Source organism: Phalacrocorax carbo, chromosome 1 (assembly GCF_963921805.1).
Source record: "Phalacrocorax carbo chromosome 1, bPhaCar2.1, whole genome shotgun sequence".
Classification (NCBI taxonomy): Eukaryota; Metazoa; Chordata; class Aves; order Suliformes; family Phalacrocoracidae; genus Phalacrocorax; species Phalacrocorax carbo.
The window spans coordinates 196,543,491-196,665,386 of NC_087513.1; the positions used below are offsets into that span (position 1 = coordinate 196,543,491).

The 121,896-nt window shown below is 42.1% G+C and overlaps 1 protein-coding gene across 7 annotated transcripts; it reads left to right on the top strand.

The window, feature by feature from the left end:
- The first annotated feature begins 35,761 nt into the window (after positions 1 to 35,761).
- SPATA13 (spermatogenesis associated 13) lies at positions 35,762 to 118,553 on the top strand. 7 transcript variants are annotated; one of them, XM_064441134.1, is made up of 14 exons: positions 35,762 to 35,950; positions 69,916 to 71,712; positions 85,188 to 85,550; positions 88,676 to 88,820; positions 100,232 to 100,368; positions 100,791 to 100,970; positions 101,998 to 102,183; positions 104,954 to 105,133; positions 105,772 to 106,004; positions 108,372 to 108,501; positions 108,965 to 109,337; positions 110,028 to 110,090; positions 113,217 to 113,291; positions 114,543 to 118,553. In XM_064441134.1, the coding sequence occupies exons 2-14, from the start codon at positions 70,075 to 70,077 to the stop codon at positions 114,722 to 114,724; spliced, it is 3,885 nt and encodes a 1,294-aa protein (XP_064297204.1). In that variant the 5' UTR covers positions 35,762 to 35,950; positions 69,916 to 70,074; the 3' UTR covers positions 114,725 to 118,553. The 7 variants fall into 7 exon arrangements, with proteins under 7 accessions (XP_064297204.1, XP_064297202.1, XP_064297206.1 ...); XM_064441132.1 differs by lacking the exon at positions 35,762 to 35,950 and adding an exon at positions 56,036 to 56,293; XM_064441133.1 differs by lacking the exon at positions 35,762 to 35,950 and adding an exon at positions 56,364 to 56,732.
- The last annotated feature ends 3,343 nt before the right edge of the window (positions 118,554 to 121,896 follow it).

Here is a 121,896-nt window from a genome sequence, read left to right on the forward strand (position 1 = left end):
CCTGGTTGAGTTTTCTTACTGAGTGAATACACTAGGGTAAGGATATTCTCTATTCAAGAACCCTGTCTTTAAGTATTAGTAATTTTGATAAAGCAACTTTGTAACTGGCCCTTTGTATTTTGAAAGTACCTAGAAAAGGACCCAGTGCTTAAAACAGGGTTTGAAATCCCACCACATGCAAAATTACCCACTGTGTTCTGATTCAAAGAGAGGAAAACCACATGACCCTGATGGAACAAAACACTTTGGCATGAATCTGACCCTAAATATGTGCATAATTCCATTGCATGCAATAGATTTATTCTTGCAAGGATATGCTTATATGCCTGTTGAGACGGGATAGAATAATAGGCCATGCCATCATACACTGAAGAGGATACCAGTACTGCAGTAAACACGTGTAACCCACCCATCAGGGTGACTCACAGAAGACCCAATTATGAGGCAGCTCCTCAGCCTCTACCAAACTAAACCTAGAGAGTCAAGGATAATTTATAATAGAAATATGGAATTTATTTTGTTTTCTATGACAGGTTTTTGGTTTTGTTGGAAAACATCGAACTTCCATGCAATTGCTTCAGGCTTTGGTGTGTTATACATTTATGCTGCATGAGTTGGAAGAGCAGGACAGGATCTACATATGAATTTCTCACAGGGATACCTGGATTATAAAGAAATGCTAAGCAATGCTGCAGACAAAATAACAGGCTTAGTGTAGACTAAAGAGATGAAAAAGTACATCCTCTATGACTACAAAAGGAACTTGAAATTTGGTAAGCTATTACTCTCTCTACCTTAGACTGTTTCCTTATTCAATATTCCAGATATTACAAGTGGTCCAGTAGCAGTTTAATTACTGATGTTGTATAAGGCAGGTTAGAAAACACGATATTCACAAAGACAATTCCTAAAGAGTGCATGGTCCACTTGATCTTTTCACCATTGCTAGCGTTGGTGAGGATATACTGGAAAACTGGTATCTTAGCAGTACATAAAAAGGTCAATTGACCCTTGTTTTGTTTCCCAGGCTGTGAAAAGTGGCTAAAAGTTCTATTGCCCAAGTAAAAGTGGATAAACTCTGTTCACCGTCAACTGCACAATTGCTTTTGGCAGGAACTCTGGAAAGTTTTAATGGAAAAAGGCTAGCATAGCTGCAGGATCAAGAGGTGAATATCTGTTCTTTCTGCAGATAACTGAAAGCATGTCCCCAAGATGACAGACTTGTCTTGAACATTGTCATTATAGCTTGCTTAAGTGGAAAAGTAAAATAATGGCCATTAACATACATTGGCTACATATTGTAGAGAAACAGACCCCACATTTTGGGTTCCTGCCTCTTCAAAATTAGCAGTCCACAAATTTGCGACAGTGACTTCCACCAGGGAATGAACTCAGTTACAATCTTAAGATACAGTTAAACTTTTAAAAAAATAATTTTCTGTGGAAAAACATAGATTTTGACAACGTTGAAAATCAAGAGAAAACAAGATTTTGGGGAGCAAACTACATGGAAGAAGATTTGCTTTAATGAAGTTAGTTAATTTAATTAGTTTTAGTGACTCATAATGTCAGAAGTTTGTTTTCAATTTAGAAACGGGGAGGAAAGGCTATTCAAGGGCTCACAGGTGATGATACTTTTCTCACTTGCTATTAAACCTGTAAGCAACTTTTTCATCATTCCAGCTGGGGCACTAAAATATTATTATAATACAGATGAGAGTTTCTTTTGTCACATTATAGCAGCAGTGCTCAAAAAGTGCCATAATATCGGGGCTCTAGGAGTATTGTTTTGAGCTGTGTTTTTCACTTGGTTTTGCAGTGAAGGATTCAGCCAGCAGGGAGCAGGTGCATTTTAATCATCCTAATTTATTTGAATTTGCATATGGATAGTAATCAACAACAAAAAAAACATCAGGAGTGTAAATGGATTTTTTAAATGTATTTTGGAAGAATATTCAGAGATTAAGCTATGGTACTCCTTATGCAGTCATATTTTGAAGAGGCCTTGCAAACCTTCTGAGCCCTGCCTGCTGCTAATAGATGCCCTGATGGAGTATTTTGCTCTCAAGGCCCAGAACTTCTGCTTTTTTTCTCAGTGCTTTTATGCCATTAAAGTTCTTGCCCTTGACAGTCCTTGAGTGAACATAATCCAAGCCACACCACACATTCTGACAGCCTCTTTTAACAGGCATTCCAATGCATTTTTCATACTTCATCCTTCACGTAGCCTTAATCATCTTCCCTTGAAAGAAAAATGATACTGCTCACCTACAGTATTTCTAAGTATACCCTTCTTTAAGTTCTCACTTTTTTAAATTGACAGTAAATTTCTAAGGAGGTAATTGAATTCTGGTTATGTAAGTTTTCTGTATTTTTTAGGAGGTTTGGTTTGGGTTTTTTTAGGAGTTTTGCAGTTACATAACTTTTTTATATTTTTAGGAGTTTTGTTTTTACTTTGTGGGAATTTTGCAGGCTATCTACCCTTTCTGCTTTGCAGTTATAATGATAGAGTGTTACAAAAAGTACCCTAATAATGAGTTTGAGAGCTACGCAGGGTCAGTCAATTCTGTTTATAAAATGAGTCAACACAATATTTCAGAAATGATGTTATAAAGATTTGCCTGGTATCACCTAAGCTTTAGTTTTACTGTTGTATTGGATGGGGCAGCGCTCAGATGTGTTGCATTCACGTGCCATGTTGTTCTTACAACACTAGTACCATGAAGTTAAATGTTTGGTTTCTCTACAGTGCTGACTCTTTGGGTTTTGCACTGTTGTTCCCAGAGCACTTTGAACTATCAAAACCTGCCACTGTTAGATGAAAGAAGTGATCCCTTCCTGCCTCCCCAGCTGCTCGGTTCTGCTCCAGGGTTGTCTGACCACTGAGCTAGCACAGGTCTCTCAGGCCTTACAGTGAACTGTCCAAAAAGCTGTTTGGGAGCAGCTCTGGTGAATTGGGTGAATTAAGTGAATAATCTCATCTGTCTCACCCTATTAACCACAGTAGATACGGTCATTTCTAGAGGAGCTCTTGTAGCTCTGATAATTGAATCTGACATTACGGAAGGACTAATGCAGAACCACAACTGTTGGCCCCAGTTACAGCTGTGTGCACTAGGGCCATAACAGGAGGGAAGGGGACTAAGGGAGCTATCTCCTGAGCAAGTGCCCCTGGAAACACTGCTGATCGACCCAGAGGCTCTCACGACACTGACGCCTACACGATGCTACCAGTGTGCTCAATGAATGGCACTTGCTGCACTCGTTCTACAAGGGCCACTTCCTCACTTTTATTCAAGTGCTGTTAAGCTGCGCAGGAGGGAGGAGCGACGCTTTGGCTTTTCTCTGTTCCAGCATAATCACTTGGAGTCCTGCAGCAATCCTCTGAGGTGTGGCGAGCCCGCTGCCTTCCATGCCGCTGGCGCACTAATGGCAACGTGCCACTGGGGCTGGTTCTGCCAGGGCAGGGAAGAGGCTTGGTTCACACATGCTTCCTCAGACATATTTGCCATGATGGCCCTAGCACATTCCTCCAGGGGTTCTGCCAACACTAGTTCCTTCCTAGTTACAGGTAGACCTGTGTTTCGGGGAATAGGCAATACAGACAGCCAAAATGGCTTCTACTTATTTCCTGAGAACTGAGCTTCTCTCTCTTCCAGCAGCATTCCCTTCTAGAAGAGGTGCCAGCTGAAATTGCAAATGTCTTCCGTGCGGCTGAAAAGGTAAAAGAAATCATTGTGTCTTGGTATTGTCTTTCTGCTCCTTAGGAACATGAGAACTTTTCAGGGCTGGCAAAGTGTTATCCCAGCACATGAATCTGCATAAACTGGATCCCTCAGTCAGAGTTTTGTTGGGGGGTGTGTGTGTGTTTGTCCTGTAAATGTGCCTGCCCTCTCACCTGTACTATTTTGAGGAAAGCATGTCTTTTTACCTAAGTGCACTGGTTTTGGATGAAGAGGCCCTCCCGCTTGGTCATGGCGGGGACTGGCAGAGACTGGAGTCCCAAACAACTCTTGCAGGGCATCCTGTGGGCAGCCATGGCTTTGTGGGGTGGAAAGGGACCGTAGTCCTTCCCATCACAGCCACACGGGGAGGCATTAGCACCCAGCTCTGAGTCTAGGAGTCTTCATAGCAGTGTATCCTGGAAATGCAGGACTTACACAGACTTATGATATCCACTGAGTTCAGAGGTAGTTATTAACTTCTTGCTTCATATCTAATGTGATTTCTCTCCACCACATTTGTAACTTGCTGCTGCTGTGAATTTCAGAAACCTTACTATACTCCCTTGGAATAAATAATAAAAACAATAAGTCCCCATTAACATACAGCAATTCAACATCCTGATATTTATGAGCTCACAGTAGGAGTTTAATTAATTAAGGATGATTCTGCATTCTTCACAAGGAAGATTGGCTTTTTTGTTTACATTGTCATAAATAGTCTCATATGTTGGAACACTCTGGAAAATACCAAGGAAATATGCTTCCCTCCCACTTTGAAAATATTCTCCCTCAGCATTTTTATGTGTTGTTTTTATTATCTTTGCCTCCAGTAAAAAACCTAAGATAGGCATGATTTTCGAGGAGAAGGCTTCTGTACAAACAGCCTTCAGTGCATGTTAACAGATTTAACAAAAGATTAAAGGGAAGAAGATTAATAGGAAATATGAAAATTAAAAGTAAGGCTAAATCAATCCTGCCAATATCCTTAGGTCCAAGGTTTTGTTTCCCTTACAATAAAAGTATATCATAGAATAATAGAACATCCTGAGTTGGAAGGTACCCGCAAGGATCATTGAGTCCAGCTTCTGTCCCTGCACAGGACAACCCCAGAATTTACATTATGTGTCTGAGGGTGTTGTCCAAGTGCTTCTTGAATATTGTCAGGCTTGGCACTGTAACTACCTCTTTGGGGAGCCTGTTCCAGTGCTCCACCACCCTCTGGGTGAAGAACCCTTTCCTAATATCCAACCTAAACCTCCCCTGGCACATCCTCCTGCCATTCCCTCAGGCCCTATCATTGGTCACCAGGGAGAAGAGATCAGCGCCTGCCCCTCCTCCTCCCCTTGTGAGGAAGCTGTACCCCATAACGAGGTCTCCCCTCAGTCTCTTCTTCTCCAGGCTGAACAAACCAAGTGACTTTAGCCACTCCTCGTATGGCTTCCCCTCTAAACCCTTCACCAACTTTGTGGCCCTCCTCTGGCCACCCTCTAGTAGCTTTATATCCTTAATGTACTGTGGCACCCAAAACTGCACACAGCACTCGAGGTGAGGCCGCACCAGCGCAGACCGGGACAACCGCCTCCCTCAACCAGCTGCAATGCAGGGCTTGATGCACCCCAGGACATGGTTGGCCCTCTTGGCTGCCAGGGCACACTGTTGGCTCATGTTCAACTTGCCATCAGTCAGAACCCCCAGGTCCCCCTCTGCGGAGCTGCTCTCCAGCCTCTCGTTCCCCAGTCTGTATGTACATCCAGGGTTGCCGTGCCCCAGGTGTAAAATCCAGCCCTTGTCCTTTTTAAAATCCATACAGTTGGTGATTGCCCAGCTCTCCAGTCTGTCCAGATCCATCTGCAGGGCCTGTCTGCCCTCAAGAGTGTCAACAGCTCCTCCCAGTTTTCTGTTACCAGCGATCTTAATTAGTATTTCTTCCAGTCCTGCATCCAAGTCTGCCAATGTATCCAATGTATCTAATATCTCCCAATGCATTGCACCCTGGCAGATAACTTCGGTTTTAAAAAGTATTCCAGTGTAAAAAAATATTCCGTTCAATTGAAAACATTGAAAACATTGAAAACATTGAGGTTCTGTTTTAAAAAGGGGGAATGACAATGAAAAGTATATATTGCAGTTGAGATCAGCTCTGTAGGAGTGTGAGCAGGACAATAATCTCTGGTGGCAGGAGAGAAAGAACAGGATAATGCAGCAATAATTCAGATTCCAAGATTGTGGATTTGGGCCAAGGAGCCCTCTGATCCTGTTAGCATCATAGCACTGGAGCAGAGCAGGAGCAAGGACTGTAGGATTCTTCCCAAAGCCTGGACAGCCTTTCCACATCCAGCTGGATGAACAAAGCCTCTTCTCTTCCCACTCAGTGTAGCAGAGAGAAACCCTCCAGCCAAAAGCAGTGAAGCTGCAGAGCACTGTTGGGTTTCATCAACCTGCCTTTATTTGTAATGCATGTAACTCTTGCATGCAGCGCCTGATTAATCTAACACTTGAGGGAAAGTGCTAGAGGGTGAAATGCAGAATGCTAGATTTTCAAGAAACCTAGAAAAAAGAAAGAACTTTGAAAACTGGAAGTGCAACTTCCATTTTTTCAGCAGTCTCAAGTTCATCCCTATTTGTGTATGTATAGAAATCAGAGAAAGAAGCACCATCTTCAAGCGTAACAAGTCCACCTCCTGCCCACTGAGTCTCTGTATATTCTCCCCATAGAGATTAAGAGCTTGATACTTGGAAAGATGCAAGGCTGGCACGGAGAGGTCTTGGAGGAATGCATGGAACATCTACTGTGTGCAAGGAGCACGTCCCAGGAGCACAGCAGAGAGTGTGTCTCTGCAAGATAAATGAGTATGCCCTGAGCACTGTGCTGGCAGGAGGGCTGCTGCCGGTACCTGCGTGAGCAGATTTTAAGCTCGCTTAGACATGTCTGAGCAGCTTTATAGTCAATGCAACTGCACTGTTACACTGAGGCAAGCAGCCCCTTAGTTTTACAGGCCTGAAATTTCTTTCTGATAAGAAACCTTGATTCTGCAGCCTCTGTGTGCACCTGAGACCTGGGGCCAGAAGGAAAGTGGGAGAGAAGGAGCATGATGTGGCAGCCCAGGAGCTACAACACTTATGTTGGGAAGGGGTTTTGGGTTGCTTTCTCTACCCTCAGGATTATTTGTGATTTTATACCTTGAACATCCAAAGTAAGCCATAGCCCAACCCAAGCAGAGGACCCAAGTTTCTGGCATCTCGCAATAAGACACCCTCTTCTCCAGGTCCCATGGCTCCTGAGGTCCTGACACATCAGCCCAGCTGAATGAGGAGACTCCTACCTCCCTCTTCTGTAGCCTCATGGTTATGAGGCTTGTACAGGAGATGTAAGATGTGCATGTAAATTCTACTTGGCCAGGGCATGCAATTAGCTGTCTTGGACAATTAAGGTGAAAACAGTTTCAGGGAGATATGTTACCTAATCTAACAGATGAACACCACCAAGAAGCAGATCACCTGCTTCCACCACTGACTTTATGCCAAACCCAGCAGTCATTGGGCATCCTGTGAAACTGTAAACTTACTAATCCGTGAGATGAGACAAGGCACCCCAGATGACTCCCTGCTGGATAAATTAATTAAATTGTCTGGCAGACAGGTCTGAGAAATGGAAATGGTAGAAAGGACTGCCATGCATCTGGGAAGGGGGTAAAGACCTTCCCTTTCAGCAACACTGTCATTGGATTAGCCCCACAGCTAAATCTCACATTTCCGAGGCATCAGGCAGCCACAGATCAGCCACCATTGGCATCTGGAAAACTTTCAGGCTGAGCCGGAATCTTAGTGTGGAAGTGTTAAAGAAGATACAGAATCTTCACTTTTTTGGCCTTATACAATTAAATTTTGCCTACATCACATCTTAGACATTAAAACAGGTCTTATTTCTGCATTTGCCTGATCTCAGTTTTGAGACATTGATTCTTATCTTTCTGCTGCTAAAGACTCCCCTAGTTCCTGTATAACTACTTTTTGATAAACTAAATAATTTGATCCCTTTAAGTCTCTTACCGTAATGCATTTTCTCCAATTCTTTTGAGGCTCTTTTTTGTGGCTTTTCCAATTCAACTTAATTTTCATCCTAAATCTGCTCAGGACAGTTGCAAATTATTTTGTTGTTCATTAAAAATTCAGCAAAAACCCAGTGCATCCCTGGAGCAACTTTTTATTCTGTGACTGACAAGGCACTAGTCTGAATCAACAATGTTTTCCTTTTAAACATATGCAAAGCCTTCCTGTCCCCATAGCCCAGTACATATGAGTAATCCAGAAGTAAAATAGCAGTCTGGAAAAATCTTTTCTTCACCGAGAGGATGTGTCAGAAATTTATATGCATAGTGGTTTTCCAGGTGTTGCCTGGAAGCTGCTTTTAAATATGTTTTTGGAGAGGCATTACTTTTGACTATGGCAAATTTGTGTAGTTAGACAAAATTATACCTATGCCTACAGGATTAATAGCTGTGTGAAAATTAGAATTTTACCTTTTATTGTTTATTCTTGATAAGACCAAGTTATTTTTCACAAAGTCTTTTTTATTTAATAATTAAATACTGCTATTAAAGAAAGTGAAAAATGACACCATCATGAGAGCGTATGGGTATCTGTTCAAGCTAGTGACTCATATATTTATGTATGAATGTCTGTATTCAGATAAAAACTGAATAGCACAAAGCCTTACAGCACAGGCAGGAACCCCTTTCTAGAAGATGCTGACAGTGTCTTGGCATTCCAGGAGCAAAACCTGTAAAGTAAAATTGTTCTCATCCTTACGCATTGAGGAGATGGACAGGTTGCTTTTACTCTCTTTTTTGCTGCTCCTTGGTATTTTCTTCCATTAAAAGCATTATGCAATATGGTCAAGTAATTTCTGTCTTTCACACTGTCTAAACAATGTTGAGCTTTCTACTGTGCCCTTTTGGTAATCTGTGTTTCAGGATGATATGCTGGGGCTTACAAAAGTCTCCAGACACATTGCATTGCCATTAGTAGAGCTGGAGGTGGCCACCCAGCTGCAACAGAATTTCCCAACTCCCCTGGGGTGGAGAGAGCAACAGAAATTAGGTATAATTCAGCTTTGGGAGGGCTTAGCTTCTGCAGATAAACTCCAGGAGATCTGCACTGAAGGCTAACTTATTGACTGTGGCTGCATGTCTGTAATGAAATGAAACTTCACTGGGTCTGCTTATACTTCCCTGCCTGCCAGCAGTGCCTCTGTTACTGTTCCGCTTAGCTTTGACTTACTGTCAGGTGTGACTTACACTGTGTACCTGTAATCTATATAACCTCCAAGCCAATAAAAACCAGAGATAACTGCCCCCTCTGCAGCGTGCACATAACAGGCTGCAGCACTGCCTGCTACGTTACTTCCCTAATGCCATTACAACATGGTTTTGACTGTGAATGTAGGCAGATAATTTTCGGTGTGTTATCCTCAACTCAGCTAAAATCCACACCAAGACCTGTTTAATTGTCTCCACACTAAATCTTATCTATCTTTCTGTCAGGTGAGAGGGACATGTACAGTCTCTTTAACTTGGTTGTTTTGGGTATGGTATGAGACCTGATTTAGATTTGTACCTCTTGGAGTGGCCCACTAAATCAAGGCAATTAAAACTGGGAGTGTTTACGTGCTGAAAAGCCAAATCAGACACTTTTAGATTCAAGACTTACTAACTGGCATAAATTAAGCTAGGCTGATCCCATCACCTGGTCCTGTGTTCATTATAGGTCTTTCCTTGACCTAGCCACGTTCATTTCGCCACATAACTAGCTAAACAGAGTGAGACCCTTATTTACATTATTTACTGCTAGCCCCACAAATGAGAATTTCTGGCTCTATCTCAGATGTTCATCTGACCAGCAAGCCTCTAAAACCAGCTCTGCAAGCCAGCTAGCCATGTGGAACAAGTTCATTTCCAAAGTGTACTGACAGAGCAGGCTCTGCTCATTCTCTCGGGAATGTTGGCTCACAGCCAACAATACCTTTTCTATGTAATGTATTGTGAAATATTTGCAGTTCTGTACTGAAAATTCTTTTTGTTCTTTTTCTCTAAAGTCCTAGTCAGCTACCTCCTTGGTTGGTAAGGATTTAGCCCACCTCTGTAGAAGATTAGTTGCATGCAATAAAATGCTTATCTTGGTTGCTTATCTGGTACCGCATGTCTTTTTACAAGATGAGACCTCTAGGGTTCTATATCAACTGATTTACTGTCTGAAACAAATGTACAGAATCAAGTAATTAAAATATTGAATGATTCTACTGTTCAGCACTATCAGAATGGGTAAAATTGCAGCCAGGATTAAATTTGTTCAGTATTTCTCTTAGTACATTTGCTTTTTTTTTCTGCAGAGACTTGAAACATTAGCACCAAATTGTCTGGAGCATATATCTCTTGCCAATAACACTATCTGTTCAGACCCAGTAAAACAGGTTCAAGCCTTCCCAACATAAGCCCTATGTACTTTATGAAGTCTAAATTAGGTTCCTTATGAAATCAGCATTGGTTATATAACCACTGTGCAGTTTCATTAAAGATGGATTATTATCAAGAACACTCTTTTTGAAGAATTTTGCAGGTTCCTTTCCAAGGATAGCAGAGAAAATCTTTCCATCTGACACACTGGAAGGAAGGAAATAATTGTTGCTTTTACATATTTAAATGCAGTGTATTTCTGCTTGGGCCACGTTTAATTTGAACCTGCCTGTCTTCAGAGGATGTTTAAGAGGACACTTTGGGATGAGTTCACCTGAATATCCCATAAATGGATATGGGATATGGAATGGATATGGGCAGCTTTTTAAAAACTGGCACTCTCCAATATGCCTTATTATTTTATAGCTTTTTCTGTGCTTAAGTTTCTGGGTAACGTTTGTATAGTCTGGTCTCAGGCTTGTTCTTGCAGTCCCAAAGGCTGCTGTGCTCCAAGGTAACACATAAGCTTTGTGTACAAAAGCAATAACTTTTTCTAGTAAATAATGTAGTAAGCTTTTTTACTCCAAATCACTCCCCAAACTTTTATAGGCTGACAATTCACACCTGTAATACACAATGGCTTGTCTTCCCATACTTGTCAAGCTTGTGTTTGGTGGGTTTGGATTTATTATTTATTTATTTATTTATTTATTTATTTATTTATTTATTTATTTATTTATTTATTTTATTTCCTATGGCTAGATCACTTATGCCATTTTCCTGAGATAGCTGCTGCTGGTTTTATGATGCATTGGATCAGCAAAGTATCTCTCCCATCCTACTCTCCACTGTCTTTCTTCCTTTTTCTCCCTGTGGAGCAGGGAAGTGCTCATCTGGCTCCAGTGCTTGGGGGCTGGATGGATTCACCCACTAGAAGACTGTGTAGACTAATGTAGAAAAGTTTGTTAGATAACGTAGGTAATGCAAAACTGGAATCCACTGAAAAAACTGGGCTATTTTCTCCTCCCCCAGCTCAGACTGATGCAGATGCAGTATTTTTTGTGGAGATTAAATTTTAAAAAGCTTTTTATTTTAAATATATAAGATAAAAAAGGATCAGCAGATAATTACTGGAAGTAAACAATATGATACTTCAGTACCAAACTTCCTGTCACTGCCTTTAAAGGTATTTGTGAAACAAGAGTCCTTGAATATTTATGGCCTATAGGGACTAATGGCCTCTATAAAAAGGTGTTTACAGAGAGTACAGGGAGAAGGGATATTGCGCTGCTTGGTGTATAAGCTGTGCATCACTGAGGTGTTTTGCTTTTGCTACTGAGAGAATTCCCATCTGATGGAGAATGTCATTTTTTGTCAGGACTTTTACTTCTGCCGGGGTTGAGCTTCACAGCAATAACAAGTTTTTAATATTGACTTTCCTGCCCCTAAAAGCCATCGTCTGCACAGCAAAGCAAGGACAGGAGTGTGCCAGATGCTGTTTGAAGGATTCCCAGCAGACTTGGTTTTGTTGGTCAAGACGTGGCTATCATAAATCCAAGTATGTCACAACAAGGATAGGAGAGAACAAGGGTAGCAATGGTTTATATCGTTATGACATCATAATATCACTGAAGAGCTTACTGAGCTCAGCTCAACATACAGAAGGGGAAAGGGAGAAGAGAGAGGGAATATGTCCAAGGAAAGAGGAGCTACAACTTCAATTATAACAGCTCACAGGTTGTCCACAGGCACAAAATAATGTTATATTTGCAGAATCAGAAGTACTGGATTTAATTTTTTCTCTATATAAAGCTTCTTTTCGTGAATAACTGACTTTTTATGGATACAGTAGTGATTAAGTAGAAGCACTTAGTCTGAACACACTTCAGGTGCCATTTCCTAGCAAAAAGCTAAAATTATTTTTATTGTCTTGTATTAATCCTATGACCCTCAAGGAATGGCATCAGCAAGGTATCAGTTCCAGAAATATGTAAGGACTACCCACACAAGTCATATAAAATTTTTAGCATATACCAGCATGTCTTGTGTTTTCCAGAATGTAAGCTTTTATATGGGAGAAAAAGAGGGCAGAGTAAATCTCTAATGATTATTTTAAAAGTATCTCAAATTAATTGGTACAATCCAGTGTAGGACAACCACTCTGCCTCTCAGAAATACGTTAATTCTACAGATATCTAGTGATTAATCTAAAGGGTCAGATTTTTAAAAATGCAAGATGGCAAGGATGAACAAAAAAGTACTTACCTACATGCATGAGTTTGTTATAACAAGTTATAAGAAATGGAAAATGTAAGTGAAATGCAACTACTGGATCATCAGTGTGACACAAATGGCTCTAAACCAAGGAAAAAATCCTAGACATGATCTATATATACTCTCTACTATGTGATGTTGTAGTCACTCTTAGTTATATTAACCTGAAAACAGGCTACCATGCACCAGCCTGTACCCTGTGATGCAGAGGGAGAGCTGCTGTGGACTGAGCCTAATGTATGACCATAATTTTATACTCCTTATGCTCAATAAGAATATAGCCCAGTCTTCTCCAGGAAATGAGTTTGCAAGCGATGTCATTTACAAACTGATAGAGAGACAGCAAAGAAACAGAGGAGCTCATAATTGCTTCTCGGAAGCACTTTTTACATTACTTCAGCAATATAAAGGGTCTTTAAGTGGTTCTAATGGCAATAAAAGGCAGACTGGAAGCTGGAATAAGTTAAGGTGCAAAAAACTCGTGTAAATTACAATTAAAGTCCCAGTGGAATTAACACTTCCAGGACTTCCATGGGATACCACACTGCCATATTGTATAAGAACATAATGGTTTGAAGTGAAAGAACAAATAAAAACTTCAGAGATGAGGGGGTACCCCTAATAGGAACTTGTTAAAGAGCAAAAAGTGGAGGGGTCAGCCAGTGTTCGGAGAACAAAGTGAGATATTTGTTGTGTGTGGGAGGAAAAGAGAGTCCCACCGGCCTTCTCATCAATGCCTTTGCACTGTAACCCTGACTTTCCCATGTTTGATCCTTTCTCCCTCTGCATATTTAAATCTGTGGCAAGGTTGGTAACAAACACATCTCTCATTCAGCCACGCAGAACATTTCTGTCATATAGCATTACAGTGACCCAAATTCAGCATAAAACAGAGAAATCAAAGCAAAGGATGATCAACTCCATTCCAAACCTCTTTGTCTATATGAAAAACAGGATGCAGATCAACCCGCCTCAACCTCATCCTAGCCAGGAGGTCACTTGACTAGCAAACAAGGTTTTAATTTTCACCCAAATCACTGTTGTTTTCTATGGGTAGAAGACACCCAAGATCTTGAAATTTTCCATACGTGAAAAGCTATTGCTGACCGACAAACGACACCCTATCCAAAGGGGACCTATATCCCCCCAAAATCCTCTGTGTATGTGGGTGAGCATTTCTACCCAGCTTGCTGATGCATGTGCACAAACGCCCAAGACTTAAGAGTACAGAAGTAGAAGTTTGTTTCCTAAACAAATGTGTATTTTCAGACTCCCATTTCAAGTAGTCACAATTTGCAGTGTGTTAGGGCAAGCAATCTTACATAAATCTCATGAGATAATAATTTTTACTTTTCTATATCCAGTATGCTGCCAGATGGAGACTTCTAATACTTAAATCAAGACCTTGCAAAGTCTTAGAACTGGTTTATTTGCCTTTTGGTCTATATTCCCTCTTTGAATGCTTCTGATAAATTTTATGAAGGGTGGGGAGGTTACATACGGGCCCATGACATCATCACGTGTTCTTTGCTCAGTACACAATGCGATAGGTGCTGTTTGCTGATGTGGGATAAGACTTACCTGGCAGAATGATTGCTCTTTCATGATGCCAAGTGCTTTCAGTTTCTGCAGTACTAGATGACTTTGGAGGTTATTGCTGACAAAAATTGAGCATCTGATTTTGCAAAGACACACCATCAGGAGATGCTGAGACTTAATGACTTTTGTGGCAGTCGAAGTCATATTTTGCATTTTTGCAGCTTTGGAGTAAAATCACTATAGTAGCAACACATTAATTATGTTAATTCTCTTAATTTTATTTCGTTTCTTTTTTTTTTTTAAACTACAGACTTTCTGAGACAAAAGGTGGCTCAGTATAAATGTTTTGAAGTTTTTAGTCTTGAGGAACTTCAGTGTTTTCCACTGACAGTATGGAGCCTTCTGTAGGGAACATATATGCCTGTGGACAGTAGCATGGGTGCAGTTTCACATTAATTACATCTAACCTTCGGTAACTGCAGACTTTCTTAGAACAGTCTAACCTCTCCCCACCTTTCTCTCTTGCTCCATTCCCTGTTGGTTTTTTTGAGTCAGATCTAGGAGTCATTTCCATCAGAAAGTGAATTTGCTTTCCAGTTGGGAAGGTGAGTGGAACTGACCTGCTGTATAGCTCCCCAGTTGCTTGCCTGCTTCTGGCACCAAAAGGCAGCAGAGGTCCTGGCAGGAACAGTCAGGCAGCCTGTTGCAGTGATTGCCTTGGGATTGTATTGGTCTGGTGTAATATGAGATGCTCCCACAGCTGTCCTTTCCAAATTCTTTAGAAGTAGTCCCTTGATCCTCAGGGATCTGTAAACCACAGAGGAAAACCACTGCTTAACTAATCGGATTATCAGCTACCTCACTTGCATGTAATACATATCTAAACACTGCTTAATTTGGGATATTAATTACAGCCAGCACTGAAAGAATATGCATAAGTCTTTGATGACATGGAAAGATGTTAGATCTTCAAATGTGTGGCTGGAACTCTTGTTCCAAGGGTTTAAGAAGCTGGTAATTGCTTGTGATAACCATTTTACTCTGTAAATTGGTTTTGGCCATGCATTGGCAAAGTACTAGTTGCTCTAAGTTATGTTGCCAGATGCCACCCAGATCAAACCAAAGCAGACTAGAATTTTGCAGATTTTACATTTTCTCATAAAGCTTCAACATTGCCCCGATTGTTTGTTGTCTGACATATCTGATTGACTGTGAGTAAACTCAGGCTTAAGGGGTTATTTTTTGCTCTAATTATCTTTATTATAACTTCTTGTTATGCAACCTACAACGTGAATCCCTTTATGTTCTGGGTTTAGTCAACTAGGGACTGTGCACAGAACATACCAGTGTGCTTACTGCGTAGAAAATAAATATTGTATGGCCCATGACTGGCTTCTTATCAAAACAGCACCAGCGTATTTACAGCACTGATGTATTTACTAATCCCATTTGTAACCCCATTATCTGTGAATGGATGCTAATACTATTCTGACACATGGAAGTGCATTATTTTCAGAACAAATAGCGGCAGTTTTGGGAGAATCTCTGAAATGGTTCCTCTGCTAGTTCCTGTGACTAATTTGTCACATGGAGAGCTTGCACATTTAGCAAAGCTAAAGAGAAGGGTAAGGATGGAAAGATCTTTTTATAATTCAGTTTTCTGTGCAGGATTGATCCCACTTTAAAGATCCTTAGATAAATCCTTAGAAGTTATTAAAAGAATATTATTTGGAGGGTGAGAAACAGTGAAAATTTCCGTTGGCATAAAATAATTCAAACAGGATTAAATCTTGCCTCTCAGCCTGTCTGAAGCCTTTTTTTCTTTTTTTGGCAGTTTGTTATATTAATTGTAAGAAAAAAATTTAAATACCCTTAAAACTACTTAGAACTTCCATGAAGTAAAATTCTGATACAGATCCAATAGGAAACACACAAATACACAGAGCGGAGAGACAATCGCAAGCCTGGCTAAGGTTGTGCCAGGAGTCCAAAACCCTTAGCAGGATGCATATTCTAAAACCAATTTGGTGAACCTCATGGTAAAGGGAGAGTGCCTACATAATTGCATTTTTTACATAGCTTTTCACAAAAGCTTTGCAGAAGGGACTTTTGTAGCAGGTTTCTTCACAAAAGAAGGTCATTCTGAACTGTATGTGGTGCATTGGTGATAGCTTCCCTACAGAGATCATTCAATTCTGTAAGTTTGTTTGTGGAATTAGTAGAGAGTATCCGTAACAAATACAATGCAATTTAGTCCTCAGTTGCTTTCTTGTTAAAAAACCAAGAGTATTTTGCTTCCAAATTTGTGAATCTTTTAATTTCAGTAGTATGTTGGATGAATCCAGTACTAATTCATGAGACTAATAAAAGATTGAATTAAGAATCTGATAATTGGTAATAAATTTCATTCAAACCTCAAGTCACACAGTCTACAAGTGTAAGAAAAATTGTAACACTCACACAATACCAATGTAGTTTTTATGGCTGCCTGCAGTTGTCCAACCTTCATCAGTTTAATACAATCAACAACTTAGTCCATCTAGAATATGATAACCATTTCACTGTTTACTGCTGTACTTCACTGTACTGCTCCAACGTGCAACAAACTTCTCTCAGCTGGCAAAAGTGGCACACAAATGGCATGAAGATTTCTGGCTGATATATAATACCTAGACGAGTTGTAAGTCCTAGTGAAAAGAAAGAATGTCCAATTTAAGTTACACACATAAACATCTGACATAAAAAACTGCCTAAATACAGAATTATTATACAGTAAATGTAATTAATTAATACAAACACATTTCCTGAGACATCTGCCCCGCAACTATACATAAAAGCTCTTCTCTCAGTCCTCCTCTGGCCCAGCCTTGCCCTGTTCCTGGTTTGCTTTACTGATAGACACCTCTGCCTTTTCTGCCCATCAGAAACATGGCCATAGGTGCTGTTACTCTGCCACATTATCTGTTCCACATCCTGCTCTCAGTACAATACATCACCTGTGCTGATCCTGCACCACCATAAATATGCTTTTCCCCCTTTTTTGAATTTAGTAATCAGCGAACAAATATGCTGTGTCTATCTTTGCTACAGGTGGGATTTTCAAAGATGTTTAGTCTTACCTTCTGTTGAAGTTAATAGCAGCATTACTCTTCTAATCAATTTAAATAAACCAGACCAGCATGGATTGCCCTCAGAAATCTGACTGTGCTTGTTATTTGAAGGAAACACACTTAATTAGTAACAAGAGCTAGAAAGAACCCTACGCAGGCTAACTCTTCACTGCTGTCCTCTCCAATTTTTACCTTAATATTTCGTGGTAAAGAAACACAAGTACCATTAGGATTGTGAAGTGGTCATAACTGCCTGCTTAGCACCTGACAGCGATACACTTATAAAGAAATCTCTCTGATGGCATCCTAGAAGCAGTGAGCTCCTGTGATTCTCCATGAGGCCGGGGTGGCAAGCTCAGCAGAGGAGGCAGAACAAAATGTGTTTCTAGCAATGATATTAGAAATTTTTCAGCCAATTCAAAATCTACAGAGAACTGATGTTTTCTCTGAGGCAAAAAAACCAATTCATTTCAGCCTTTGTCTTACATACAGCACATTTTAAGAAAGCAGGAGAGCTTAGACTGACACGCCTACAGGACCTACATTTACCACTAGGCCTTTTATCAGTAATGTGTGGTCATTTTAAAGTGGTTGACTTCACACTGCAAGCCACCCTGTATTGGTATAGTTTGTACTTGCTGCCAGAAGGGAAACAAAGAAGCCCCAGCTGAACCATAGGTTTTAAAAAGAAGCAATGCAAATTAGCCTGTGTTACAGTACCACAATGAAATGGTTTCCAGTATCTGGTGAGGCTTCTGAGCACTTAATGTGAATGCATCTGTCCTACACTGTGTGCATAACACAGATACTCCCACAGCCCCTGGAACTTCTCTTTGAGAGTCTTCTGGGAAGCTTTCCTCCTGTAGGAATTATCTGAACTGGAGTATTTCTAGAGAATCAGGAAGGCTGGATGTGATTTCTGGGATGTCTGGAGGTCTCTAGTCCAACCTCCTGCTCAAGCACCTCCCATGACAGCAGGTTTCTCAGGGCCTTGTCCTTTCAACTTTTCACCGTCTCTGAAGATGGAGGTTCTGCCACCTCTCTGTGCAACCCACATCCTCATGGTAAAAAACATTTTCTTTCTAGTGAGTCAGAATTTCTCATGTTACACCTTGTATCCATTGCTTCTTGTCCTTCCACTGTGCCCCTTTGAGGAGAATTTGTCTCTGCCTTCTATGCAGTCTCCCTTTAGGTATTTGAAGACAGCACTAAGTACTCTTCTTAGTTGTACCACACAAAATAGAAACAACACTTTCTGTTTTGGACCTCAAGAACCTTAAACCTCCAACCTGGGGTTGGAACAGTCATCAGGGAAGGGAGGCCTAGGTCTGCCTGAAGGTATTCAAGCCCACAGCTCAGCATCCTAGGACATGACCTGAGATCAGACGGGAATGGGAATTACTTTTCCGAACTTTTGCCTGCTGTTGAAGCCATTGTACAGAAAAGACTGAAGTCTTCAGAAACCCAGAGAAAGGGAAGAACCAGTGGGGAGTCTTGCTCTGTGAGTCTTTTCCATTCTGTTTTTTGCAGCAGGAACAGATTATGCATTTTGCATGGAAAAATCATTGTGTAAATGTATTAGTAGTACTGGGAGCAGAGACTTGTAAGGTGTAGGGTCGTTAAGATGGACAGTCAGGCTCCTTCTTTTTGCTCTCTCTCTGTGGCCCCATGAATCTTTTCATCACTTCATCTCTGTGCAATGGCCCTGCTAGGGAGAAAGGCAGCTACCCACCATAAGGATTAGTTGGTTAAAGTGTTTGCAAAAATGCTTTGAAACAAAAGAAGGTTGAGTTAATATTCTACACACTGCTGTGTAACAGAAATGTATTATTAGTCATGCTTATTGTGAGACTGATGAAACAGTAAACTTGAACAATCATTGTTGCGCTAGGCACTGTACAAACTGAGAATGGCAGACATCCCTGCTCAGCCTCATGGGTTTAGGAAAGGAATAGACATTAAAGATAGGAGTAATCTGGCCAAAGGCAGATAGATGTCTGCTAGACATCATAAAATTTAATTTCCTCCTAGAAACGTCTTTTTCTCACTAGTGAGAGGGGACCTCAGATACTGACATCTGAAATAAAGCTCATGCCATGAGAAAGAGAGGCAGTACTAAAAGGCAGAGCTCACAACAAGTTCGCAGCAAAAAACATCCATGTTGCCTTACTTAGGGGGGCATGAAACAGCTAGAAAGGTAAGCGAAAGAAGGAATAACATGGAGGGGGCCAGAACAGAGGAGAGAGAAGCTGTAGGTGTAAAGAGAGGGAGGCTGTGATGGTGGGATGAGAGAGGAGAGGCAGAAAGGGACTAGCTGGTCAATGAAAGATGTACAGAGCTCCCTGGATTTCCGAACATTTCTACTTTGGGATCTTTGCAGGCTGGTCCTCCTGCCTTGAGGTCTGAAGGCAAAGCTTCCCAGCAGCGTGTAAGCTTGGCTGGAGGGCATTGCCCCAGCTTCTGGTGACCCCAGTGGACCTCTCTCCCTGCATAGTTCTTGGCCATGTAGTGTTGTCTTTGGCTTGGTCCATTCATCTTCCCTGTTGCCCTGGCTGGTCCTATAGCTGCCTCTGCCAGCTGCTACATTATGCTCCTGTTTAGCACCTGTGACTCCATCAGATACCTGGTATCAGATTTTTCCCTCCCACTGTGTTTTAAGATAGCCTGCCTTCTGTGTGAAAAGGACAGGGAGATGTCGCTTTAGGTTTAGATGTTGCTCTCCACATTTAGGTGCTCTAGTGCTGGCAGCATGTGAGATTTCTCCCCTTACATCTTTTGTGTCTCCAGCCAGGTAGACTTCAGACAGGGAGATCTAGTTCACCCAGTGCTGAGGTATCATTAAATGACTCCTTGTTGAGTGCATATATGACTTAAGGTGATAGGATGTGTTGCTTCAAGACAAAATAGCAATTACTTTGAGCTGCCTGGAGGTACGCACCACTTCCAGACTAACATTTAAATCCTACCCAAGGAGGGAATTTAAATATACTTGTCAGTGCACTGTATTTTAAATGAATCCATGTGAAAGAAACACTTGAAATACAGAGCTCAGTACTTAACCCCTGATAGTCAGACTCACAATGCCTCGATAAACCAGAAAACTGTTCTAAAGACAGAAGGAACAAGCTGATGGTTGATCTTTAATAAACGCAATTGGTAGACAAGGAGTAGGGGAGTAAATGGCTGTGCCACAGATGTAATGGGGCATCTCCACCCAGTCTTCCATCATTGAAGACAATGGAGAACTGAGGTTCACCAGGACTGAAATAGCCCCTGGTTAGCCCTGGATCAGGTTGCTTTAGAGCTCCTTGGCCCTCTGAGCTCTTCAGATATCCCAGGGATAAACCTAGCACAGCTGTGTATCATACAGGGTTCACATAATTTAGATTCCTAGAGGCCCAAAGGGAGCTCTGGGCTGCCTGTTCTGCACAGTCTAATCCCTAGGGGATCTCTCCAGTGTCTCAGAAAAGATCACAAGTACATAAAGTTAGCCTGGAGAATTCAAGCTGAATACAATGAATGTACATATTGTATTAAAAGAACAAATTCAACTTTTCCTATGACCAAATGTGTACTTAGTGTGGGTTTTTTAGAACAGTGAATTTAACAATGCTGGATTTCATATTTTTTCTCCAAGCTTTTGACAGTTCACAGTAAGGTTTGAAGTCTGATTTTACATAACCACAAGATGACTCAATAAATGTCAGCTAATTTCAGAATTAAAGATTCACTGGAGTGCATGCAGAGAAGGCCAACAAAGCTGATGAAGGGTCTGGAGAACAAGCCTTCTGAGGACCGGCTGAGGGAACTGGGGTTGTTTAGCCTGGAGGAAAGGAGGCCAAGGGGAGACCTTATCGCTCTCTACACCTACCTGAAAGAAGGTTGTAGCGAGGTGGGTGTTGGTCTCTTCTCCCAAGTAACTAGCAATAGGACAAGAAAAAATGGCCTTAAGTTGCACCAGGGGAGGTTTAGATTGGATATTAGGAAATATTTCTTCACTGAAAGAGTGGTCAGGCATTGGAACAGGCTGCCCAGAGAGGTGGCAGAGTCACCATCCCTGGAGGTGTTAAAATATGTGTAGATGTGGCACTTTGGGACATGGTTTAGGAGGCATGGTGGTGTTGGGTTGGCGGTTGAACTCCAACCTTAATGATTCTATGATTCTATGACTCAAGGACAAGAATTTGGCACCAAAATCAGCAGTCCATCAGAGACCTTCACAGCAGGACATTTAACACTTTCTCCTTGACTTTTGTGCCATGCTTTGTGGTTTTCACAGATGGCCAGAGTGTATTTGCTTTTTGCATTGGTGTACAGGGAGGTGGGTTTCCCTTCCACATCTGTATTACCACGCTCCTCCTTATGTGTGCACCTTTCAGAGCTGTAGTCCTGGTCTCTTGGCATGTTCTTCATCAGTCAGTTTGCATGACACATTTTTTCTATTGTGCCTTTTATTGTGGAATTACAGGGCTATAAACCACCTCAGAGGATTTGCTGAATATAATGTGCTAAGGGTGAGGTTTCCTTCTCTGCTGCATCTAAGCATTTGTAGCTCCACTGCAGCCTCTCCTGTCCTGTGGTCCCGCATGCCAGATGCAGGTGATCTGTGGTCCAGCAACCTGCTCCCTCTTGCCTAAGAGGCTCTGAGTGGCAGAGAGGAGCCGAGCTCTGCCACACTTCAGGATCTGCTCCTGAGTAAGGTGACATGGTTAATGGACTGCAGCTCAGAGGCACAATCTGCAGGCTCTGTGGTGCTGTGTGACCAGCTTTCCATGCTCCCACCTTCACAGCTTTAGCAGGGACCTAGTGTTCTGGCTTTCTTAGGCCATCAATTTTTTTTGCCGCTCACTTGAGAAACAGAAAAAAACCCAAATAACATTTATGAGGCTGAGCAACAGTAAGATACAAGTTTTAGAAGATTTATTTGCCATTTTGTTTTCTTTTGTAATTATAATAATTATATTGTCCATGTCACACTGCCATCTCAGAGGCAGTTCAGAAGACCTGAGCTGCAGAGCTGTCTGCATTTGGAATACTGTTTTATGTGGAACAGACCATCTCCTGGAATGAACTTCCAACCATATTGTTATTTATGCATGGTTCGTAAAAAGAAGATGTTTGCAAGATGCTAATCTCTTCTTCCCAGCCTGTTCTGAGCAGGGCTAGAGCACACAGATACAAAGCACTTGTTACTGTCAATTACCTGATGCCAAGCATGCAAATGGGGAATCTGTTCCTCTGTGATCAAGACCGGATGAAAAGCTCCCTGACCTGCAGATGTCTGAAAAAACTGTTCTCATTCCATTCTGTACCTTGCAGGTGGTTGTAATGTTTTGTCCAGAAGTCTACTGCTGCTCTGTGTGTAATCAGGTAACTTCACTGAACTTGAAATTAGACATTTAGAATATCATCCACCCTGAGCAGAGGGAAGATCTTTATTACTTTTGATAGATGGTTTGCTATGTCTAACCAAAATTTCTTTAATAGATTACTTAATTTATCTTCAATTCAGAGTAAGAAAGACAGCTGTCCATATGCTATCTTTCTACAATCCCTGTAGGACTTTGATGCTGTGCTTCTTTGTAGCCACATTCCCGCTGGAAATGTAGGTTGTAACATAGAGTGTTTTAAGAGGAAGAAGGTATATTTGTATTTTCTCGTATAGCATCCCATCTCCCAGATGCAGCAGTTCTGGTAACCGAAGCAGTTATTGAGAGCCAAAGAGGTTATGGAGAGTCACATCTGTGCAGTACATTATTAGGTATCAATATTATGTCAGATAATGGTTTGCCAGTAGATGTGAGGAATGCAAATATTTTTGGCTCTTGGCTACTGAGAAGAGATGCTTGGCTTGTATCTATCCAGGCCCCAGAAGGGCTGGTCCTCATGGGATTGCTTTCTGTCTGGTTTGATGTGATGCTGATCTGCTCAGCTGAGTCACCTCCAGCAGTTCCCAGCTCACTTCTAGGGCTAGAGTGCAGCTTGCTCTGCCTGAGACTTTGCAGGTGTTACCCAAAATTTGCAGCTCCAGGGGCTGAGAATCAGACAGACTGTATTACACAGAGTCAGTGTACCATTTCCTCAGGATTTCCTACATTAGTGGGAGTAATAAGACCATAATACCTAAAACAATCCACAAAGAGCTGGATAATTAAAATAATGCAGTGTTACAGGACTGACTGTCTCAAGCCACTGCTTCAGATAAAGCCAGCACTCTGAGTGACAACCTTATTCATACCTTTGCCTGGCTCCAGGGCAAAGAAAAAGGACAAGACGATACCTTTATGTCCTTCCCTTTATTGTTTTTTTCCAGTTGCTGCTGGATTGTGCATGGGTTTCTTGGGACATTTGCTTGAGATGACACATGATGAGTGTCACATCCCTGGGATGTAGGCCTGCAGTATGCAATGCACTCCAGCAGATGAGGTGGAAGTGTCATTGGTCACTGCAGAAAGACGTCCACTTCTCAGAACGACAGGCCAGTGACTGTATCAGCATGTCATCTCAGTGTCACTGAGCTTAAAAGTGGCCTTTCCAAGCCTGCCTGCCACTCCTGGGCAGCAGAGGTATACTCAAGCTGCCACTACTGGTATTATGTTTGCTTGCTAGATAAGATAAGTAGAGAATTTGACTCTGGCACAGTTAAGTCTGATACCTCTCACAAGTGCTAAATTCATTCATTATTTATTGTTGTTCCTTATTATTTGTGAACAACTGGCTCTGTGCTTAGCAGTTTAATGAATTCTGGCTCCTGTCTCCATTGAATCTTTCAGAAATATGACAAAATGGAAAGCAAGTTTTGTTGTTAGTGAGGATTAAAAGATGCTGTGAAGCAAAGGTGAAAGGACTGTTGTCACCCACCATTTCCATTTAAAACATGCAGTGTTTGGATTTAAAATATGATGCCAAAGAAGCATTTCATTAGTCTGAATACTCATTTGGGGGCAGTACTGACTATGCTACCTGGTGAGAAGGACCCAGTTAGGCAGTCGTAGGTGCTTTGGAAATTTCTGATTGCCTGACTATGTCAGGGCAGACAGATTAATGTTGAGGGGAAAATAGCATTTCTCAAGATGTCAGTAGGGGTCTGTTTCCCATTTATCCTACTCCTCATTTCCATTTCTTCATTCTTAGAGATGGCCATTCTGGAGATACAGGTCAATGAGGAGTGCAGACTCTAGGGGCATGAGGCCAACCTGATGGCTGCCTGTGATGCTGCTTGTGCCTTTCCAATTAATCCATGTTAGTGACAAAAGGCTTTCCTGTGAATGTAGCATCAGCATCACTTACCTTCCTCAGCAGCCATGTTGCATCTTCTGCCTTTCTTGGCTTATTATATATCTCTCTTTGCCATTTTTGAAAGCATGACAGTTTTGCCCAACAAAGTAACATAACTATATGAAGAAAGATGATGATGTAGTGATACATTTGCTTCAGCTCTATTCATGTCTTGTGGAATAGAAAAAAATACAGAAATTGCCAATGAGGCACTAATTAACTATCTACACTTATTTTACTAACACTGAGAGTAGTTTCTGCCTAGCTCCAGACTGTGGAGAAGGTAAGAAGGTGACTGTGGATTTTCATTCTGATCTCCCAGGTGGTTTCCAGCTCAAAGGCCTGCTTTTAGTCATCTATGGCCTTTCAGCACATCACCGTCTAGATGCAGGTTTTGCATCTTTAATCCCTGTAAGTATAATTAGGATTTACCAGAAATGCCAAAGAGATGTTAATCCCCACACACTTGCCCCTGAGCCTTCTGACTCCCCACCCAGAGCCCCACACTGGGGGCATGAGTGACAACCAGGTGGGAACACATGGGATCTGACGGTTCATGAGGAAGCCCAAAGCCTCCCCTCATGGCTAAGGCAGTCTTGAGGAGCTCTTCTATTTCCAGAACTGTAACACAGACTAGAAACCACGGACCCAAAGACAGTGAGGTGTTTGTCCTGGCCCTGTGCTGGGTGTGGTTCAGTGCCCTGTGGTTTGGGATTTTGCTGGATTGAAAAGGCAAACTGGGATTCAGCTAACAGAGTCCCTGTTACATCTGGGTCCTGAACGTGCCTTGTCCCCATCATAGTAGCTAGCAGATTCAGGGCTGCATCTGACACTCCTCATTGACCTGACTGCTTTTTCTTTGTCTTCAGTAGATTTTTAGGTTCTGCCTCATTACACATTAAAGGACTTATATCCTTTCACTGACCCAGGCTTGCCCTCATTTGTCCAGGGGCCCTTTCCAAGAGTTTGGGGAAGGAAACCTGGGTTTGGGAGCTGATGTCTCCCTGTGGCTGAGGGCAGCATTGGTGTATGTGTCTGTCCATGGCAAGCCTTATTTGCTTTCATATTGTTTTCTCTGTCTTCAGCTTAGTTCAGTGTGTGTTCATGAAGACTTTGAGGATACTTTTTACCTAAAGGAGACTTTATGCATGCACATGTAAGGAAGGGAAAGAAAGCTAACACAGCTGTCCTCTGGAGCCAACCACTCCCTTGCTCAGTGTGCAAATGCTGCCTGCAGCATTGATGGGATGGGGAAGAAGCTGTGAGTTCTGGTCCTTGCTAGCGCTGCTTGCAGCATTACAGAGGAAGTACACTAAGGAAAGCACAGAGAAGGTTAGGGTGGGTAGGAAAAGCAAGGATTCAGTGTACTTTTCCTGTTATTTCCTAGGGAACTGCTGCTGAAGCCCTGTTTCCAAAGAGGTAGCTGTCCTTGCAAAAGTGTATTCCAATGTATATCACTGTGTTTCTGTCATTTGGATGACTGTTGGCATACATAACCAGAACTGAAGCATATATCTATGCACTGATGTAAAAATGTGGGGAAGAGTCTTATACTAAATTATTTGCGAAAGGAAATAGCTCCATGCCTGTCCTTCCTTTGAGTTGCTGTACATCACCTGTTTTGACCAAGTACCTTGCCCTGTGAGTAAGGGCAGGTGGGGAATGGGTTACTCTGTGCCAGAGAAATGTTTTGCATGGGTTTGCAGGGGAGGCACTGTCAGGAATCCTTCAGAAGTCTGAGTTTTGTACAAACAGGAAAGACGTTAACTGGCAAACCCCACACCCTTTCCTTTTCTAGGTAGAACCAAGTGTCATGTTTTCTGAAATTGGCAAATATCAGCAAGAAATTCAGGCTATTATGTCCAAATTAATAAAATTTATTTTGAAATGTGCCATTTGGCCTAGTGCAAAAGAAGCAGGGGTATTTCTATTTAAAAAATGAACACATTACCTTTATTCTTGTTGTTTAGAACCTATGAAGCCTCAGAGGGTAATAATTCAGTCCTTTAAACTGGCCCTTTTAAAGTCTCAGAGGCATCCTAAGCATATATAATATTCACTATATATAACAGATCTGTGTACTTTTACCTGAGTCATCAGCCTCCTACTTGTATTGCTATTTGTTTACTTAAAACCAAAACATAAGTCCCTGGGGAAACCATTGCTGTAAGCAAACTATGGGTGGTTTGATCTACATGGTGGTCACTTCTCCGAGGGGCCTGAGCAGTGCAAATTCTCAACCCTGCTGGTAAGCGCCCCGGGGCGTGCAGAGGAAACCAAAGTAAATGTTACTAAGTTTATGATTAAAAAAAAAAATTATTTAGAAACAAAGTTGCTTTTTCTCAGGCAATATCGTGCTTCCCTACAAAAACATTGTTTTCTGTGTAGTTTCCTGTGACTTTATAAAAAGCATGTGGCTGAGCTTTTTATTCAGAAAACTGCCCTTTGACAAATGGAGAAAATTATGCTTTTAGGACACTGAAGTCTTGTGTCAACTGACATTTGGCTGCTCATTGTAGCACCAGCTTGATTATAATCCAACAGCCACTGTACTTGACTCACCAACAACTAAACCTATGGCCTGATGTGACCGACTCTAGGAGCTGCGACTGCTACTTAGCAAAACAGGGTGCAGATGTCACAAGGGCCCCTGCATCTCAGAGAATGATTCAGGCAAAAAACTGGAGTGAGCTTTTCAAAGGCTGAGCCAAGCCATGGTTTATGTGAGCAGGGATAAGTAGAGTGGCAGGCAGTGTTGGCTGCTTGCAGAGGGGCAGAAGATAAAACCCTGATGGGATACGCTCCACAGATCACAAGTGGGAGGATGCGCTGGCTTTGCTGACCTTATGGAGATACAGAGGGCAAGTTTCCAGAGGACCAGTGGGACAGCAGTGCTGTCTTCATGCTGGTAATGTTATCAAACTCTGCAGGGGCCATCCCCTATAATAAACTTTTATGGTCTGTAAGTGGTTCTGCTTCACCTTCCTTAATAGACTAACATTTCTACTGCTCTTATCAACAAAGTACTCAACTACCTCCATGTAGGAGTAAATGTCTTCTAAATAACACAGTCGATTTAATTTTATTTTGGACTTGCTGAGTATACTCACACAGCAGGATGTCAGTACAGATACGAATGGTAAATACAACACCCATGGTGTGTCACCAGTGTCAGAGTAAACAGGTTCCTCTTCTGAACAAGAGACCACTTTGTTCCCCACACCCGCTCCTGCCCTCAAGTGCCAGCAGAGGAGTCGTGGCCCTGCTCCAGGCTATCTGGCCCTGCTCCTGGCTATCTTGCCTTGCCTTGCCAGGCTCCAGGGGCAGACAGCTTGGGAGGCCAGGTCCTCACCCCCAACTGACAGCCAAGGGTGGAAGAGAAAATGTGACAGAGCCTGTGCAGTAAAATCCAAAATAGCCATCAGTGAGCAAGATATGTTCAGAATAATATCTTCCTGGCAATCCAGAAAAAAAAATCACTCCTGATTTTCTTGTCATCTTGGAAGTGTTGTGGATGGAGTGGATGGCTGCTGTTGTACATCGCTGTTGCACTGAAGTTTTCCAGTAGCCCTGAGGTTCGAAGACTTCTCAGGACAGGTCTAAAACGCTCTTCTTTGGTCAAAATAGGCCTCCAACCATCCAGGATGCAGATCAGCGTATAAAGTACCATGCAAAAAGCTCTGTGTTTCTTGCCCTGGCAAACAGTTAAGAGCAAAGGCTGACAAACTCAGATTCAGCTGAGGCAAGGAAGAGCAAATTCCAGTGCCGAGGGCTCTCTGCTCCGTGCCCTGGCTCCAGGTGCCAGGCATATTTAAACCCACAGGCTGTGAGCAAGAGATGGCATGTAAAATATGAGAAGTGGCCAAGTTTATTTAATATGCTGGCTTTTCCACTGCTCTTAGTCCTGTTATCAGAATACTTAATTTAGTTACATGGAGCAATGCGGAAAAACACTCTTGAGCATAAAATGAAAAAGCTACTTCCAAGTAGCTTCCAAATTAGCTATTAGTCCCTTTGCATTGCTGGAAATCTAATAAGGCACTGATTACATATAGGACTGACAAGTTTTAAAATATGCTTAGCTTCAGCTTTTATATACATATTGCTCAAAAGGCCTTGGGGCAGGAAAATATGAAGTAATTTTGTCAGGACCTCAGCACTGATACCACTAAGTCTTTTGACCTGGTTGCTCAAAGGCTTTCTCTCCATTTCCACATGGCAGCTGAGAAATGGCCAACTCTGTGTGCTCAGGGGTAATTTTTCTCAGTCATTCTTTTGGGGTAGGACCACTGTTACTGGAAGATCAGCTGGTCAGCCCTCCAGTATGGGATAGCTCAGCTAATGGGAAATCCCAAATAAGGTACATCATGTGGAGAGCCCTGGGGAGCAGGACAGTAACCACCAGCTGAGGTCTGTAGAGCTCACTAGAGCTGCAGGCTCTGCATGGGTTTGCTCTCCTGACTGGCATTCCCGGGGGCCTGGGGAGCCAGGCTTGTCCATGTGCTTTGCCAAAGAGCAAGGCTTGCCACGCAGAAGGGCTTATTTAATGGGGACATAAACAGACAAATCACGTATGCTTCCCACAGCCAGACACCACCCTTTCCTCCTGTGGTTGCTTGAATGGTCAGTGCAGCATGACTGAAGAGCACTGGGGACCTGTGGGCTCATGCCAAAACTGCCTAGAACATAAGAGTGAGCAATGGTTGACTCTGCTCCCATGTTGCCTTGAACATGTATATAACCAGGATAGGAAAACAGCTACTCACAGGTAGTTTCTCAGACTATAGCATCCTGTTCAGAGACAGACAGCATGCTTTGCTACCTTCATTGTATCTGTAGCTTTTAGACCTTTTGTACCCTGCCCTGGATTCTAGCTTTCTGTTGGGCTGCATTTTGTATCACCGAAAGAACGAAATCCAACTTCTTCACCACGTATCTCTGCTGCTCCTCCTGTTGCCAGTTCTGGCACAGCTCTGATTACAGGATAAATTAATTCAACTCACTAAAATGGTGGAGACTTAAATCAGGAAAGCAAAGAGGGAAAGGGAGGAATGGGCAGCTGGAAATTGGGGTGGAAGGGAAAGGGAATTGGAGAGGAGGATAGCAAAGACCTTTCTGTGGCAGCCAGATTTTAACTTGGTTCAGCAGTCATGTGAAATCACAACTTCCCCCTGAGCAGCAGCGGTAATGTTAGTCTTTTTTAGGGCACTCTCCAGCATGAGTAAACCTAGCTGATTCTAGCACAATTCTTTCCAGAGGCTACTGGTGGAATTGGTATCACAGCTTGGACTACATGCAGATATATCACATTTAAAGAACAATGTTCCAATTCTGATTGATTGATTGATGTTGTGTCACAAGAAGGCTGAGCTTGGGAAACCATCCAGCTTGCATGTCCTGCCTCTCTGAATACATTTTGTCCAGAAGATTCATGACTAGAGGAAGAAATTCAAAACTCTCAGGCAAGGCACCATGCAAACTGGTCTTTCAACTTGCTAGGCCAGCTGAGCAAGGGACTTGAACACTAGTATTTGAAGGCCTTTGAAAGGATTTTTCTTTTTAGAAGGTGAACTACCTACCTCAAAAGATTATTCCTTCATGTAACCAGGACATTTAAAAAGTAATCTGAAATCACTCCCACAGGTGTTCAGCCATCTTTGAAGCATAACCAGGTACGGCAACCTGCACAGTGCAAAAGCAAGGGAGGAGGCAGAACGTCAGCCTACAAGTATTTGCTACAAAAATATAAAGGAAAAAGAACTGGCATTCCCAAAATACTTCTGAAGCAAAGCCAGGGGTGACTGCACCAGCCTGCTATGGTATGCTGGCACTTTAGACTGATATTTGACACTCCCTGAGTTTTCTTCCTCCTCTGCACAGGTGTATTTCATCAGCGGGTGAGTGCCACTGGGGAGGGGGAGGGTGATGTCAGTGTACCAGGGCTGGGATGGGAGCTGGTGCAGGCTTGCAAGCAAAGCAGTCAAGAATCACAAGGTGACTTGGTAAATCAGGAGGCAGGAATTCTAATGAATGTACAAAGGTCTGATGGTAAGAGATAATTTCCTCTTCTGCTGTTTTTTTCTAGTTTTCCTCCTACCAGAGTCCTCTGACAGTGTTTCCAGGTACAAGCATTGCATTGTCTAAATGGACTCATTGGTGGCTCAAAGCTCTTGGAGCTCTGAAGGGCAAAGGAGCTGCACAGTAGCTTTAAACAAATTAACACTTTTATGGGAGCTTTTCCTTGAGAGGAGATGAAAGGTCTTCCACATTGTGCAAACCATCCATCTATACTCACCATGGCTTGTAAAGTGTGTGCTGGGGCAGATCTCAGGCTCAACTAGGAAATAGCCATAACGGCTATTGTTAAGATGAGGCTACAGCTGATCCATGTTAAGGTGTTATTGTTCACTGAGCACTTCTTCCCCTTCTTTCCCATTGGGAAGCACCCCTACCCAAGCATGGTCCTGGTTCATGATTGCATGTTGTGAATGCTCTGTCACTCCTGTGGTTCATCTCACAGGCTGCAGAAAATTAAATAGGGAAAAAATGAACCATTTTTTGTTAGTTGAGGTGGCTGAATCAGCTCACCAAACTGTCAGAGGAGCAGCAGAGCTGGCGTGAGGTGGAGGTGAAGACCACTGTGCAAAAGGAAAGGCAGGAGATTTGCTGCCCAGTTTCAATGGTAAAAACCCATTAACTAATGCATGCACCTTATGAAACCTCACTCTGATGCAGTAATACAATTCCTCATTTTGTCACTCCCTGGCACAGTTCTGTGAAAATGATCTGGATTAGCCTCAGTGATTTTCATAGGAGAGTTTTTTCCAGATAATTTTGAAACTGAGAAGAGGGGGGACAAAACATGCTGCCCTGCTAGCAGATCTGAGGAGACAGTAATCTTCAGGAAAGTGTGGGAGGGATAAAGAAATAACCTCTTAACCCTGTTCATCTGTGGCCTAAGGACACAGCCAGGCAGTATTTTTAAGCTGGGCTAAAAGATAACTACTGCCAAAAAGTGCCAGGCAGCCCCTCTCCCCTTCCCACTTGGGAGCACTCCTGCTGTTTCCCTTGAAGCAGCACTGGGGCTTGTCTTTACTCTGTGGTGAGCAGGTCAGGGAGTTAATACAATCCAAGAGCAAGAAAACAAAGATTTTTCTGCTCAATGAGTAAGGTAAAACAGCTGATGGTGGAGTCAGACAGGTGCCAGTTCCAGCATAAAGAGGTAGGAAGAGGACAGCCCTTTTCTATGGCAGCTGCTGTTGAGTGGCACAGCTTCATCGTCAAGAGCAAGGACATTGTACTTGTGCTCCAGTTTGAACATACAGCACCTGCCTTTTCAGGCATAGTGTATCTAGTTGCTATAGCTGATATATCCACCACTGTAATGTTCAGGGCCCAGATTCAATGAAGCTCAATAAGGTGATGCCATGGTACTTTCTAGAACACCACACTGAACAGGGGTACTTGTACAAATTTTAGAAAGCTTGAGCAAGTGAAACAGCCACAAAATAAGCCAAAATAAGCTTGGTTCATCGATCTGGTTTGTGTGAGGGGCAACCCCTCAAAGTGAACAGGAATTTTATCTTTAGGTTTTGTGAGAGCGGACCGCAAACCTCCTTGTTTTGTTTGCTATGTGCTGTTACTCTGGGTTTTGCCTTTTAAGTTTGCCTCAGTATTTTGTGGCCTTTCATGGAGAAGGCCTTTTGGACTGCATCCTGCTGGACTGAGTAGGATCTGAAGGAAATGATTCTGTAAAACCCAATTTACAGTCGGAGTGCCGAGGAGGTCAGACCTGAAATGGAAAGGAGTTCTCAGCCCCAGCTCTAACAATCTGCTAATCCTTTCAGACACTTTTGAAATTATATTTGAGAATCCCATTGTTGGATTTAACTCGATATTACATTCCATAGGATAGTTCAAGGACGCCTATAGAAAGTTCATTATTTGCATCAAGGGCTCTGTAGTTTCCTGTGTTCTCCCTGATTTGTTTTGTTCCATATGGCTAAAACAGTACCCAGACTTCTCCACCCCACCGTGTCAGCCCCCACCAAATAGGTCCTTGGCACACATAGCAATGTAAATAGATGCTGAATACGTGTCCTGAATAATTAAACTTTAAAAATCTAGCTGAAAATCCATTGTCACACAAAATAGACCATACAGATAAGAAGAAGGTAATCCAGAACAGTCTTTCCTTTACTGTCTGTACTTAGCCATAAATGCTGACCAGAATTCAGGAAGGATTAGGTGTTTCTACAGGAACTAGAGCATTTGCAAACATAGCACTAAGCAGCTGCTAATGCTCTGTGCTTGCAGCTCTGGACCAGAGCCCATTTCTTGTCTTCCTTCACTCCTTTGCTCTCTAAAACACCATTACAAAAGGACACAGCCCTTTTCTGCCATCTCATCAGTATAGTGGTTCATCTTCAACAGCAGTCCTAGTCAGTGTGCTTGTGCAGCTTTCTGTTACCTCACAACGTCCTGTGGATGATATTGCCCAGTTGCTACAACTCTAAGTTATCTATGTATGATAAAACAGCCTAATTGTGATATGATATAATTTCTGATGAAACAGTTCAAGCAGGATATCAACACTATTTGGTCAAAAAGAGATTCAGAAAAACAAGCTAACCAATATTAGCACAAACTATATTGTGCTTATTTATGAGGAGAGGTATTTCTAGAGTCCTGCTAAAACTAACTTATAGGATGTATACCTCTGTTGTTGGTTTGTTTTTTTTTGTTGTGCCCCCCCCCCCCCCCCCCATACCTTATTTAATGGAAAATGGACTCAGTTTTATTTCCAAAGAGCAGAGAGACTGTAGTACTCATTCATGCTAACAGCACAGTATTTGCTTGGTAGGTACAGTGTACAGCAATAAATCTGGTTTACTACTTCTGTATTTTATCATTTTTTACTGGATGACAATATGTTATTCGAAGTTGAGTTTTTGAGTTTGTGCTGACTGGTTTTATATACCATGTGCGGAGGACCACAGGTACTTCAGTCACCTTCTGAAACAGACTTTCTGTGCTCAGCCAACTGATATTCCTCAGGTACCTGCGTGGCTGCAATGCAGTTTCAGTGGCTTACAATGTGTAGGATAATGGAAAAGTATTGTCCCATCTGACTGAGAGAGCACAGGCACAAAAAGGCTTAGAAGGAAATTTAATATTATCTATAATCTAGTGTAACTGGGGGCTGAAGTCCCACTGCACTGCCCACCCATCCGCCTGCACTCCCTGACTCTGCATCCAGCAATTGCACAACGGTATCTAGGTGAGCTTAATGAGCTGATGAAATGGAAAATTATGGCTTTTGGGTGGGTTGGTATTCGAGTGGATCAGCTTGCTGAAACAGCTGTCCCTGTGGCCCCAGCAGAGGCACAGTGCAAGACAAAGACAGATTGTGGCAAAAGATGCAAGGAAGAAATGAGGGTGACACTCATCTCGAGCCTGTAGCTCACAGCTACCAGCTGATTAGGTGCAGTGTCAAACTGAGCTCAACAGCAAGTCCAAAGAGCTGGCCAGAAGTGGAGCTCCCACGCACCACCTCAGGGCCACCAGAGCTACAAACATGTTTCAGTTTTTCTATAGGCTGAATTGTTCAGGGAGCCAGGGCAGGAGGCTATCAGTCCACCCTTTTCGAGATGATTTAAAATATTTTAAAAACTTAACCAAACTTTTCATGCTGAAAATATTTTGTCTTCATATAGACAGTAAGTGTAAATTGCAGCATGGCTTTGTGCCATAGCTTTATAAGCTTCGTAATACCTACCAGATCCTTAAAATATTTACAATATTTAAAATAACATTTTATATTTGGTATTGGGTCAGGATATTAGCTGATAAATGTTTGAGAAATGTGTAATGATGCTGGAATTATATTTCAGAATCGATCCTTTAATAAGTTTAATGAAAACTCCCAAAGGGGTAAAACGTCCAAAACCACAAGTTGTGAATGCACATTTAGACCTTCTCTTTTTTTTTTCCTCTCTTCTCTTCCCAATAATTTTCCCATTTAAATGATGGTTGATTCTCAGCTACACTCCAGCAAAAATATGTAGATTAAGAACTTATATGATTTTTGTGTGTGTGTGTGTGTGTGTGTGTTGTATGTTGTGAGGAAGATAAGGACGCCTGCGTGTTTGGGGGAAGGTCACAATCACTTGTAATGAATTTCAAGGTTGGAGAAAAGAGGTTATAGCTCCCAAAATGCTAGATCTCTTTTTATGCTGCTCTGCTCATTCCAGGCTTAAATACATATTTAACCCTGCTCAAAGGCAAGTTTTCCTTAGTAAATGATCCATAATTATGCCCTTAAAGAGATCTGTAAATAAGGCAGTTTTTATAAGGCAACATTGAGTTAAAACGCTGAAATGTTACTTGTAAAGCTCTTTTCAACTCCAAGTATCAAGGTTTGGGTTTTGTTACTTTACCCCCCCACCCCCATCCGTTTGCAACTGAGGTCAAAAAAGCCCTGCAGGGCAGTGTGGTTTTGCACATGCTGCCAGTCTGCTCCCATAGTCTGAATGACCAGTAAAAGGGCTAGAAATCTGAATGCAGAGCTGTGTACGGTGGCTGCAGTTTGGATGAGGGGAATGCATTAAAACCCATTAAAACCCATGTGATCCCTGCGGCACAATTCTCTTTTATCTCTCTCCACTGCCAGAGGCACTGCCAGAGCTCATCTCCATAGGACTGGGGAAGCTGAGTCTTCCACAGGCTTTACTTGTTTCTGACCCTCTGCTTTTTCTCCCTGTATGTTGTGGCTTTATAAACTTTACTGGGAACCTTTAAGACGTTTCAAGCATCTTCGGAGGAATCTGATAAGTATATGAGAATAACTCAAAGAAAAATGCAAAACATTTTGGGTCCTCCTTAAAAGTTCCTAAAGCTTTACTTCACTTACGCATTAAAAATGGGCTGTTTTATCTGAATAATGGATATTTTCCTTTTACTTGGAAATACACTTCCTTCAAAGAGTTCTGGAAGTTCTTAATATTAACTGCTGTAATGAAACTACCCCTCGGACTGCGTGTGGAGTCTCTAGTGTATAAACATTCATTCCCTTTATTTCTTCCTTAGACAAATAAAACCACATAAACCAGCCCGCTGCAGGCTGGATAAATCTTTCTCGTAACGAGTTGTTTTATGCAGATGGCTTCTGAGGGGGGCAAAAACTTAAATGTGGTTACTATGTCAACAACTGACGGGATTTAGGCATTTTTCTCAAGGACCTACGTCTGCAGAAGGCTGAGGGAAAATTTATGGAGCGTGTTGTGCTGACACTCTTCCAGCTGTTCCTCCCCCTGAGTGCAGGGGAGGCACGGGAAAGGCTCTGGGGTGCAGCAGCTCCTTTAGAGACCCCCAAACCTACGGAGGAGCCGTGGAGGGCCCGGGGTCCTCACAGAGGGTAACCCGGGCTGCTCAGAGGGGGCTTGGGGGCGTTTCAGGGGGAAACCAGAGCACCCCTGCTTTTCTTTGTGCTGAGCTCAGATCCTTATCTGATTTTTGGGAAGGATCTGTACATGCAAGCATCTGCTGCGCTTTCAGAGGAGCCCGCAGAGAGGTAAGGCAGATATTTTCTCTAACAAGTTCCCTTTCCTGCTCTTTTCCCCTTCCCTCCCTAAGCTACGAGCCCTCGCCGGCATCCTGGTCCTGTTACACCCACAGGCCGCCGGGCGGGTCTGGGTGACCACTGCTGCTGTGGCCCAGGGCTGGCCGCGCTCCTGCGGCCTGTGAGGCACCCCGGCCAGAGGGGCGGCTCTGCGGGAGGGCAGACCCACCTCCAAACCTGAAGCTCAGCCGCGGTGGCAGGGGTGCTCAGCTCTGGAGTCCCTTGTGACTATGGCCCTCAGAAAACTGTGAAACATAATCCACGGTTGAGTGATGCTATCCTCAGTTTGGGGTTATTTGGGGGTCATGAGCGCTTGTGTTTTTTGTTATTGCATGCGTTAGGTCTTGTATCTACATGAGGTCGTTCCTGTTCATGTCTGATCTGGTAAATTAGTTAAGATGGGTGAGGAACGGTGGATGTTGCTGAGGGGAATTCAGTGCCGTCTGGGACATGAGGAGATATGCTGAGAGCTGCCTGTGTGCAGCTGGAGTTGTTCTGTGCAGATGCTCCACCGCCCTTCTCCTGTGCAGCTGCCCATGTCTCACCCTGCCTCTTCCAGCACAGGTCTCTCGCAATTCCCCCGCTCCATCCTCGCGTATCACAGCTAGCCTCGTTTGGGCTAGTTTGCTGACGGGATTTTGGAATTCATCACACAAGCACATTTTTTTACAGTGAAACTGAAGCCAGTGTGTAGCATTTTCTGCTTCCTTTACACCCACAAGCTCTGAGTCTTAAAAAGCTGCTGCCTCCTCAACTTCTGTTACTGGCATCAGCAAACTCACTTTAACAGAGATACATGGGACCTCACGTATCGGGCCACAGAAAAGCTATCTCACTGCTCCTCTAGGAAAATAACAGCTGTGTGGAAAGATCAATAAACATGACCAGTTGCTCCAAGAGTCATAAAGTGGAAAGACTCCACAAAATAAAACGTGTGGCAGGGACCCTGGCTCCAGACACTGCAGGAGAAGTCCTGGGAAATGCAGTAATTAATGGGAAGCTTCAGGCTTGTTTTCTTTTGGTGGTTCCACACATGAAAATATTTGTTTTAGGAAAGGAAATCACAGGGGTAGGAAGAAATACTTACCTATGCAAAATGAAAGCTTGTTTACGCTTAATGCATTGGAAAAATTGTTCATTAATTGTTTGTCTATGTGAAAATAAAACACTCTCAGTCGTGCCAAGGCCAGAGGGACCTCAGGTGAGCTGCATAATTGCTGGCTTACCCTCTGAGCTTAAAGTGTCTGGCTCTGCTTTGGTTTTATTCACTCTCTTTATACACAGAAAAGAAAAAAAAAGAAACCCACCACAAGTAAAAAACTGTATGAAAACTGTTTCAGTGAAATTTTCTTCTTTCTACTTGCTTTTTTCATGCTACTGTAGCTCTTTGCTCCTTTGTTTAATCTGCGTATTTCCCTAAGTTTTTGTTGAGGAGAGAGAAGTCCCTTGGGAACGCAGAGGTCCCCCTTGCTGGCTCGCTCTCACCTCTCCAAGAGCACCCAGAGGGCCCTCTACCCTCTTTGCAGCTCTCGCCTCCCACCCCCTTGCTCTCCCCAACCTCTTCTGATGTGGTAGTCCTTCCCCATTGCTCTCACATCTCCCCCAGCCTGGTCCACTCCTGTTCTCCTACCTGTATCCTACTGCTGCTCTCACGTGTACTTATGCTCACCAGCCTGCAGCACCCCTCCTCCTTGCTCTGCCATCACTTTGGGGACTGTTTCCCCCGAGCCTTCCCTGGAAGTGCCCTGTCATGACAAGGTTCCCAAGGAATGCCTCAGGCTCCATAGCAATGTCATGTAGGAGGGAAAAATGCTGCCTGGGTTTATATCTTTGCTCCAGGGCAGGATATGGAGGATTTGTGCAGAGCTCTGAGCGCATTTCCTCCACACAAGTAGCTGTAGAAGTGGCCAGTGGTTCACCTGCCTGTACAAAGCCTAAACATAAGGAGGGTTGCCTTTTTCCCCTTCCCTTTGACATTCCTTATTGGAGCTTTTTGACAACTGCATTCACATGAACTCATATCTTGAGGTGTGATTGATGAACTAATTAAGCTTTCTAAATGGTTATGAAGCTAAACCCTGAAATTAGAATAATTTATGTTGTGTACAGGTTTGCATACGTGTGAAAACTTACCGGTAAAACTAAGGCAGTAATTTATACCTCTTCAACTGAAGCAGGGATTTGTAAGGGGATCGGAGGGAGTGGGTGAGGGCCCATAGCCCCTCAGCGCAGCTCATGCTCCATGCCGTGTGCCAGGGCCATCAGCCCCTCCTGCCATTTCCTCCCCCAGCCGAGTGTCTGCGTTCAGGCCCCTAATTCATCACATGGAAACCTGCAGTCCAGCAAAGCTGTCCATGTAGGGTTGTAGTACACTACTAGTACTAGAATGATCCTGGCTAACTTTTCTATACAGGCAAAGGCCAGTAGTCGGCTTTGAGTCTCACTTCTGTAGCCTTTTGCCCGTATGGGATCTCATCCAAAGCTCACTGAATTCCCATTCAACTAGGTGGGCTTCTGCTCTGCCTCATTGCAGCTAATCTCACTGCAAAGAGCTCCAGAATCAAGTTCTTCGAGCCTGCCTCAAACGAGTACTAAATTCTCCTAAAAGAAACCTTACTGCTAGGCAGTATCTTCACTGTTGGATTAACTTTGGGGCTGAGCCATTCTTGGACATGTGCCGTCACAATTAGATTCTTCCCCTTCTGCAACAAGAACGTCCCACCTCACAGTAGGGGTTGTTGCTGTGACATGCTGTGGGGCACTGTATGGCTTGACTGTATCAGAAGCTCTTCTAAACCCGTGTGCTGCGAACTGCCCATCTTCCTACAAGGTGATTGAATGGGCAATGTTATCTGAGCCTCATATGGTTTGACCCCCAAATGTCTCTTTTCAGCCACACTGCACTGTACTCAAACCTGTGTTTTCCTAAGAGACTGGTCCAGCCCTGCTTGGCTTAGAGAACAGAATTTCTGTTCCCTGTTTGTACCAGATTTACCCTGCCATAGCCTAGAAGCAGAGGAATCACATGAAGTTGTTTATTAAGAATTGCTGCCGCTGATGCAATTAATGGATTAAGACTCTGGTTCTGTGTTTAATGAAATGTGGTTAGAAACATTGTAGGAATGGTCACTTTCAGTTGCAAACAGTTTTACATTTTCTGAAGAGATTAGAGAGACCATGTCACTATTCAACAGGTATTTGCAGCCACTGCACAAGGCCTCCTACTCTGAGCATTGGATGTGACACACTGTGAATCTGGGGTGAAGCAGAAGTGAATTAAGTGCACAAATTAGTTTCTTAAGTCCTCAGACTCCAAGAACCCTGCTGCATTTGGGAATGATTCTAAAACTACTCAGGATCAGTTCTGTAAAACCCCATGGGTAGATGCCAAAGTAGACTCAAGAGAAGAAATTCCCTCTCTGATTCAAAGAAACAAAATGTTATTGGTAAAAGCCTGTAATATCACCTACAGGGACTGAATCTACCTTTTATTTACTTTTTTTTTTTTAAATGGGACTGTCCTGATCTTCACTTGTCAGAAAGCCACACAGAGCCCTTGCCTTCCATCCATAGAGAATGAAGTTACATCCTTCTCTTCTGATATGTAGACAAGCCTTTTCTGATGTCATACCTAAGGGAGGCAGACAAACCTGAGGCTAGGATATCTGATGTTAAATTGAGATAACTCATAATCATCAGTGAGAATACTTTATGTGTAGCCATGACCAGAATTTTACAATCGTCTTCTCAGAGCCAGCCTTAAAAAAGATGAAGAGGTGAAGGTACTGCTTTTCAGATACAATAATATAAGATAAATAATAAATCAATAGATATATTATATAAGATATAAATATAATAAATATTAATGAATATATTAATATAGTAATCGGTAAATAAAATAAGATAAAAATAAAACTTCATTTTAATTAATTGACTGATGTAATTACAAAGCACCATGCTCCCATCTTGCAGGAACAGCAACACGTCTATGCAGCTCATGTAACTAAAGGTGTCATTTTTGGATACTAACCTGTAGACCAGTTTTAGAACCCAGACCAATGATGGAGGCATCCAGACCCAACTGGAAAGACAATAGTCATAAAACCATGGATGCACTGCGTGGTGTGGACACTTGGCACACTTTGACCTAATTTCCTGGTTGGAGATACAGGAATCCTGGGAAGGTGTAAGACAGCCATGTGATTCTGCCCATGGACAGGGACTTGTGTGTCTTACACACACAATGGGCTATGCTCCCTAAAACTGGGACTTGCTGTGTGTCCATAACACACCACATCCTCTGTGCAGGATGTGCTTGTGCATGGCAGCAGCATGACTGTGGGCCTCGTTGGCTCGTTGCAGCCCCTGGTGGGGTCAGTCACTTGTCATCTAGGAATTCTTGGCAAATGGTCAAAATCCTCCTTTTCCAATCAGACTACATTTCTGGATGGAAAAATGTACTATTTGAGCAGGTAAGCCTAAAACGTGAACTCAAAACCACGTTAGTGTTTCCTTGCCCTCCTCTTTAATGTCCTTAGGTGAAGCAAATCAGTGGGCATAATTTCTGAAGACAGTGTGTAAGGTAGATGCCCAGCTTCTCAGGGAGAGCTGGATACCAAGATTTCCTTGTAGCCTTTGTAACTCTCTTCCAAAGCCTTTTAACTTTCAGTGGATTAGTACAATCAACACACAAATCGCGAATGAATGAAAAGTAATCAAACATGCCAGTCATGAGTGACTAATTGGTGCTTGACCCAATTTGCAGTATCATTCCTGATAGTGGCACCTGTTCTCAGAGGAGCCACAGATCTTGTTGGAGAATCTCGTATTTAATTACATGATTTTGTTTGTCCTCTCATAAGAATACTAACATGTTGTACTATGAGGTTTGAACAGAACATCACCAGTTTACTGTATCTGTTAGCAGTCCCTGTTTCTCGTGCAGTTTTTGTCATCTAAATATAACTGTCCTTTAGATTTTAACACACAAGGAACAGGGTGATTTGCCAGTCCTTGATACCACTCTCCCTCTGCAGAGTTTATGAAGCAGCTCTGATAAACTAAAACTGTTATTCAAAAAAATTTGGTGCCTCTGAATGAGTTGAATGAGTATTTTCAGACAGAATACTTAAAGGAAAGGCAACGTAGGGATATTATTTATGCTTATTAGAAACATTTAATGTGACTATATCAGAAATATTTATATTTTGTGAGTCTTTTAAAATTGTCATTGTAAGAAAATGAGGATACATAATTTTTATCTGTTCCCTGTTCAATTAATGATTCCAAATCTTGGTATTTCTACTTTTTTTTTGAAGAAAATAATAGTGATGCAATTGCTGATCAGCAGGCGGGCGATCCAGAAGTTTTATATTTAATGAAATAGTGTAATTTTAGTCTATTCAAAGCAAAAGTAAGAGTCAAAGATATAAGTATTTGTGGGAAGACGAAGTATCTAGGAGACAGACACCGTAAAGCTTTTCCTGTCTGCTGCGATACAAAAGACTGTCACACCTCTATGTGTCCCAGATGAGGGGAAAAGGTCAAGGTCTGTAAGATGGGCTTGAATAAGGCCACAGAGGTTTTTAATTAGAGGATTTTAACAAGCTTCCAAACTAGATGAGAATTACAGCTGTCAGTGAGCTCCTGTGGCAGTATAGGGCAGCAGTGGTTATCTTCATATGCTCCGTGGAGCGTGGACAGCTTTTGAATGGCAGTTGTATAATGAATTGATTTAGCAGGGGCAGGCTGAAGACCCTTTTCTGCAACTTGCAAAAGCAACCCCATCTTCAAGGAAATTAGTCTGTACTTTGCACTGTTGAGGCAGTGGGCAGATAGTCTGCTCACAGAGTGCCCTCCAGTTTTATAAGGCAATATATTCAAAGCTTAGCCAAGACAATCTCCACCATCTAAAGTTAGTAGCCCAAACTGGACAACCTGAACCATTGAAATGTTATTTTATATCTTCTAGGTCTCATTTAGATTTAAACAAAATACCTGGCACAACTGACCAATTAGTAAAGTGAAGCAAAACCAAAAATTATGTGAGCTCTAATCTGCTGATTCAGATATTTTATTTCTGGATGTGAGAGGTTTATCACTCTGTGTAGAGCCTTAGTAGCTGGCACCACTTATTAAAACAATGTATTTTTTTTCCCCTGCAGAAAATTGAAAGTCAGTTCTTCCCTAGAATACTGTTGAATTGAAAAAATATTGAGACAAGCGCGGAGTAAAGGAGTGAACCTGGATCATGTCATGCATGTTTAGGTCTTACACTGTAATAGTCTAAGAATGCTGTGATGGATAATTATATACACCCAGTGTAAACGCACATATGTGATTTTAATGATGAACACCAGGTAGATGTACTAGGTAGGTGATAGGTTATAAGAATGTGAAGGGTATTATGGTATATTGGTTGTAAGCATTCCTGATATTAATTTCCCAAAGGCAGAGTTTTAGTAGCTCCTAACTGTTAAGCCTTATATGTATAAGGAGAGGTGAGACTATAGAACTCAGTGCACTGAGTGCCCACTTGAGTTGCTCTGTGCTGGGCAAGGTGGAGGTGGGAACAGCGGAAGCTTTTTTGGCTTTTGGAGTGTATTTGCAACCTTTGCCCATGAATTTTGGGAAAAAGTCAAGATAAATTGATTCTTTGGGCCATCAGCTGAGCCATAATGACCATGAGGAAAAAAAATCCCCACAATTTTTTCTCCCCGCCCCAAGAAAAAACCTCAAAAAAAACCAAACCAGAGGGAAATCTCTTAGCTTTGGGGATCTCACCTCAAAGGAAAATGCCAACCTGAGAAGCTGCAGTGCAGAGGACAATTAAAAGCCTTTCTCTGGAGAAGAGCTACCTAGTGATAATGAATGACTGGGTGTTACCTAGGGAAAAAAGTCCACAGAGGAAAAAAAATGGTGAAGGATGCTGAGCTTCCTCAGTAGGGAATGGGCTGTATCAGGAACAAGCAGGCAGACAAACTGTGACTCAGAGCATGTGATCTCTACATTGCTTTTTTCTATAAATAAAAAAGCCACTCTATAAAAAAATAAAGTTGCTCTACAGTAACTCTGTCTTCTGTGACTGACTCCTGTTCTATAGGTCCTTACAGAATGGAGCCCTTAAAGTACAAGGCAAGGAGAAGGGGTCACCATCACTCAGGGGATGGCAGCCCAACACCCCTGCAGAGGCAAAGGGCTGCCTAATTACATGTATAAGTGAGTGATCTCCTCAAGCTTCAGTGGTGTTTGCTCTTCCTGTTCATAAAGACCGTCACATCAGTTTTTCCTCCTCCTAGATGCCTGTTTGATCCCTGAAATTGCATAACCTTCCTTTTTTCACTGTGCACAGCTACTGCTCCTGACTCCTGTCATCTAATTCTTTACGATACACGATTCCTCTTCACCAGGGCAAAGCTCTCCAGCTTCCTCTCAGCTAATCTTGCCTTCGGATTTGACTGTAAAATCTTATCAAGTTCAGAGTCAGACTAAAGAGTCAGTTCATTGCCCAGGAACCCCCCCCGAACCCCCCTTTTTTAAAATATAGGCATCCCATTTTCTGTTCTTCAGTCACGTGGTATCAGTCTGTATTTGAAAACCCCATTAATCATCCTTGCTAATGCACTTGAAATGTCTAATTTTGGTTAACTGTTTCTGGGAGAGAGCCAGTCCTTTGTATTATTTGGTCTTTTGAGAATCAGGTTTTGTTGTTGTTCTTAAAGTATTAACACTGTATATTGGTATGTGGTCCTAGAGGAGTTGTTCCACTCGTACTTATTGGATTATTTTAAAGAGAAGGAAAAAGGTTTACAGGACTGAACCCCCAATTCATATCAGTCAAATACAACAGTAGCTCAATAGGAACCCAAAACATGGTTTACTTTTGCTTCCCAAACTGTCATTACATGAAGCCATATTAACAGATAATAATATGCATTATTGTGATAAGAAGAGTTACTTATCACACAATTTTAAGCTAGCTCCAAGCGTTATTGGAATGCAAATTTCAACAGCCAGCCTGTTGAACAAAGTCTCCTAAATCTGTATGTACTTATACAGCTGGCACACAGTGCCAAATTAACAAGGAAAACACCTACATCATTAAAAAGAATTATATGTCTGAGATGTTACATTACTTAAAATTCCCCTGTCTCTTTCCCATCTTTGTCTCCCTGGTGGGAAACTGGAAAAGAAGAATGTTATACCGCTTGCTAATGAAAAACACCAATTTCTGGAAAATTCAGCTTTGTCTAAGATCTCAATTCAGGACACTTAATCTCTGAACCAGTAACATTTCTCAGTATTGCTCTCACCACAGGTTCCATAGCAACCTTCGATTTTGAACTGGAATAAGTTTTGAATATGTGTTACAAGAATATTTTGAATCTAAGTAGGGTGACCATAAATGGCGACACAACTGTACTGAAGAGCTTGGTTTGATTAGTCATTGGTCTAACAGTCTTACATTTGAGAGCAATGAAAAGTATTTCCATTGATCTACTACAAGGGGCAATCCAGAATATGTTTTGTTTTCTATGCAGACCATGCTGCGCTGTTCTGAGGAGAGCAGCAAGCGGTAACTTTCTAGTGAAGTGGGAAAGCCAAGTTTGGCAAGATAAATGTAAAGTTGTAGAAGGCAATGAAATCCTGGGAAGGGAAAAGACGTGACTACTGAGAGCTAAATGGATAGGCTGCAAATGGAAACTGTCCAAAAACCACAAGTGATATGACAGCGAATAGCTGAGCTTTTATGCTCTCCTGGAAGGTATTGACACATTTCCAAGTTCTCAAACCTGCTTTATCAAGGCATTGTCACATAGTCTGTTTAATGCTCTCTATGATATACAGAGAAATAGTTGTTACTTACAGAGAAGTAGTTATTAGGTCATTAGTTAAATTAGACCCAGAATGCAAAGAGTTACTAAGAAAAAAAAGATTAAACAAAGTATTTTTTTCCTTCCCTGAGATGCACATTCATGTCAAAGTATCATCAAACAGAGAACCATTTTTTGCATGGCATTAAAGAAGTCACCAGAGAACTGGAGAGTATACCACTCTCATAAATATGCACAGAAATTTGCATTTGGGAAGTAGAAAGTGAATTGAACAGTGAGAATGCACAAATTCACTCACATGTTTGACAGATATTTGGTATATTTCAGCCCTGATCTTGCAAGGAGTTGGGCCTTACACAGTCTCTTGCAAATCTATGTTCCCATGTTTTTTATAGAAACTGATAAATCAATGAAATTTCATCACAAATACATTTACTTCATATATTTTGACACATGTATTTAGTATTACATGTTTACTTTATGCTTTCTAAGAGATCTGCATAGCTTTTCTAGTATAATTTGCTGAAGTAATTGAGTCTGAGGTTCAGGTGAAGAGATGAGAGGTACTCAGCACACAAGAACTGCAGGGAAAGGCTGGTATTTACTGTGGCAGCAGCTCATTTATCCTGGATCCAGCCAGGAGCAAATTCAGTCCCTGCTAATACCTATGACTTCCTCCAAGCTGCCTGTTGGCTCTGAGCAGGAGTAAGTGAGAGAGATTAACTCTTGGACAGTATCCCTTGTGTCCAATATCTCTGTGTTACATCTTTCCTCTGTATCTGAGAGTGTTTGAAAGTGTCTGACCTGCAGTTGTGAGGGAGTCTGTAGGACCACTGCTGCTACCTCATCCTGGATTTTTCATAGACAGTCAGAATGTCATATTTGACATTTCTATATTTTTTCCATAATTCTTCGTGTTATGCAAATGTTTTATGCTCCCTGAAAACATACTGAATTTGATTAATTGTGTTAAACACATTCAAGAGCGTTTTAACTACTCTGTAGCCTGGCTTTGTGTCTGCACAGGGCCCACCTTACATATGCTTCTGGCAAGCAGCATTGCTTTTTTGAGGCCATCTTTCCATCTGCTGTGTGCACAGGTAGCATCAAGTAAGAATTAATTCAGTGTGCAAAAACCAGCTGATTCTCATAAAGCCAGCTCATTTCTTTTGTTCACCCAAGCCATCCTATTGGACTAGGCCATTGAACTCTAGCTAAAAGTGACCTTGATTTGCCTACTAGGTATCAGCTGCATCCTGTTAGATTTAGTAAGTAATTCATTCTTTATCTTGGTCAGCTTTCTTCATTTGTTTTCATGACTAAGGAGTAGAGATTTTCATAAATTAATCATCCCAGTGGTTTCTATTTTACTTGTATTGTATGGCTCTAGATTAAACTTCCCAGCACTGCTTGCATACTCTGGAGTTCTTCTCTTTCATATGTCCTCCATTTCCTATGATAAGACAATAAAGAAGGCTTTTATGCACCCGGGGCAGTAGAAAATAAGAGTCTGTTGTAATGTTCAAAATTCAGATGTTTAACAGCTCACCCAGCTACCACTTGAAGCAGAAGAGGTACACAGCAAGAGCTGCTGGCCTTAACCCACATATTTTGTCAGATGTTCCCTTCTTTCTAATGAAGGAAACTTCTCTGCAAAAGATCCTGGATTCATTTTTATCATGCTTAGCATTTCCACGATAAGGAGTGTACTTCCTTATACTCTTGTATTTTCTACTAGCTTTTAATTATGGTAATTTCATGTTCTACCTGCATATAGAAGAACTGAAGCTAAGAGGTTCAAATGAAGCCAGGATCTGTCCCTGCATTAATACTGTGGCAGAGACTGAATTACAACCAGAATGCTTTTCTAAGAACTAGATAATGCTGTCTCTGGGCAAAACACGTGAGTAAAATTGCTCAGCCAGTTAACAGATTAAATAAACCAGATTCAAATCTTATAATAATGATGATGATGATGATGATAATAATGATGATTCATCAACTAGAAAATAAAATAAATGCAAAAGTTTTAAAGACAAATCTTGTATAGAAACCTTGTTTAAAAATAAGTTCCTGTCTGATACCATCAGTTTGGGAATTGGATGAGTCATGGAAAGAGTTTGGCTGTTTATGAGACTAAGAAATTAATGTTTGAAAGCTGACTTTTATAGATTACTGGGTTTCTGCAAAGTCCTGTAATAATAATAAATTCACTCAGAACTGAAACAATTTTCTTTTTGTCTTTGTCACTTGTTGTCCTTGTTTATGACAAGGGCTGGCATTTTTAAGTACAATGATTTGGAACTGTTTGAATTAAGCTATTGCCTTGTTCCAGCGTGTTAATCAGGACCTTGTAATTAAAAGTAACCTCCCAACAATGAGCCAAGGGCTCCGTGGCTCGTTGGCATGCTGGGTGGTTTGTTGCTGTGTTGTTAAAACATTTTAATGTTAGTAATGGAACAGCTTAGCTATCCAGGAAGAAAATAGCCAAGCTGGCTAAATACCTTGCTGTTACACACTTGTCTAATACACTAGAGAAAAGGTTAATGTGGAACATGATGCTTCCTGGTGCGCTGGCTGCTGAGGGAGGAACAATGGGTTTTGGGGAATGGGCAGCATTCATCAGTAAGGCTCTGACTTTCCAGCTTGTATAAAAAGTTGAGTTAAATATGTTATTTAAAACATGATCAACAATACAAAATATGAGTAGCACGTGAAGAAGCTAGGAAAAAAACGACCAAGAACAGTGTGCTTTTAAGGAATGAATTATTTATGTTTTATGTATTACAGTCATTGAGATTGTTAAAAACCAGGAATCCCTTCTTAATGGTGTAAGAAGCAAGTATGACCATCATTTAAATATTCAGCCAGTAGTCCAGAAACCTAACTTGCATATCTGCCTATATGACCTCTTGCCAAACACACCTCCCTTTCTCATCTTCTCCTGGAAACCCATCCTTTCTCTTTGTTACTTCACCCCTCTTTCAATGCCTGTATCTGTGGGGCTGGAGGCACCCAGCTCTCAGCACCCTCTGGCAGGACTAGGTTTTCAAATAGACACAGCATCACCTGGGCAGGACATTAAAATCAGACCAGTTCACCCAGGGTACAACTTAATTATGGGAATTCAGTGAAATATGGGATGTGGAAGTAAAAAAAATAGTGAAAAACTAAAGGAAGCAGGGAAATTCATGGAAGATTGCCCCAACAGAACTAGAAAATATTGTGTTTTGCATGCAGCCTCTGATATAGGAAGACTCTAAACTTCAGATTGTCAGAAGGTGGGAATGTAAAATAGAGGGAAAATCATTCTGTATTTGTCTTGTTTCTTTTTCCTCCTTAAGTCACTTGGAGACAAGAGTGTTGGTTAGATGTCTTTTTGGTCCAATCTAGTGCAGCAGGTCCTACCTAACAACTTTCTTTTGAGAATGAGATTCAGAAATCTGGCTCAAAATCTTGTCCTGGATCTTTTGCTGTTAATTTCCAATGTATCTGGGTTAATTTTAAATATTGACATCTCATCTGGTGTCTTTTAACATAGATATATTTCTTGTATTTTACTAGCTGCATTTTAACCTCAGTGTTAGAAACACCCTTACCACTGATAGTACTGAACAGATAATGTCCTTGATGAAGGTTTTACATAGTCTTCCTTATGAAACAGGTGTTTATTACCGAAGAATACACATAAATAGGTTTTCTTTTATGGATGTAAGCTGTTATGTGTTTTCTGTGTGACAGCATAAGAAAGAGAGAAAAAATTGTAGGAACCTTTTCATCTTGTTGCAAAGAAATCAGACTTTCAGGGCAAAGACAGTGGTGTTTTTTGTGCACTGACAATAGCGGTATCAAAGTAGTATCATTTTCAAGCCCTACAGAGAGTATTCCTGTGCTGAGGACTCCACTAGTACATCAGTTTACCTTAGCAGCAGCGAGGTACTCAGCTCTTGGGCTGAGGAATTAATCTGCTCAAAGGCTTTAAAATATTGTTAAAAATAAACCAGGATTGCTAACAAACATCTTTTCAGGTGATGGTTGTTAATCTGCTCTCTAAATCTAGTGTCCAGGACTAATTGCCCTGTATGACCTGGTGATGAATTGGTCTTATGAACGCTGCTGTGCTTGGATTACTTTGCAGCTGCTAACCTAAATATTTGCAGGATGGATTGGCTTTCTTACAGGGCATGCTTTGTGTTGTGTGGAGTTGTTAAGATTGAGATGCCTTAATGTAATAGATACAGCAACGTGCAGATGTGCCTACTTTTTTCTTCTTTTTTCAATTTCTTTCTTTGCTGTTTTTCTGTGTTCTGACTATAGTAAAAGATTTGGTGTGAACCATTATGCCATTTTTCTATATTCTCAATTTAATTTTAAGCTAACGAAAAGTAGTGGATGAACATCCCTGAAAGCCAACTCTTTTGTTTAGATAATATCTACAGCATGGGAAACATCAACGTGTATTCCTTGCGTTGTTTTATTAACATGCCTAAACTCAGATCAACAGTATGACCATACTACTCCTAGCAGTGTGTTTAGTGTCCAAGTCTTCTGAAGCTTTCTTTACTTTGGTTGTGAGTGCTTGCAGTGGTTGTAAAAAGTAACAGTAGTTTCCAGAGAGGGAATGGTCCTCTGAAAACGTGACAGTTTTCCAACCAGTAGCAATCAAGGGCAGAATTTCTGCACCCACCATGAATTTTACCAGATGCTAAACCATTACAAGATTGGAATTGTGGTCATCATGGGGAACTTAAACCATTCCCATATCTGCCAGAGGGACAATGCAGCAAGGCACAGGCTGTCCAGTAGGTTTCTGGAGTGCCCTGAGGACAACTTCCTAACACTGGTGTCTGAGAAGCCAATGAGGAAAGGCACGCTGCTGGACCTCCTTACAAACAGGAAAGATCTGGTTGAGGATGTGAAGGCTGGGAGCAGTTTTGGCTGCAGTGACCAATAGTGATGGAGTACAAGATCCTGAGAGGAGGAAACAGGACAAATAACAGAATCACAGACCTGGGCTTCAGGAGAGCAGATTTTGGCGTCTTCAGGAATCTACTTGGAAGAATCCCATGGGAGAACATCCTGGGTATAAGAGAGCTGGTTGACTTCCAAGAATCACTTCTTCCTCCAAGCTCAAAAATGGTCCAGTCCAACAAGCAGGAAATCAAGCAAAGATGGCAGGAGACCTGCATGGATGAACAAGGAGCTCCTGACAGAACTCAAATATCAGATGGAAGCATACAAGAGTGTATTTGGTTTACATGGCAAGGTGTTGGCAGGGGATGCTGCAGGATGGCCTCAGTGAAGAGAGGCTGGGGCTGCCCCATGCTAGGCACAGATGGTTCCAGATGACTCCACAATGGACCCACTGCAGGACACAGCTAGGCCCATGAGGGAAGCTGGTGGTGCCCCTGGGAAAACATGTTTAAGAAAGGGGCAAAACACTGCACAGACAGTGAAGAGTGAGGAAAAAAATGTGAGAGACAGCTCCCACCTGTGAGCACCAAGGTCAGAGAAGGAGGAAGGTGAGGTGGTGGTCCAGGTGCCAGAGCAGATGTTCCCCTGCAGCCATGGAGAGACTATGGTAGAGCAGGTATCCACACTGCAGGCCATGGAGAGGACCACCCTGGAACAAGCGGATATTTCCTGAAGGAACTGCAGCCCTTGGAGAGCCCACACAGGAGCAGGTTCTCCTAACAGGAACTGCAGCCCGTGGAGAAACCATGCTGGAGCAGGTTCGTCCTGAAGAACTGAAGCCCATGGAGAGGACCCATGCTGGAACAGTTCTTGAAGGACTTCAGCACATGAAAAGGACCTATGCTGGGGCAGGGGAAAAGTGTGAGGAGGAAGGAGCAGCAGAGATGGACTGCAATGGACTGACCAGAATCAACCACAATCCCCAATTCACCTGTGTCACTTGGGCAGGGTGGGGTAGAAGAGTGAGGAATGAATGAAGCTGAGCCTGGAAAAGAGGGAAGGATGGAGGGAAGGTGTTGTTTTAATTTGTCTTTGTTTCTCACAAAGACAAATTGTGAGAAACACAATAGTTGCGGAGAATGGGGTTGTCCCAGAGGACTGGAGGAAGGCAAATGTTACCTTTATCTACAAGAAAGGCTCGAGGTAGGATCCAGGTAACTATAGGCCAATCAGTCTTACTTCAATCCCTGGGAAAGTTATAGAATGAATCCTGAGGGTCATCACAAGGCAAATGAAGCACGTGATTGGGAAAAGCCAACATGGCTTCACTAAGGGCAGATCATGCTTGACAAACCTGGTGGCCTTCTATGACAAAGTGACTGCCTGGTTGACATGGGATGGGTGGTGGACATTGTCTACTTGGACTTCTCCAAGGCCTTTGATACGGTCCCCCACAGTCTCCTCCTGGAGAAATTGATGTCTTATGGCCTAGACAAGTGGTCTGTGCATTGGGTGGGGAACTGGCTGACAGGCCACACCCAAAGGGTGGTGGTAAATAGCTCTTTCTCAAGCTGGCAACCTGTCACAAGTGGGGTCCCCCAGGGATCGATATTGGGCCCAATGTTATTCAACATCTTTATAAGTGATCTGGATACCGGCATCAAGTGTAGCCTGATGAAGTCTGCAGATGACACCAAGTTGAGTGGGGAAGTAGACACTCCAGAAGGGAGAGCTGTTTTGCAGGAAGATCTGGATGGGCTGGAATAGTGGGCCAGCAAGAACCTTATGAAGTTCAACAGGAGAAGTGTAAGGTCATGCACCTGGGAAAACATAATTCAGGAGTGCAGCACAGACTGGGATCCACCTGGCTGGAGAGCAGCTCTGTGGAAAGGGACCTGGGGGTCCTGGTGGACAGAAAGCTCAACATGAGCGAACAGTGTGCTGCTGCGGCCAAGAAGGCCAATAGGATGCTGGGTTGCATCAAAAAGGCATCACCAGTAGAGATAAAGAAGTCATCATCCCACTCTACTCAGTGCTTGTCAGGCCACACCTGGAGTACTGTGTACAGTTCTGGTCCCCGCTATACAAAAAAGGCTGGAAGGAGTCCAGAGAAGGGCCACCAAGATGATCCAAGGACTGGGAAACCTGCCATACAAGGATAGGTTAGGAGGACTAGGTTTGTTTAGCCTTGAGAAAAGGAGGCTTAGAGGGTATCTTATCACCATGTACCAGTACTTAAGGGGTAGCTGCAAAGAAGATGGAGACTCCCTTTTTACACAGAATCACATGGAGAGGACAAGAGGGAATGGACACAAGTTGCTCTTGGGGAGATTCTGACCGGACATGAGAGGAAAATTTTTCACAGTGAGAACAGTCAACCATTGGAATAATCTCCCCAGGGATGTGGTTGATTTTCAAGAGTCGTCTGGACAGGGTACTAGGCCATCTTGTCTAGACTGTGCTCTTCCTAGAAAGGTTGAACTAGATGATCCCTAAGGTCCCGTCCAACCTGTGATTCTGTGATTCTCGCCATCCAAACCTATTTTAATTGGAATATATGGAATTAATTTTTCCCAAGTAGAGTCTGTTTTGCCCATGAGAGTAATAGATAAGTGATCTACCCATCTGTATCTTGACCTATGAACTTTTCCATCTTGTTTTCTCCCCCTGTCCTGTTAAGGAGAGGTAGTGAGGGAGTGGCTGGGTGGGCATCTGGCAGACAGCCAAGGTCAACCCACCCCCCAGGAGGTAGAAGCAGGGGCAGGTGACCTGGGAGGAATGCAGAGACACTGTCCAAGAATGCAGGGATGGAGTTAGGAAAGGCGAAGCACACAGGAAATTGAATCTGGTGAGGGACATAAAGGACAATAAAGAAGGCTTCAGGAAGTGTATCAACAGCAAAAGGAAGACTAGAGCAAATGTGGGCCTACTGCTGAATGTGGCAGGGGACCTGGAGACAAAGGACATGGACAAGGCTGAGATACTCAGTGCTTTCTTCGCCTTGGTCCTACTGGTAATACCAGCCTTCAGCAATCCCAGGCCCTGTGTGGGAACACATGGAGGAACGCAGACCTATCCTCAGTAAGGATCAGTTCAGGGAACGTTTAAATAAAGCTGAATGCACAAGTCTCTGGGACTTGATGGGATGCACCTATGAGGGTTGAGGGAGCTGCCTGATGTCATTACAAGGCCAGTCATGATGATCTTTAAAAGGTTGTGGTGACTGGGGGCAGTTTCTGAGGACTGGAAGAAAGTAACTGTCACACTGTCTTCAAGGAGGGAGGATCTAGGGAAGTACAGGCTAATCAGGCTGCCCAGAGAGGCTGTGGAGTCTTCATCCTTGGAGACTCAAAAAAACTCTGTATAAAACCTAACAGGACACAGCTCTGAGCAACCTGCTCTAGCTGACCCTGCTTTAAGCAGGGGGGTTAGACTAGATGATTTCCAGAGGTGCCTTCCCACCTCAACCCTTCTGTGAGGGGAGTTGGACTGGATGATCTCCAGGGGTGCCTTCCAATCTCAACTCAGCCTGCTATTCTGTGAATAGCAGGTACTCACACCTAACTCTGCTAGAATCCACCCAGTTGGATATTTGTTCAGTTTCTGTGCTTAGATCTCAGTAAGCCAGGTATTGATATTTCTCCTGGTAGTGATCTGAAACCTCTTTGTCACAATTTCAGACAGTAAAAATTGTTTTGGGACAAGGAAGTTATCTTCCACTGAGATGTATTTGCCCTATTTCTGCCTTGACTTATGTAAGTAACGTAAACCCCTAAATCCCACTGATTTTGGAAAAACATGCTTTTGTAGTTTATAGTACAAAGCTGGATACAACAGCATAGAATGGAAGTAGTACAGTGCAGTATTGCACTTCTGAATATGAGGTCATTAGGCCTGGACAGTTCTGATTTCCTGGTTGTTTTGAAACAGGTATTCTGACTGGTTGATTACTGGTCTTCTGTAGGCTCCTCTTGCTGTTTTGGTTGCTTCTGTCCTAATCAACTCTTGAGATTTGCATTAAATAATTTTTAAACAAGTTTGCTCTGCTGATTGTTCTTTGTTGTGGAGATAATTCTCCATAATATTCTTCACCAAAAAACTGAACACTGCTTTTGTATTTTGTCTACTTCACATTTTGGATGTCAGCATCTTAAATCATCACACCAAATCTGAAATGAAGAAAATGTTATAACAAGCTTCATACAGTGGAAAGGTTTATCTTACTCAGGTTTGTAAAGTACTTGGAGATACTGAGATTGCAGGTACAATTCAGGTACAAATGCAATGATTTATCATCCTCTAAGCAGGAACCTCATCAAGATATTTCAGTTACTGAGTTGCCAAAACTGGACTGGACTTTGCTGCTAGTCTTGCCAAAAGATTAAGCGTCATATAGCTCTCTAAACTTTGGTCTGTCTTCTACAACAGCATTTCATATCCTTAGGCAAGGTTTCATGGGCAGAAATACCAGAAATTGCAAGAAAAGGCATTAATCACATTTGTTTCTCTGTTGTCGTTATTTTTATTTTTTCTGTGTCATCTGAATCCCGATCCTTCCTTTTGCACTTGCGAAGCACCTGGAGGTTGACTTGTGCCATGTAGTATTATTTGCATTTCAGTTTCTCCTAAAATTTCAAACCATAAAGCAAGATGTGGTATTTTCTTCACTTCCTCCCCACCCTCCCAGGACCACAATCAAAATCAGCATTCATATGGTAACTTCCTAGAGGAGCACTCTGGTGAGTGATTTGAGTCTAAGAAAATTGTTTGGACTTAGCCTTTAGGATAATCTTTACCTAAAGTTTTCTAGAATCAGAGAAAATTCCCCTTAACTTTAGTGGACCTTTTATCTAACTCAGAAGGCTTAAAATGGTAAAAGCTCAGCCTTGCATGAGAAGAGTACAGCCGTGAGAATCTTGCTTCCTCCTTTTCATTGAAGGCTTTGAGCATAAGTCAAACATTGTGGAGTTGTAGTTCTGTCTTTATACTCTCATATAGTTAATTTTCTTGGTACTGAGATTCCGGCAGAGCTTTCAGATAAAATTATTGTAACTAATAATTGGGAATTCAATATCTGAATCTCTAATTATTGCATGAGACATATGAAGCCTCATTCTTCATTATAAATTATTAATTGGGTTTTGAAAATTATCTTGGATATGTAAATCTATTATTAAGGAAATCTGTTGGCATTTCTACTTTTAAGAAATGAATGTAATATTGCCATTAAAAATTCTTCTTGTGATTATTCACAGAATAACTCCAAGAAAGGTAAGACATATTAATTGCTCTTTGGTGTTTCTTGCATTCTTGATTGCAGTTATTCTCTACATCTTGCTACTCTAATTCAGAAAAAAAATGCAGTTGGAAGTTGCTATTTATTCTGGGGAGGAAAAGAAAAGATCAAATCACATTCTAGCAGATCTTTTGTTATATATGACTTTGTCTTCTGTATAGGGATGTATAGGAGGGAGCTGTACAGGTCCTTCTGACTAGAGAGCACAAAGCCAGGGGCATTCTACATTTTGGTATGTGATGCCAGGCTCTTGGGATAAATGTGGGTCTCTAGGAGAGCATAGTTGCTCCCCCTGTACACCAGGCAGCAAAAGCACCGGCCCCGTCTTTCTGGCAGGTGTGTATCTGGTTTTCCACACTGTGTTGTTCTGCCACTGGGATAACTCAGGTCCCCACCTGCAGTGCCTTCTGCACACCCGGTTACTTTCCTGTGGCACTTTGCAGCTCTCAAAGGCATAATTATACCTTTGATTTCTGACTCTTTCATTTGTTACAGTAAATGACCAGGTATGATTTTGGCATTTGTTCTGCTGCTGACACCTGCAAATACTAGAGCTGGGTGGTAAAGTTTTGAGGTTCATTGTTATTTTCATTTTTGCAGATGTGTATTTAGCACGAGCCATTCTGGGTCATCCATTTTGTCCACGCTGTCAGGTGCAGCTCGCTCAGGGTAGATTCCAGCTGATAACAACCAACTCACAGTTTGCACAATATTTAACTAGGAGGCTTTGGTTGCAGCTTTACGTTATTTCTGCCTTGACTGCTTAACTTTATTTTCACCAGAACACTCCCCAGACTTTTGCTTTCATATGGTAAATATGTAGGAATGCTGCATACGAGACTATTCAGCACAAAGACTTTAATGAAACCGCCTGTAAATATGCTTGCTTCTCTGTTGTTACAGTTATTTTAAATGTATGTTTAACCTGATATCACACACTGCTGTGCAGCCATTTGTTATATATTAACTTAAGACTCAGTCCCACAAAGTACTCACTGCTTCTGGATCATGCTGAGTCCCTTTCCCTCCCAGCAGTGTTTAAGGGCTTATAGGGTGCTCAGCACCTTGCAGGACTGAGCCTTGAATCTGGGCAACAACAGGCTCCTCAAAAACCAAACAGGTTTTCTGGAACAAGGTTCATATTGTAACCGGGCAATATTTTGTGCAATGGATTTTCATACATTTAGATTAAATCTTAACCAGAACATCAGATCTCATAGTTAACGGCTGCTGGAAGACATAAACATTTAGGTATGTATGGTGGTAATTAATTACATTTTACAATTATGGCTTTATTAGTTGTTCCAGTTAAGTGCAAAACCATGACTGAGTCTAATATTTAATCTTTTGTGTGTTGGCTGCAGTGTGCTTTGCCCTTCTGTTAAAGTGTATGTGGTTTCTTAGAGCTGCAGATAACCTGTGCTGTTCATCTAGCAAAGCCATTTGGGCATTATCCATCGCTGAGCTTTACGCACTGTACAAAGGGATGCTTTGTGCACTGTGACTGCAAGGGGATCCCACTGGCAGCGGTATCGAGGGGTGGATTCCCTGGCATTACCCGAGCTGTCTGGAGCCCCTTTGGGCAGAAGCCCACGCACCCATACAGCCGAGCCACTGGTGCTGCCTGCGTTGGTGCACCGTCACCTGGGCTGGAGAGCTGTCCTCCGCTCTGAGTCAGACATTTTTAAAGGTAAGCTTTACCAAAGGGTAGTAAGCCGATCTGTTGCTTACATTTTGGGAAGCCAGGCAAGGTGTAGACTGTGCAAACTACAGTAGTAATCATTACTCTTTCTCTGAAACTTGTTTTGGGAGAAGAGCATGGCATTGGTCTGAGTGGTAAATTCAGATATATTTGGCACAGAAAAAGTGCTGTAACATACTATTTCTAAAAACTTACTCTTGCAGTTTTATATGCAGATAAGACCATAATCTTCTACTGTTTGCAAGGAAAAAGACAGGACCTGGAACCTTTAAATAACAGGGTTTAATCCCATCTACAAGCAAGGAAAATTACTTCCAAAAAGGCAGGCCCTGCCTTCCCTGTTCCACATACTGCCATGCTAGACAAGCAAGGAGATGCTCTTTGATTTTGGTCCTGGTATCACCTGCAAATAGTGGTGACTAGGAACTAAAAATTAAACCTGAAGCTTGCTTTCAGACTTATACTTAAGGTTGGCCAGAGAGCAAGGCACAGTTCTGTTCTAGGGACTGTTGGAATAATCTCACCTTAATTCAAATACACCTGTGTGCTAATAACCATATCTTTTCAAAATTACCAATCACACTGTTGGCCTTTGCCCTTGCTTCCACCAGTTAACTACCAGTTGCGCTCACATTTGCATTAATGCACATGTGCATTATCTCTTGAGATCAGTGTGATTTTAAGCATGCAATAGCATAGACATACGTAAAATGTTCGCAAGATCACAGCTCTGGCCATGTACTCTAACTGAAATTGGGGTATGAAATCAGTACATAAGGAGACTGAGGATTAAGCAACTTGCTGACTGCCTGTTTTCTTGGAGCAATGGCCATCAAGTTGGCTGCTATGCTTTTCTGGGGAATAAGCGAAAAACCCAAACAAAACTGAGCTTTTAGGAGTCTTTAATAAATTAGAGAGGTTTCTGTGTAACTTTAAGCACAATTACCTAAGCTAGCAACGCTAAGAAGTTAAGAGTTGTTTACCCATTAAAAGAAAGAGGGGAAATAGGTAGAAGTTTATGGGAACAAAAGTGGACTGCTGATGCCAGTGAAGTGTTTTCCAAAACTTTCAGCATAGGATGAAGGCACCACATGATCCCATGTAAGAATATTGCAGTAGAAAGTAGTCACAAGTACTCAATATCCTCCCTGGGAAAACAGCTCCTGGTTTAGGGGAAATGAGGCTGGGGTTGGTTGTATGCTAATTCCCTTTCATTACTGGGTGTTAGCAGAGCTGTTTAATACTTGCCATAAAGCCTGGATTTCACTTTCCTTCATTTAATACCAGTTTAAATCTGGAATAATAAGCTCTCAAAAGCTTAGAGGTTCCAGTAAAATGAGATTTGGCTAAAAATTACATGTTGGTTTCTACTACTAACAGTGTTGTATCTTTGGTGCCCTAAGCATTAAAAGAAGCAAGACTAGTGAGAAAAAGTGATGCTTCATTAGGATATTGAATGATTTAGTAGAAGTTGCTATGTCTTATTGCAAACCTTAGGAAGGATTTATTTCTCCAGAGAGCCTGAACTCCCTCAAGCCCCCTTTTCTTAGACTTCAGAACAATGAAAATTGTAATAGTAAATTTAGAATAATTTCCAAGTGTTTGTATGATGTATTTTGCTTAAGTGTTGGAAACTCAACACGTAGAATATTGTGCAAGGAGCAGAATGGCTGCTATTTCAGTGTTTCTCAGGCAGCAATATCTGTCATTCTGAGGGCTGAACACCTAATGGGGGCTATTTATCAGCTGAATGATGGGAGGATTTCTGATATATTAAGCAGCTTCTCTTGGCCTGGTACAGTGAAGTCTGAAGCTGAACCTACAGTCAGCCGAAATTGGCTTGTTATGAAGGTGCACCTCTGACTCTTTGGTTAAAACAATTATTCTGGAATCTATTTGTCTGTGGCTCTTCAGGACTTTCAGAGTTAAACCTTTCATGTAAATCTTGTCCTTGCTAGGAAAATTACCAGATGCTGACAGGGGGTGTCACCAGTGGCTCAGCTGAACATATGCTGCATATGGCTTGGCTGCAAGCGCTGGACAGGGAGGCCCTGTTCCCTGCTGCTGCAGAGACTGGTGAAAACAGGTTTTAAACCAACTGATTTCAGCATAATACTAAAGGTTAGCCTCTACACAGTGTTTGTCCTACCAATGAGACTGAGTAACTAATCAAGCATGGATTGGCCTACCAAAATTTTTGCTGCATCAAAGAGCTAGATGGCATCTTTACTGAGTTATTTTACAGGTGGCATTTTTTGAGGTATTGCACAATCCCAATGTCCTTACACTGGGACTATACTGCACTATTTTTGTGGTGAAGCTGGAATTGAAACTGAATCAGAGTTTGAATGTAAAGCAGACTAAAATCTCCATTTACATTTATGACTGATTTTAATCTCTGAATTTGACAAAATAGTGCTTAATAAGAAATTCAATTAACTGTTTTCTGGATAAAGTATTTTCCTGCTTTTCCAGAGAACATACTTAAAAATATTTCCTGTTTGGGATGTTGCCACAGAATTTGGGTTTCTTTGTGTCTCTTTTGCAAACCCACTACAGACACCCACCTCACACCCACACATCCCGGCACCCTATGGCTTTGAAGCACAACACATGGTGAATAAGCTGAGGACACTTCCACATTCCCCAAGCCCTTTCCAATTCACAGCGCTCCCGGGCAGCTCCTGAGACAAATTTCAAGTCTGGAGCCATTTCAGGAGTCCTGTTGCTTGTGGAAGGAGGAGATTTCACTTGCCTTCCTGTGCTTTCCTCCCTGTCTGTAGATGCTTACTTCCACCTCCTGCCCTGCAACAGCTCGGGTGCAGCCAGGGGGGCTGGTTCAACTCACAGCCTGGCAGGAAAAAAGCAGCAGGGAGGTCCAGCATCTCTCCCTTTAGATGGTGGCATGCTCTTAGGTTGGCTTGAACCATCACATCTACCTTCATCCATAGAGAACGGGTAGATGAAGGAGATGTGAACAGCTGTCGGTGGTCCATGGGGAGTGACAGCATCTCTGGGTCAGCATGTCGTAACAGGAGAGAGCAAAGGAGCTGTTCGAGCCTTGGCACAAAAAGAGAAAGTTTGTTGAATTATGTCATGAAAAGTGAGAGGTGGGAAGAGATCTGACTCAGGTATTTAGTAATGCTTAGTCAAAAGACAACCCTAGGTCAGAATTCGTGCAAACTGCCTCCCTTTCATACTGGAGCTGGAAAAATGGCTCGCATCTCCAGCTTAGTATTTCAATTATGTACCCCAGCCTGTTGAGGGAATGGCTGCTAAGATTTTTCTTGTTAGACTTTCCTGAAGCTCAGCAAGGTCTTTTTAAAAAGGACAGTGTGACTGACAGAAACTGAAGTGTCCATTTTGCTGTTTGCAATGTTTAGGCAAAGACAGCTCACCAATGTAAATTAACTTCTAGTAAGGAAATGTGTAATCTTTCAGGTTCAGAGCTACTCTCTGCTCTTCCAAGACATAAATTATTAATCAGGTCTGCAAACTCCAGTTCAGAAGAATAATGGACCATCAAAATAGGCAATTCAGTCTTGAAACAGGCACTTTAGTCTGAACTCCTTTCAAAAAACTGGACTTTATGGTTCATCCTCTGCATGGGTAGGTAATAGATTATTTTCTCGTGTGTACACTTTTTATAGCTCTCATCACCATAAGCATCAAAGTGCCAGAGAAGCACTGATGGATTTGTCCTTGCGGGCCCATGGGTTATAAGGTACAACCCCTATCATCACTTATTTTACACATAGGGCACTTAAGCTGAGAAAAGTATGCTGAACTGCCAAGGTCAGAGAGAAACAAAATCCAGAATCCCTCTTCCCCAGCCTCAGTAATAAAGACATCTTTCCTGCCTCAGATGGGTGTTTCATTTTTTTCAGATGATTTACCATGACTTTTAGGGCTGGTAAAATCCAGAGTTGTTAAACCTCTATGCATAGGAATATGGGTGTACACGCCATAAAGGTCTCTTGAGGCACTCTTTCCATTCCCCCTTAATTTCAGACAATTTTGCCATTTGGTACCTTACACATGCATAATTAACTCCATCTCAGGTTAATTGGCAGGTTTTCTTCCACACTGTTCTAATAAGAAGACAGTTGCACGATTCCAATGTTCTGATCTTAAACAATCTCCTTCTGATTTCCTCCCAAAATCTAACTTGTGCAGCTGCAATATCTCATAGAGGCAATCAATATGTATTATTTGTATTGCTTCCTAGAAAAAATTATAATATTACAAATAACATCAGGCTGCAAGAGATTACCTTGACTACCCTGCTGATAAAAGATCTAATGTAATATGTATAGCTGTTTTTAACAGGACCAGTAAGCTAGCTCAACATTTATAAATTTGTCTGTGTCTGATTCCATGTCCAGACAAATAAGTTCTCGAGGGAGCAGCACTGTGTGTTTGCTGCATGTTTAAAATCAGGTTACTTGTTTTCCCACCAAAATAGACTGCCTGTTTGCTTAAATTTGATCATCCATGTTTTTTCAAAGCACTCTTGATTTTAGTGGTATATAAAGAAGAAGGTAGTTAGTTACAACACCACCAGTGAAAGAGAGAGATGACTATGAGTTAAAGGCTTATCATTGCTTGGAAGTTTTCAGGCAGGCTAAATTCAGAGCACGTATTTTATTGAAAAGGCGCAGCACGTAAATGTTGTTGTAGCACTTAATTGGTATCCACTTTGTTCAAATTGGTTTTTTCTAGGTTTTCCATTCCACAGGATTTTTGATAGAGTAAATTCAAATAAAAAGTAGAAGTTATTGACAAACTAGAGGTAGAATTAGCAAGAAGTTTTCTTTCTTTTTTTTTTTTTTTCTGAAAAAGAAAGAGAAACATGGTGGAGATGGTAATTCAATCTTCTGGCACAAGAAATGTGCCCATGAATGTTAATTTAGTTCAGACTGTAACAAAGACAGCAAGTTAGCCTTTGTAAAAAGAAACTAAACAAAGAAAAGTATTGATACGAATTGAAAAAAAAAACCAACAGTGTGAGTCTTGAAGCACATGAATCAAGACTGCCTAGAAGCCTCCACTGATTAACAACAACAAACTCTGATGCTTCCCCTCAAATGCTACCTTTTTTTTAATTTTAGTGAGATACTCGCTGCGCTGACCTCATGAACGGATCAAAAGCTGCAATTGTTCAGGGCTTTTTGCCCTAGCCAGCACGGAGTTAACTAAGGTGTGCAGCTGCACCATCACCAGTTGGGTATTTCTCTTGCATCACACTGGGCCAATTATTCTACAGGGACTTGTTATTTTATTATAACAAGCATCAGAAGCAAGATAATCTTATATAACTTTGCATAATTTCTACTGATGTGGCGTAATTCCTAATGAAGTCCACTACCCGCTTCACTTTTAAAGCATTTCCATCTTTTCAGATACCTGATGGACACTGTCCATCTATGGTATTGATGTACCCCTGCGCCCTTCAGCACAGCTGAACGATTTAAGTGAGGGTTGGGTGCTGCTTGTGCTTCCTCCTTGAGCCCAGGGAAAAGCTCCTTAGCTCAAAATTCATACAAATCCACGCACAGCCCCTTGCTATGGCTCACACGCAAAAATGAATAAGGTGCACCAGCTCCTCAGCCCCTGGCCCTGAGTGGTGCAAACACGTGCTGCGGGTGGTCCTCAGCCTTCAAACCCTTCAAGGCCCTTTCTCTATGCGTTGATTCTGCCACTGACTTATTTTGGCCTCCTGGTTGCATAACAAGACACCCTGATATCATCAGGTAATTTTGGAAGGCCACAGTTTTGAATAGAGAGGACAGGATAGCAGGGTAATTAGGTGGGTGGGGAAGAAGGGGAAGAAGGTTGATAAAGAGTTCTTAATAGTAACTTTTACATGTTATTATTTCAAGCAAGGAAAATAAATACAGAGTGACTGTAGGGCCAGCAGATCCTGCAGCGAGGGCTGTGACATAGGAAGGGCAGGTAGAGCAGAGAAGGAAGAGAAAGCAAATGGCTGCGGAGTGGGACAATCCTAACTCTTTTTCTGAGATTGCACCCTTTCCTCCCAACTAGTCCATATCACTTTGATGTACATCCATCTAACAGAATATCTCATATAACTTTTTTCAAGAAAAAAAGAAAAAGAAAAATATATATGGTATAGAAAAAATATTTTTTGACTAATCTCTTTTTCTTATTATTTCCATCTACTTTACATCTCCATGGTCCTTTTCCTTCCTGCATCTTACACTTTGCGAGACACAAAATAAAGGTGGAATTCAGCCTTCCTAGTTGGTAATGGGAAGTCTTCTTTATGTTTAAACACAATGATCTGTTTATTGGAAACTGCTCTTCTGTAGTACCAGCCATCTCTTCATGTCATGCTGTCTGAATAATGCCTCTTGAGGATGGGGAGAAAGAATAGCATCGCAGTCAGACCCCGTGGGTTATAAATAGCATTCTAGCAGCCTGAAAGGCTGAGGCCGTCATTAAGTTGCATGCAGCTGTAGTGGTGTAGGTGGGTGAGTAAGAGCAACTCGGAGATGGGATAATGGTAACCTGGTACACAAGGGTCATTTTTCATTGATGGCGTCACTCCATCAGGCTATTGTGTTCTCCCTAAATTAGGTCTCTGTGTTTAACAGAGCTGAGCAAGCTCAGCAAAGCAGCCTCAGCAAAGCACATTTAAAAGAAGATTAGAGGGAAAAACAGTTTGTTGCATGTTATGATTTAGACCAAACTGTGATAAACTTTTCTCGCTTTGGTCAGTAATTGCCTTTATCAGCAGCAAGGTAAGAGCAATGGGAACTGGTCTTTTGGAAATAGCGTACCAGTTTCCCACATAAGGGCAATAACGACTTTCACTGGGCAAATTAAGAAGTTATTTCAGCAATTTAACCAAAGTTGTCCTCTGAGTGTTTTCCTTAGCAACATGATTCATCTTCTGGATGGATTTTTTCAGTGCCAAGACAACAAAGGTCTTGAATTTCAAAAATCCCTTTCAATTTATTATTACTAATTTGGTTGCATATATACACAAATAGAAAAATCCTACATTAATTTCACACGGTTTATATATAAAACAGATTAAAATAATTAGCAGCCTGTGTTAGTTTGAGCTTGCACACACAAACATCTATTCTTCCCTCATTTCTAAACTGAACAACTTGAGTTCTTGATCCTGCTCCCACTGAAGTCGGTGGGGGAGTTGCCTTTAACTTCAATAGATATATGACTCAGCTTAATTCCCCCTGTGGGACCTGTCAATGTATAAAGATTCCTTGGAGGTTAATTGCTTGCAGTAGAGTCTTTGCATGGGATGTAAAAGGAAGGTGCAAATTGCAGAACTGGAGCATTATCTATGTACTCTAGCCTGGAAACGACACTGACATTGAAAGCAAAGGAATCTCTTATTTCATTAATCCTGCATCTTAATGATTAAATCTGGTCACTCATTAATTTAGACGATGTCTTAGAGAGTCACTTCCTTTGCCATCTTGCCCAAAAGCTGTTGAAGTAGGACAAATACTTTTATATTTTCCTGCAATTATTCCTTTTGGCTCTTTTTTTGTACTCTCTTTTAAGAGTACCTTTTTAAAAAAATCACTACTTCAAAATAGACTTTTAGAAAGTATTTATAAAAGAACAATGAAAGAAATAATAGAGTTGTGGGAGTGGAAGAGAGGATTTCTAAACTAAGAAGAATCAGTCTCATTCAGACTTTTCAGATTTGAGTGACTTTCTTATTACACAAATGTGTCTTTTGCTATTCTGAGAAAGCTGAGAGATGTATCACTACCTATTAAAAGTTGGGGGGTGGGGTGGTGTTCCTTCATCATTAATACTCTATATTCCTTCTCCCATGTCACATTCTTTGTAATCCTTTCCCACCTGTATTACATTTGGAATAATCCTTCTCATTCCTTGTCACATGCACATTAAACCTCTTTTAAATTACAGACTTAAAGCTTCTAAAACAAGCATTCCATTTTTGTTGTGGTAAGTGTGATGACCATTGTTAAATCACTATTAAAAATCCCATGCATATACCAATCTGGAGTTTATTATTGGAGTTCTTGTATTCATAAATTACTGTGCCTGGTCAACCATACATGTAATGCTGGTGTTGCCTCTCAGTTCACTGTAGGCTCTGTTACACATCTGGAGTCAAAGTATTAGCCTGTAAATAACACAGTATGTAGCTCAGTTTTTCAGAAATACTTATGAAAGTGCTATGAACTTTTTCTTATCTATACCTTTTCAAGCATTCTCAGTGGCAAATGGTATTAATCCTCTCAAGAAACAAAAAACCTGGAAAACCAGCCAGGAATGCCAATTCAAAAGTACCTTTATAAATCAGAAATTTGGATGACATTTTGCCTTCTTTTAGGATTGTAGAAAAAACTTTATGAAGGACAAATTTACTGAAACTTTGGTGTGTAACTTTGACAAAACACTATGGCTTTTTTTTTTCTTCAAATATTGTAAGAAACTGGAAAGCATTCAAGTTTATAGTCTGAAGAGTGATTTGTCTTCTTTCTCATGGCAGTCCAGTTCATAAATTTTGATTTGCATCATTTTACTAAACCTTGGTGTGAAGGCACCTGAATGCTATATACACTTGCCAGCCTTTAAAAAAATAGTAATTCAGAAAATATTTGGGTAATTTTTTGTCACCAGTACAGGAAGTTAATCCTGTTCTCAGGCACACTCTTCAGAGTGCTGCAACCGTGCTTTGCTTAATAGTACGTGGATGTGGAAGGACAGACCCTGACTCAGTGAAGCTGCAAAAGTTTGAAGAGGGTTTTAGCATACTACCAATAGAAAATCTATGACAGACAAGTCTGGAAGACTAAAACTATAGTACTTACTTTTAGAAACTTGACAAATGTCTAACTGACTGAATACTGTTACCTCTCTAATTGCAATTTCCTAGGTATTTCCTTTATTAAATGCAATGACACTTAGAAAATTTGACATGCAATGATATTCTTACCTAATTATCCAAAATGAGTTTTTAGCGTGGCTTTCTAAGAAAATTAAGTTCTTGCAAGCACGTTGTTAGTCTGTCAATACGTTCTTGTGTCATTTCTGTCTCCTCGATCAGCTTGAAACCTGCTGATGAGCTTCAAATATATTTAAAAGAAGGGTTCAGACCTCAAAGTCAGCTGGGCAAAAAGGCAAAGCAGAAATAACTATTGAGCTGAACTGCGCCACTAATTTGTGTCTCTCCTTTATCCAGCCAACAGCGTTTCTGAAACGTAAGAAATTCTGATGACCAGTGATGGTCCATATGGAACCTCTCTATACTATGCCGCTGTTTCCAGTCCTAATCTCCGTTTCCCCCTTGCTCCCCATGCCCAACACTGTAAAGCAAGCACTTTACCCTCTCATTTGAGTCACTCTTCAAAACTCGCTTCTTCCGTGGGACGTACCATAATGCTGAGGCCAGCAAGACCTGGGCTGGTGGCAGGCTGTGCCTGCTGCTGCTGACTGCCAGAGAATCCTGTGGTCACTCCCAGAGTTATTTGCTACCTCATTTGACCTACATCCTTTAAGACCATTTGTTTGTCTCGTCCCCTAACTACACCTTGACAGTATGTCTACACTGCTCACCAGAGAAGTAATTACAGTGTGTACGGTCACACCAGTCTCAGAGGAGAGGCACTGGCGCTGATGGCCTTCATCCCTTCTTTAGGGTGTCTGTTCTGCCATGCACTCTTTGTTGTCCCATTTTCACTTTGCCTTTTACCTGAATTAAAATTACCTACATTAAAATAGTTTTAGTTATGTCTACAGCTCCAGTGCAAGTGTAGAAATATTTTTAGACAATAAACTATCTGAGCAAGGACTACCACTTGTTATGGGTCTTTGTCAGGAGCCATGACATGGAGTTGTAAGACATTGTCTCACCAAATTTTTCTTGTAGTATATGAAAACTGTTCAAATTGTATGTAAAATGTTGTTCTTGCTGTTAACTCTGCGGAACAGTGGCAAACCAGAAAGTTCTCCAGATTTGGGACTGAAGGACAGCCTGGAAACCGAGCATGAGTGCTTGCTGATGGCAAGGACTACTATTCCAGCATTTATGTCTTTAAGCTTAATAAAACCAAACAATGCATAGGAAAGATATGCCGATTTGTTCTCCAGTGAGGAGTTTGTGTTTGGCACCACTAACACAATGGGGCCCCAGTCCAATTTAAATACTGAATTAAAATATGTTTCTACGTTGCAGATTGTTTTGTTATAAAATATACAAAATATATTTTCCTGGGGAGAAAAAGAGTGACAGATGATCTGAGGCTTTTTTTCAATTACTTTGGGTTTCCTCAGAGGATCATTCATAATGTGTAAGGAAGTGGACTATTTAACCTGCAGATTACAGCTGCAAAAATAGAATCATAGAATAGTTTGGGTTGGAAGGGACCTTTAGAGGTTATCTAGTCCAACCCCCCTGCAGTGAGCAGGGACATCTTCAACTACATCAGGTTGCTCAGAGCCCCGTCCAACCTGACCTTGAATGTTTCCAGGGGTGGGGCATCTACCACCTCTCTGGGCAACCTGTGCCAGTGTTTCACCACCCTCATTGTAAAAAATGTCATCATTCTATCCAGTCTAAATCTACCCTTCTCTACCGTAAAACCATCACCCCTTGTCCTGTCACAACAGCCTTGCTAAAGAGGTTGCCCCCATCCTTCCTATAGCCCCCCTTTAAGTACTGAAAGGCCGCAATACGGTCTCCCCGCAGCCTTCTCTTCTCCAGGCTGAACAACCCCAACTCTCTCAGCCTGTCCTCGTAGGAGGTGCTCGTAGGAGTTTCCTATGTGTAATAAACTCATGTTTGAGAAAGGGTGAGAACTGGGACACATGTTGGCCAGTCGGACGTGCTGTGTAGCAGAAGCTGGTGCAAGGCCTGTGCTCGTGATAAAAAAACTAGTGTGAGGTGAGCACCCGTACCCAGACAGGCGAAGTGAGTGCTGAGGCAGGAACGGCACCCGTGGCGTTTCGAAGGTACTAAACGGGATCATCCTCGTGCTGCCGGCGGAGCGGCCCAGACCCCTCCCGGGGCGGGGGGCAGGACCGGGGCCGGGAGCGGCCGGAGGAACCGGGGGGGTGCCCCGCCCCGCCCCGCCCCGCCCCGCCCCGCCCCGCCCCGCCCCGCCCCGCCCCGCCCCGCCCCGCCCCGCCCCGCCCCGCCCCGCCCCGCCCCGCCCCGCCCCGCTGCCATAGCGATGCAGGAGCGAGTGGCCGGGACGGGTTGCGGTGGCAGCGGCGGCGGTGCCGGGGTCCCCCGGATTCCCCCAGGTAAGGGCGCTGTTCGGGGGTCCCCTCCCGGCAGCGGCACCACCGCGGGGCAGCTGTTGTCGGCCCCGCGCCGCCAGCCGGTTTTTTAAATTCCATTTCATTGTATTCGTTCTCCTGCCTCTCTCCTGCTCCCTTCCTGCGGGCTCAGGTGCGGTTTCTCCCAAAGCAGCTTTCTCTGGGAACTTCTCCGCCGAGAGCAGCGTCTTGTTCTCATTATTGTTTTATATATATGTGTGTATATATATTTTTTTTTTTTCCCCCGCGTGGAAATGTGTGAGCGGAACGAGAGCACAAGGGCGGGCCGAGGTTTCGGTGCCCGGCGGGCTTTTGGCCGGCCCCGGGTGCCGTGGCGTTGGGGGCAGGCTCGGCTCGGCTGGGCTCGGCTCGGCTGGGCTGGGCTCTGCCTTGCAGCCCGGCCGGCTCCCGCCGCGACCCTGTGAATGAAGGGGATTAAAAACAGCGGCGAGGGAGATTTCAGGCGTCTCGCTGAAACACAAGAAAATCCTTTTATCCTCAGAGGGAGAGAGGCTCGCAGAACTTCTTTTAGAGTGCATTCACGAGGGAGCAGCCTTAAAACCAGGGATAGGAGCACCAAAACTCCCGCGTTTCACGAGATGGTTGGGGTTTGCCTGCGCGGGATCTGCTGCTGCTCCCCGGGCCCGCTCGCCGCAGTGTTATTGGGATGCAAAGAGTTTTGCGTGTCCCTCCTGCAGGCTGCGGGGGCTCTGCCGCCAGTCCCCCGCCTCGCACGGCCCCCCCGCTTGCCAGGGGCCACCTGCCCCCATCCCCGCTGGCCCTCGGAGCCCCCGCGGCCACTTGGGTGGGAAGGAGACAAAGAAGGGGCCGGGGGGCTACCTCTGTCCCTCAGGTATAGCTGTGTGTTTTCTCTCCTCGTTTCGGGAGGAGGGAAACCCCACCACCACCCGGCAGTGGCAGATTTGTGAAGATCCCGCTGGCCCTTGAGAGAGAACTGTGCTATGGCCTTTGTTTTTAAGATGGTGCCAACTTTGGACTGGGCATCCCAGTGGTTTCTGGGCATTGTGTAGCATGGCGGTCCAAGCACCTGCCTGCCCAGCAAAGACCCCCGGCTGAGGCAGGGGACGCGTGGCTGGTGGTCCCCACACAGCTTTCCCAAGCTCAGAGCGTGGTTTGGGCTGCTGGGTCTCCCACAGCCAGCTCAGGGGGAGATCCCTGATACAGCACATCCCAGTCACAGAGACCCCGGTCACTTCCATATTCAGGTTTTCATCATGCTGTCGAGACAGCATAGGCTGCCATCAGGCTTTACGTACTTCTGAAGCTTGCTTGCTCTGGCTAGGGAAAAATGCATTTGATGTAACTCTTAGGTTTACCTGCTTGGGGACAGACGAGGCAGTCGACTGTCATGCAGCCTCTGACAGCAGCAAGTGTAGGAAAAAGTACATGTGTTTTCCTCTTCTTTGCCTGCTATTTGAGGATTAGGTGGCACTTGATGGATGTGCTTGTTTGTTTGGATGAAAACTTTTCATGTGTCCTGAGGCTCAGTGCTGAGCGCTGTGAGGAGGAAGGCTGGATTGCTGCTGTTGGGGGTTTCTCTAAGTGTGCATATGTGGATTATATTTACTGTTGTAAGGTAGGTGTGGCAGTCACACTGAATTTATTAGCTTATTAAGCATTGGAGGAACAAGTACATATTGAAATTATTCTGGTTTCTTAAATTGCTAATGAATGCAATTATAATTCGAGAGAGTTATGAATGTCTTCTCATCACCACTGCAACACACCTTTGTATGGTGAAAAAGAGCTCCTTCATTTCATGCATGCCTTTATTTCCTACACTGGAGATCATACTTCTTTTAGTTGGCGACTTCGTAAGGAAATTTTTCTAACGATTGCTTTTGTTTTCCTGATGCAGGCAGTGCAGCCTGAGGAGGTCAGCTCACCCGGTCGATGTGAAAGCAAGACAAACCAAGGTGCAGCAGATGAAGGAGGGGCAGCAAGGTCAGCTGGTGGAGACAGCAGCGTTGCTTTGAGCTACCCCAGCATCCATCTCCATGCGTACAGCATCGAGAGCATGACAACGTTTCCGAATGGCTGTGGAAATGGCACCACTGTTACTTGTATAGTTATGGATAATAAAGAGCCCCAAAACCAGACTACCTGTGTCAGTCATAATGGGGGATACAGCACCAGCAACAGTCATGAGGAGGAAATTCAAGAGGATAAGCTCAGCCCTTCCAAAATCATGCGCTTTTTCACCACCCCTCGGAAACGGGCTAATTCCAGCTCTGACAGGCCTCGTTCTCTGGTTTTGACAGGCAACTCATCCACGTGGAATGCTTTATCTTCCATCAGAAAAATGGGATCTTTCAAGAAGTTGAAATCTTCCGTTCTCCAAGGAATTCAAACAAGGGAATGCTCAGACATCTTAAATGAGAACAGTGTAGGCAAACATGGTTCAAATGGGGCAGTGGTGAGAGTTCAGACTAACAGGTATTCCTATTCGGGGCCTCTCCATGATTTCCAGAACACAGTGGATGGTTTAGCTTCTGACTGCTCTGATGCAGAGGAGAGTGATGAGTCTTTCCTGAGGAATACTCATCGCTCACGCAGCATCAGGCGGGCTTATGGTGCTGGCCGCATAAACCTGCTAGACACAGATAAAGCTCAGAGTCATCAGAACTGTACTAGGCCAACATCACCTGTCATCACAGAGCCAAAGATCTGTGAAATTTTGGTGAAAGACTCTGAAAACAACAGGATCATTTATCGGAGAAGCAAAAGTTCGGATAATTTGAACTTTCTGAAAAAAAGCTCATTCAAACGGAAGTCGACCTCAAACCTCACTGACCTCAAGGCTGCAAATGAAAAACAGATGCCAACAAGGACTGTGAGTGTTACTTCTGCTGACTTGGACAAAACCAGTGGGAACCCTGAGAGGAGGTCCAAGCGATGGAAGAGCCCTATCAGGGCAAAGGATTTTGACCGAGTTTTGAAACTTGTCAGTAACGTCACAGATGTTGCATGGAAGAAGGATGGCCCGAAGAGCACCGCTCCTTCTCTTAACGAGGAGTCCCAGAGAACAAGGTCAAACAGCAGACTGCACGATGACTACTCCCGCAGGGTTTCCAGCAGCACAGATCATGACAGAAAGCGGTGCACCTCCCCGGTATCTAGTCCAGACTCTTCCTTGCTGGGAACACCTTGTCTGCAAAGTCCCACAGCTGCTCAGGATAAAGAGGCTGAAATGAATGTACCTGTGGCTGAAGACAAAAGCCTCAGGACATCATCAGGTATCCCAGACTCTGATAGCTTATCACCCACATTGAATGACCTTAGTCCATTTCCCAATGAAGTGTTTTATTCAGATTCGGATGAACCAAAAGCTACCCAGCAGTTTACATATGAAGCTGAAATCCCTCATGTTCCAGTCAGGCCAACTACTCCAAAGCCTCGAAGTCCCACTGCAGAGAAGGTCAAGTGCAATATGAATTTCCAGTGCCCAAACTATCACAGCACATTGTCACTGAGCTCATCGGAGAGCGAGGAGAGAGTCGAGGTACCAGGGCTGAAGCTGGGCAGGAATCCTGTTTGCTTCCAGGACTCCGTGCAAACTGTGTATTATGATGATGGAAATGAAGACAGTGGCATAAGCAGCCACTCTCAGCTAAGCCTCAATTTAGCCTCTGGTGCTGAAGAGAAAAAGGAAGAGGTAAGAAAGCAAGCTAAATCCTTTAGAAGCTGTATATATATCTATGAGGTTTTGTCTTTATTAATGCAAAACAATGCAAACAATGCAAAATAACCTGAATACTAATGCATACTGCAGCTTGTTATTGCTAAAGTATGCTGACAGCAATTATTTCCTTTAATGTATTCTCTCTGGATGCTAACATCAAATTATTTTTTCTTTATGCATTAATATCAAAGAAAGTTTTGGCAGCAAAGCTATTCATGTGTGTTTGCAAGGGCAGGTTACTGCACCCTGCAGATCTACCACCTTGTCATGTGGTCTTGTCAGATTTTACCAGCCTAAGCAGGGTCTGGCTGTGTTTCCTTCTAAGCTGAAAGATCTCTAAAGATAGTCTGTATATTTTAAAGTAGCGTTGATTCAGTGTAAAATGCTTTGCCTGTGGAAGCCTGGCAGAACACGGCAGTACTTGTAGGGCAGTGTGGTGTAAAAGATACAGTATAGAGGTTTAAGCATTCAGTTGTATCTGATGTTTTCACTGTGCAATGATGGTCATGGTGAGGGTAAACTATATGGGTATTCAGTTGCCTGAAAATTTCAAACACAGTACTTTACACACTGGGCTGAGTCTGTTGCTGCTAGTGTTTTGGTGAAGACACCAGCATTTCACTGCACCTAGTGCATGACCTCATACTCCCAGGCAATGGGTGGATGTGCTGCAGCACCTCTGAGGTAAGTTCATGTAATAATGGTGTGCCCTTACCTAAAGCATGGTGTGAGTTGGCACTGGGGCAGTTGACATGATTTGGCAGTGTTGGTGAATAGCTGTCATATCTATCCTGCACCCATTTGAGATGGTGTGGCTCACCTCAGCCCCGGCAGTGTACAGTAATGTGGTTTTGAGCTGCTCAGGGAGAGGCAGCAGAGAAAGGTTTGCTACTCATCAGGGAAAAATACACCAGGGCAAAAATCCCTCTGGTTCTGTATGAATATGGAAACCATTTACAAAACAAAGCTGATATATCTCTTAAGCCACCTCAGTTTGACTAGAAGTATCTTATACCTCAAGTATGAGAATAGACAAAGGCAGTTGTTGCAGCTGCACAGACTTCAGCCTTTCATGCTGTAAAGTCTTATGTCTGTGAAGCTGTCTTACTTTTAAAAGCCTGACGTGGTTTTTGCAAACTAACTGTAAGTAGTTACTGCACTTATCCAATATTGTCCTTCTGCTGGAGCAAAGTGAGTTTGTTTACTGTAGTGCTTGCAGTTATGGTAAGATTGGAAAAATAAACCCAATCTGTATTAATGCTGGGGTCCAAGGTTATTCCTTTTCTGGAGTCCCAGAGTTGCCAGAGCTATCCATCTTCTCCAAAACTCTCACTTAAGAGCACAGGCAAGGAGATGCTTTCACACTGCCAGAAGAGGCGAGAGCCCAGGAGTGGGCAAATGTCAGCTCTGTTTCTTGGGAATTAAATGGAAGTAGAATTAATGCAACTCATCTACCATCTAGTGGTGATCTGTGATCATGACCCAAGAGAAATGCAGCTCGTCCCTCCCCTTGGCTTCCGACAAACTAGTACAGTTTTTAAATGAATGTGTGCATTGGTTGGATAAAAGTTACTGCAATTTTAGTTTTAACACCACCTTCTGTTATTATCTAGCATGCAATTTAAGCTTTCTCTTTATATTATAACATTTTAGGTTAATTGTGAGGGCCTTTTAGTGCTCGCTTCAGTTGTCTAAAATCCGGAGTGTGCACTTGATGGCAGGTCTGGGTTTGTGTAGTGGGCTGGCTGCTGGTGCGGGATGGAGCCCTGCAGGAGATGAAGGAAATGGTGACCAGGCTGCTAGGGCAGCAGTGAGGGACTGTAGCCCCTTCCTTCTGCTGTGAGTGCTGCAGAGCCCTCTCTGCTTGGCAAAACAACTGCAGCCACCCAAATGGTGCAGCTGCATCCAGACCTCTCTTCTGATTGAAAAAAGCAGGTTTTGGAGGTGGTCGCTGTGGATTGGAAGCAGGAGCTGTGCAGGACAGGGTTTACTTCTGTCTTACTATGCAAGGGGTATAAACTTTGTCCTCTCTCCTTTCCACGCCTGTTCCTCATCCCATACACAACCCTAAAGCTGTGGCACTCCAACTGACTACAAAACAGGAGAGTGGTATGGTTTCTCCCTGCCATTGCTTTGGAAGGTTTCATTTTTCCTTTACAGCATGCTTCCCTCAGCGTGGAGGTAGGTTGGTAGAAAGGGTACTTATGCCAGGTTGTTTTTTAATTGGAGCCTATTCAGCCCGTAGGCACTTTTATGAATGCTGCATACTCACACAATGAGGTCATTGGGGTTTGAACTTTTGACTACCATTCATTTTTAACTCTACCTTACACCTTTATGTTACAGAACTGTATCCACCCAGCAAGTTGTTCCTGGGACAGTCAAGCACTTGGTTCATTCTCAGCGATCATCTGAGATGTAATGCTGAGCCATGCAAATCCCAAAGTTTTAAGACTTTGTCTGAACCTTAAATACACTGACAGTACATTAACAGACAAATCTGCTCTGTTTAAATGTTTCACGCATCTTCTTTTCTATAATGGATTTCATGTAAAAGCCAGCATATATTCCAGTACAGCCACTGAAATGCCTGTGGCTTGGAGACGTATTTCAGTACAAAGCTTGCAAGGTACTAAAGCAGTCAGGCTCGAATGTGTTCTCCTTTCAGGACTGACTGCTGTAGCTGGAAGCAAATCTAGTTTATTCCCTTCCCCACTCATCTAGCAGATTAGTTGGCAGATTAAGTCTGTGGAACTTGGTCCATCTCTGTATTTTCCCAAATGTGGAAACAAAACATTTCTACCTTGCGTTTCCCTGATGCTGTAAAGCTGATTTTGCAGTATTCACACAGGGCATGTATCCATTTGCCTCTATCGATGTTTTGGGGATTTTTTTTTTGATAAGTGATTCAGTCTTGAGATCCTGTCACTTCTGTCACTTTGGTTTCACCAAAATGCAAGATTTGGACAGGAGCAGGGGAGGTGTTTGGCCTTCTCTTTTGTGGGTCCTCCTAGAGGTTGCTTCCCAGGGAAGCACTGATTAAGTGTAGCCTGGATCCATGCCTCAGCACTTATTAAACTACAGAGGCGTGAGTCACCACAGCTTGTCTGTGACAGCTCATGCTTTCCCAGTCTCTGCTTTATGTCACTGCCACTTATATTCAATATGTTGCGTTTAAATATCATCTGAAGGTGATTAAATACAAGTTTGTATTTGGACTGTTTTGCATGGTCCTTACTTTCCTTAAGAAGAGTCCCATGTCACTGTAAATAACAAAATCATAAACCCTTTGCTTTGGACTGGCATGTGTCAGCCACTAAGGCTCCCTAAACAAAACACGGTTCTGAATTAGTTACAAAAAAGACAAATCAAGTTATTTGTCATTTCATATAGCCTTTCACTGTCTCTTAGAGCACCTGCTATTTAAGTTGCCTTGCTGGCATCGGGCTTCACAGCACACCAGACTTTGTACTACTTAAATACCTTATCCCCATGTCTATAAGTGAATGATAAATTATAGTGAAGAGGTAACTGCTGTAATTAGGGTTGAGTAACATTTTGTTTGCAGACTGTATTTTAAGTGCTGCAAGATGTGTCTGTTGACTCATTTATGTTTGTGCCATGCAGAAGTCAGTGGTCCCAACTAACTCACACTGTGCTGTCCCCCAGTGCTCAGCTGCTGGCAGAGTTGAGGTGGTCTTTCCTGTACAGGTCTCTTGGCTCTGATTATTGAGCACAGATGGCTTAACTTGGGGGACAGCTTATGGAGGAGAGGAAGAGAAGCTGTATGGGTGTGAAGACAGAGAAACTCAGCTCTGTCTTCACTGTTCATCCTTCTGATTTGTTGTTTCAAATCATGTCCTCATAGTGAAGCACCAAAGGATGGTGGCTGGATGTGGTCATGTTCAATACCCACAAGGAGCATACGGCAGCCAGGAGCTGAGTGTGGGCATCCTTGGTACCTACTGCAAGCTCCTGAGCACTGTGGGGCTGGGCATGAGCACACGTGCTGCGAGTTAGCTGATTTCAGCTGTCTGAACTCCTCTTCTTGGATCTATTCACCTCTGGTTCATCCACATGCAATTTGGAGTGTGGCTTAATCAGCTTTATCTGTATAACTGCAAATGTGCTAAAGTGAGAAGCATGATTAGATAAAGAAAGGTGGGAACTTTTTAAACAGAGTTTACTCCTATGGGAGTATTTACTACCAGAGTGAGGACCCAAACTCCAGAGGTGCTCTGGTCTTGCTGGCCACAGGGCCTGAGGACAGAGTAGCAGAGCACTGTAACAGGCTCTCAGCAGCATCTCTGACAGCAAACTGCTGTTTCAGTTAGACCGAGTGACACTGGATTTATGCCAAACTCTCTGAGCTGTTCTGCACAAGTCAGGATGTGTTCACACAGTGTCTCCACCCTTCACAGTTGCTCAAAAAGCGACTTCCAAGAGCGCTTGCACAGAGCTAAACCAGAAACCACTGTGCACTGCTACAAACCCAAACTGCAGAACCGATCACTGAAATGATTCAGAAGGGAGTCCTCAAACGACATGTGTATCTTCCCGTCGCAGCAAAAACTCTTCCAACTCACTGCAGCAGAGCTGTCTGCCATTCTGTACAGCTTGTAATCATTTGTTGCTGTATCCTCTACTAGGAAGAAGTAAAACAAGGCAGTGGTGACTAATCTGAATTCTGGATCAGGTTAAATTTTAGACCAAGTAACTGCAGTGCTGAATAAAATTGGCCATTCCTGAAAACTGGTAGAGTAATCCAAGGGTCATTGTCATCCCTGCAAATGGGTCTGTGGATGCTGAAAGGGGGAGTTGAAATGGACTCCACTGCAGTTAGGCTGGGGCAAGCTGCTCCCTTTCCGTATTGCCTATGTGCTTCACTGCTTTTCCAGAGTGCCTGATATTTGAATCTGCTGTAGCTCTCCTCTGACACCTCAGTAACACCCAGGCACTGCTCACCCTGGGAACATGAGTAATAGAACTCCAGAGAGTGGAATGGCACTTCTGGCCATGTAATTTGTTTTTTACATTGAGCATGGTGTTGAGTTGTCAGCATTGAAAATCCACCTTGATGTTGGGAGGTTGCGATGTCCAAATTGAGCACAGGCAGCTGCAGACTTTCCTCTGAGCCACCTGTGTTTCCCCTTTCTGGCATCCAGAGGCTGCTGTGCTGCTCGTGATACCAGGATGCTGAGCGGGATGCTGTGGCAGGGTGGGAGACTGGCCAAGCACAGTAGCCTTGACTCTTCCTACTCCAAGCTCAACCACAGCAGCCTCGCCCTTACTCCATGCTGTAGGAAGTAATAGTTTGCAGATGTAGAGCTGTCCAAGACAGCTCCACCCCACGTAAGCTGGAATTTGTGACTGCTGCTGGGACCTGCTGGTGGCTGGGCTTGGGCTTGGGCAGAGACAATGAGGCTTTGCTCCGGAAGGGTGGAGAGGGGGGGGAAGCAGAGGACCCCTGCCTGAAGAGACACTAAAGAGATGCAAAGGCCTATGGCTTTTTATGTTTTACTCTGTTAGTATGAAGTTCCACTTTCAACCTGTAGTTATCATCTGGCTTTAGAGGTTCACCAGCAGATGCTACAAAGGCAGTCTGGAAGAAGTTTCTTTTTTGCCAAATAAAAGGAAAATGGACATTTTTAGGCCTGTTACTTGATCTGAGGTGTTCTGAGTCGACTTAGAAATTACTTAGAGATTTATTTAGGGATTATTAATGCCTATACATCTGCTAAAAAGAGGTGGAGGATGTGAATACTCCTTTACTGTACAGCACATCCTTGCAGTTCCAGTTCAGATACTGAAGTAAAGAAGGAACAGTGTTAGAGCATCACCCAGCCATCCCCAAGTATCAGTCACTGGAAAACTAGTGGAAACAGTTTTCTGGTTTTAGCACGCTTGGATTTTTATATGATTGAGGAGGTGATTTCTGCAAAGCAAATACTTTTCCCTGCAAACTCCCCTATGCCAGTTGGAAATGTTACCTGATTTGGTTTTGGAAATGAGTTAGAGAAGAGGATGAAGGAAATCCTTGAGGCTGAAGAACAGATTTGAGAGTCATGAGATCCACTTCTTGTTTCCAGTTCAGCCCTATGCTTACTCTGTGACTTACATGACTTAACTGCTTTGTGTCTGCTCCTTATCTGTGAAATGTGGATATTAGAGGTGAACTTGCTGATCGTGATAAGACACGGTGCTGAGAGGGAAAGCATTATGCTTGTTTATGACAAGCAGGCTTTCAAGGATCAGATTAAGTGAAGCAAACCTGCATTAAAAATGCCTTAGAAATACACGGCCAAATGTTTTTTGTGGCTGTGGCTATATAGCCTGATCTTTTAATGTGGTTTTATAGATGTATTTGTTAGTTAAGACACCACAATTGCTTTGGTGTGAACAAATCCTAAAAGTAGAATTATATGATTTTTTTTTCCAATTTCTAAAACTTCTGAAATGAATGTTTTACCCCAGTAGCTTGTGTTGCTAATGGGGATTGATTTTACCGTATTACAAGGCACAGTAATGTAATTTTACCTTATGACAATGCATAGTTTTTACTGCATCCTTTCTAGGAGCTTATAGTGGTATAGTGCAGTGGTGTTCCTTTAGGGGGTCCCCCTTTGAAGCAGTGTTCTTCCAATTTTTAATCTGTGGGTCTGGGTTCACCCAGTTTTGAGGGGGGCAGGAATGAAAAATAGGCAGATTATCTTGCTACAATGTTTATAACTTCCAAGCAGCTAAAACTTACGTTAAAATTTTAATATGGTTGTATTACTCTGCTTTCTTCTGCTTTGCTTGTTTGTATAGGTGTAAGTGCATACATTCTTAAACAGGTTTTTTTGCAGTTGTTTCACGGATTGTATTCTCCTGTCTTGCAGACCACAAGTCGAATAGCACTGAGTATTCTAGAGATAGATAATCAATGCATTTATTTGGGGCCTTCTCAAAGGCTAATTAAAAAGAACAGATGCTAGTGGCAGAGGAGGCACAGGCGTGTAAAGAAAAAGGATATAGTGCAATTTGCATTTGATTAGAAAGGAATTGATGAAAATTTTCTTCCTGTAAGTGAATTGGACTGGTTTAATAATTCTGGTTAGTTTGAGATAGAAGATGCAAACATGGACTGAATGGGTGCTTTCTTCTACAGTAAAAGCAGTCATTTCCATGGTAACTATTGCTGTGATGGTATCACGGTTGGAAACTGTCAGCCTGTTGGATCAACAGGGAATCACTGGGCGCTCAGGATCTTTTTATAAAATCTGGAAAGAAAACAATAAATACATATTCTCTGGGAGGCTGTATTGTATCCAGAGTCTCGTAATCTCTGTATCTGTCAGAACAGTTTGCAAATAAAAACATTGGTCATGTCCATGAAACAAAAAGCAAGCTTTTGACCTCAGTTCGTAGTGATGATAAATAAACTTCAACTATTGCTCCCCCTCTTAGCGACAAGAAAAAGCGCAAAGGTTGCCTTTTATCATGTACCTGGGTGGAGACACATTGTCCAGACTTCTACTCTGTTAACTGAAGGTGATGAAATAACTTATGGCCACTAGGTCATGATCACTTTGTCCTTTATAGTTTTGCTAGCTTGTATGCATTGAAAAATCAATTCCAGTATTACCACTGAGTCCCTAGCACTTGGCAGTTAATGTGTTATACAGAAATATCAGCTAATTAATAGTAACCAGTTATAGTACTGGCACGTAGCTGTCATCTAGCATAAGAAGTTTGTACATTTTTATATAGACTCCTAAATGCAAGCAGAAATGTGTATTCATGTGATCAAAACACAGAGATACCTACATGAAATAGCACAAATGCCATGATTTTTCCTTATAAATATTCCAGTTTATGCTTTTAAGCCTTGTCATTTACAAAGAACATGACTGATTACCCATCACAAATTTTCACTGAGAATATGTGGTAATCGTGTTCTAATACTTCTCAGCCTACTCAGGTTTTCTTTGTAATTTATTCTCAGCCAGAATTATTATCTCTGGGATTTATCACACCTTTTTATAATGGCATTTGGAAATGAATATGCATTTCTTACAAAGACATGATTAGATTTTCATTATCTCCTTTCTCTAGATTAGAAAAAAGCAGCCATAGTTAGGTTGCATTTCAGCCAGGCAGCTCAAAAATACAGAGATACCAAAACAAGAAGCGGTGCAAGTTACTGTAGAACTAAACAAACAAACAAACAAAAAAGGCAGAAGGAGGCCAGTTGCTTTAGTGAAAAACAGCTGTGAAATATCCTTGTGCATCAGCTCCCCTGGTGCTGGTTGGCAGCAGCAGCCTGTCTCTGTGGCCCTGTGGCACAGCTGGCGCTTTGGAGAGGGAAGGGAGAAGGATGCTCTCTCCTGTGGAGACCAGCAAGGCTGGAGGCCCTTGTCTAGGAGGTACCTACTTGTGACTTCCCAGCAGACTTCCAGGTAGAGAAAAAACTTTAGGGAGATTTAAGGTCCCTTAATACTGTCATGCTTGTCTATATATATACATTACGAAGCATTAATTGTATCAGTTCATTTAGAACACAAAAATAAAATTTAAAAAATCCAAATAGGTAATGGGTAGGGGAAGAAGTGCAGATTAGTGGGCAGGGAGCCTCAGCAATGTACACAGACATCAACATATTTCAAGAGTGGTGATTTTATTTTTATTAGGGAGTTTATTGGCATAAGCACATTAACAAAAAATCACCCAGGGATTGTTTTTCCTTTGCCATCAGGATGGCAACTGTATGTCAGCTCTCACAAGTGTACCTACAGCAGCGAGCTGGCCAGCAGTGGGCTGTGTCGAGTCAGACTCGTAGTTTGGGCTTTTTCTGTGGTGGAGGGTGTGGTCAGCTATAGGATGAGGGGTTATTCATGGTTGGCATAACTGTGCCAGCAAAAGTCCTGCCATGCAATTTCAGGTACTGGCAATTTTTTGCCATTTCACTGATAAAAGTTGCATCCATATAAGCAATGCTTTATCTGTACTGTACCGATCAGATCTTATGCAGCTTGGGCAGCGCTCCCTTGGAAGACAGTTTTGGGTGCTGAATTTATCAAATATACACTGTTGTCTGAGTACCACTGTAGTTGCAGAACCTGGCTGTCATCTGGCAAAGCTGAGATTTCAGTGGTTAAATACCTGATGCTGCTGTTGCTTACATTGGTATTAATGAGTAACAGGGAATGCCAACAGCAGTCATGTGCCATTAAGTGCAACAGGGTTGTATCAGTGCCAGGGTGAGTTGAGTGAGATCATGATCAAGTCCCTGAAGCCGCCATGCCTGAATTGGGAAATCAGTCTGGGTCCAGGCAAAGGAGAGATTTGGTCTGTCTGGGCTCCGCAGTGTAGTTGTCTACCTGGGAACAGCCTGGGAGAACTCCCGTCGTAGCCTGGTTGGTGCGGTCAGGGGACCCTGGGGAGCACACTCTGAACAGCACACCTGGAAGTGGCACATAGAGCTGAGCCAAGTTACCTAATAATAGCCGTCAGGTGCAATAAGGGACAGGTACCTAAGACAGCTGCGTACAGGTGGAAAGCACCTTGTGGGGAAGCTGCACCTTGCTGGAGTGGGAGATGGGGACCAAGCAGGGTTCCCCACAGTCCTGGGGAACATGGTTGTGATGCCATCTACATCTACCTGCAGTCGGGTTTGGCATGTGATTCTTGCCTGTAATGCTCTGTAGGCTTGGCTGACACTCTTGTTTGGGGGCTCAACTTGATTGCCTGAACATCAGCACCTTGCGCTGCTGGAGATGCCCTCAGTGGTTCCCCCTTTTCTCCAGGGGTTGCTTCTGGATGGCCCATGCCTCCTGTAGGTCCTATGTTGTACTTGCATGATACATGGTATGTGAAGATATATTTTAGATCCCTTAAGACATTCAAAATGGCCCCAGGTACCTATGTTCAGGCAACAAATTCTCACCCCACGTTTCTGAAGGCTATGATGGCAGCTTTAACATCCAGCTAACATACAGACACCTCCATTGCAGATGTCAAAATTTACATGTGGGAATCTGGACCGGAATCCTACCCTAAGAGTGACATATCACATGGAACAATAGCAAACAGAAGTATAGCCTGGATTGAAGTAAATGTTTATTTGAAATGGTTGTATTTGTAGCTATACTGCTGTCAGGAAAATGATTGAAATACAGCAATTTAACTAATACACTGTTGTAGGAATTAGCTGTCCAGATAACATTAATTTGCATCAGTATAAATAAGTAGAGCTGTTTGTGTTTGAAGTCTCAGAAGAAACCTAACCTAGGATGCAGCCTAAAAGACAAGATCAATAATCTTGATTCCTAGCAGTGGTGATCCCGTGCGGTAGCTAGGCTAGCAGGTGTGAATTTCAGAAAATCCAGTGTGGATTCAACTTAGACCTTTGCATCTCGGAAATCTAGGAATTCCTTGAATTTTCGAACCAACACTTATAATGCGTGAGTCAGCACATGACATTTTGATTTTCATCCTATATGAAGTGCCGTATACCTCTACTCATGTCTATAGAAGTTACTGGTAATAATTGTAGAACATAAACCTATTTTCACTTATAAGGGATTAATCAAAAGAAGGTCATTTGAGGTCAGCGGTGCTGCACTGGTGTAAAGCCAATGATAAGTGGAATAGAATTGTTTCCTCTGAATTTTTTCAATGATTTCAAGATTCACACTTATACTTAAGTGGCTGCAGTACTGGAGCCTATGAGTTGTGTGCTGGATATTTCATTCCTACTAGTAAGTGGTCACTTGATCAGGTCCTGCTTGAGTAGGTCACTTGGAGGAATGAGAGGTTATCAGTCTGGTTTCCTCTGATTTTTCTATGAGAGGATTATGTTTTCTGTTTTATTATTATTCTTCAGTGCAGTTTATAGATCTAAGCCTAAAAATACACATCCTTCAGCATTGTTTATTGTACAGCAGAGATTAATCTTGCAGTCATTTGGATCACTACTGTAGGTGGAGTGCTGCAGGAGGAGAGCAGTCGTCTCTTTGCAAATGTTATTGCTCAAGATAAGGGTGTAAAAAGCAGATTAGGAAATGACATGTGATGTGTCCTTCTCTCAGTCTAAAAGTACAGGATCATGGGGTGAACTTTGCCTGGCTGGTTATGCAGAGAGCGTGCTCACATTTGTAGCTCTTACAAAGACTGCAAAAACAAAAAGATAAAATGACTCTTATGAGCTCCTTTCTCAGTCACTGCATATGTGGAGACCCTCTACCTGTGTCTGATTCTGAGGTAAGAACCTTATTTAACCTGCGATTTTGCTACTCTGACCTTGGAGGGACTGGTTTAAGGGATAGCTTTGCTGACTCTCTCTCAGTGCACCAGCCAGGGAGTCACACTCTACCGAATCACTTATACTACTAAAATTGGTCCTGAGCTAAATCTGCAAAGAAGCTGAAGGGTCCTTGAGTGACAGGTGTGACGCCATAGAAATCAGAGTTTATGCAAGTGCTCTATTTAGAATAAATTTCATGCTGTAAGGGAAATAATTGAATGTAATGCATGACATTGATCATTTTTCAGACCTTAATAGCAGTAATCATATTAAAATGCTGACTGTTAATAACCCTGCCTACTAGCTGAAGTGGTTTCATACAGTGAAATTTGTCTTAAGCTGTCCACTGTACCAGGTGGCCTTCTAAAAAAGGCTTATTGGAGTTGTATGGGCCTGGTTGAAAATGGTAGGTGGAAATGAAGGTGACAGGAGGTAAGTCCCCTTTCACAGGCATCATTGTAAAAGGCTGATTCTAGGCTACATGTTTGCTTTGAATATGCAGTACCTAAAATGCCTTCACCTTGTCTGGAACATGAACAAAATATAGCCAGAGACAGACAAAATGATGCCTTTCTTTTTTGGAATGGTTATTAGCTTTGAATATCACCAAAAATGCACATGGGTAATCTAAAGATATCCTAATAAAGAAGTAGGCTGTTTTTTTTACCAAAAAAGAGTCAGAATTAGTTCATAATTTGTATGACAACTTGGGACAGGGCTCACTTGCTCAGCAGTGCTTTGGAGTTTGCCATTCACTCCATCAGGCATTCATGCAAACTGTCACCCAGCCCAGAAACACCTCTGTTTCTTTTTTGCTCTTTATAGAGGAGCCAGAAAGAGCCAAGGAAATACTGAGAAGTTGGAAATTTGAGGGAAAAGTGAATATACATTTTTATGTGCGGTATTTTTTCTCAAAATAAAAACTGCAGGGGTTTTGCTAGGAAAGTTTTTGGCAGTATTACTTCAAATGCATTGAAATCTTTAAAAGTGTCCCTCTAACAAGTGTTTCAGTTGAAATTATTTTATTTCCAAACTTGCAGTACCAGTGCCGTTATGATACCTGTAGGCATTAACCTCCATGAGCCAGATGTGCTATTAAATAGGAACAACAGGCTCGTTTTCCAAGCTTCCTCTCTAAAAACTTCAGTTTTTCCTGCATTTGTGGTATAACATATCTCTGGTCCTACTCTTTATGACTGTAACCTCTCTGAGCATACAGAAAATTTGCTTCTCCCTCCCAAACTGGATGAACTCACTCACCCAGTTTGTACATGGCTACACAACCCCTAGATGTGACCCAAGTGAAAGTGTGGGAGTAAGTGGCAGGAGGGGGTGCAACTGCCTGTTTTGGTATCAGCTTACAGTTACGTGGGATTGGCAAACAGTCAAACTGCAGCCTTACTGTTTATTTGCATTACTGAATAGAGGTAAAGCAGAGGAATATCATAGAATCATAGAATGGTTTGGGTGGGAAGGGACCTTTGAAGATCATCTAGTCCAACCCCCCTGCCATGGGCAGGGACATCTTTCACTATATCAGGTTGCTCAGAGCCCTGTCCAACCTGGCCTTGAACACTTTCAGGGATGAGGCATCTACAGTTTCTCTGGGCAGCCTGTCCCAGTGACTCACCACCTTTGTTGTAAAGAATTTCTTCCTTCTATCTGACCCAAATCTAGACTCTTACAGTTTGAAACCATTGCCCCTTGTCCTGTCACTACAGACCTTGGTAGAAAGTCCAAAAACACAGTGTGCTTGTTGAATTATTTTTACTGGTGTTACATGTAGCATCCTACTTGTGCACAGGAACAAGTCCCATGAGTGGCAGAGCTGTCTTTCCAAGACAGCATTCAGTGAATTCAGTGGTTAAGATAGGTAGGGCCTGTCTGTACTGCTGAGGTAATAGGTGAGTTTTTAGTGCTGTTAGTCATGTTTGCCTAAGAGGTACTGATGGTTGGGTGCTAACCTTACTCAGCACAAGCATCATGATGTCTTCCCTTTGCAAAGTTACTTTCTTCCCAAATTGTCAGTTGCATGTATTGTATTTATTATGGTAATGCTTTCTTTTTAGCAATGTTAAGTTGATGTGCCATATGAAAAACGCACAAATTATTAAGTGTCAGAAAATTCTGTGGCTTATTTGACTTGTTCACATTTAAAAAGGTTGTTTCTGATGACCACTGGAAGAGGTCCCCATCCCAGGAGGACGAAAAGACAGACACACAAAAGGTCACACCCAGGAGATGGGGCTCTGGAAAAAGATCTCGTCCCAGACCTCTCTCAGACTATGGCCAAATGTCCATCAGAAGTTTCTCAATACCAGAAGATGCAGTTGCGGTGGAGTCTCAGAAGACAGACTGCACAGATGGAGAAAATCAGCCAGGACTGGCTTCTGTTGGGTCTGCGATCCAAAGCAATACAGTAGGCTACCACAGAGGGCGAAAAAGAAGACCCATCTCCGTAATAGGTGGGGTCAATTTCTATGGAAGCGGTCCGACAGAAGAGATAGAAGGTCTGCTGACACAAGTAAGATAAGAGATGTGCTCTCTGCAAACTGCAAAAGACCCTTTCACTTCCTTGTCTCTATCTTCAGCCTAGAAAATAGAATGGATGCTTCCTTCTCTTCCTTCCCTTTTGTCAAGCTGACATCGTGTGCTTACAATTCTGCTTTCCTGGTCGCTAATTACTTTGTCTTGTTGTTTAAAAAACAAAATGGCATGGAATAAAACTGATACTGCCTTTGGGATAATCTTCTTTGTATTGTAAATTAACCTTATTCCTTTCTTGGAATGGTTGTTACGTCTCATATTGGTGTATAAGAGTTGTTTTGTGTGTAATACAGCTGTGTGTTTATTCACCTTACAGAGTATAGGGCCTGAGGAAGAGAGGAGTACAAACAATATGATAGTAACACGTTATTTAGTGATAATTTCAAATTCTGCAAAAACAATGCCTGTTCAAAACCTGTGGCATTAACTGTGGTGTTCAAAATCTTGGTATTGGCATAGCGATGATACTTAAAATTAATAAGGAAGTAGCTTTAGAAACTTGGTAATAAATTAAGGATTTAATGAAATAAAGAATCTAATAAAACTGTGAATATGAAAAAAAAAAACAAACCCACCCTGTTTATGTTCTACTAAATTGACCTGATGGAGCATAGGAAGCCAGTAAGAAAATAGTGTGCCATTGAGTTAGTACTTGAGCAGTACTTATGTACTTATTTGCCTTCTCTGTTGGCTTAGGTAAGAGACTTAGAAATAAAAAACTTCTGAAGATAAAATAGCTCCTTTTGTCCTGGAGGTAGTCCTGAGCAGGTACAATATGTAAAAGAACTTACTGTTCTGATGGTAGTGGTGGCCCTATCTTGTAGCTGGTTACAGAGCTTCAGGCTCATATGTTTCTGTAACACTGATCAGGTGTTTTCCACTTTCCAGAAAAGCTGGAAGACTCCTACCTAAAGCAATTGTCAAGCTGATAAAGCAACAGAAAAAAGAAATAATATTTACATCCTCAAAAACTGCAATTCCAGTGGTTATTAATGGAATCTGAATCTTCTTAATCTTTCTCATGCTACTTGATCTCCTGTTGGGAAGTTCAATGCAGTGTCATTCATGGGTACGGTACTCCCCTAACTGAAATCAGATGCTGAAACAATTTCAGGATTTTCAGTCTCCAGAGAAAAGCAATTTTTAACACAAACATTGTTATTGTATATTGCACATTTTTTCTTTATAATTCCCTGATGCAAAAATGCATCTTGAAGCAAAACTCCAACTAAAGCCAATTAACTTTTTACCCAGGCAAAGGCCATGGTTTCAAACCCTACATAACTGGGATATTTTAAAATTAATTTTATCGCTACTTAGCCTGGGGGGTGGGGAAGGAAGATGATTGTTGTAAATTCTAGGCCATCTTAGTCAAGAATAGTAGATGGATTTTAAGGGATAATAAGTATTGGCAACCCAAATAATCCTTGCTGTAACATGGAAGTGATTTAATGCTCTCCAAGCCCTTCATTTACTGCTGGAAACAACTTGATCTCTCTTCCAACCTTATTAACAAAGGAACATGCATCAAAGCAGCTATTTGAGTTGACTTCTTCTGTGCTCCAGTGCTGCCACAAGGGCTGGCTGGGGTTAAATGAGCACATTGCTGGATCACTTTGGTCAAGACCAAAACTATGGAGCATTCCCAATGGGGACACATTTTTAACCCAAATGATGGCCTTCCCAGGCTTGCCACTGAGTAACAGCACATCCTTCTCTGTCCGGGGAAGGGATCTGGACTGAAGCCTTATAAGAAAATGTTAGTTCCCCAGAAATAAATAGCTTTGTTGCTTAATCAACCAGTTATTTGCACACAGTAATTGCCATCACTTCTATTAGCTATTTGATGCAATATGTCAGACTTACTCTTTGTGGTGTTATTCAGTGATAGGATCCTGACATATTGCTAAAGCACCAAAGAAATTAGGTTTAAAGATGAGGCTGTAGTTAAATCATATTCAATACGCACAAATTTTTGGCAGTCATATTAGAAAGTAAATTTGTAGCTGGAATGTAAAAAAGAACTAATGAAGCAGGAATATGTGTGCTGGAAGTATTTTATGTGGGGCTTAGCAAAGACTGATCTTTACCATGCTGATTTTTTTTTCTTAGAAGCTTTGAAAACCCACAGGAATATTTGAAAAGTGTAATGCTAATTTGTTCTTTGTTGTGTATTACTTTCGTCTGACAGCTTAGGTGTGAGAAAAGTTTTCAAACAATCCTAAATAATTGGTTTCATAACAGAGTGTCAAGAGATCACAAAAAACCCAACCCTGATCTTTCAAATTACTTGACAGAAGGGCCTATGACCAGTAACAACTGAAAGATAAGAGAAGATGTAAAGACGAGTTTCTCTGAAGTTCTTATGTTGAGGTCAGGTTGCTTAATGTTGAATGTTTATGCAAAGTCATTCAGCATGGTTAGCGTGGAGTTGTTCAGGGACGACATAGAATTAGACTAAATTTGCAAATAAAATGCATAGGTTCTCTAATAATTAAGCAAGTGAATGGTTTAACTAAAGAAAATGGCTTCTAGTTAAAGTTACAAGTAAACGTAATATTATCTCTTTTTAATGAGACTCCTGGGATCTTTGGAGGGAGGATAATTTAGACAATTGTTTTTGTCTTGTAAACTGTGTTTATTTTACTTAAAAGCAATACATTTATTTGAAGAAAGCAAGCATCCCAGGAAGTGAACACAACTTCCAACCATAGCATTTCTGGTAATTCTTTCACTTTGGGTTTCCCTTCAGATGTGTGTTTACAACGCCAGCCGGCATCGTGCAGCTGTTCTCAAAGCAGTTAGATCCCAGAGCATTTGGGCACAAAGTATTACACGATTAAAATTATAGAGCATATCTGATCACAACAGAAGGCTGAGGAGTTTTTAATGTAACAGAGTGCTGTAGCGTAATAAAATATTCTCTGCAATGCTGGTGGATATGGTATGCAGTGCTTAAGCAATGTTGCTTCAAAGTAGGGGATTTTACTGCCTCTGTAATTAGCCAGACTATCTGACGAAACCTTACTTCATGCCTAAGTTTTGTGCAGTGGGACTTGCTGGTAGCTTTACTAATACTGGATTTTCCTGTTTTCTCTGTAGCCTGTTACACGGCCACCTGTTCCAGCGCACCAGGTACCCCCTTACAGAGCTGTTTCAGCCAGGTTTCGGCCGCTCACCTTTTCACAAAGTACCCCCATTGGCCTGGACCGGGTCGGACGAAGGCGGCAGATGAGAACATCTAACGGTAAGATGGGCGAGTCTTTTTAACTTTCTAGATCTCAACTTCATACCCCAGTTTGGTCAGGAAGTAGATCAAGTGTGGACCACAAACAGGTGCAAACCAATTCAGTGACAAAGCAGTACCCAGCTAAGTTGCTTTCTTTTTTTGACTTGCCATTAGTAGCTTTTCCAGCTGTGTACATGTAAAACTTGTTTTTCACATGTACTATTTGACATTGCTATGGTTTATTCCTCTGTACCAGTTGCACTCCTGTATTTTCCACTCTCCATTCACATACTTGCCTGAAGGTAATAACGGAATATGAAGGAAGGTGTAATATGCTTGAGTTCATACCCGAACCATAGCCACACTACACGTGTCTTTTTTAATTTTCTCTTTGCCATGCATTCAGCTTAACTACCTGGACAGACAAGCCTTAAATAATTAAACAGCTTGTTTCAGAGAACTGTATGCAGTTGCAATTGCTTACTCAGTGGTGAGTGTAGCCCAACCAGGGTTCTGGGACATGATGGACAAATTCTTGAAAAAGATTGCCTTTTGGAAGCAGTACCCTTTATTAGACTTTCTGATGTGCCCTGTGTATTTTTTCTGTAATTGTTTACTGTTAGCATGCAATGCTATCTTGAGTTAATAGAAAGTCGTATCTAGTATTAATGGAATATTTCTTGGCCCGTGGGACCAGAAGAACCTGGGTTTATACCACCTGTGTTCTTTCAGACCGCCATGAGCATAATCTAAAAAGTTATTCATGTTTCACTGGCAAGGGTTGGACATAAAAGTAAAATTTTCACTTTATATTCTTCACTTAATAATGAACAAAACACTATGGGGAACCTTCACTTCTGCCTCTCTGTGGAGAGAATAAGTAAAGGTGTCTGGATCAGGGCTTGCCATAACTGAAGTAGGAAAGTTAATAAATAGCATTTTCAGTGTTTCTTAATTAAAATTATAGATATGTTTACTAGTCAGTTCTTGGCTTTTATGGTTCTAAGCTAAGTTTTAGCTGCAATGATATTCAAATTCTGCTCAAAAAAAAATCCTTCAAGTACAAATTTATTTATATAAGAACCTTTCCCAGTCTTCAATAGAGCATGACAGTTTTCTTCAGAAGGTGCTCTCCAAGGAACAGAGTTGAGAATTTCTAACTATAGCAATGAGCTACATTATGTAATATATATATATTATATTAGTATTCTCCTTTTAATTTATATTGTAGTAAAATATTGGGAACTACTTTAAAACCCATCTCTGGAGTGTGTCTTTGCTGTATGCATCTCAATATACTAATGATACAGATTAGACATCAAGGTAAATTTGACATCTAATGCAACCCTTGCTGAGAGTACGTGGTATCTCAGTCCCTGATTCCAGAAGGCTCACTCACAGAATAACAGGTTTGCCATGAGCTGGTTTTGAAAAAAGAGAGTCTTTGCACATCACAGAGTAGGGATTCCTTTTTTTATTTTTAGTTATCCTTTCCATTTCATGTTTGCAGGTATTCAGATTTCGAATAACTGGTCTCCTAAAGATAAGCAACAGGATGACAAACACATAAAGCAAGGTTTCTGCTGCTTTTCAAGACAATGAAGCCAAAGCCATATTGATTTTGCTAGATGTGGCTTTCATGACTCATTACAATAAACATAGCAGTTGAGCAGGAAAAGCTGAAATCAAAGCCCTGAAGGCAAGTGGGGAATATCATAGACTTTGCAGTTTGAGAACAGTTGCAAAGATCTGTTAAGTAGCTCCAGCAGAAAATAATAAAGTGACTAGTGTCACACATTCTGATCTCTTTCCTTTTTCTCTTAAATTCACAAGGCATTTCCTTGTCTTTGAACATGTGAGAGTTTTTTGTTTGCTCATGTACAGTGAAATTTGATAGCACAAAAGCCCTTTATTATAGAAATTCTAAACCCAAGCACTGAAAACCAGTGGTATCTTTAGTTACTTGCTAAAGCCTAATACATTGCATGTCTGCTTTTATAACAACGGGAGATAGAATTGGAGATGTACATTTTTAGAAAAACAGCTGTTACAAGACAGTAAATCATCATACTGTAGGAGACAGATTAGCAACCAGCCAACACGGAAGGGAAACGTCCCTTGAGACTTATATTGCTGCTCTTGTGCTTAAAGGGTTACAGGTTTTAAATTATATTAAAGAATGTACTTATTTTTATAAATATTTTAAAAACTAAGCTATCTTTTTTGCATATTGTGGTGGGGGACTTGAAGTTGTCTAAATTAATTGGTGAACTCCTTTAGATAGGTTCAGCTCTGAGTAGGTGGGGTGGGATTCAGCTCAAATTTAAGTCACCTAAACTTATCTAAATGGAGGTACCTACATAAGAGTTAAACTTTTGAACACTTCTTAGAGGCAGTGGAGGTCTAGGGCTTGATTCAGTTACCCACCCACCCCAGGGCCCAGATATGTGTGGGGTACCCGAGTATATGCCTGCAGCAGGCAGATATGATGGGGGTGGGAGACCCATTCCTTTTTTCAGTGGCAGGTGGACGCCAGCAGGATATCCAAAATACTTAAAATGGCACTAAGTATCTGCGTTTAAACAATGGTTCTGAGGCCCTAGCCATTGCAGTCAATGAAGGTTTGAGTAGGAGCTGCCTTTGGATGAGGTGGATTGCTCTCTCAACTGTTTTAGTTATGACCAATACCTGCTGATTTAGATGGTTAGTCCAAATGTGGATTTCGGTATTTAGATTAATACATTTAAATGTCTGTAATTCAAGTAGTATCCTGACCTGGATGTTTGCCTACAATGTTAAACTACCATCAAGCTTTTCCCAGTTCATCTAGATTGGGTAACCGAGTAGGTTTCAGGCTGTGGAGCACAGCTCAGGAACGGAGGTGCAAACAAACTGGCTTGTTGGAGATTTTCAGGTTCTCCATCCCTATCACCGATCAAATACACAAACCTCACCCCAAATAGTTTTTGGCCATGGAAGTGAATGAATAGAAGCTGTTAATCACTCCATGAGAGAAAACCATCTCCTTGCTACCCTGCCGCTGCTTCCCCACCCCAAAAGAGTGAGGATGTAAGTAGGACAATATGCAGGAAATGCAAATTCCTGGCTTGCTATACTGAGTGCTGTATTTGTGATTACCAGGAGGTGGGTGGCATATGTCTGATGTTGCAAGCAGCTCCATGGCAGTTGATGTATTCTGCAGCCAAAATGCCTGAAAAGCTCAGGGAGACAGAAAGACACATGATCAGTACCTGAAGTGGCATCATGAAATCCACTACTGCAGGCTAACAAGTCCCAGTGTTGCTGGGGACAGAAGAGCCTCTAGACTGGAGGGTGATGGCTGTATGATACTTTGAAGGATGGGAAAGGACAAAAACTATGCTGGTGGGTAACGGGATTGTTAGTCGCATAGATAGCTGGGCTTGATGATGCAGTGTGCTGGGAGCAGCTGGTGCACCAGGTGAAGCACCTAGGCAGTCCTGAGGACCCCGGAGGGGAGGTGATAGCTATGGGGCAGGTCGGTGCCAGGGAGAGTGTGGTGGCAGGAGGCAAGCACTGGAGGTAAAGTTAAAGCTGTCACGTAGAAGCTAAAGGACCAGGAGCCCAATGGTAAAATTGTCCGAAGTGCTGCCAATACCACAATCAGTGTCAGAGAGGCCTTTTAACCTCCAGGCACCTTCATGCAAAAAGTTGTATTCAAAAGAGGGAGATTTAGATTATTTATGAACAGAGGAACATTTGAAATAAAAAGATCCTTTGTTTTCTGAACCTAAGCAGAACTAGGCTGCTGACATACAGGTCAAGAGAGCATAGAGTAGTTTCTAAACAAAGAATTAGGGGAGAGCTGGCAAGGTGAAATAATACACTGTACATGACAGCATGTCCTTTACAGGCGATGTCAATGATCACTGCATCCTCGAATGAAGGATGGGGCAGAAGCTGACAAAACTCAAGCAAGAAATAGTCAGGACCAGCTGGACAAATGTTGTTGAAAGAGGGTTTAGAAAAACAGGCGTCCCTGCTAGTAATAGTGAAAGTTTAAAAAGTAAGATGGAGAAATAAACATATTTTTAAATAAGCTGGATGGCATACATCAGAAAATTAATTGAAGGAAGATATCCAGTGGAGCATAACCAGCATATTGCCATCGTGCAAGCTGTATAGGAATAACAGAAAAGATTAGGACAGTGAAAGAGGGTCTCTTAATGTATTAAAGAAAAGCTAAGAGCCAAATCAAATAAACAAATTGACTGTGTCATCCAGTGTCACAGGATCCATGGACTGGAATGCCATGCCTAAATGGGGAAAAAGTATAGTGATAAGATTAAATTATGAACCACCTGAGATCACCAGAATGTTGACAGTAAATGTGACAAACTAATGAAACCAGGGAAGTTTTAGGGGCAGCAAGCACAGGCATAAAAGGACACTTAAATTGCTGTCATGTGGGTTAAGCGTTGTAATGGGGCACAGTGCTATGTTTTTAGGGGTACCATAAGTAATTCCTTGGTGCAGCTGATCAGGAGACCTACGGGAAGGAAAACAATTCTTGAACCATTCCTGAGGTGTGTGCAGGATCACACATAAGAGCTACTCTGAAAGGGTGGGATGTGTCTCATCTGACTTTATAGACTTCTAAGCTAAGCTAGGTGACCTTGACTGGAAGAAACAGGTAATTTAGGCTGCTGTTCATTGACCAAATACAGACAGATAATGAATCTTGCCCCCCATGTACATAATGCGCTCTGAGCCAATATCCTTACAGGGGTGAGAAGAGTAGAACAATCCAACACAGCGTGTGTTTTAATTTAAAAGAGGGAAAGTTAAATAAAAGTGAGAAGTCGTTTATGTAACAAAGGAATTTAAAGGAGCAGAAAAAGGTGTTGAATGCTTGCAGGCAGCACTGAGGGTGTTCAAGGACAGCATATTTGATGCTCAGAGCAAATTCACGTCACCTGTCAAAACAGAATTTGGCAACACCAGAAAAGGGTTCTGTCATTAAACACGGGGAAAAGAATCTATCAGAAGGAAAAAAAAAAACCATCCTTCAGATTGTTCAGCTGTATCCAAATAGAAAAAATAAACCTCTCGCAATTTTGAAGCAAAGCTACAGGAACATAGAAACAATTTGTTAAAGAGATAAAAATTACATCCTTTTTAAAAAATATGAGAACCCAGTAGACTGCCAGACAGTTTGTAGGCCTTGTAAGTGACTAAGAAATAAAACCTGAGCTCAAATTAGATAAGGATCTGTCTCAAAATATCAATAAAAGTTTTAGAGTAGATAAATTAATAGTAAAATATGGCCAGAACCAGGACTTCTAAAGGGATTTAAGAATGAAATTGCTGAGCTACTGCCTCAGCATGGAATTAATTCCTCAAAAATTGCCTCAACAGAAGCAAGAAGGCAACAATGGGGGATAACCATTTTTAAAGAAGTATCAGGAGGGATATAGTGAGCAGTAGTCCAGTGAGTCTGACTTAATAGCACGTAGAATATATAAAGGATGCATTTAGGACTTAAACGACAACAGAGAGTAACATCAATAGACTGGTGGACCCTTATGATGAAGTTAAGAGTCCATGTGCCCTATGTAGGGGAAAGCTGTGCCCCACAGATGGATTAGATTTTTCTGAAAAAAATCACTGAGGATGTGACCAAGGGGACTTAGTAGGTATAGGCTACTTGGATGTTCAAAAGGCCTCTGACAAGATCTGTTACAAATGTCTCTTAACAGAGGCCTGGGATAAGAAGGAAGATCCTCCTATGCTGTAAGAAGTGACTAAGCACTAAGTAATGGAGAATAGGAAAGCAGTTGGTTTCCTTACGGAGAGAGCCTACGGGTGGAGTCAGATGTTACAAATAATGTGGGAAGGGAGGTGTGGAATGAAATTATTATTCTTGCTTGTGTGCTAAATTATTCATGGTAGTAAAAACACAAGCTGCATGAACAGAGTTGCAGAAGGATTTCACAATACTGAGACACAATGTACTGGTAGCAGGTAAATTCTGTGTTGATAAAGGCGAGGTGGTACACATGGAGGAACACAAGCCTGGTATGCTTGCAGAAGAATGGACTTTGAGCTGGATATTGCCATTTACAAAGAGTCTTGCAATCCTAACAGATAATTAAAGTGTCTGTTCAGTGCATAGTAACAGTCAAAACAGTAAATAAAAGGGCAGGAATTTGTAGGAAGGGAATAGAGAACAAAACAGAAAGGCCAATTGTGCCACTGGTGTGGCATGTGGGGGCCATCTCCCTGATCCTTTCCACCTCAAAGGACATTTTTTACAGGGGTCGATACAGAGAAAGGCAAAAGCACAAGAAAACCTACTCAGTAGCTTTTTGTGAAGAATGATTAACACAGCTAGAGCTCTGCAACTTGGAAAAAAGGACAATAGGGGAATAAAAGTCTGATTGGCATAGGAAAAATGAACGGATAATAGTTACTGGTTCCAATAATGTAAGAACTAAAGGGCACCAGGTGAAGTCATCAGATAGCAAGTTCAAAATAAAAGATAGTTTTTACACTCTACAAAATTAAACTGAGACTAATTGCTACACATGACATTTCACATCCCAAAAGTTTACTGAAATTCAGAAAGTGGTTTGAAAAATTCAGTTCATTAAACACAAAGATATCATTTCTGCCCCAGGAGGGATCTGACTCTGATCTGCAGATAGCTGCAGTTTACTAAAGTACATCAGAAAGATGCCATTACATGCCTTATTTATTTTTATGTTCTTTCCTGGGCATCTGCTGCTGTCTGCTGTCAAAGCAGTGGGTGGGGACATTTTTGGTCTGCCCCAGGGTGGAGGGTCCTATGATACCAGAGGGATATCTAGAACTGGATTTTCCTGAGGCAGGTAAACTAGCTTTTAGCTTTAGTATTTTAGTATGTGCTACCCACAGCCTTTTCTGAGCGCCCGGCTCAGTGCGTAAGCCAGCTCGGCATGATGCATTTGGACAGGGTCACTCACTGTGGACTGCCACTAGAAAGGACAGCCTGCGCCTCCTCCTGTCCCTGGCTGATCCTGTGAGGAAATGAACCTGCCACCAGCTCACCCCAAATGAGTACTTTTATGGTGGTTCAGTTTGTGGCTGCACGGTTGCTAGATGTGCTCATGCAGAGGAGGGAGAACAGATCTGCCCCCCGCCCTGCCAGCAGCATCCCATGGTAGCACTGGGTTAGTCATTAGGCAAAAGCACACAGCCCATTCTGTTCAGCAAAAATCAAACCAAATGAGTGTTTTCCAGAGATCATTTTTAATGTATCTTCTAGAAGAGCTGTGTGGGGTTTGATCTTGTTTTCCTTTGGCAGTTCAGCTGTTTTTCCCCTGTGGGTAGGGGTTTGACATGGCAGAGAGCTTGTGCTCTGGCTGATGAAAAGCATGAAGCCTTCACTTGCAGGTCGCAGGATCATCAGCACTTCAGTATCACTTCTGTTTACTGGGTTGGTTTATTTTTTAATGATTTGTGCCGAGAAAAATGTGTGGGGCTGTGTATAAATTTCTTATAATATGTGGTAGGTTGTTTTTACTGTGCTATCCAACAGTCCTTGCAGCAAGAAATAATAGGGAAGTTTGGAGATTCGGAATAGAATTCCTATCGGTTTCCTGTGTAGTGTAGCACAGCCTGGATTTTTGTAGGAAGATGGCATTAATATTGCAGGGCGATGTTTGGCCTTTCCTTCTCCGTCTGAGGCAGTGCTAGGGGAAACCATGTGATTTCAGTGGGTGTTGAGAGGTCTCTGTGTGCAGAAATGCCTCCAGGGTTCTGCGAACATGTCCCTGCTGGAGGCAGTCCCCAGTGAAAGGACAGGCTCAGCTGAGCAATGCAGTTTGCAGGTAAAGAGTGAGCCACAGAGATTTTGGAGCTTTCCAAGTTGTAAATGTAGTGCTGTGTACAAGCACAGGTTGTGGCAGGCTTTGCAATGTGCAGATGGGAGCAGCCCTTGCTTCCAGTGCATGAACCGATCCAGCTTCACTGCAGAATGACACAGATGTAAGGGTGGTACACGCTGGCCCATGGTAAATGAATGAGGTTGTGCTCTGGCTGGGTCAGTCCCGGTGAAAGCTTGACTGTTTGGGTGCTTTTCTGCTTCATGCCCTATTTTCTGGAGCAGCTGAATTAAGTTCGTAGTTTGAATGAGAAAATGTCCCCGTCCTTCCCTCTTTTCCTGGGAGCAGTCTGCTGCAGCCTTAACACTTTGGCTGCTTGTGCCCTAAATAATGATACAGCATTTGCCTGTGAAGGAAGTGAAGTATTAACAGGCATGCAAAAAATACCTTCATTGTCTACTTCTACTGGAATTTGTAACTGGTATAATGTAACAAGGATAGACCGATACTCAGAACAGTGTTGTAATACAAGGAACTCCCCAACTCCCATCCAAGTAGTCTTTCCCTTTGAATTGCAGTCGTTTGAATATAGATTGAGATCGCATTAAGCTGCTTTAATGAAAAACAAATGTACTTCTTGGCTTGCTGCGTTTGAGATGTTCAGGCACTTTGGGAGCGGGCTGGGCAGCGCAGGCGGCTGCAGGCACAGCGCGGCTGGGGCCAGGCAGCCAGGTTTTTGTTTCTTTTCTGGAACTTCCTCCCTAAGGGCACCCCATGATGTCAGCGAGCTCTCGGGCGGCCAGGCTGAGCGCGCCGCTGGCAGTTCCCAGCTGGGCTCGGCCTCGGAGGCACAGCTGGGAGCCGAAGGCAGTGAACAGGCTGTTTCTCTGCGCTGTCAGTAGCTCAGAGCCTTTTGTCATCCTCCGCCAGCCCTTTAAGACCGAGCATCACCTGTTAGAGGTCAGCCCTTGCCCTGGGCTCGAGTCTGACGGCAGCATGGTAGCCAGGGGGGGAATGGCACGATTTTGGAGTCTGGAGAGCCTTCAGATGGGTACGTGTGAGTAGAACATGCTCTCTCTCTCTCTCTCTCTCTCTCTCTCTCTGTGTAGCTATTTTTTTCAGTGTTTTTAGATTGAACTAATAAAGTGTGGCAGTCAAGGGGCCTGATTCTGATCACGCTTATACCGTGTCATCCATGGGAGCCTGCAGCCTTACACTGGTGACAAAGCTGCTAGAAGATCAGAATCAGTCCCAGGCTGTCTTTTAAGTTTTTGCATCCCGTTGGTGTGATCAGGAAAGCCCACCCCTACCTCTGATATTTCTCTCTGTAAACAATAGAGGAATTGATGCAGAACGCAAGCGACTGATTTTCGCTTGAGAGTCTTAACTATGAAGACAATGTGAACTTGTTGATTTGGTACAGAATAATGAACAGTTATCAGTCCCAAAATTGCAGTCATTTTTCATCTGGAGCCAAATTAATTAGCTTATTTTGATGTGCCGTTGTTACTGGAACAAACCAACAGGCAGTACTGGTAGTACAGTGGAATCTATAAACAATCACTGGGATTAATTTTTTCGGCGTTGCTTTAAAAGCTAAAAATTGATTTAATTAATTATTTGTTTGCAGATTTTTTTTATAAAGCAGTTTCAGTAAGTTTCACAACATGTATTTTAAAAGTTTATCAGTGCTCAGATTTCTGATATTTTCTACAGGGGAAAAAAAATTTTGTGTGTTTTAAGTAGGGTTTCTGCATCCTCCCTGGTTAGGCAGATTATACCATTAATGTGAGTGTGTATTTAAAACGCTGGGGAGTAGAAGAGAATGGTGGAATAGCCTTGTTCTGTTGCATCAAGACTATGCCATATTTTTCTACTTTTAAAGGAAAGAAAAATTCTTCCAAGTTTTTTAGTGAATCTGTAAAGTAATCAGCTTTGATCTCTCTTGCAAATTAATACCCAAATGACCAAAGATGCTAGTGATGTATAAGAGCCTGTAAGGAGGGGGTTGAAGTGTTTCTCCCTGGAAGGTAAATAACGGGTAGGTAACGGCATGCCTGTTAGTTGTGTAGGTGTGTGGAGTAAAGCCAGGAGTCACCTCTTTGAGACTGTCACCCGTCCGGAGCCCAGAGGCTGGCAGGCGGGCGGTACCCAGGCTTGAAGCAGGGCAGAGAAGAGGCAGGGTCAGGGCACTGCTGCTCAGCCTTGCTGCTCGGTGGGGAAGTGGCAGGTTCAGTAACTCTGCTTAAAGGTCCCTTCCCAGCACTCGGGAGTGAGAGAGATACTTTGCAGGCTGCATGACAACTTATCTGGAACACAGAAACCATTAGGAAAGGACTTCAGTGCTTAGCAGCCCGTTCTGAGTTTTATTTTTTAATTATTTTTTACTTTTTATTTTTTATTGGATTTTTGAGCGCTGTATGATCTTCAGACTCTCTAGATATTCACAGCTTGGGCCTGCCATAGGAATAAATATTTAGGGATAAATTTACAAGGACCAGAGAGTGCACTCAAGCACCGGGCCATTGGTCATGAACGCTTCTTGATTACTAGCTGATCCCCTGATCTGTTTGAACACAACAGCTAGCTTTCAAAGGCAAACCTCCTCTGAAAGGGTCTAGCACTGGGCAGTATGGACGTGAGTCAGTCAGTATTACTTGGTCCTGACATCAGTCCCCAGTCCTTTTCATCTGCCAGTATAGAGATGATCGCCAAAAGGATTTACCCCAAATGTGTTTTACCATTTTATACAATAACTGCAGATTTACGTGCCCATAGTAACAGTCACTTGCATGACATTTCTCTTGGTTTTATGTGGCTGTGTAATAAGATGAAGCCCATCTTAGTTCCAGCCTCTATTTCTGTACAAAGCTGCCTCTTTGGTCAGAAAATGTACAATTGTCAAGCCAAGAATTTTCTGTGATTTGGGGCAATTAGAACAAGTTTTTTCTCAGGCGGTTACACTGTACACAGTCCAGTCACGCTGTCCCCTTGGGCCTCCCAAGTATCTCAGTGCTGCTCTCAGCATCTTGGTGCTGCCAGAGCCTCCCCTGGCACGTGGGAGAGGTGGCTGCGGTCAGCTCAGAGCAGGGTCTGCGGCGTGGGCTGCCCAACCCTCTCGCGGGTGAGTGGGCACGGAGGTGTTGGGTCGTTACATCCCTGCAGGAAGTGACGATGTGACGGGACCCAGCCTGGGACTGGCAGCAGCCCCCTCTGACCGCCAGGGGCCCACTGGGGCTCCCATCTGCCATGTGGGAAACGGCATCGAGATCTCCCTTCTGATTCAGGTCATTTCAGATTTCCTCTGGGTAAAAAAAAATAAATAATGCTTGTAGTTCTATTTTTCACACAGAAAAAGGAGGAATTCTCAGTTCCAGCAGCTGCTAAATGAGAAAATTCTGAAGAAGAGTAAAAAGTATTTAATGGTAGAAAAGCAGTTTTCCTGAGAGCTCTGCTCCCTTCACTTCAGCTGTTACTGTTATATTCCTGACAACAAAGGCAACTTCTCAGCAATTCCTCTTGCATTGTTTTTTTTTTTTAATCATAAAAATGATGAAGCAAACAGCTGTTGCACCTTTGTTTTAGTTGCTGCAGATGGTGGGACTGAATCGTCAGCCTTAGCGGACGACAATGGCAGTGAGGAAGACTACAGTTACGAGGAGCTCTGCCAAGCCACTCCCAGGTACCTGCAGCCTGGAGGGGAACAGCTAGCAATTAATGAGGTAACGTCCTGGGCTTTACATTGCTGTAACGATGGAGGGGAGGAGGGGGGATGGTTTCCACAGGTCTGAGGTTTCTTGTTAATAGAAAGTGCCACGGCAGTAGCCAGCATAGCAAAGAATCCAGCAGCCACGGTGTCCTGTGTCTGTCAGGGCCCATGAGCAGATGCCAAGGGAAGAGCACAGTGACTAGTACGTCACTGGGAGTGTAACTCGTTACCGTATGTAACTGCTCAGGAGTTGGACTTTAATTGTTCTCACTAATAAATATACATATAGATTTCTGAAAATCTAGAATTTTAGTTTTATCCTGTAATAGGAGTAATCATGGGCACTCTAGAAAGGTATTTTGATCTTTTGGTAACTTATAAACAGTTTGTTGTTTATCTTTCATCCTTCACAACCTCATTTTCTTCCCATCTCAGCTGATAAGTGATGGCAGCATTGTCTATGCAGAAGCTCTCTGGGACCATGTGACTATGGATGATCAAGAGCTGGGCTTCAAAGCTGGAGATGTCATTAGAGTTCTAGAAGCTTCCAACAAAGACTGGTGGTGGGGAAGAAACGAGGACAAGGAAGCCTGGTTTCCAGCTAGCTTTGTCAGGGTGAGTGACTCTTGCTTTTGCACCATTGTCACGCAAGATTCCTAGCAGAGTGCAACAGCAATGGTCATGGCATTGTGTTTAAGTGAAGGGCCTGATCCTCAGCATCTTTGTATCTGAACATCAGTGGTGCAACTCCTAATGACTTCACACTCCAAGACCCCTTAGCTCCTCTGAGACTTTTTACTCTGGCTTCTTCCGTTGTGTGGTCCTTTTGTAACCAAAGGAATTTCTCAAGCAGAAATGAGGGCAGCAGAGAGCTCAACCAGGAGCAGTCAGTGTACATGGAGAAGATACAGCAGTTTTCATGAGGGAGTGGGGAAAGCTATGCTGCAGGGATTTCTTGGTAAAATAGGGCTTAATTTATTATCACAATATTTTGTAGGAATCTGGTTCACAGTCTGAACTCCCCAATCAGAACTCAGCCAGATCAATGACAGTATAACTCTTGCATGGTATAAAATTTAACTATGTTTTAGAAATTAATTTAAATTAGTTTTTGAGAGCCTGTAATGAAGCTTGGCCCATGCTGTATGAAGTACTACACAACGTGCAAGAGATGGTTCCTGCCTTTGCCTTTCCTAGATCTCCAGCCAACATGGGCAATCAGACAAAAGTCGAAAAAGGAGGTGCTGTTATCCACATCGTAGATGTGGGGAACTGGGGCAGAGGGAGAGTTTTAAAAAGTGTTTGAGTTGTCTACTTTTGTAATTTTTACCCATAGACTGGCTTGGCCAAAAGAACACATACGACTTAAGTCTGAAAAATGCACAGGCGACACAACATGGTATCTCTCAGATACCGTGAGTAGAAAGCCATGTATTTAACCAGACAGAAACCTCAACACTTTATTCAAATATGCAGTGGGTAGAATGAGACAAATCCTGTTGTGGAACCCACTCAATAAGGTATGAATGGGAACATTTCTGTAGCAAGTCCTCTCTTAATTGTAAGAAGTTTGTTAACAGTTTTATCACATTTTGTAAGTTTGCTGCTTTACTCTAGTTTGCTTTGTCTGTTCTGGCTGCAGCTGCGAGTTAATCAGGAAGAAGTGCCAGAAAATTGTAGTAGTATCCAGGATGAAGAACAAGATGCAGATATTAGCAAGCATCGTCAGAAAATAGCTGAAAACAAGGATCAGATGAGAACCAACGTTATACAGGAAATTATGAACACAGAACGAGTCTATATCAAGCATCTCAAGGACATCTGTGAGGTACATGCTTTAACCTGAGGGCATTCTGCTGACCTAATGTGAACAAAACATCCCACGTAAGCCGAGAACCATAGTGGTTTCTCATATCAAAATATTCGCAACTGCACTTCTGAGGCTGTCAGACCCTTCTTGTGTCCTCATATGGCTTTCCTCTCTGCCGACTGCCACAAGGCACCGCTTCCTTTTTTTTTTTTTTAAAAAAAAAAACAACAAACATTCCGCTTTTGACATGGGAAAAGTGCTTTGCTTATCTGACCGCTATTTCCATAATAATGAGAAAGGGAAATGCAGTTTCTTTTAGAACTTTTTACCACTTGGTTTAGATAGAAATCTTTCAGTAACTTAAAGAAAATCAATTACAGTTCAGGGACAAAACTTTTTGCAAGTAACTTGCAAAGAGAATGTTTGCTGGGTGAGACTTTTTTTGTTTCCTCCAAGAAGCAGATTTTTGCTGGATGCTTAGAAGCTATGAAGAAGTCTTGAAAGATGTTTTAGAACCGCCTTGCTTGTTTGAACCATAAAATGTGCAGGGTTTTCTGCTTTTTGTTTAAATTTTGTTAAAGGCCCATACTTGCATGAGAAACTTCTTAATACCTTTCACTAAAGTTTGCCTCTTCTGACGTGGACTGTGATGCATTTGACCTGTATTTGACTTGTATTTGTGGTTAGCATCTGGAAGGGTGCTAAGCAACCTACCAAAATATTCTTTGTACCCTTAGTTTACTAGGTCTCTCTCTGTATTTGTCATGTTGTCATCCTTTAGTCCACGATTCATCATTGGATTCTTTCATGGACAACAAAGTAGGCAAGACAGCAGTGTTTTTTGTTTGGGTTTGTTTTTTTATTTTTTAGATCAGGCCTTTTTCATGCATTTTGAAGAAAGAAACAACGGAAAACAAAAAGGCAAAAATTGGTTGCTAATTGGCTTGTTTCAAAACATTAAATGTAAGTTTTGTCATTTAGATTCACTATTTACTTAAGCTAGGAAGCTTGACTGTGTGCCTAAAAGATCACGGGTCAATTTGTACACGCAGCTGTGTCGCTGCCATGGTTAGCTGAGTTCTAGGACATGACTTCATATTTTACTGCCTTGTTAATTCTTAGACTGATCTTAATAATTAATTTTCTCTAATACTTACATCCTATCACTCTCTTTTTAAATCTGACATGCCTCTGAGTTTAGTACAAGAGAGCAAATGCACATTTTCCAAGTAGAGAAGTGATGCTCCATGTTTAGCATGCCGGGTAGAGGTGGTCTGCTTTCCTCAGAGTGAATCTGTAGGGTGGTGCAAGCAGGAAATAAGGCTGAAAATATACTCGGGTAAGACTAAGCCAGAAAAGCTACTTCAGGTAGTAATCCAAATTTGCAAGCTCTGCACTAGAATGAATCACTAGTGCTGCTTCAGTCATGATCATGAAGCTGGAGTATACCCAGAAAAACATTTTACATTCAAGAAGTGTCTGCAGTCCATATTACAAGAGCTGCACAGGATTTAGTTTTCCATGTTGGAGTTACCCTCCTAACAGTAGTAAATGTGGTAGCTGGCTTGCAGCGTAGCCACTGCACAGCTGTCAGAGCAGATGCCTGTGGAAGAGACAGGAATATTCATAACAGTGCCAGCAGTATTCAGGGTTACTTCCTGGTAAACCTCACCGGAAAAACTGCAAGGCTTTTTACAGCTGTCCGCTCCCAAAGCGATTTGGGGGAAACCTGCCTGAAAGCAGCCAAACGGAGGAGCCTGGCAGATAACCCCTATCATACCAGTTAACCTTCGCACTCGTCTGTGCCCCGGCGCCATAACTGATATGAGAGTATGAGCACAGCAGCTATTCCTGGATATTCAGCCCCTGCACTGTATCTGCCTCGCCACACTCAGCTTTCTGGATCGGGTACCTGAGGATGTGCTGGCCGCGCGCGGCAGCTGCTGCTGCATTTCAGCCCTAAGGGGCCCCTGAATGTACCTTCGCTTCTTAGCTATGCACATGCCGATGTGATCTATTGTCAGTTACTGATCGCAGAGCAGAATTTGCTTCAAGAAGTGTTTTAAAACTGGAGGACTCAGTTGTGTACCTATTTAATGCTAGATACGAATAAAGTGAACTGGACGCCTCTGAAACATCACAGGTACAATTAAAGAGGGAAAAAAACACACTTACAGGTAAAGAGAAAAAAACTGGAGAAGTGATTGTATTTTTATGTACAGTCTTGCCAATGCTGTTACCTCCTGCCAATACCATATGGATTTTACCAAGGAGCAGCATCCTGAATGCATTATAAGTTCTTAATTTTGCTTTTCTGGCTTAGACTGTGCCATACTTACCTACTGTTTAAGGAACCAGTACTTTAGCCCTCGTAGAAGTTGTCTTTGTATTAATTGTCTTAGGGTTTGTTCTTATTGGCATAGAGAAGAGCTGTTATGGCACAGAGAAATTGCTGTGAAAAAGCACGGCAGCTGAAGTAGTAGCATGCATGGGCCGTGCGCAGGGCTCGCCTCCAGCTTGGCGGGCAGTCGTAACAAGGGCTTTACACACACTGCAGGTTTCTGGTTCCCGGATTCATTTACAGTACTGTGAGGTAGAATTTGGACTGAAAGAATCACTGTGTAAACGTTTCAGATGCAAATCTGAAATTGTGTGTGTGTGTATGGCTGGGAAACCACTCACCTGCCTGCAGATCTCAGGGGTTTTGTCAGCTCAGATGGGCTTGTTCAGGGTAGAACCTGTTTTCACGTCTTCAGACTAAAAGAGTTTTTTTTAATTTAATTTCCAGGGTTATATTCGGCAGTGTCGCAAACATACAGGAATGTTCACCACAGCTCAGTTAAGCACCATTTTTGGAAATATTGAAGATATTTACAAGTTCCAAAGGAAATTTCTGAAGGATCTTGAGAAACAGTACAACAAAGAGGAACCTCATCTAAGTGAAATAGGGTCATGTTTTCTTCAACATGTATGTTGCAGAAGTCCGTTTTATTTATGAAATTAACAAAATACGATAAGAAAATGCCAAGTTACCACGTTAGGAGGGGATTTGAGTAACAAGTACTTATCAGATACTGAACTATGTATAGGTAGTGTTTTAGACTGCAAAATAATTTACCATTAAAGAATTATTTAAATGTTTTAGATTTCTACTCATCTTAGCAAGCATGTAACTTTGTATACAATTTTAAGTTTTCAAAACTGTAACGATTGCAGATGATCTGGACTATTTGCAGTGATCTCATATTGGGCATGCAATAACTTCCTAAAGAAAATAACAAAAGAAGGCGATGGGGAAAGAGGCTGTGAGTTCATGATAGACACTTCCTAAATCCTATAGCTGTCTCCCCAAAGAAAAGTACTTAAAGTGCATTTGATTATCCTGACTCAATGAAGGCCTTTATTTCTGTATTCTTACAAAGAAGGTACGTAATTTTGACAGTTACAAGGTAGATTTCTGCATAGTTTCAGGGCTGATTAGCCTGGAAACAGTATAGGAAATGAATTAATTACTCTAATTAGTCATAATAGTTGTTATAAAAATATCTTTCCTCCTTTATAGAGAAATACTTTAGTTAAAGCTTTGACTTTTATTTTTTTTAATAGCAAGAAGGCTTTGCTATTTATTCAGAGTATTGTAACAATCATCCCAGTGCCTGCATTGAACTTGCCAAGCTAATGAAACAGGGCAAATACCGTCACTTCTTTGAGGCCTGTCGCTTGCTTCAGCAGATGATTGACATTGCCATTGATGGTTTTCTTCTCACGCCTGTTCAGAAAATCTGCAAATACCCTCTGCAGCTTGCAGAATTGCTCAAATACACCACTCAGGAACACAGGTGAGAGAATGAAAAAGCCAAATCTTAAAATAGTAATAACACCTAATTACTCAAGCTTTCTGGGTGACACAACACTGAGGCTTTTGAGATGAGGAACAAAAGTCCCATTGACCGCTATAGACAGGAGCTCCTTACTAGATGGGCACCTTGGAACCATCGCAAGTATTAACAAAACCAGTATCTGATAATGAAGCACAGGGGCCTGACAGGATGCAAGACAGAATGAGGAATAAGTGAAAGAGGGGGAAGGGAAGGAAAGGAAGAAGGTGCTGAAATAGGATGCAGGGTGGGATGTGTAAATCCAAGTGAAAAAAAGCCAATGTGTCAAAGAAAGGAAGGAGAAGAAAATCCACAGAAGAAAGTGAGAAGCTGTATAAAAGATGTGGATGCAAGAAAAGTTAAAGAAGGCCTTAGAAAAAGACACAATCTGAGCAAGTGTGAAGGTAATGTTTTTAGAAAGTTATTAGTAATAAACATTGCCTTTGTTTGCAATAAAGTCCAGAAATTAGATTTTCAGCTGGGATAAATAAGAACTGAAGTTGCAGGTTATTAGCCTTTCTAATGTACCCCTGAGCTGATTAAATCTTTGACTAAATTAAGATTTTATGGTTAAATCTCTGCCTTTTTACCTGTACAACTGCAAGAACAATTTTCCATTGTGACCCCTGTGCTCAAAGTCCAGATGCAGCCTGGGGCAATGCTTCCTTGGCCAAAGTCTGCACTTTAACCTTGAGAAGACTCCCCTTGGAGACCAGGGGCAAAATAAAGGGGATGAGAAGTACTGACATTCAGGTGTGGCTACCTGGGAAGTCCTGTAATAACAATTACTAACATAGAGATACCCTTATCTATTTCACTGCTACTAATTTTAGAAAGATTGTTCTGTGAGCTATGAAACCTGCAGATGAAGTGACAGGAAGGTCTTGCCACCTTCCACCCATAGTACCTGTTTTCCTTTTCTGTGGCACAGCATTCGGAGGTGCCTACAGGTGCAGACAGGCGCCCAGTGTACAGAGGTGTTCACAAACAGGCAGGCCTACACCCACAGAGGGCCTTGGTAAAGAGCCAGCCAGCTGGTTTTTTTGAAGGTTTTTGCTTTGTTTTCATAAAAAGTTTGAAGATCCAATGTGCACAGCCTGCCGTGAAGGGCACGGGTTATGCAGCAAGTGTGGACTAACGTGCGCACCAACAGACGAAGAAGGAACTGAGATAAGGAAGGGCAAGTGTAGCAGTGTGGATATCATGCGGTCACGCTGTGGGACATCTCCCTGACATTAGTAGGATCCTGTTATTGTTAATCTTACTTTTTGTATACAGTGTGGCAGAAAAGAGTTCCCATAGATATAAACAGAGAGAGGAGAGTAACCCGCAGATTCAGAAGGGAAGTGCATCCATCAGCAGCAGCCGATGAAAATAGGAACTAAGACAAAAGCAGATAAAAAGGACAGCGAGGCTGACCCCTTTACAGGGTTTATTTCTGGCTTGTGCTGTTTTCTACCTCTGGCTCCCTTTTCTGCAAGAGGTATTTGATAAAGAGGGGAAGGCAGCTGCTCTGCTGGGACTCTAAGGCAAGAAATAGGTCTCTTCCCTTCTCTCTTCTCAGAAACTCCGTTTGAGGAAGGTGAAGGAGTGATGGATGCTATTCAAAGGGGATTGAAAACAGGTCGGGGAGATTTGTATGCATGTGGGGAGCTCAGGGAAAGGAGGAGGGGAGCAGAGCAATGCAAGAAGGACAGGAGGCTTGCGTTTGACCTGGAGCAGGCAGGGGAAGGTGACTGTCTTGGCTCTAATACACGTGTTTCATGAAAACAGGCCACTTTGTCGGCGTTGTCTCCTTTACCTCTTTCGGTGCCCACGTTCTTGGGTCCTTTGCTTACCCTGTTTGAGATTGCTTTTGGTGTTTTTCCTGCCGACATAGCATTCCCTGTTTGCATTCATTGACCCAGCCATTGGGAACAAAAAGGAGACAATAAGGTTGTTAAACACAATTAAAGAAATGCCATTCCCAATAAAATCCCACTAAAATCTTGCTTAAAAACAAATTTCTTTGGTGAAATGTAGGTATCACTGAGGTCAGTGGGAGTTCTACCATTGTTTTGAGTAGAGACAGTATTTCAGTTCATTAATCTACCTCCTCTGCCTCCTTCCACTGGTTTAATAACTTGCTCCTGGACAAAGCCTATCAGTACAGCAGCACTGAAGTGTACAGGCTATGTGAGGCTCAGGATAGCTGAGAATCAGGTTACTCTTATTTAAGTACCCTGAGCAGAGCAATAAATGGGTAATACTTCAAGCACTGTGTCACAGTTTGTGATTGCATCATATCTATTGCATAAGTGATCTTTGAAACGTGCCTACATTTCACAGTGATTATAACAACATAAAAGCTGCGTATGAGGCTATGAAGAATGTAGCGTGCCTGATCAACGAGCGAAAACGAAGACTAGAAAGCATAGACAAGATTGCACGTTGGCAAGTCTCTATCGTAGACTGGGAGGTAAGTGTCGTCAGCCTGTCCCTTTTCTGAGCAAAGGTACTGTGTACAGTACTTCATGTCCTCTACAGGGAATCCAATGATTCTGTTACTGATTACCTTGTTTATGAGTCAGGAAGAGCAATATGTATTAACATGGACACTTGTCTTTGAGGTGATACTGGATTGAGATGATCTGTAGAATCTTCTGTGGATTTTTGGTAGTTCTTTCAGAACTTGAACCTGCTTCTCTGACTTTAATGAGTTTCCTCCTGATTTGTGCAGAAATGAAGTAGAGCAGAACCACATTCATTGAGTTTACCTGTATGAGATGATCTACATTCTATGACATTTTCAAATCTAATAATAAAAATAAAAGAAAAACGAATAAACTTAAGACTTTATTATAAAATGAGACTGGTTAGGCACACAGTAAGATCTTAAAATATTATTTACTTACTACATATATATATATATATCTTCTTAGGGACCAGACGTGTTAGCCAGAAGCTCAGAACTGATCCACTCAGGAGAATTGACCAAAATATCAAAGCAAGGAAAAAGCCAGCAGAGGACATTCTTCCTTTTCGACCATCAACTTGTGTTCTGTAAAAAGGACTTACTGAGAAGGGACATCTTGTATTATAAGGATCGTATTGACATGGATGAGATGGAAATTGTGGACGCTGAAGATGGCAGAGACAAAGACTTTAACATTAATGTCAAAAATGCTTTTAAGATAATAAACAGAGCAACAGAAGAGATTCATTTGTTCTGTGCAAAAAAACAGGAGGATAAAAAGAGATGGATGGAGGCGTGCGAAAGTGAGAGGAGAAGAGTTCAGGAAGACAAGGAAATGGGTGAGTGGAAGGATTTCCCCTATAAAAGGTGGTAAAACCAAAGGGCAATGTTCTTGCTTTTACGCTTCTTTATCCTTTATGCAGATGTGCGCTCTGCCTTCTGGGACTGGTGTCTCTTTCTTACCCAACATGACCTTTAGCTGTGTAAGTGAAGCCTGTTCAGGTGTGTTTGCCCTGTCATTGTGGACCAAAGGTCCAGGGCAGTTAGCTGTCATCCGCCTCACAGTGTAACCCATGTGATTCCGGTGCATTATGGAGCAGAATGAGATATGACAAGATGGAATTCACAAAGACCAATCAATAATAAAAATCCATCCAAAATTGTAGCACTTTCATATAAATCAATGGTCCAAAACAACTGTTCATAAAGGACACTATTATACAGCCAAGCAGCAATAATTGTAGATTTATACTGCCCATGTCATATAATGGCACCGTCTGTGTCCAGGAGAGCTGTGCAGTTGCACCGTATCATCAGTTACAGACCCCAAAATAGCACCACTGGGCAGTTTACAGGGAAATTAAGCCTAACCTTGAGTAAGCAGGGAAAAAGGCAGCAAATCCTAGGATTGGCTTTAGACCCACAGCTTGTGGGACATTCTTAAGGGCAGTGTCTTTTGTGTGAATGTACATTTTTGAGAGTTATTTTATTTTATTTCTTATATAGTCTCATGTTTCTTTTAAAATCAGTGACAAAAGGTCCATTTGCACAATTCCATTGGCAAAACATACACAGAGAAGACAGCAGCACTAGTAAGAAAAATAAAACTCTTTTTAATGTTCCTAAAGAAGAAATGAAAATATTAGTGCATCTCTTTTCAGGCCTAGGCTTTGGATGACAGCAGGTTAGAAGTGGAAGTGCAGTGATATAACTCAGAAATTATTAAAATTTAAACAAGATGCCAAATCTCATATTCCATGTTCTCTTAAAACACCTGGTCAGAAGAATACGAAGACAGGAATAACCCTTAGATTACAAATGTAAACCTTTGTACCTTAGTGGCTTTCTCTTGTTCGATACTGTTGTAAATATGACAAAAATAAGGCCTTCTCCACATGTATTGTAGAAAGTCTGTAAGCTGAAGAAAATACTTTTAAGTTTACCAATTCATACTCTAAAACCAGTTTTAACTCTTCCCCATTGCACCAACTGTTGCAATTAACCCCAGTAGCCTCAAGTCTAGAGTAAACAGTGAAGCAGCCACAGGTGTACTTTCCTCAAACTTTTCAAGCTTTTCCAAACTAACTCTTCTCCTGTGCTGAACATTATGATCCTGTTGGGCACAACACTTATGGCTTTCACAGGCTGCTCTGTGTAGAGCTTGTTCAGTCATCTTGTACTCAGGGGGATGGGTGGTGGCTGCCTTTCCTAATTCACCTAAAATAAAGTGGATATTGCAAAAGGGTGAAGGTGATCAGAAGGTAATACAGCAATGCAGAGGATCCGTTGATGAGTGTCCAAACAATCCCTCTTACAACAAAGTTACAGAAAGCCTCCTCCCCAGCATATGATTTGAACAGTAGTACAGTCATACAGAAGGATGATACGGAATAAATCATAGCTCCTGCACTTTTGTGAGCAGGACTGAGCAAAAGAAGATAAAATGTGAACATTTTCCATTGCCATCCTTTCTGAGGAGCGTTCCTGAGCTCTTTAAATTTGTATCTACACCTCCTCCTGCAGTGGTTGCTTTATGGAGCACTGTGAGAGTATGTTGAGCAGGCTAAATACTGTATGGCAGGATGCTTCTGAGGCTCACACTAGTGCTTGCCCTTGGCAGTAGCAGGTCCATCTTGTGCAGGCAGTGGGGTGTTACCATTCCTTTAAGTGACAAAGTGACACTGCTGCAGAAATCCCCAAGCATGAGGAAACTGCAAGGGTGTAGCAGCTACAGCCCTAAATTTCATAATTTATCCTACTGGGACCTCATGAAAATCAACATACGATATTCAAAAGGGTAACCATTCAACAGTGGTGGCAGTGATAATGATGAGATTTGTCATAATAGCACTAACCTTTATTTAGAGCTGGGTCACAAATCCCCATGGTGCTGAGCACAAGGATTGCAAGGGAGGGTCCATAGTGCTCGCTGCTTTTCAGGCACTGCAATATAGTGAAGAAAATTCAATATAACAAGAAATGGTATTTTTGATAATGGCACGTGCAGTCTTTTCTTTTCTGCCCATGTAATATCCAGTCTTCTGGAAACTTGCTTTTCAAATGCCGCAACTCATTATTCTGATGTACCTGTTTTGGCACAGGTATCATGAACCAGAGGAAAGATAGGTGAGTTGTAGTAGCTAATGCCCATCCGCTCTTGTGAGTCACAGTGGCTTGGATGTTTTATCTGTTACCCAGAAGACTGCTTCTTTTCTAAAATTTTTCTTTTTCTGGCAAAATGGAACATTTCCTTTAGCCAAAACCAGTGGAAAGATGCCAGTATTCTCAACCTCAGGTTTAAATTTATCTTGTTGATTTTGTAATCTGTCTTGCTGGGCTTCACACAAAGCCTCTGATCTAACCACTCTGAGAACAAATACATACTCTTCCAATTCAGAACTGCAAATGGCATTTTACTTCTATTTTCAAATATAGTTTGTTTCAAGTCGCTGTCTCCCAAACCATATCTAGCTTTTCTTAGCTTTTATGAATATATGGGAAGAAAAGGCTACAGCCAGAAAATCCTTTTCCAAACCACTAATAGTAACCCTAAGAGAGTGGTCTGATCTCTGTTGATGAAATTGCTTTTTTTTTTAATCTGTTTTCTTGTTTGTATAAAGGAAAAAAAAACCCTGCAGAATAAAATAACTTCTGCTACCCCAAAATTATGGCTAACTGCTGTTGTATTGTAAGTTAATAGGCTGATTTGTAATAACGTCTTCCTAAGTTCAGGCTGAAAAAGTAAAGGGAATTTTAAAATATAGAGAAGTGTGGGAAGATGCCAAATGGAACCAAACCAGACGCTTCATTGTGACTTTGAATTGCAACTTTTGTGCTCTTTATGTGCATATGAGTGAAATGAGTGACAGCATGTGTACCCTGTTGTCTCCTCGTGCAAACGTAACATACCCATGTGTCTCAACTGTCCTGTACACCGGGAGAGGAAATGGAGGTGCCTGTCCATGGGCTCCAGATGACACCAGTCACTGGCGTCACCTTTCATAGCAGATGCTTGGCATCTCTGTACTCAGCACAGATCAGTCACACACCTACCACATGATAGTAAATAGCATAGGGTTGACCACGTACTATAGCATCATGTAAGTCGTACAAGTATGCAAACAAGTACGTGAGAAACCGGAGTGAGGGATCCAGCCCCAGTCTGATGCAGCCACAACCACATCACAGCCTGCTTTGGTATCTGTCAGATTATATGGTACTGTCTCCTCCGAGTGGCGGGAAAGATATCCAAATTTGTACTACTGCAATACCAGTGACTTCAATTTGTTACCCCAAGTTAGCTCAGAGTGAGTGAAAAAAGAAACAGATTCTGCATTTGTGATCTATTACTTGGTGGCTTGTAGCTTTCAGAAGTGTTCATTTACACTTTTTAAAAAATTTCTTGTTATTTGGACTTATCTATAAAAAGAACTTTTTGTGTGGTTAGTTCCCTAGTGATTGCCATTTGCAGGAACTGGAAAACAGCTTTTCCCAGTAATCTGCAGACAAATTAATCTTCCTATTGTTATCCCAGTGAAAAACTATCTCTGAATTTATATGACAAGGTAAAACATACTTCTAAAAACTTCAGGTATATTACTATTAAACTTTACTAAAAAATGTTTAAAATTTAGTTTACTTATTTGTTATAATTTAATGTAGTCAAGTATTAGATAAAGTGTCTTTATACCAGTGCCCTAATTTACACTTTGACATAGGAATGGAAATCTCAGAAAACCAGAAGAAGCAAGCCATGCAGAATGCCCGAAAGTCAAGGCATGGAAAAATTAAAGGTGGGTGTTCAGAATTGCTTTACATTCTTACCATGTTCCAGTGTTCTTTATGTTAGGAAATAGCACAATCTGGCTATGGTTGAGTTCTTCAATCTTTTTAAAAATTTTCATGGTTTACATGGAATTCAAATAATTTCCATTGACCTGTATTTCAATACCAAATTCCAATGCCTTTGTAAACTTTCTACTAAATCAGCTCCCCAGAATCCTTCAGACAGGCAAGTCGGTATTGTCTTTATTACAGAAGAAACTGAAGAGGTAAGGCAAGTGGTTTATTTAAGGATGTAAGAAAGCGCATGTAGAGATTAAATTGGAAATGAGGGTTCCTAATTCCTTCCTTTGCTTTTACTCAAACAGCATGTTCTACTTGAGCAGTTCTGTGCTTTGTTTAAAAAATCCTGAAGTTCTTTTTGCAAGCCAAATGTTGCTGTATTTATGATAACACACTCAAAATGGCTTCCTTCTGTCCTAGACTAGAAGGATGGGGTAGAAACATCTTTCTCTGGAAACAGCTTTTTTATTCCTTTTCTCTCTCAGAAAATGTGTTGTGATTTTGTCCTTATCCATCTTAAAGTCAAATTTGGGAAAATCTGTAGTGCACTGAGAGATTAAACCAAGAAAGTGGGACCAGATTAGTCTGAATTTAGGAGTGAAGGAGTTGATGTTAGGTAGTCCTCTGCTGCCTGGGGGTAATACTATTAAAGCATTTTCTCTTTATCAATCACTAGATGCCTATAAAACCTGTCCAGATTTTCAGGGGAGTGGCTGAAAATTGCAATCAGGAGATTGTATTCAGAATTCACAAGGGTCAAAGTCTGACAATATTAGACTGGAAAAATATTTTCCAAATTGAAGAAATAACATTGTTGTTGGTAGCAATATTTTACCCAGCCTTATTCCGAGAGTTGACTAAACTATGAGTATCTACTCTGTTAAGTCCTTTGAAATACCAGAATGTACCTGTGCAAACAATATAGCCAGGCTTTGAGAAACTGCTGCTTATTTTTGGTAATTCTGTCATGTTATTTTTACTGGTATTATTCTCCTCTTCAGCCAAATCAATGCAGCAATTAAAAAGTCTTAACATCAGAAAAGGTGACCTTTAGCAGTGCTTCCATTCAAGATCATGGCAAAATTCATACTGGCATTATTGACCATTGAATTTGGTCCATGGTCCTGTGCTTAAGTTTTCCCAGTATTGATTGCTCTGCTTGCTGACTCATATGCTTTCTTAAACTGTTCCTTTTGCAGGTGTAAGCTATAATGGGTGTCCTGTGCCTCCTCCACACCAAAGCCTGCATCCTATTCATCAGCGCCACATCACTGTGCCTACCAGCATCCCACAGCAGCAGGTTTTTGCCCTGGCAGAACCCAAGCGGAAGCCATCCCTCTTCTGGCATACCTTCAACAAACTCACCCCCTTTAAAAAGTGAGGGAACAAGGACCTGGGAAGGACATCAGCATGGAGGGAGACTTACTCCAGAGAGGGACCTTGGAGATATGGTTAAGCTTATTTGCGCTCAGTGAGTCTGCTATTCCAGAGGGAAAACCTTGGGCTCCCTTGAGCCAGAAATACAACCTGTGTCTAGAAGAAGAATGAAGTTCCTCAGGACTGCTCTGAAGTCAATGTGGCCTCCTGTTAGCATTGCTGATGAAGAGCAGTCTCCCTTCTGACAAAGACAACTTACTGTTACTCTGAAGCAGCAGTATTTGATCTCTTAGTTATGTTGAAGTAGTGATGGAATCATGCAGGTCATTGTAACATTTCATTTTTCTTAACCTTATATTGATGGCCAAATTTAGGATAGAGAGGAATTTTTCCTTAGGGGTATATCAGCAAGGAATCTTAGGAGAGTTTTCTCCTTCCTTGTAGAGCACTGAGCAGAGACCACCCATTAAAACCAGGTGGAGACATCCCATGTGATTAACCAGCTGTTGCAGAGTTTAGTGGACCCTCATTCTTCCTGTCTTTTCCTATTAAATTGCCAAATGGCAGGAGAACATCCCACAAGGCCTTACCATATTCCAGATTGGAACAGGGAAATTTTATTCTGTCATATAGAAACATGAACAGAGTGTGAAATGGACTATAAAGATATGTGCATTTATTGCACACAAGTAGAAATATGAGGAGCCATGGGCATCTCAGATTGGTTGCTTTCAGTCACAGCAATACACTGCATGCATGTATGCTCTTCAGTATAGAGCTTTTATATCACTTTTTGCGCACTTCCTCCCCTGAGAGACGCTTCTTTATATTTCCGGTATGTTTATTTCTCTGTGTAAAAAGTATTTTTTTATTTTCTAACGGAGATAATGTGAATGTACAAAGTCAGAGTTGAGTCAGTACGTGCTGACTGCTGGCTATGTTACATAGTTCTCACACTTTGTATTCATATAGCTTGACTTAGGAAACGGATAAATGGTAATGTAAATATATTGAAGTGGTCTGGATCCATGCTTCTTACAGACAATTGCCAATGGGTTTTGACCAATTGTTTCTTCACAAAGAAAGAGAAATCCTTGCTGGAAGGGACAGAGAAATTGCGTGGACTGGAGATGGATTTTTTGTCTCAAGAGTCATCAGTCTGTATTGGAAGGCGAAGAACCTGACTTGATTAAGGTCAACTCTGGCCAGCATATGCAATATGTGATTTGCATTGCTTCGATTTGCCGATGACATTAAGTTGATTTGGGAGAATAACTTTTAAAAAGCCACCAGGAAGAAACAGGATCTTAATATTTGCAGCACTGATCATTTCTGCTTGATAGCTCTCATTAAGGATGACAAGACTGCTGGTAATACGGAAGGAAAGACAGACTCCATATGTTTCAGAACTGATTTGCTATGAATGTCTTTACAATACTTTATCCTATGCTGCTGATTAGGGGCATTATCTAATGATAAGGATAGATCCAATGACAATGGACACAATCAGCTTTGTCATGAATCTGTAATATATGAAGAACAAACAAGGGGCTAGAGGCCAGGCATCTTTACAACAATATAAAAAAGCCTTATTTTAAACACGTATTTGTTCCTGCTACTATTGTTACCTCTATATTTTTATTTATCTTCAGTGTTGTGAAGCCCACTAGTGACTAGATTTTGTGATTTGATAACTTTGTGGCAACTTCTGCCCAGGTTTGTGGTTTTGATTTTAAATGACATCTTTTGACAACTGTACATTTCAAATGCCTTGTGTATATAGCTCAGCAATAATGCAAAGTCTGGTGATGCTCAGCTGAATTGTTCACTGAATAGTGGACTTCATTGTTTGTGCTTTCCCGTAGCGATGGAAGATGACCTGAAACAGTTAAGAACTGGAAATATGCACTGACATTTTCAACGATACAGCTTCAAGAAAATGCACAGGAAAGTTAGTTAAAAAAAACAACTGGCTGGGTTGTATTTTTCTTTTGATGTTTAAAACAAGCCATTTCTGTTCAGATTTTTTTAAAAGGATAATTCTAAATGCTCAATTTAAACGCAAGGACCAGACTTCCAAATGCAGGCATGGATGCATGCCCTTCCCCATAAATGAGTAATCCTTTTGTGTTTCCTACATACCCATTTTTGTGGGTACTAGCCACGTTCAGGCCTGCAAACCAAAGTGATGCATGTACTGTGGAAGTGGAGATGATGTTTTTCATATTCACATTTTGAAAGACTTCTTCTAGATGCAAAGTCTGAAGTTGGATTGCAGTGCTCACCCAGAAACTTTCCCAGCTGGACCTGAAGACATTGCAAATGTCCACACTTACATATGTGTCTTTGCTAAAACCTACTTCCTTCCAGGGCTCGGTTCTGTGGAGTGCTGGGAAAAAAATGAGGTTTTGGGATGTATCTTCTGATGTGTCAGTGCCCATGAAGGCTCTTCCCATGTAGGTGCCTTAGCCCTAAAAATGAACAGAAATGTTTGCATATGGTTTTGGATGCAGCAGTTTTTTTCTCAAGAAGTGAATTTCAGAGAGATAAAAAGCAAATGTTTGATGGTGCAGATTACTCAGGACAGTTTTACATGTAGTACCCTACATATAGACATGGTTGTTTTATAATGTTCTCTGTGTCTTTCTTTGCAATCTGACCTTGCAACAGATTAAGATAAAATACAACAAGACAGGCCAAATTTAGACTACACCATAATCTTAAACAAATTATAGTTAAATGAAAACACACAATTACATCATCCAACAATTAAGACACATATTTACTTGGGGTTCAGCCTGACTTTAGAGTCTGTGGGAAAAAGAGTTGCAACTAAAATATAAAAGTTTGTGGTCTAGCAACTCTTGCACTGATCCTCCTTCTGATGACAAAACTTACATATGATCAGAAAGGTGTGACAGCAACATCTGTTCTGTTCCTCTTGCTTTTGCATGCTTTAAGTTACTATAAAAAATTGTAGGGCAACTACTAAGCACATTTGTGCCTCGTTTAGATAAAGCACAGCCAGAGCCTTCCCAATGGCCTGCTGAGCAGATAACCTCAGACTTTATGCATGAGATGCAGTAAAATATAATTGTCCTCAAATGTGTTCCCACTGAGTTAGGAAAATGCCAAACCATAATTGCATCTAACTCGGAGCATTTGATGTATAAAATAATAAGATTGTTTTACAAGTGGCTCTTGCCATGCTAAATTTCACATTGAGTTTTAGTGGTCAGTGTAATAATGGCATTCAAAGACAGACTACTCAAATGTTCCACATTTTAGTTGTCTTTTGAAAATAATTATAACAGAGTTTTGGAGCCAAAGGTCTTTAGCCATAACTAACACAGTACCTTTCTTTGACTGCCTTTCTGCTTTTTTTCTATATGTGTGGCATTTGTATGTAGGAGATGCCTTCTGAACGATCTCTAATTTAAAACTATTCATTGTAAATACTAGGGATGACGTGCATATGTATTTTATTTTGACTAGTGTTTTGTAACATTTTCTCTTACACACATTGCTTTGTGCATCCCACCATCTGTGTGCTGTTACACGTGTTGTAAATGAAGTGTCCTGGCTACGGAGCAGACGAATTGGCTGTTGACGGCTGAAGTACAATGTACAGGACTGCAGTAGCTTGATGTGCATTTGTTCTGAAGTAACTGCTTTACAAGGTTTATTTACTCTTGGAACATTGTTTGTCAAATGAATCTATTTCCTGGAAATAAGTACAAACTTACATTCCCATTATTTTTCTCTTATTGTACGTGTTTGAATTAAATAATGTACAAAGCTGAAGTTCCTCAGCTGTGTCTTATAAAACTTTATTGTGCAGTTTTAAAATTGTTGTTTTTTAATTGTCTACAAAATATCCTCTGTGATGCAAAAATGTATCAACTGTCATATTTATTTTATTACTTTAAAGCAAAAAAGTCACACCCTCCTTTCTTGGTTTTCCAGTAACAGCTACAGTAATTCCCAGCATGAGTTCGTTTTAACAACTACGAAACCTGATTCTGGGATTGAAGTCTTCATCATTCAGGCAAAACCCATCCTTGCCACTGTCCCAGCCACAGGCATCTGCAGTCACTGTGCTTCACCTTGTCCTGGCAGACAGCTCCCACAATACCGCATGGAAATAAATGCAAATGCAGCTTCTGTATTAATAAAGCTCGTGCTCACACAGGATGGTGACTTAAGTACTGTAGTTTAGGTAAGGAGAATTAAATTTTATTTTTCTTTGGAACCCTTTTGAAAGGGTTCACCCAAAAGGTGGGTTCTGTAAATGTGCGTGGACAGGCTTACTGGCCTGCTTGTTAGAGCAATGGGCAACGCTCCTGGAGAGTCAACTTACTGCTCTGATTCAGGCAAGTTTTTTGTTTCTTGTTAATGTGACGGAGCAGGGCACCACATCTGAAAGGCATGTGTGTCCTTCCTGCTCAAAGCTGCATCAAAAAATATCTTTCGCTGAGACACATGAGCTTTAACAAAATAACATACTTTGCTGAAATCTATTCATCAAAAATGCTTTGGCAAGTTCAAATGCCGACAGAATAGTTGGGTTTGCCAAGTCTTTCCCCCTCCTTCCAATGTCCAATCTCTTGTTTCTATTTCTTGGTTCACCTCGAAGTTGAGAATTTCCCAGGCCTCCCAAGTGCTGCTGCTGCAGCGGGAGGCGTGCCAAGTGCTCCAATATCAAAGTGAAAGGCTCAATCTGAGCACTTAGTGAGGTCGCTCGGATTACCGAAAAACATACCTTGAGCAAACACTGGAGTAGGACGTTGTGATCAATAGGCTTTCTAAGGAGCCTGCAATTCATCTGGCCATGGTGAGCTCATTTGTGAATTTTATTTCATGCTTTGGCCATCAGGCTAAATGCTGTAGATAATTCCATACCATCAGCTTTTAGGTTCTTTGAGAGCTGATCTCTCAGGTGGAGCTTTTAGTGTGCGCAGAAATAGCACTGCTTGTCTTGGGTTTTTTTGGTTTAGGGGTTTTTTTTAGAGGCTACATGATGATCTGTGCTTAGTAACAGAGACAAGGATTTGGGCCTGTGTTACAGTAACAAAGGAGAAATTAAAAAGTCAACAATGGAAAACGGCACATCATGTAGCCTGTACAGAAAGCACGCAAATATTTAGTGTGTTTCTGGCTACTTTTCAAAATTCAGTTATTCTAACTAGAGAACATACAATTGTGAGAATATGTCAAAATTGTATAAATTAGCAGCACAACATAGGGCTTTTTTAATCTTAGGTCTGTGTTAGGTTTAGTTCACTGCAGTCAGAACTGATTTCTGATTGTCCAGGTGAGCACCTAGGGCTGACAACTCACTGCCACTATTAGGTATTTAGGCTCTGATTTAAAAAAAAGATATGTGTGTGTGTACGTCTATGTTTACACACGCATCCCCTTTATAGACTCCATATGGTGTCTCCAGATAATGTCTCTGCTGGCACCTACAGCAGGTTGACCAGACGAGTAATCCACACCCATCACACCCTCCCTCTCTTTATGTTGCATCTTATATTTATGTTCTGCATCTTGGTGGGGACACAAACACACAACACACAACACCTGGGCAAGGTTCTACCTGAGCCATTTTAATGTTTAAGCATTCAGAGTGGGCCACCAGCAATGGCAGACATATCACTCCACAGAGAAGTGAAGGTTGGAAGGTGTCTGCATCACTGGAGGCTGGTGTCAGCAAAGTTCAGAAGGGCAAATCTGAGAGGGCAGAGGTTAGCAGAGCAAGGAGTACCACTGCTCTTCAAGGGCTGAGTTTCACTCAGAAGAGAAACACAATATGATGTAGGATTGATTGACTGTTTCTCCTGGTGATTTTTGGAAAGCTAAAACTTCTTCAAGGTGAAGGAGAAGCTCCAGGTGCTCCTGAGGGACTTTGCTGGCAGAACCAGGCACATGCCAAATTCCTTCTCTTGCTGGCACGTGGAAGTAAGAAGGCAGAAGGCCCAATCTATACACTGAAGTGAACTGTCAGTAAGCAGATTTGCTAGGCACAGTTAACCTTGGCCTCTACCTATGAGTGTACTCCAGGCTTTCGAGAGATCAATTCATGAAGGACCGAAAAAGTGTCTAGAAGGTGCTCTGCTAATAAGGTTGGGCATATCTTCTTTTATTAACCATCCATCTCATGGCCATTACCACCATATACAGTTCCTAGCAAAGGTAACTAGCAAAGCAACCAATCAAAAAAAACCACCAAAACCAAAAAACCCAACCTGTATCTCCTGCCATTCAGATGCAATGGTTTTTAAGAGCAATTGATGAACTTTTGCTACTGTGTAATCTTTTTCAAGGCATTATGCCGTGATGAGACAAGGCACACTAGAAAGCAGCGGACCGTAATGTTTGTCTTTAAGGCCTACAGCAGTTTTCTTGGTCCTTTACTAAAGAAGCATCAAACCAAACTAATTGCAGAGTCCAGCTACTGACTTAAGTAATGAATTATGTCATTCTCAATTCAGGATTGGGATAGACAGACCGTGACTGTTGTCATTGTGAAATTCACAGCCTCTTTTGGATCAGTGTAATGACCCTGCCACCCAGGGGGCCCTGCTGCTGCTGGTGCCATGACCCAGGAGCCCCCACTGCCCCCAGTGCTGACCTCCAGAGCCACCAGCCCTCCCAGCACCCTGCAGCCAGGAAGGTTCATCAATAAATCCAGGTTTTCTGCATGGCGTGACAGATCACTGCAGGCACAGCGCTAAGATGGCAGGGTGGGCTATTTTTTTAATGACTCAAATTTCTGAAGTGTGAGAGGAAGCCAAGGCTAAACAATCTTAGAAAATTTCTGATGCAAGTAAAGAGAAAAAGGTTGTTTGCCATGGATCTCGTTTTTTCTTCTCTCACACAGCAGCGAGGCTAATTTGGCAACAAGAAGTTCATTCAAGTAGAGCAGCTAATTGCTGCACATTGTCCTTCCTTTTCCTCAGCGAACAGTAGATACAATGTCCCAGATATAAACCGGGCACCAAAACGCTTGCAATATTTCCTTATTACCACAGGGTGGTGGTGAAGACCTTAGCGACAACTATTCATTGCTCCCCTGTGCTGAGGATACATTATTTGATACGGAGACCACACATATCATATCTTTGCAGTGTGGGAACGCCCTCAGACACAGTGTTTTCAGTTGCTTGCACCAAC

Coding starts and splice junctions, on each gene's coding strand:
- SPATA13 (XM_064441134.1), top strand. CDS start 70,075: ATGACAACGTTTCCGAATGGCTGTGGAAATGGCACCACTGTTACTTGT. Junction 106,005..108,371: donor TACACCACTCAGGAACACAG/GTGAGAGAATGA, acceptor TACATTTCACAG/TGATTATAACAACATAAAAG. Junction 109,338..110,027: donor TCAGGAAGACAAGGAAATGG/GTGAGTGGAAGG, acceptor TTTTAAAATCAG/TGACAAAAGGTCCATTTGCA.